The sequence below is a fragment of the Talpa occidentalis genome, unplaced genomic scaffold, assembly GCF_014898055.3.
Source record: "Talpa occidentalis isolate TD23 unplaced genomic scaffold, MPIMG_talOcc4v2.1 talOcc4.15, whole genome shotgun sequence".
Classification (NCBI taxonomy): Eukaryota; Metazoa; Chordata; class Mammalia; order Eulipotyphla; family Talpidae; genus Talpa; species Talpa occidentalis.
Genome location: NW_023601543.1, coordinates 20,152,575 through 20,282,129, shown reverse-complemented (window position 1 = coordinate 20,282,129; position 129,555 = coordinate 20,152,575). Strand labels below are relative to the sequence as shown.

The 129,555-nt window shown below is 40.8% G+C and overlaps 3 protein-coding genes across 12 annotated transcripts; 1 reads left to right on the top strand and 2 right to left on the bottom strand.

The window, feature by feature from the left end:
- Positions 1-23,123: 23,123 nt before the first annotated feature.
- CUL4B (cullin 4B) lies at positions 23,124-73,983 on the bottom strand. 9 transcript variants are annotated; one of them, XM_037512004.2, is made up of 22 exons: positions 67,039-67,388; positions 66,281-66,348; positions 56,888-57,433; positions 54,690-54,805; positions 43,179-43,282; positions 42,469-42,538; positions 41,586-41,659; positions 40,438-40,600; positions 39,918-40,007; positions 39,543-39,625; positions 38,854-38,921; positions 37,568-37,686; positions 36,774-36,966; positions 35,449-35,553; positions 34,845-34,955; positions 34,309-34,400; positions 32,612-32,719; positions 31,685-31,798; positions 30,857-30,962; positions 29,937-30,109; positions 27,671-27,823; positions 23,336-25,557 (listed from the first exon to the last, which is right to left on the bottom strand). In XM_037512004.2, the coding sequence occupies exons 2-22, from the start codon at positions 66,339-66,341 to the stop codon at positions 25,462-25,464; spliced, it is 2,745 nt and encodes a 914-aa protein (XP_037367901.1). In that variant the 5' UTR covers positions 66,342-66,348; positions 67,039-67,388; the 3' UTR covers positions 23,336-25,461. The 9 variants fall into 9 exon arrangements, with proteins under 9 accessions (XP_037367904.1, XP_037367906.1, XP_037367901.1 ...); XM_037512005.2 differs by having other exon boundaries at positions 34,315-34,400; positions 67,039-67,387; XM_037512007.2 differs by lacking the exons at positions 66,281-66,348; positions 67,039-67,388 and adding an exon at positions 58,174-58,261 and having other exon boundaries at positions 23,124-25,557; positions 34,315-34,400.
- A 17,228-nt stretch (positions 73,984-91,211) lies between these two features.
- MCTS1 (MCTS1 re-initiation and release factor) lies at positions 91,212-99,040 on the top strand. The gene is made up of 7 exons (XM_037512902.2): positions 91,212-91,348; positions 91,491-91,537; positions 92,676-92,828; positions 93,329-93,426; positions 96,000-96,133; positions 97,999-98,066; positions 98,833-99,040. The coding sequence occupies exons 2-7, from the start codon at positions 91,527-91,529 to the stop codon at positions 98,912-98,914; spliced, it is 546 nt and encodes a 181-aa protein (XP_037368799.1). The 5' UTR covers positions 91,212-91,348; positions 91,491-91,526; the 3' UTR covers positions 98,915-99,040.
- A 13,663-nt stretch (positions 99,041-112,703) lies between these two features.
- Positions 112,704-116,569, bottom strand: C1GALT1C1 (C1GALT1 specific chaperone 1). 2 transcript variants are annotated; one of them, XM_037511998.2, is made up of 2 exons: positions 116,386-116,569; positions 112,704-113,900 (listed from the first exon to the last, which is right to left on the bottom strand). In XM_037511998.2, the coding sequence occupies exon 2, from the start codon at positions 113,893-113,895 to the stop codon at positions 112,939-112,941; it is 957 nt and encodes a 318-aa protein (XP_037367895.1). In that variant the 5' UTR covers positions 113,896-113,900; positions 116,386-116,569; the 3' UTR covers positions 112,704-112,938. The 2 variants fall into 2 exon arrangements, with proteins under 2 accessions (XP_037367895.1, XP_037367896.1); XM_037511999.2 differs by lacking the exon at positions 116,386-116,569 and adding an exon at positions 113,979-114,198.
- Between the last annotated feature and the right edge of the window lie 12,986 nt (positions 116,570-129,555).

Here is a 129,555-nt window from a genome sequence, read left to right as displayed (position 1 = left end):
GTTGGGGGTTGGTGAGAGGATTCGCCAGAGACAGAGAAGGGAGCAGAACAGGCAGACTGTCTGACATACACTGCTGAAGGTAGCAGCGGGAGAGTCAGGAGAGGTCGCCTTCACCATGTGGGCTGCTCCCTGGCCAGGGATCGAACTCTGTGCTGCAGTGGCTGCGGATTGCTAAATAGGTTGCATCTTAACCCCTTGCGCCACCAGGGAGGCTCAGTAACTTCTTTTTTTTAAAAAAATAAAGATTTATTTGGGCCTCCCTGATGGCGCAAGGGGTTGAGACGCAGCCTGTGAAGCTGTCCACAGCCACTGCAGCATGAGTTCAATCCCTGGCCAGGGAGCTGCCCAAATGGCGCAGCAGACCTCTCCTGTCTCACCCGCTGCTCCCCTCAGCAGTGTATTTCGGTCAGTCTGCCTGTTCTGTTCCCCGCTCTGTCTCTGGTGGATCCTCTCACCTCCCCACACCTCTGGCCTGTACCCCAGATCTTGTATGCATAAAAATAGATAAATCTTAAAAAAAAAGTTACTTCTCAGAAGAGGGCAAAGTTGAAGCACCACTAGGTCTTGAGTGCATCATTTAAAGAGGGGCATTGTGGGTAGAAGTTCAGAGCCAGGGCCCTGGCATTGAACAGCCTCAATTTGATTCCTGCCTCTACTTACTAATCGTATGACTTCTGGATCTCAGTTTCTTCACCTGTAAAATGCGGTTGATAATAAAAGTACCTATCATGTAGGAATATTGTAAGAATCAACTGAGGTCCTTGGAAAATGAGGACATGTAGTAAACACTCTTTGTGCTTCCTGCAAACATCTCCATGGTTGGTGGTAGTAGTAGCTGTGGTGTTGCCTTCTTTCCTTGGCAGTGTGCCACAGACCTACAGAGGCTCTCACAGGCTCACAGACTAAGGGAAGCCATGGTTATTCTTCATATATTATTTTTATTTTTATTTTTTTAAATAGTGAGATTTTTGTTTTGTTTTGTTTTGTTTTTAAGGATTTATTTATTTATGCATACAAGAACTGACCAGAGGTGTGGTGAGGTGGGGAGGATTCACCAGAGACAGAGTGGGGAACAGAACAGGCAGGTATACTGAAATACACTGCTGAGGGGAGCAGCGGGCAAGACAGGAGAGGTCTGCTGCACCATGTGGGTCTGCTCGTTGGCCAGGGATCTAACTCGTGCTGCAGTGGCTATGGATTGCTTCATAGTGCTGCGTCTTAACCCCTTGCGCCACCAGGGAGGCCCCTAGGTTCCAGTTTTTGGAAACCATATGACCTAAATGCTGAGGCCAGCAGGATGGCCTCCCCAACCGAATATTTGCCTGGTTTTTTCCATCTGTGTCACATCAGGGAAAGTGGAAGCCGATCTGCTTTCCTTCCACTGGACTGACCTGCTGACTGTAACCAAGTTCCAACTTCCTCTTCTACCACTTTCTCCTTGACTATATGTCTGTCTCTTTCTGTTTTTTGTTGTTTTTTTTTTTATAGAGGCATGTTTTTATTTATTTATTTGTTTGTTTTTGTTTTGTTTTGTTTATACATGCACTGGGTACGGTCAGAAGCGCGGGAGGGTGAGAGAATTCACCAGAGCCAGAGCGGGGAGCAGAGCAGGCAGAAGGACCGAAGTACACTGCTGAGGGGAGCAGCGGGCGGCAGGAGAGGTCTGTGCGCCATGTGGGACCCTCCTCCAGTGGCCAGGAAGCAGCCGGGGATCGAACCGGCACTGCAGAGGCTGCGGGCAGCTTCGCAACCCAGTGCTCAACCGCTGCACCACCGGGGAGGCCCTCTTTCTGAATCTCTCTCTCTTTCTCTCTTTCTCTTGCACTCGCACGCGCACTCGTGCGTGCACGCACACACACACACACATTCATATGCGCAAACTTGCCTTACTTATCTCTCTAGTGTTCTCTTCTCCACATCCTTTCAACTCAATAGATTATGAAAGAGAGTGTTTCGAGAACATCATGACCCTTCCAACTGTGAAATGATGTACTGCTTAGGAAATAATGTCATACTATTCATTTCCTTTGCAGCAAGAGCTTGAAGAAGAGGCTTCAGATTCAGGAGTTCTTACCTCCACCTTACAGACACTATTTGGTGATAACAATAACCTGACTTAGCGAGTGTACCTGAGCAGGCTGTAGCCAAGCCTTTGGCAAAAGATGTCAGCCGCGTGCTGTAGACTCCTGACATGAAACAATATAAGTTTTAAAATCTGCTCTTGTTTTGTTTCATAAGGTCTTCCTTTTGCCCGGGTAGGTCAAATTACTTGTCCAAGAAGGCAGCGGAGCTGGGAGTAGCAGTCTTACCTCTGTAGCTCTTGTCTGGTGCTCTGTTCTCAGTTGGCACAAATCCTGTGCTCTAAAAAGCCCCCTTCATTAAAATTTCATGTCAGTGAGAAAGGCCAGAAAAACACTGCGATCCCTGTTCAGTTCTGGTACAGAATTTATTATATGGTGACCACAGCAGGCTCATGAATTGAGATGTGTAAGTTTTCTAGCAACTTCCCTCTTTCCGATGTTATTTACTCCCTTTTCCGGCTGACTGTTCATACAAGTAATTGCTTGCATTACAATGGGCGTTAAGGAAGACAGTCCATGCGGCCAACTCCTTCATTAAGGATTTAATAGAAGTCAAGTAAAATAAGTACACTTCACCTGATTCCACCTCTTTCTTTCCATCCATATCTCCCCACCCTTTCTCCTCAGACAGTGATTTCTGCAAATCAGGGTGGTTTTCATGGCAGACACATCTATGACCTGGAAACCAGGATGGCGTCTTCAAACATCCAGATAAAGCCTCAGGGAGGGTCTTGCAAGGCCCTGCCGGAGCTTTCATCATGATGCATTGTCTCACGCAGATTTCACACCTACAGTGGTTCACTCTCTGCAGCTTAAGACCAGGAAAGCTGGTTCCTGACCCCAGTTCAGCCACTTCTCACTTCCTCCTTCTCTTTTGAGCACATTGTCTAAGGGTTTGAATTATGTCAGTGCTTCAGAAGCAGCATTTCAGAGGGGGCGAGGCACTGGGTGCAGGAGATCCTACTCTCACCCCACACCAACCAAGATGACTCTACTTTGTTTGAGAGCATGGGTTTTTGTACGAAATGTTGCTTGAATAAGCGGGGTTTTTTTTTGTTTGTTTTTTTTGTTTTTTTAAAGATTTATTTATTTATTTATACAAGCACTGGGTACAGTCAGAAGTGTGGGAGGGTGAGAGGATTCACCAGAGCTAGAGCGGGGAGCAGAACAGGCAGACTGACGAAATACACTGCCGAGGGGAGCAGTGAGCGGCAGGAGTGGTCTGCGCGCCATGTGGGACCCTCGCCCGGTGGCCGGGGATCGAACCGGCGCTGCAGAGGCTGCGGGCAGCTTCGCAACCCAGCACTCAACCGCCTGCGCCACCAGGGGAGGCCCATAATGCAGCTTTATAATTTATCTTTAACCCATATCCCAGACTAGCCACTCACCAACTTCTGTCGATTTTCCTTTTATTTCTCTTTGAATGCTTCCTTAGCACACTATTCCCATGCTAGAGATCCTTCAATAGCTTTCTCTTTCCTACTATATTAACTTTAGATTTTTCTGCTTGCTTTTAAGGCCTTCACAATCTAGGTCCTCTCTACCAACCCAGTCTTATTTTCACATTATGCTTTCACTACTCTAATGCCTTGTCTCCTTATTGCTGTGTAAATTTTCATTCACATTTTTTCTGTGGCAGACATGGCTGACTGCCTACCAAAGAGTCATTCCCCCTACGTCCTTAGTAACAGAGCTGTGATTATGGTACATGTGACAATTTGTTCAGCTTCAGGATATGAATCATAATTGTTTTAAGCTAGACATGCAAGCCTTTGCTGATGATGGATGTAGGGTGACCAAGTGACCTAGTTTTAATCAGCTAATCAGACATGAGGAAGACTGAGACAGTGTCTGGGAAAAAGTTTTCTTCTCTGAAAGAGAGGCCACTATAAACCTCTTGTTTGAAATACTAGAGTTACAATGTGATGTTTGGTGCGGTGGTGGCCATATTGAAACAATGAAGAGAGACATCACTATTGCATTAAGAATATCAAAGCAGGGGCCTCCCTGGTGGCACAAGGGGTTGAGATGCAACCTATGAAGCTGTCCGCAGCCTCTGCAAAAGAAGTTCCATCCCCTGCCAGCCAGGGAGTAGCCCATATGGCACAGCAGACCTCTCCTACCTCCCCCACTGCTCCCCTCGGCAGTGTACTTAGGTCAGTCTGCCTGTTCTGTTCCCCACTCTGGCTCTGGTGGATCCTCTTGCCCTCCACACTTCTGGCCTGTACCCGAGCTCTTGTATAAATAAATAAATAAATCTTAAAAAAAAAAAAAAGGAATGTCAAAGCAAACAGACAAGAATATTGATGGTATTGTTGAGTTGCTACCCAAACCCTGGAACTGCCTCCCTCCCAACTTCTTTTTTTTTTTTAAAACCTTCTTCAGCTTTCTTTGGTTACTATTTGCATTGTATACGTCTTCATTCCTTTTATTATTTTTTAAATTTATTTATTTATTTATACAAGCACTGGGTACAGTCAGAAGCGCAGGAGGGCGAGAGAATTCATCAGAGCCAGAGCAGGGAGCATAACAGGCAGAAGGACTGAAGTACACTGCTGAGGGGAGCATCGGCCGTGGCTGGAGAGGTCTGTGCGCCATGTGGGACCCTCGCCCGGTGGCCGGGGATCGAACCAGCGCTGCAGAGGCCTCAGGCAGCTTCGCAGCCCAGCACTCAACCGCTGTGCCACCAGTGGAGGCCCCTCCCAACTTCTTGTTAGATGAGACAATAGGTATATAAAAATAGGGTCATAATTAGTTCAAGAAATTTGTTGCTTGCATTTTTTAAAAAAGATTTATTTATTTATTTATTTATTTATTTATTTATTTATTTATTTATTTATACAAGCACTGGGTACAGTCAGAAGTGCGGGAGGGTGAGAGAATTCACCAGAGCCAGAGCGGGGAGCAGAACAGGCAGAAGGACCGAAGTACACTGCTGAGGGGAGCAGCGGGCGGCAGGAGAGGTCTGCGCGATATGTGGGACCCTCGCCCAGCGGCCGGGGATCGAAAGGGCGCTTCAGAGGCTGTGGGAAGCTTCGCAGCCCAGCGCTCAACTGCTGCGCCACCAGGGAGGTCCTGTGGCTTGCATTTGAAGTCATCTAAACTAATATCCTTTATCCCGGAAGACACACATGTGTTTCACTATCAATTCAAATCCTGAAATATTTTCTCTCTTTTTTAAAGATTTTTAAAGAGATTTTATTTATTTATGGATACAAGAACTGGGGCACAGGCCAGAGGTGTGGGGGGGTGAGAGGATTCACCAGAGACAGAGTGGAGAGCAGAACAGGCAGACTGACTGAAATACACTGCTGAGGGGAGCAGCGGGTGAGTCAGGAGAGGTCTGCTGCGCCATATGGATAGCTCCCTGGCCAGGCATCAAACTCATGCTGCAGTGGCTGTGGATAGCTTCATAGGTTGTGTCTAGACCCCTTGCGCCACCAGGGAGGCCCTTTTTGTCTGAGGTAACATTGGTTTACAAAATTGTTGTGAACATACTGTGAAATTTTCTGGGGACCACCCACTTCACCCCCTGGCAAAGACAAGAGAGCAAAGCCATCTTCATAGACTTAAAATCTGAGCAGGTTCTATCCTGCCAGGTACGCAGAAATTCTACTGCCTTGAAAGAAAAGCAAATCTTTTCATATTCACTGCCACCAAGGAACTGGGTAAAGAAAATTTAACAACGGGTTCCCAATTGTTCCATCTCTGCAGAACATTCTTTAGAAAGGAAGAAACTGAATCCTGCATTGCTTTCCTCTAGCATCAGCAAATCTTTAGGTCAGGACAACTTAAAATCAGAATGTCAAAAATAATTACATTCTTAATACCAATGATTCACTGTTCCTACCTATGTAAACCGAATTTAAACTTGTGTTTATTGAAACAGCTTGCACAGAATAAAATCTCAGACTTCATCCTGGGTTCAAATCTTCACTTTAATTATCTAATAAACTCTTCATCTAATTAGCATTGAGACAATTTTCAGTTAACACTATACGTTTTAGGAGTACATGTTCACAACTCTTCAAATGTGTGTTACCACAGCTACCACGAAAGTAAATCTTTGAAATTTCTTCAAGATGCAGCTCAAATCCTACCTGCAGACCTAACCTGCAGACTACTCTGCTGAGTTCTTGAACTTGGCATTGTCCTATAGCTCAGTATTTCATTATAATGAGATTTGCTATTATTTCTCACTCTGGCTTCTTCCAGGTTCATTTTTTACTCTCCTACTAAACTAAGTGCCTTGAGGAACATGCTTCCACTAACTTATTTATCTCCCATGCTGCGAGCAGCACATAACACTGTACAGAATATTACAGTAGCTCATCAATCTTCCTCGTCTGAATAACAATGATCACATTTACCTCTGGAACTTTAAGTTCTGAATAAGAGGCATCTCGTGTCTCCTTTCATAATAATAATTTTTTGTTTTTTACTCCAGGACAAGTAACTCAAAGTCCAAAGCAAACAGGTGATATTTTATGAGTTCAAAGGGGATTTTTGAGATTTGATGGGTTGTTAAATGTTAAATATTATTTATTTAAACTCAAATCTACACTATGGAACACATAAATCACTGTTTCTTAATAATGGTTGCACATGAAATCCTCCATGGAGGCTCAGAGGTTAAGGTCTCAACGCTATCAAGCTATCACCAGCCCCTGCTGCTTGAGTTCAATCCCCGGCCAGGGAAGTGACCCACATGGCACAGCAGACCTCTCCTGTCCCGCCCACTGCTCCCTTCAGCAGTGTATTTCAGTAGATCTGCCTGTTCTGCCCCACACTCTGTCTCTGGTGAATCCTCTCACCCCCTCCTACCTGCTCCTCTGGCCTACACCCCAGTTCTTTTTTTTTTTAATAATAAATTTTATTTTTATATTCCCCATACAATTGCAACCCCCCCATTCTGTACCCAATCCCTCCCCTCCTGCCCCCCACCCCCCACAGAGTGTCTCTGGTTCATAGTTTTTTGTTGATTTTGATTTTCACTTTCTTTTTCCTGGTGCCTTATTTAAGTTTTCTAGATTCCTGCTATGAGTGAGACCATCCGGTATTTTTCTTTTTCTTTCTGGCTTATTTCGCTGAGCATGATCCCTTCCAGCGCCATCCATGTTGCTGCAAATTGCATGTGTTATCTTTTTGAATGCTGAGTAATATTCCATGGTATATATGTACCACATCTTCTTGATCCAGTCATCTATTTTTGGGCATTTGGGCTGTTTCCAAAGCTTAGCTATTGTAAATAGTGCTGCTATAAACATAGGAACACCCCAGTTCTTATATGAATAAATAAATAAAATAAATCTTTAAAAATAAATAACTAAATAAAAAATAATAATGGTTGCACCGGAGAATCACATGGGGTAACTTTTTTAAATATACAAAGCCAGGGTGCCACCCCACAGAGATTCTGACAATACAGGTGTGGTCTGTACAACAGAGGCTTTAGGAGGTCTCCTGGTGATTCTGATGTGCAGTCAGGCTTAAGATGCCTTTCTATAGATCATTGTATAACAGTCTTTTTAAAAAAGATTTATTTATTTATGCAAGAACTGGGGTACAGGCCAGAGGTGTCTGGGGGTGGGGTGGGAGTTGAGAGGATTCACCAGAGACAGAGTGGGGAACAGAACAGGTGGATTGACTGAAATACACTTCTGAGGGGAGCAGTGGGCAAGACAGGAGAGGTCTGCAGTGCCATGTGGATTGCTCCCTGGTTGGGGATGGAACTTGGTCCTGCAGTGGCTGTGGATAGCCTCATAGTGCTGTGTCTTAACCCCTTGCGCCACCAGGGAGGCCCTGTATTGCAGCCTAAGGCAGGATCCTTAAACTCTAGTGTTCATAGGAATAACCTGAGGTTTATTTAAAACAATCATTTCTGAGCCTCACTACCGGAGGATCTAAGCATCTGGCGTGGTGCCAGGGAGTTGCATTTTTAGAAAATACCTAGTTGATTCAGATGCATATGGTTTATGGGCTACATTTTGAGAAGCTCTGTCTTTTTTCTTTTTTTCTTTTTTGAGCACCTCTGTCTTAAATGAACTTCTATTTAGAAAATTTGGTGATCTTTTTATTTGCTTAAAAATACGCTTTTTAGGGCCTCCCCAGTGGCGCAGCGGTTGAGCATTGGGTTGCGAAGCTGCCCGCGGCCTCCGCAGTGCTGGTTCGATCCCCGGCTGCTCCCCGGCCTCCGGAGGAGGGTCCCACATGGCACTCAGACCTCTCCTGCCGCCCGCTGCTCCCCTCAGCAGTATACTTTGGTCCTTCTGCCTGCTCTGTCCCCCGCTCTGGCTCTGGTGAATTCTCTCACCCTCCCCGCTTCTGACTGTACCCAGTGCTTGTATAAATAAATAAACAAACAAACAAATAAATAAATAGATAAATAAACAAACAAACAAATAAATAAATAAATGAAATCTTTAAAAAAATACGCTTTTTAAAAAAGATTTTATTTATGCATACAAGAACTGGGGTATAGGCCAGAAGTACGGGAGGTGAGGGGGTTCACCACAGACAGAGTGGGGAGCAGAACAGGTGGATCCACTGAAACACACTCCTGCGGGGAGCAGCGGGTGAGATAAGAGAGGTCTGCTGTGCCATGTGGGTTAGCTCCCTGGCTTGGGATCAAACTCATGCTGCTGTGGCTGGTGGTAGCTTGATAGCGCTGAGATTTTAACCCCTGAGCCACCAAAGAGGCCCTTAAAAATATCTTTTGACAGAAAATTAATCTGCACCTGTTATAAGTTGGATATAGGAAAGAGAAATTTAATTTTTTGCTCTAAAGAAGGGGAATCCCCTTCTCCAGATTTGTTAAACTGATGATTCACACTGAAGGATAATGCTAATTCCAAATGCATCAGAAGTGTGCCTAAGTATGGAAAAGAAAAAGGAAATTATGTTTTAAATGACAGAAACATTTCATGAAAATAAGGTAGAGGGGCCTCCCCGGTGGCACAGCGGGTTGAGCGCAGTGCTGTGAAGCTGTCCGCAGCCTCTGCAGAGTGGTTTCGGTTCCTAGCCCACCAGGGAAATTCCCACATGGTGCAGCAGCCCTCTCCTGTTGCGCCCGCTGCTCCCCTCAGCAGTACTTTCGGTCTGTCTGCGTGCTCTGCTCCCCACTCTGTCTCTGGTGAATCCTCTTACCTTCCCACGCCTCTGGCCTGTACCCCAGCTATTGTATAAATAAAAAAAATAAATTAAAAAAAAAGAAAAGAAAGTAGAAACGTTTCATGAAAATAAAGTGAGCATAAACTTTGCAAATGATCCTAATCTAAGAGGACAAATTATTCTGATGATTCAGATTCACATGTATCAAGGTTTCCAATTATGTGGAACAAATGAAATTGTGCATCCTAACAAGTGAGAAAGAACATAACAGATAATCATAAAATCTGGGTTTCTTTTCTTTTTCAAATATCTATTTCACAAGTACAGAATGGGAGAAACCATCCATGGGGAAAACTCATATGAAAAAGATCCACAGGTTTTATTACTGACAAACCCAATGAATCAACATTGTGACACTTTTTTTTTTTTAAAAAAAGGTACAAAGAGCAAGCTTGGGCCACTTAGGTGGAAAGCTTGAGTTAGAGGAAGTAATTTCCCATTGGACTCTGCCCCAGGGTCGTATATCTAATTTTGGGTACCACTGTTTCAGGGCATTAAACCAGAGAGCCTCTGGGAAATGAAGGCAAGATTAGAGAGAGGCTGGAAAATCTCCCCAGATTCTCTGCTTAGGCTGGAGAACATATAAGTCTTCAATATTGGTAGGGCCAACACAGAGAAGAGGGGACAATATTCTGTGGGGCTCTGGAGAGAAAAATGGAAAGATTAGTTTGAAGTTTCAAGGAGCCAGGGTTTAGTTTTGTAGGAAGGACGTTTCTAATGATGAGACCTTAAAAAAATAACTCAGTGAAAAAGAAAAGATAAAGTAAATAAAAGAGAACCCCCCCAAAAAAAGAAGAAAATAAACAAAAATGAGAAAAAATAAAAATAGAAAGTCACTCATAGTGACTTCTTTGAGTCACTGCAAGTGTTTTAAAGATAAACTGGTTATCCAGAAATTGTAGTATGAGTGTCAGCAATGGAAGAAAATTAGGTGAGAGCTCTATCAGCTTGGATTGCACAACTTTCTGAAATTCCTTGTGCCTCACGAGTTGTTAGAGGTAATTTATAGTGAATAAAAATACAAAGGACAGTGACATAAAAGAAATAGACCATAAGATAAGGAATGCAGGCAACCTATATAAACTAGAAAAGGCGAGGAAACGGGTTTCCCCAAGAGTCTCTAGAAGGGAGCAGCCCTGCTGACACCTTGATGTTAGGACTGCTGACCTCCAGAAGTATAAGATAATTGATTCGTGTTTTTTTTTTTTAGATTTAGTTATTTATGCATACAAGAGCTGGGGTATAGACCAGAGGTGCGGGGGTTAGGGGGTGTGGTGAGAGGATTTACCAGAGACAGAGTGGGGAACGGAACAGACAGACTGACTGAAATACACTGCTGAGGGGAGCAGTGGGCGAGACAGGAGAGGTCTGCTGCACCATGTGTCACCCTCCTGGTGGGGGATCAAACTCGTGCTGCAGTGGCTGCTTGATAGCACCGAGACTTTAACGCCTGCACCACGAGGGAGGCCATCCTTTCTACATTCTGTTGGTGGGAAAATAATTAAGACAGATTAACAGGAGAAAAACAAATTTATTTCACAAACACGGAGCACCACAATGGCACAAGAAGCCCACAGACTTTAAGGCAAAATTAAATATATGTTGTCCTCTTTTAAAGGGGACAAGAGGGCCTCCCCGGTGGCGCACCGGTTGAGCGCTGGGTTGCGAAGTTGCCCGCAGCCTCTGCAGCACCAGTTGGATCCCCGGCCACCAGGTGAGGGTCCCACATGGCGTGCAGACCTCTCCTGCCGCCCGCTGCTCCCCTCAGCAGGGTAGTTCATCACTCTGCCTGTTCTACTCTCTGCTCTGAATTCTCTCACCATCCCGCACCTCTGACTGTACCCAATGCTTGTATTAATAAATAAATCAATCTTTGGAAAAAAAAAATTAAAAATAAATAAATAAAGGGGACAAGAGGCCTGGGACTTGAAAAGGGAGGAAGAGAATTCACGGAAAGATGGGAAAGGAAATTTTTTAGTAAACAAATTTTTACTGCCCTGCAGATAATGAGACCTGGGAAAGAATCTGAACAAACAGGCTTTGCAGAGCTCTCCTCCGGGTGCACTCTCACACCTAGCCCATACTCCCTGGAGATCTCCCTGGAGGTAGCTTTTTTCCTAAGATAGGACCCATTTCCATTGTAAATTTAGTCAATTGTGGAGAGGAAAGGGGCGCTTCCTGAATCTGCTAAGTTTTTCAATGCATTTTGAATGCTCAAAATAATCCTCATGCCAAAGTGGTATGTTTGAGGGAGAGTTGTTCTGAGCCCATTCAGTGGTGAGCTATTCCAGCAGCAATAGAAAACTAACAACAACCCCTCCATGAAAGACTAGCAGGCTTTAGGGAAGAAGTGGGTCTCTGAGAATTTTCCCTCTGAAAGTGGCATTTAGAAGATTTTGATGGAAAAGGGAGTTTCTGGTTTTTGACTTGTTTCTTTTGCCTCTTAAAAGTCCCAGAATAAAGAGCACATGCCAGTTTTCAATGACGTCAAGATTTAGGTTTCTCATCTAATCCTCTAGAAACTTCCAAGGCTAACCCATGATTGTGGGGCAGTTTGAGGTCATAGCCCCATGCTATATGCCCTCCTCACATTCTCGTTCCACTGCTCAAGTTCTAGCAAACCTGCCTGGAATCTTCATCTGATAACTTCTTTCCAGCTCAGCAGCTGCTCATGTACTCATAACTTTGTAGTGTGGGTAGGTTTTTTTTTTTCGTACTTTGTAATCACATATCTAGCCATTTACTTTTTTTGTTTTGTTTTATTTTTAAAGATTTATTTATTTATTTATACAAGCACTAGGTACAGTCAGAAGCGCGATAGGGTGAGAGAATTCACCAGAGCTAGAGCGGGGAGCCGAACAGGCAGAAGGACTGAAGTACACTGCTGAGGGGAGCAGCAGGCACGGCAGGAGAGGTCTGCGTGCCATGTGGGACCCTCGCTGGTGGCCGGGGATCGAACCAGCGCTGCAGAGGCTGTGGGCAGCTTCACAACCCAGCGCTCAACCGCTGCGCCACCAGGGGAGGCCCTCTAGCCATTTACTTTTAAGCAATAAACTTTGCTCTCTCCATGTATGTACGTTAGCGACCTTACTGTTCCTCAGGTTCGGACCCAAGACAGGTTTATTTTTTTTTAAAGATTTATTTATTTATGCATATAAGAACTGGGGTACAGGCCAGAGGTGCGGGTGTGTGTGTGTGTGTGTGCGTGTGAGAGGATTCACCATAGACAGAGTGGGGAACAGAACAGTCAGAATGACCGAAATGCACTGCTGAGGGGAGCAGCGGTTGCAGCAGGAGAGTAGCTCCCTGGCTGGCAGGGCATCGAACTGGTGTTGCAGAGGCTGCATATAGCTTCACAGTGCTGTGCTTAACCCCTTGCACCACCAGGGAGGCCCCAAGACAGGGTCTTTATTCTGGTTGTTTTCACTACCAGGAAATTCTGTTAGCTATCCAGATGGCTAACTCTCTCACTTCCTCAGAGTCTTTGCTTATTCATCACTTTCTTAATGAAGCTAAATAACCCTGACAACTTACTTTATTTAATACTGAAAAACACACACTTTCGAACTCCCCTTTCCTGCCCCTTGTTTTCATGACACTTTATCTCTTCCTAACATAAAATACAATTTATTTATTACTGTGTTTATTGTTTAATGTCACTCTTTCCCCACTAAAATGTTAAGGGCACAAAGTGCAGGGATTTGTGTTTTTTATGTCCCCTGATCTATCTTAAACACCAATCACAGTGACTGATAACATGGTCACACTCCGTAGTCCGCAACTGTTGTTGAATGAACTGATTCTCTTCTCTGTGCTTATGCTAAACCAGGTCCTAGGACAAGGGGATAAAAGAATAGTTACTGTGTGACTTAGATCTGCCTTCCAATATTGCATGCAGGTTTCACTTCACTTTGACTGCCTGAACTGTAAGCAGACACAGTTTTTTACTTCTCTCTGTTACTCTGATGCTGGGTTCCTTTCTGGCCCCTCTTCACAACCCCCATTGCTGTGCGGTGGTTGTTCATTCTCTTCAAGTTTCTTTCCTCTACTCAGTGGCAAGGAATAACTGGGAAAGGAATCAAATCTCTCCTTTCATGAACTGAGGTTCTTATGGTGAGATGCGGAGTTGAAGTGCTTTAGAAGAAACACAAAAGATGTTTACAATAGTGTTGGGGTTTTTTTTAAACATATATTTGTGGGGAAACCTCAAATCCGAAACTTAAAAAAAAAAATTTAGGTGTGTTTTACTTTAAGCCAGAGTTTACAAAAATAGATTGAGTCTGGGAGCGGCTATTTGCATTTCAAAGGATGCTACACTTCACAAAAAGAATTTTTGGGAACTATTTGAAATATGTAGCTCCATTGAAAATATTAAACCCAATGTCCCCAAATGGAAGATTAAGCAATGCAAATTGCATTTATACAATGGAATGTTGTAGTCATTAAAAGTTAAGTTCTTAAGAAAATGGAGAAATGCTAACATTTTAACGAGGGAAAAGAAGTTGTAAACAACACTGCATTGTTAACAATGGTTTTTAAAAACCCATAATAAAAAGACTGGCAGGAAAGACACCAAACGATTAGCAAGGATTGTTCCCAAGTGTTGGGATTGTAAATAGTTTCCTTTTCCCTTTTCAGTGGTCTGGTTGCCCGCCTTTTCTTTCGTGAGTGTGAATTATTTTTATTATAACGATTAAAATTGCTTTTAAAAACAAAAATCAATGTTTGAGTCCTACAAATTCAATTTACACAAAGCTTCTCAGAATTGTCGCTATTGGGGATGTGTCCGCGGGGGAGAGAGAGATAAAAAGCCCAGGACAACTGTTGTAACAAGTCTTTTAATGCTCCCATTTGCTTAAGGACGAGTCTGTAATAACCCAGAACTGAAGCAGAAGAGTGAAAACAAGAAAACCTGACGCTCCTTTAAAGACAATGGGTGGCCGTTACTTCCGCGAGGAAGTGAAGGAGAATGTGTCAAGTGATTTTTTAAAAAGCCCTATCTTATCATTTTGTGGGCTTGAAATGAAGTGGCTAAATGACTTTATCAGATGATGTGCTCGTTCTTTGTCCCAAATGGGAGAACGCCGCTCATGTGTTCACAACCGGTTAGACGGGACTGCGAGAAAAGGGGCAGGCGGTGACGACAACCCAATAAATGAAGGGCGGCTGGTGGGAGAAAGCGCTGAGTCAAGAGTCGGGCAATCACGTGAAGTTTTTAATAAAAACGAAACTTAACCCGAAGTGATTAGCTCTCCCTCCCCTCTCCACCCCTTCTTAGTGTTGTTAAAGGCGCGGGAGCGTGGGTTTAACCTAAATTTTGGTTTCTCGACTGGGTGGACTAGAGCGGAAAGGGCTGACTGAAGGAGGAGCTGGGTCGGGTCGGCGCCCCTTTGGGCGTGGGGGTTTCGGGAAGAGGGGCGCACTGATCGGGGCGCACCGATCTGGGCGAAATCCTGGCTTTTTGAGTCGCCTGCATTTGCTGCCTTCGGAGGGCCGGCCGCCCCTGTGGGAGGCCGCGCTTGGTGTCAGAGGTCAAGGCGACCTTGCTTGGCAGAGCAACTATTGTACTTTGAGCTAGTGACACCAGAGGCTTTGCCGCTTTCTAGGCATCACTCCAGGAGCTCTCTCCCCCTGGAGGCCTCGGCTTTCAATGCAGTTTGTTTTTGCAGTGTGATGCTGCTTTATATTCTTGGCTTTGGCGCCAAGCTTAGCATGTAATCCTTACCAGTTAATTATGGCCTCTTGGAGACAAGAACAATAAAGGGTTCTCCTTTATGTCTAAAGTTGGTGCTTCTAAATTCACTGGCAGTAGTTGCTTTGAAGTCTTTCTCCAGGCTCTTACTCACCTGCAATCCTTTTATGACTGCAAAATCCTTCATCAAAGCCTAGAGCCTCCTCTGCGTTGGCAGGGTGGCTGCCGATGACAAGGACATAAACAACCACAGTTGTTTCATGCACATACGTGTGTCAAATATATAAAATCATACACTTTTTTTTTTATAGAGTCATGCTTTATTTATTTATTTGTTTGTTTGTTTGTTTGTTTATACATGCACTGGGTACAGTCAGAAGCGCGGGAGGGTGAGAGAATTCACCAGAGCCAGAGCGGGGAGCAGAGCAGGCAGAAGGACCGAAGTACACTGCTGAGGGGAGCAGCGGGCGGCAGGAGAGGTCTGTGCGCCATGTGGGACCCTCCTCAGGTGGCCGGGGAGCAGCCGGGGATGGAACCGGCGCTGCAGAGGCCGCGGGCAGCTTTGTAACAGGGTGGTCCCCAGGAAAGGGGGAGGTTCCCTGCCCCACCCAAGGGAGGGTGGAGCTGAGCAGGAAGAGGAGAAGCCGCAGAAGAGACTGAGGAAGGAAGCAGGATGGAGCCAGGAGACCTGGAGGAGGTGCAAGGAGCCTAGAGACACGTGAAGAAACTGCGTTTGTCTTTTTGGTCGTGGACAGGGTGACACAGATGTGGGTGAGACCCATGGGGAGGTGACCATGGCAGCTTTTATCTTGATGTTGATTTTGCTCTTTTCCTTCCGGGCTTGTCTGGTTGTTTGTGACCCTTTTCTGTGGGTCCCCACTGGAAAATGCTTTAGACTTGTGGCAGGCTTTGGGGCCTTGTTCTGGGCCGATCCCATTTGGATGGAGTTTTACCTATGAGGGGACGGGTAACTCTGGGTGTTTCATTTAGAAACTAGATTTTTTGTCTTTCCTGTATTTTTTCCTAATTAAAGTTTCTTCCCATTAAAGTCTCATATGTTTTGTGTTGATGCGGCGGATGGCAGAACCCATTTAGAACAGGCAGGTTTGCGGGGTTTGGGCTGCCCCTCTCCCTGTCCTATAACAGATTTGGCGACCACGAAGGGACAGAGCCATCCGTGGTTAGTCAGCCCCATGGGGAAATTGGGCTTCCCTATGGCACTGGCTACCATAACCCAGCGCTCAACCACTGCGCCACCGGGGAGGCCCAAATCATACACTTTTTTAAATATTTATTTTATTTATGCATACAATAGCTGGGGTGGATGCCAGAGGTGCGGGGTGTGAGTGGAGGCGAGAGGATCCACCAGAGACAGAGTGGGGAGCAGAACAGGCGGATCTACTGAATGAAGTGCACTGCTGAGGGGAGCAGCAGGTGAGACAGGAGAGGTCTGCTATGCCATGTGGGTTGCCCCCTGGCCGGGAAGGAACTTGCATTGCAGAGGCTGCAGATAGCTTCACAGTGCTGCATCTTAACTCCTTGCACCACCATTGAGGCCTTTCTTTTTTTTTTTTAAGGTTTATTTATTTATACATAGAACTTGGGTGCAGGCCAGAGGTGTGAGGGTAGAGAGAATTCACCAGGGACAGAGTGGGGAGCAGAACAGGCAGTTCTACTGAAATACACTGCCAAGAGGAGCAGAGGGCAAGACAGTAGAGGTCTGCTGCGCCATGTGAGTAGCTCCCTGGCCGGGGATTGAACTCAGGTCTTGGTGGTGATAGCGCTGAGACTTAACCCCTAGGCCACCAGGGAGGCCAATGAACTGGACTTCTGGATTGGGGGGCAGCTGGGAAGGAGGAAGGAGCGAGGCAGATATGTATTGGTTTGGAATGGGGAGGAAGGAAAGACACGAGACCTGGAATGGCTGCACCTGGTAGCACTTTGGCAGGTGGGCTCCTCAAGGCTGCCATCAGCTTCACTTCGTAGTGGATTATATGTTACATTATGTGTTTCAGGTCACGCCTGTCAGCCTCTGGAGCCCTGCCAAACCTGTTACTTGTTTTTCCCTGCCAGGAAGGGCCTTGCACTTTTCTCCTGGCGACTTTACAGCTCTGTGCCAGGCCTGTTTGACTGGATGTTTGCCCACAAGGGTTTGAGTGATTTCAGTTTGATCTGGAGTCTCTCCCTTCTCTATTTCCTTTGAACTTCTCACTGATTAAAGATCTTTGATCACTCTAGAATGATTTCTTTCCTTTGTGCACACAGATGGCCAGACATTTAGAACCAGAAAATGCACTTTTTCCTTTCAACTGTTTGGGGTCTCTGGGTACCATCTGGTTTTGCCCAGCATCATTTTAGTTTCCTGACTGGAAAATGAGGCTCCTGATAACGTGTGTATTTTAGTTGTGGATACGGTAAGGGCAGGAGGTGGGGTGAGATAGGTTGGGTTTTCCAGAAGCAGAGGCTAAGATGGAATTTACTATGCAAGATAGTTAAAGATCAGTATCTATGAAAGAAAGGGGTGAGAGGCAGGATTTGGCAAAGGGAAGTCGAACAGAACTACCAAGTAAAGCCTTGGACAACAGTACAATTAGATCTGGATTGAGCATTGCCCTTATAACCTCACCTCTGGCAATCACTGGTCGCAGGCTGCCCTAGAAAAAAGGATAACCTCGTGATCTGAAATGGAGGCAAACCCTAAAGTGACTGACAATGGTGTCTGAGCACTTTCCACAGGTAGGCAGCAAAGTTTTCCCGGAAGGGGGATTAGGATGGCATATTCTCTGCGTCTTCCACACTGGGGATAAACCAATACTGTAGTGACACATACCAAACTGTTGATTGTGCAGAATAGTGAATTCCAATTGTATCTCAACATGTTAAGAAAGAGGACTGGGAGCCATCTCGTCAGAGCGCATAGGAGAAAAAGTGAGAGGAAATGTTTGTGCACCAGACAATGCAACAGTTCAGAAAAGCAGCTACCACGGAGAAAACACAGATGGGTCGTGCGTAATTGAAAGGGTTTTATAGAGCGTGGCAGCAGGGAGAAGTTAGGATGTGCCAATGTGTAGGGGAAGAAAAGTAATTTTTCCTCTACTCTTCTAGGTTCTTGAAGTTTTCAGAGACATCCCATATAAGAAAAGATAGGAGAAAACCAAACAGAAGTTTAATAACATGTATACCTCCTGTACACATAAGGAGAGACAGGAAACTGAGTAACTCCTCAAAATAGCTCAGGTCATCACCTTAAATAACATCTTCAGTTAAAGACAAAAGATTTTGGGGCCTCCCTGGTGGTGCAGGGGTTAAAGTCTCAGCGCTATCAAGCTATCTGCAGCCACTGCAGCATGAGTTCGATCCCCGGCCAGGGAGCTGACCCACATGGCGCAACAGACCTCTCCTGTCTCACCCACTGCTCCCCTCAGCAGTGTATTTCAGTCAATCTGCCTGTTCTGCTCCCCACTCTGTCTCTGGTGAATCTTCTCACCCGCCCCCCCACCTCTGGCCTGTACCCCAGTTCTTGTATGCATAAATAAAGCTTTAAAAAAACAACGGTGGGGGCCTCCCTGGTGGCACAAGGGGTTAAGCACCACACTATGAAGCAATCTGCAGCCTCTGCAGTATCAGTTCGATCCCCCCAGCCAGGGACAAACCCACATGGCAAGGCAGACCTCTCCTGCCCGCTGCTCCCCTCAGCAGTGTATTTCAGTCAGTCTGCCTATTCTGTTCCCCACTCTGTCTCTGGTGGATCCTCTCACCCCCCGCCCCCAACACCCCGCCCGCATCTCTGGCCTGTGCCCCAGCTCTTGTATGCTTAAATAAATAAATCTTTAAAAACAAAAACAAAAACAGAACAATAGTGGTTATGTAGCATTTGATTACTAGGTCTCCAGATTCCGTGATTTCTTGTCTGGGAAAATCTCTTTAATAATCTTTGTGCAAAATTCATTGAAGTGGGCTGAATATTAATTGGTAACTGTATGACACCTTTGGAAGTTCAAATACAAGGATATTTTATAATAGCCAGAGGTTTTACACAGTAAAACCTTCAGCTTTAACAGCCTCTGTGTTCTCTGGGATTAGGTTTCTGCTCAGAGACTATATGAAGGGACCACAAGAGTAAGACATAGTCTCCTCAACTGACAAAATGAAAGCCAGAGGGCGCTCCTTCCTAAGGACAGCAATTTAGATTCATGGAGTGGAAAAGGCAAAGAAGCAGGTTTCAAGGACTGAAGACAGAAGACAATGTCACTGCAGAAGCAAGAAAATGTTTTTAGGATATTAAAGGCAAATTAGATATTGAAAGACAAATAGGAAAATGGAGACCAAATGGGGCTGTATCACTATATAAGACTTGTTTCATAATTAACAAAAAAGTAAAGCTGTAGTGTAATGTGAAAAGTGTGTATATGTACATACATACATATATCCAAATCCATGAGACCATCAAGTCTCCAACAGCTAATATATGTTGCTTCTACTCGATTAAATAATGTAGAAATAATTACTATTTATTGAGTACATTCTACATATTATGTATCCTATGTACACTATGTCATTAACACTTGAGCTATGAAGTATGTATTAGAGTACTGCCTTCATTTTATGCATGAGGAAACTGAGAATTGAATTCTTATACAACATGTCCAAGCTAAAAGTAGAAGAGGGGCCTCCCTGGTGGCACAAGGGGTTAAGATGCAACACTGTGAAGCTATCCACAGCCACTGCAGTACAAGTTCGATCCCTGGCCAGGGAGCTAACACACATGGTGCAGCAGACTTCTCCGGTCTTGCCCGCTGCTCCCCTTAGCAGTATTTCAGTAGAACTGCCTGTTCTGCTCCCCACTCTGTCTCTGGTGAATCTTTTCAACCCCCCTGCATCTCTGGCCTACACCCCAGATCTTGTATGCATAAATAAATCTATAAAAAAAAAGGAAAGTGTTCATGAATGTGGAGAAACTAAAAACCTCATACATTGCTGGTGTAAACATAAAATGGTGTTATCTGCTATACAAAACTTTGGTGGTTCCTCAGTAAGGTAAGCAGTGACCATATAACCCAGCAATTCCACTGCTGAGTATAGACCCAAAATATCTGAAAACAGGGACTCACAACAGGTATTTGTAAATAAATTTTCATAGTAGCCTTATTTACAATTGCCAAAAGGAGGAAACCTAAATGTTCATCACCTGATGAATGAATAAATATGTGGTATATACATGTTATTCAGCCATTCCATGGAATAAAATACTGATAGATGTCACACAGCACGGATAAAACTTGAAAACATCAGGCTAAACAAAAGAAACCAGACATATAAGTCAAATATTTTAGGATTCCATTTGCTATGAAATATGCAGACTAGCCAAGTCCACATAGAAAGAAAGCAGATTAATGTTTTCCAAAGGTTGGTTGGAGAAGGAATGAAGAGGGATGGCTTAAGGGATAAAGAGTTTCCTTTAGGGATGATGAATATTCTGGAACTAAAGAAGAGAGATGGTTGCATAAAATGTCCATGTACTAAATATCACTGAATTGTACACTATGAAGCTAAAATGTAAATTTTACAATAAGAAAAAATTTTAAAAAAAGCTTTAAAAGATCTTATTACAATTAGAGTCTATGAGGTTATGTCTTTATATAGTTTGCAACACTTAATAAAGTTCTACTATGTCTCCAAAGCATTTTTATATTCCACACAAAATTTTCCAGTTTATAAAAGGTCAGTTTTTTTCCCTATGCTGGACAAAATTTCTAAGGATTGTTTAAATATAAAGTATATTACAGGTTGGGCCTCCCTGGTGGCGCAGCGGTTGAGCACTGGGTTGCGAAGCTGCCTGCGGCCTCTGCGGTGCCGGTTCGATCCCCGGCTGCTCCCCGGCCACCGGAGGAGGGTCCCACATGGCGCGCAGACCTCTCCTGCCGCCCGCTGCTCCCCTCAGCAGTGTCCTTCGGTCCTTCTGCCTGCTCTGCTCCCCGCTCTGGCTCTGGTGAATTCTCTCACCCTCCTGCGCTTCTGACTATACCCAGTGCATGTATAAACAAAACAAACAAACAAATAAATAAAATATAAATAAACAAATAAAAATAAAGTATATTACAGGTCTATTCAAAAATAGAAATGGAGGGGGGGGCCTCCCCAGTGGCACAGTGGGTTGAGCGCAGCGCTGTGAAGCTGTCCACAGCCTCTGGAGTGCGGGTTCGATCCCCGGCCAGCCAGGGAGATTCCCATATGGTGCAGCAGACCTCTCCTGCCATGCCCACAGCTCCCTTCAGCAGTGCCTTGGTCCATCTGCCTGTTCTGCTCCCCGCTGTCTCTGGTGAATCCTCTCACCCTCCCGTGCCTCTGACCTGTACCCCAGTTCTTGCATAAAAATAAATAAATCTTTTTAAAAAAAGAAAGAAATGGGGGAAACTCCCTGGTGGTGTGGGGGTTAAGTCTTAGCACTATCACGACCACTGCCTGAGAGCTAACCCACATATGGTGCAGCAGACCTCTCCTGTCTCACCTGCTGCTCTCCTCAGCAGCGTATTTCAGTACATCTGTCTGCTCTGTTTTCCACTTTGTCTCTGGTGAATCCTCTCACCTCTTTCACATCCCCGCACCACTGGTCTATACCAGTTCTTCTATGCATAAATAAATAAATCTTCATATAAAAAATAATGTATTTTTGATAGCAAAGAAAATAACTGAAAATAAATTTAACTGAACTGTTAAATTTGTACCAAATGTTTCAAATCTCTCTACTATTCAACTGTAAAAGCAATTTTTTGTAAGCAACTAAAAACATGTATTAATGAAGCATTAACAAAGATACTATATAAAGCAGAGTTATGCAAATTCCCATTACTGCTCTTTTCTTTTTAATCAACAATTTGGGCAATCTTATGAAGATGAGAGAATAGAACATGTTTATAACATTCCTGTCATTCACAGCATTAAACAGAATGGTCATTAAAACAAAACTCATGTAAAAAAAAAAAGACACTAAGATTAAAAAGTAAATTTTTGAAAATCTTCAGACACAGAAGTCTAAACAGAATGAACTGATTTTCTGAACTGTACAAATATATACAAGGTAAGAATTTCCTGAGTATGGCTACACATCATGTTAAGCCCATTCAGTAGAAAAGCTGCTTGATTTCTGGTTTGGTAAGGTTCCTTTTTAAAAAATATTTTCTTTATTTATGCATTCAAGAGCCGGGGTGTACGCCAGAGGTGCAGGGTTGGGGGGAGTGGTGAGAGGATTTACTAGCGAGAGTGGGGAGCAGAACAGGCAGACTGACTGAAATACACTCCTGAGGGAGCAGCAGGTAAGACAGGAGAGGTCTGCTGTGCCATGTGGGTTAGTTCCCTGGGCGGGGATCCAACTCATGCTGCAGTGACTACTAATAACCTTGAGCCACCAGGGAGGCCCTGGTTTGGTAAGATTATTGAGCATTTTACTGAAAATCTCAACTAATTTCATGGTGATTTTATGAAACTATTTGAGTTTGAACAAAACAGTATTTATAGTGTTATTTGGTCTTTAAAATAGGGCATTTAAAAACAGATATCCGGGCCTCCCCGGTGGCGCAGCGGTTGAGCGCTGGGTTGCGAAGCTGCCCGCGGCCTCTGTGGCGCTGGTTCGATCCCTGGCTGCTCCCCGGCCACCGGAGGAGGGTCCCACATGGCGTGCAGACCTCTCCTGCCGCCCGCTGCTCCCCTCAGCAGTGTACTTCGGTCCTTCTGCCTGCTCTGCTCCCCGCTCTGGCTCTGGTGAATTCTCTCACCCTCCCGCGCTTCTGACTGTACCCAGTGCATGTATAAACAAAACAAACAAACAAACCAGCAAACAAATAAATAAAGCATGCCTCTATAAAAAAAAAAAAAAAAAAAAATAAAAACAGATATCCACCTTGGGCTTCCCTGATGGTGCAGGAGGTTAAGCACAGCACTGTGAAGCTATCTGCAGCCTCTGCAGCACGAGTTCCATGCCAGCCAGGGAGCTACCCACATGGCGCAGCAGATCTCTTCTGACTTGCCCACTGCTCCCCTCAGCAGTGTATTTCAGTCAGTCTGTGTGTTCTGTTTCCCAGTGTCTGGGTGAATCCTCTCACCACCCCCCCCCGGTACCTCTGACCTGTACCCCAGTTCTTATATGCCTAAATAAATAAATCTTTAAAAGAAAATAAAAACAGATACCCACCTTGAGGATTCCGGGGAATTTTACTTAATCTTTATCATACACTTCTCCACATCGCTATATAGCATTATCATGAAACCTCCACCACCAGAGAAAAATTTAAATAGCAAAACTGACGTGAAATTATTAAAAGAAATAGTAAGTTGTATCATTTTATAACTTTTTTTTACAATATGTGAATTTTAAAGATCTTCTCCAGGAACTTTTTTTAAATAAAAGTTTTATTGGAGAAAAATAGAACCACCACATACACAGGGAAAAGAGCACAAAAATTCAACTGATACAGAACAACGACTGAAAGTCACAATTATCCAATGTTGTTTGCAATCACTTTTCAATTTCTTAAACAGCTCCACTCAACTTGCTTTTTAATAGTCTTGCCAATTTTGCAGATGAAACAGCATCAAGTTTTCAAAAAATTAAGAACCGCAGGGAAGGGACCAGCTTTCAAGATAACAAAGTTGACAGCAAGAGTCTTCTTCTAACAGGACCAATTCTACCTTAAAATTCTTTAAGAATAACTATTGATTCTTGTAGTAGCGTCTATATATCTCAGAGACCATCAGGGATGATTAGAACACTGACTTAGATGGTCATTACAGAGAGGGCAAACAAAACAACTGTATTTCCATGTCAGATGAGTTCATGTAAGGAAACCAAGGAGGAACTGAGGAAATATAGGCAATGGCTGCTCAAAAAGAATTAGGAAGGCATTCTAAATACCACATATTATTAGACAACAGTGTGCAAGTTGATACAATTAGAAAGACAACTTTTTAAAAATAGCTGGTCACAGGTCTTTGAGAGCTCAAGGAAACAATCAAAAGCAGACACAAGAGCCCTAAGTGTCCTCAGTTGAAGCCTAGCTATTCTTATTACTAGTTCCAAATAGTCAAGGAAATAAACTGTTGCAAAAAAGCATTAAAGCAATTCTGACTTCAAAATCAAAACAAAATTTTGTTTCTTTCAATTCCTTTCCTAGTGTCAAGGAAAAACAAACAAGGAAGCAAAAACCCCACTAATGGTAAAGAGAAGACTTTCGCTGACTTACCAATTTGAAGAACAGTACTTTCACTATTTTCTATATATGAACAATCCTAGGACATTTCCCTGAAAGTAGGTGTCCAGTGGCTATAAGAACTCTTTTATCTTCAGTTTGGAAAGGAAAAATATCAGCAAGACGCAGATTTTTAAATTCCCAACTAGGGGATGTGTGGGGAAAATGAGGGAGGACCTTTTTATTTTTTATGCAAGGCTTTAGGAAATTAGAATAATGATGACAGGAAAGGTTTATTTACCAACGAAGAGGAGAGCTGGGATGCCTCCCCAAAAACCTTTGGTAGAGTAAATAGGAATGCTAAATCCTAGGAAGCCTGTAACAATCTACAATTGGTCCAAGTTAAAGACAAAACTGTTCAAATAACATTTAAAGTCAAAAGGAAATTGGAAACTAGCTGATGATTTTCTGCTCCTGTAAAAATTTATAAAACATGTGGGTTTTGGTCTCTTTTGCAATGTTCATATTGTATTCATTTTTAATATGAAGAACTGGATTTTTTCTCTCCTACCATGTTCGTCTAGCACAACTGATCAACAATTTTCTATTTCAGCTCTTTTTACAAGTACCTGTTAATCAGCACAGTAAACTCAGGGTTAAGCTATATACACACATCCCACTGTCATAAATGTGAAGTTTTAGGATGTGTATATACAGAGATTATGTAAAGCAACTGTCCCTCTACTTGAAAACTTGTTTCCAAATAAGTTTTTAAAAAACATCCCTTTCAGTGTAACAGAACATTACCTAGAGTAAAATACCAATAGCTATGACAACTTATTTTCTTTTCATGGGAAATCACAAAACAGGTGAACAACCAAGTCCAGGGTGGTTTTTCTATTTGATAAATACATCCAGAACTCTGTACAGTAAATAAAGTCTGCATGCAGTTTAAGTATCTTTAAATGACATTTTAAGCAAATAAACCTTTTGCTTCATAATTAACGATGTATAAGAACCCCCCTCTCCTTTTTTAATAGTCATAGGGACCTCTTCCCCAGTTCCAAACAGGAATCATGAAGACCAGGTACTTTCTTAAGAGTTTTCTGCACATCATACTAAATAACATGCAAAGAGTTCAACAACATTCTTCTTAAAGGTACGTATTACTCTTTAAAAGGGCATGTTAACCACTGAAAAAGTCCACCTCAACTATCCCATTATACTGCTTCATTTGGTCATCGGTAGTATAAAAGAAGTCAAATAACATTGGATTGACAAGTTAGTTTATCCACCGGCTACTGCATGTGACAACAAATGCTCCAAGGCCAATATTTTATGCAATATAGTTGTACTGGTTTGGATTTTCTTTATCTCTTTCCATGTAGTCCCGGTCAATTAAGGATTCTATTCTCTTTTTAAGATCAGCAGGCTGTAAGAGAAGGCAAATTTTCAGTGCAAAGTTTATAATCACCGGTTCATGCTATTTCCCAAAATTCCATTAAAAAAAAAAAAGAACACAGGGCCTCCCTGGTGGCGCAAGGGGTTAAACACAGCACTGTGAAGCTGTCTGCAGCCTCTGCAGCATAAGTTCAATCCCCGGCCAGCCAGGGAGCTACCCACATGGTGCAGCAGACTTCTCATGTCTCACCCACTCCTCCCCTCAGCAGAGTATTTCAGTCAGTCTGCCTGTTTTGTTCTGCACTCTGTCTCTGGTGAATCCTCTCACCCTCTGCACCTCTGGCCTGTACCCCAGTTCTTACATGCATAAATACATAAACATTTTTAAAAATAAATAAAAATCAAGAAAGTTTATGAAGTTCCTTATAACTGCATTCTTCATTCCTGGATGACAAAATTCCACTGTCTTTTGTATGAAGTCTATAAAAAGAATATAATCCTACTTGCTAATAGAGTGTTTTTCAGATTATGTAACATGGACATTTGCTCGAGAGGGGTAATTGAGAAAGTCTGGTGGGCAGGCAAAATTTTAACCATTATCTTATGCAAGGTTTGAAAATCAAAATGACATTCTTTTAATTATGGTCTAATATGTAGAGTATTAGCACAATGTTACTAGAGTGATCCTCTAATATCTCTAGCATCGGTGATGTCTCCAGCTGGAGGCATAATGATTGTTAGGCAGAACATGAGGATGAGTTTGGCAATGAGAAGGCAGTATTAGGTTTGGAAAATGAGAAAGTCTACCCTATGAGAACAGCTATTGAGTGTGTACTCTGTGCCAGACCCAATGCTAATATATGTTATTTTCATTTACGCCTCAAAAAAAAAAAAATCCTACAAGTTGGGAAACAGTTCAGCAAGATGAAGTGATTTACTAAGCCCAAAGCTCATGAGAACCCTGCTAACCAAGTCTATTCACTCTTCCAAGTGTTTATCATCACACAGTTAAGACTCTTACAAAGCTTGGAAAAGAGTCAAGTACTATACCACATTTACTTGCACTCGAACAAGTCTGTTTAATGACTAATGTCAGTTTGCCACAATTTTTGCTAAACTTTCAAGAAGATACCTAATGATGATTACTTATCTGTACAGTTTTTAATGGGTAATTATAGAAGATTTAACTTCATTTAAAACAACCAAATCTGGGGACTCCCTGGTGGCTCGAGGGGTTAAGCACCACACTATGAAGCAAATTTGCAGCCTCTGCAGCATGAGTTGAAACCCCGGCCGGCCAGGGAACAACCCACATGGCAAAGCAGACCTCCCCTGGCTTGCCCACTGCTCCCCTCAGCAGTGTGTTTCAGTCAGTCTGCCTGTTCTGTTCCCCACTCTGTCTCTGGTGAGTCCTCTCACCCCCCACCCCGCATCTCTGGCCTGTACCCCAGCTCTTGTGTGCATAAGTAAATAAATCTTTGAAAAAAAAAATAAAACAACCAAATCTGTGAAAATAACAAGGCATATTAAGAGGAAAAATACAAAAATAGCAAATGCTCTAAAGAAATATAGTGAATTAACCTGAAAATTCCAAAGACTCATTAAAAAAGTTTAGCAGCTAAACTTTCATGTGGAATAGCTTTTATAAATTGTTTTTTCCTTTATAACAGCTGCTGACATAGGCTACAAAGGGTTTTATTTATTTATTTACTTATTTTTTAAAAGATTTATTTTTATTTATTTATACAAGCACTGGGTACAGTCAGAAGCGCGGGAGGGTGAGAGAATTCACCAGAGCCAGATTGGGGAGCAGAGCAGGCAGAAGGACCGAAGTACACTGCTGAGGGGAGCAGCGGGTGGCAGGAGAGGTCTGCACGCCATGTGGGACCCTCCTCTGGTGGCCGGGGAGCAGCCGGGGATCGAACCGGCGCTGCAGAGGTCTCGGGCAGCTTCGCAACCCAGCTCAACCGCTGCGCCACCGGGGAGGCCCTACAAAGGGTTTTTTTTTAATCCTATGAGTACAAGAAATTAAAACATTTTGTCCTCCCAATTGGCCATAAATCTTTAATCTCTGTAAGTTTCGTGTCTGAAAATCTCTTTTACGTATATATCAAAGCTTGACATGAAAATACAGAAGCACCTACCTTTACTGGAAATTTCAACTGATTGTACACTTCTGAAACAAGGAGATTGTGGCTAAGTGTCTTTCTCATCTTCATAATTCGAACAATTGCAGCATCAATTTGATACTGTCTGTCTTGAAATACTCTTTCTGTAGTGCTTGCTTGTTCCTCGACCTAACAAAAAATTTTTAAAGTTAAGAATGACACCTGAAGTGAAACATGTTGACTTATATATTGTACATTTTGGGAAATGCAAATCAAAACCACAATGAGAAACCACCTTACACCATTGATAATGGCACATATTATAAAAACTAGCAACAACATATGTTGGCGAGGATCTGGTGAAAAGGAACTCTCCTACACTAGTGGTGGGAGTGCAAACTGGTCCAACCACTATGGAAAGCTGTGTGGAGGTTCCTCAAACTACTAAAAATGGAGCTACCATATGACCCAGCAATTCCACTCCTAGGAAGCTACCCAAAGGACACAAAAACATTAATTCAAAAGAATTCCTGTACCCCTATGTTTATTGCAGCACTATTTATAATAGATAAGATTTGGAAACAACCTAAATGCCCAAAAATAGATTACTGGATCAAGAAAATATGGTATACATACACAGTAGAATACTATTCAGCAATCAAAAAAGATAAACTCATGCCATTTGCAACAACAAGGATAAAAGCTAGAAGGGATTTTTCTCAGTGAAATAAGTCAGAAGGACAAAGAAAAATATTGGATGGTTTCACTTAGGGGAGGATATAGGGGAACCAAACAAGGGATCAGGGAAAAAAATAATAACAAACAAAACAAAATTAACAGGCAACTATGAATCAGAGATATTATATAGGGTAGGGAGAAGGCGAGGCATCAAAACAAGGGCGGGAAGAACACAAAGGACTATGGTGATGGTGCATGGGTGAATTGGTGGTGGAATTCTATGGGGACTACATCTGAGAAAAGAAAGCAAATATTGTACAAAATGTACAGTGATGTAAAATATATATAAGTTCAGTTCACCAACCTTAATGCTAATGCAAAATAGCTATCTTTCCCACTTAAATTAAAAGAATAGTTTGGGCTTTTAGCAGTTTCTTTTTGGTACAGCATAAATGTTTTTAAAAGGACACAGTAATCTTCTAAGAGACTCTTCTAACTTTGATGTGAATTTGAGAAAGACAGGAATTTGTTTGAGATACGGACCTCTGTCTCACATTAAAACTTTTTCTCAGGTACTGCGTTAGTTCCAGTTGGAACTGAAGCCAACAGATTTCAGGAAATGCTGCAGTTGATTTTCTTAATAAAAGTTTCTCATAAATTGAAATGGCCAAAACAAACTATATTCATTGTTAAGCAAAGAAACACTAAACCATTCATATTTTTTAAAAGCAAGCTGGCAAAGATTTTAAGAAGAAAATATAATCTTTAGTGATAGAGCAAGGGCACAATTAAAATAGGCACCCATGCTACCAGATGGTGTGTAAATAGGTCCAGCATTTCTGGAACACAATAGAACATTATGTATTAAGAGTCTTAAAATGGTTATACTCTGACCCAAAAGATCATCTTCCATGATTAATATAAGGGAAAGCTCAGAGAGATTAAGATTTAGGTACAAAGGTGTTTCTTGCAGTTTTAATTACAATACTAAAAAGCTATGAACTTAACTGCTCAGTAATGGACATTGCTGAAATCATTTATAATAGTCATGCAAAAGAATAGTATATGGCTATTTGTGATATTGTAAAGACATTTAATGGTATGAAAAAATTCTAAAAATTTAATGTTAAATGAAAAAGCAGGATATGGGCATGGATGGTTTGGTTGAAAGAAAAAAAAAGGCCAAGAAATTACCATTACTTGTGAAAATAAAAATGCATTAGTAATCATTTCAGAATTTAAAGAATCAACAGACTACACAGCTAATGTAAATGCTGTATATATTATGTAAGTAGAGTACCAGTCCATAGGCTAAGACATGGCGTTCACTTAATTCACTTAAAACAGGAAATAGTTTCCAGTTTTCCCACAGTGATACTGGAAATAAAAAACCCACCCCAAACTATGTTGAGTATCAGGCCCAATTGTGTGCATCTTCCCCCCACCCCAAAATTCCCAAATCAAATAATGAAATATACTTAGATATAGGCATGGAAAATTAATATGCTAAGTGTGCCCTCGCCACGCCAGCACTGTTATAGATGTAAAATCTTCTTTATAATGTTTATATTATGGCCACATATAATTCCACTGCATTAAGATTAGGAAAATGCAAAAGAAATACCGTTTCTTTCATCTGGATTTGATTTATCTTTATCCTGAAAAGTTTGTGCTTGAAATCATCATTACAAATGAACTTGTCACCATCTTCAATATCTTTGCCCTTCGGGTTTTTTGCCAAAACTCTAGCTTTGCCACATGCCAACGACTGCAGTGTTCTCCTCAACTCTCCATCCTCTGAAAAGGAAACAGTGGCGGAGTTATTTGTAACTGGCTCTTTAACAGGAACAGCTACATTCAACCTCAATGTAGCTTCCACCCCATCCCTCTATTAAAACTGTTTCCAATTTCCCCCAATTTCAACAACTTCTTCTTTATTCTACGCAGTAGCTTTTTTCCTGGTGGGCCTCTAAAAGCTTCAATTATCATTCCCTGTGGATAACTACCAATCTTTAGAAATGACATCTCACTTCTTTCAGTCCCACATTTACAGTATACCTCCCACCTGGATGTCTTACTAGCAACCGAAAAATTTTATCCATTCATGTTCCCCATAAAGCTGTTCTCTTTCCTATTGCTAGTTGGGATACCACCAACCCATTCTATGCTGTAGTTAAAACGCTTCCATGACCTTTGCCTGTTTCTACTTCAAGGCCTTTTCTCACAATATTTCCTCTTGCAGCATATGCCTTCTCCTTAACTGAAACTTACAGTCCAGTTCAATTCCCACCTCCTTCACGAAGGCTTTCTCCAACCGTGTTAGTCCACAGTGATCTCTCACTTTGTTGCTCTCCTGACTTACTCCTAGTTAGCACCAGACTGGTTCTTGCTGGTTTTAAAATTATTTCAAGTGTCATTTCCCCCTTTCCCCAGGGGTATATCAAGAGTGCTGAGGAGGGATTATGACTTTGTATCACCCCCACAGAGTTCTTAAAATAGTGGACACTGAATAAGGTTTGCTAAATGGACTGATTCAACACAAACCTATTCCAGTAGCCTGCTTGATTTCTTCTAAACTGAACTCCTCTCCCTCATTAAACATTAGCAGCACCAGTGTTTGAAAGAGAGAGACCTGGAGTTCTTTTTTACCCTGTTGGAAAAACAGCAATATTTAGCCATCACTTTTTAAAAACACATGAAAAGTTAATCAAATAACTAATCTCTTACAGGAAAAGCATTTTTCAATTAGTGGTTTTAGAAACACGGATTAACATTATCCAGAAAATCCAGTATGTTCAGTGTAGGGTTTAGGTGTGATCCTACCTAAAATAGGGAGAAGGATTGGGTGACCTTTCTACAGGTCTTTAAGACTTGTAATTAAAAGAGCACAACAAAGTAATGAAAATTAATAATTCAGCCCCATGTGTTATTACGGATATTTATCACGAGCAGCAAGAAATCACTATTTCAAATGCATTTTCAACTTGTTTGATTCAGATTAGTCATGAAAAGCCACAGGAATCTTTTGAAATTAGATATGGGAACTGTTACCCTGACACCCACTCTAGTCTCTAGCTCCCAGCAACAAGAAAGCTTCTGTCAAGAAGTGGTAGTGTGAAAAAAAAACAAAACAGAAGTGGTAGTGTGAATTGTACATCCACAGGTGGGAAAAAGGGCTGTTTGTGGTTTTGCAGCAGAGACAAATCAATTGTGGAAAAGATCACATTCTTAAAATATACACAAAGCTGTGACAAAGTACTATTGTGTTATGTAGATATTTAGATACATTTATAAAACAGCTTAAATCTTCAAGTTAAGAGGGCTGACCCCAATACTGAAGATGAAAACTAAGTTTTAGGAACATCCACTTACCTCTTTAAATTCGGCTTTTAGAACACAGTGTCCTAGGGTTGACTGCCACTGAAGTTTCCGGCCACTGTGTTTGCCTAAGTAAAATGTCTTGAAAATCTCCTGAAGTTTTACCATCTATAATAAATAAAACAAAGCTTTATTTAAACTCTGTATTCAATATCACATTCATATTAAATGTGTAATCGCTTTTGGAAAGTTTAAAGACGATGCCCAGTAGGTCCCCTGATCACTAGATGTAAGGTAATGATTTCCCAACAATGACAATGTTATAGCATTTATCAGTCTTTTTACTCTTTGATCTCTGTAACATTTAATCATACCTTCTTCTGGAACATTCACCTCCAGTGGCTTTTGTGCTTCTGCACATGCTGGTTCCTTTATCACTCTTGCTTCTTTATCACTGTTGGTTTTTCCTTCAGTTTCCTTTTCCTACTACCTGCCTAATCTGAGCCTTTTCCAAAGTTCTGCTTTAGCCCTTTTCTCTTCTTGTTTCTGTATTCTCCCTTTCATTGAGAAAGAGCTATTTCCTAAGCTTCCACGATCATCATGGAGGATTCGCAGTATCTTTATAGTCTTAGCGCCCTTTCTAGACTTCAGCCCCGAGCTATTCATGCCCCCAGGAATTAGGATGAATTTACTCAACAACCTACCATACAGCAACCGCCCAGGTCACATGGGCAAAAATTTTTAAGAGCTGGGTAGTGATGGGCACAATCTGGGGAAATGAAAGGTCAGGGAAATTGGCCCTGAACCCAAAAACTATTAGCTATGCTACAATCATACAACTGCATGAGTAAAAGAGTAAATTACCAGAACAGCTGTCATTTGGTGTTGATGTACTTACTGATACCAACTGTTAAAAGCTATCTATTTTTCAAGTAACAAGCAAAATAGAAATATTTATTTCTCAAACCTAGCAACTCTTACCTCTGGGGGTAAATGGACTTCCATAGGCACGTATGTTGGCCAATAACCCATTGTCAGAATATTCACAGTTAATTCAATATTCCCAGGTACATTCTGGTTCTGCATATACTATAAGAAGATCAACACACAGAGATCTTAAATTGAAAAGCAAATGCATCTCATGTCATAATGATGAGCCATTCAAAAAGTTCCCCATTATAAAATTATATGCAAATACTGACCATTCTGAAAATAAAAGGCCACTATTAAAAGGACTATAAACAGGGCCTCCCCGGCGATACAGCAGTTCAGCGCTGGGTTGCGAAGCTGCCCGCAGCCTCTGCAGCACCAGTTCGATCCCCGGCTGCTCCCCAGCCACCGGAGGAGGGTCCCACATGGTGCACAGACCTCTCCTGCCGCCCACTGCTCCCCTCAGCAGTGTACTTCACTCCTTCTGCCTGCTCTGCTCTCCCTCTCTGGCTCTGGTGAATTCTCTCACCCTCCCGAGATTCTGACTGTACCCAGTGCTTGCGTAAATAAATAAATAAATCTTAAATAAATAAAAGTTGTAGGCACACATAATAAAAAACAAACAAACAAAACAAAACAAAAAGGACTATAAACAATGCCTGTTAGGGCCTCCCTGGTGGTATAGGGGTTAAAGTCTCAGCGTTATCAAGTTATTGCCAGCCACTGCGGCATGAATTCTATCCCCAGCCAGGGAGCTAACCCACACAGCACAGCAGACCTCTCGTCTCACCCGCTGCTCCCCTAAGCAGTATATTTCAGTATATCAGCTTGTTCTGCTCCTCACTCTGTCTCTGATGAAGCCTCTCACTCCCTGTACCTCTGGCCTACACCCCAGTTCTTGTATGCATAAAACAAACAAACAAACAAACAAACAAAAACAATGCCTATTAGTAAGTGCACTAGAAAAGTGCATAGGTTAACATTTTGTTACAATGGCACACAAGGATCTTGTGACTTCATTAGAGGCATCACCAGCTTAAATAATTTTTCACATACAGTGGGGTGGTTATAAGATCCCTTCTCTATTTTCTCCCCATACCATCTTACTTTGGAGACCCCCATGTGGCTTGGAACATTTACAGCAACCCCTCTTCCTCACCCCACCAGCAAGCTTAAGTCTCTAGTTTTTCACTTGTTCTGCTGCCTGTCTGCAGGGGTGACCTGAAGTGGGGAAAGAAGAAAAGGCAGAAAGGGCAGCGCAGATAACCCTATTCTGTAGCTACTACAAGACCAAGGATACTATTGCTCCTAATCTTTCTCCTTAGTCTTCCTCTTTCACCACAATATGGTGGTAAAAGTCAATCCCAAAGCCCTTAGTGAAAACTCAAATTTGCTGTCCTCATCTCCTATGCTGTTAAGTATTTCAAAATCACCTTCTACCAACATTTCTAGTTATTCTACTACTACTTTATCACCTTTCCTCTCTCCCCACTGCCAGTTTTGAACATGCAAATCACCAACACTTCAATACATTTTGTTACCCTAGGTATATATTGAAAATAAATACTGAAGTAGGTCAAATACATTTATATTTCATTGGTGAGCTTTTTCTCTATTGTGAATATCATCTAAGTTGTTATTTAGTGCTTACGATACATACATGATTTTATTTATCCTCTTCAGTACAAATCACAGCAAGGTGGTCACTAAACATTTAAATTTGAGGAATTAGTAAGAGCTTAACTCACTTTTACCTGTTTGAACTGAATCATGATGTCTTTAGAAAGCTCCATGTCTTTAAACATTCCTTCAAGTTTGCTGGTGAAAGCAGCTCCACATTCTATTAAAGATGTTTACAGATTTATGTTTTTAAGTGGCAAAAATGAAAGAATTTAAAATGGAAAACATGAAATGCGTAATTAATTTTAACATGAAATATGATCTGTAACTATTCATAAGAATAAAAAGAAATCCTTACCCCAAAGTGTATGCCCCACTAATTCAGAGTCAAACTCTTTAATCCTGTAGTAACCTTATCTACTATTTAGGCATAAAATAAATGGGAAATGTTTATACAAATAATAAAAACATGAACAATGCATTATTTTTTTAAATGCAAGAGCTCTGGACATGTAGAATAGGATATGCACAATAGCTGGAAACGACATTAACTTAATTTACATTTTTATCACATGAACATACAATGTCGACAAAAGAGGCAGTCAGCTGAAAGAATAAAAATAAGGAAATCAAAGAAAAGGAGCAGAAAGAATGACAAACATACCATGTTTTAGTTTGGACAGCATTGACTTTTCAGCATCTACAGATGCACTCTTCCCAACTAATAGGCGCTTGGCTAAATCTTTCTTATAGAAGGCCTCAAAAACATCCTTGCCTATGTCAAGCAACAAAACACAACACTCATAATATTCCAATAAAAAGTTCAGAGAAAACTGCTTCAAAGCACTTAATAAATCACACCATTAGTCCAATTTATTTAACTACATATTTTATCCCAGATTGTTAAATGCAAGAAACATTAAATCGGAGGTAGATTTTTTTTGTGCCAAACATTTCAAAAGTTCTTGCTATAAAGAGTTAAGACTGCATTCATTTGTCTTTAGAAAAGCTTTAGCTGACTGGTAGCTTTAAGCATTAATTCTCCACAGAGATTAAAACAAGTAGCAAAAATCAAGGCTCTTAATAATGGAAAAGTCAAAACACAAGGCAATCAAGTAACATTCCTCAATAACTACAATGAATGAAATGCATGGAAAAAATAGAACTTTAAATCTCTAAACTCCCAAATCAAAATCCAGGTCGATTATACTCACTAGTTTCTCTAATGCTTTATTTTAAAAGAAAAATACTAAGAGAAAAACACTTACCATAGATAAATCTAAATATGATCATAATTTTATCCAACATTTTTTCAAGTTCTTCATCTGTAGCTTCTTTGTTGCCGGCACGAAGCTTTGAATCTACATATTTAGCTAAAATGGGAGGGGGGAAAGGAAGGAGGAGATTTGATTTTTAGTGATCATGTGTACTCATGAGGTACCAGGCATTATACATGCTCAAACAGGAGCAGGTACACTGAATTTTTCAGTGTTTCAAATGCACTTCTAAAAGTCTTCAAAGTCAGGAAGATCAAGTTACTTCAATGCTACAGAGCTAATAAATACCGGAATCTGAACTCAAACCCAAGACTTCTGACTAAAGATCTAACATACTCCCCAGTATACTGATAATTATTAAAATGGGAGTATGCAGACAGCTTTGTGATGGAGTAATCAAAGTCACTGAAAAGTATGGCCCATTTTCTGGAGTGTCTATTTTATGCAGATGATAAGCAATCTTAAATAATACTTTTCTATTAAAACAGAACAGATACATTATAGAAAAGGCAAACTTTGCAAATATTTTAATGATTAGTAGTAGACAATGAAATTTTATCCATTGGTAGATGACCCTCAACTTGCTCAAGGAACCTCCTCCTCTTACATTAAGGGGAACTTGAGTGGTAAAGTCTAGGAATCACTGCATTATACCACATCACACCCTTATACTAAGTGGCCCAGATTATTAGGTTTATATTTGTCCTGGACTTTTTCTTTCTCACTGACAATTGTAATTTGTGATATCCATCCTTGTACTCTTAAGTTTAGGCCTCTAAATTGCTGAAGGCTTGGAAAAAAGCTATCAGGTTTATTATCAACAAAAGTAAATAGGGTTCAAAGTACCATCTTACAGGGCCTCCCTGGTGGAACAAGGGTTAAGCACCACACTATGAAGCAATTCACAGCCTCTGCAGTACAAGTTTGATCCCCAGCTGGCCAGAGAGCAACCCACATGGCGAAGCAGACCTCTCCTGTCTCGCCCACTGCTCCCCTCAGCAGTATATTTCAGTCACTCTGCCTATTCTGTTCCCCATTCTGTCTCTGGTGGATCCTCTCACCCTCCTACCCCTGTATCTCTGGCCTGTACCCCAGCTCTTGTATGCATAAATAAATAAATCTTTAAAAAAAAAAACAAACTATCATCTTACAAAGAAAGTATAACATGCTTGATATGTGGGCTCTGAGATGCTCTTCAGCTGGAAGGACTTACTTCTTACATCCAGGTTTATTTACTACAATCTTGTCAAAAGTTTGGATTAATTGAAATTTTATGAATAAAAGAACATTCAATGGAAAAAGGGACTGGAAAATACCTATAAGTTCAGCAGGTTTGTTTGGTCTTTTGTTAATGAATGTTTCAAATGCTTCTTTCATGGCGTTGATAAATTTTTCATTCTTCATAAAACAGATATCAATTATATGATCAACCTTATCTTTAAAATCCAGCAATTCTTGAACCATGGTTTTATCTTTTTCTGGATTAATTACAATAGTGCTGCCAAATGCCTAAAAAACAAATATTTCCACTTTTTAACTACAACTGAATTGTCTATGGTGAACACAATTTCAAAATATTTCTAGTTGGAACACATATTTAAAATATCTCAAAAAAATAAATAAAAGCTGTCTTTGAAGTCAGAAAAAGAAAAAAAACAGTGATAAAACATCCAGACTGCTACTATTCATCTATAATCACAAAAAATAAGGAATGACCACTAGGCATACAATATTGTAATGGAATATTATAAGCCTCTGAGCTCTTTTCCTTACTTTTAAAGAAGCCAGCTTTGAAATTTTTTTAGTGGCAATCTGGTTTCAGTGTAAGATTGAAGAAAGGAATGAAATTTTGAATCCCAAAATTGTCCTCTTTCTTTTTCCACATTTTCTGCTATAAGTATTGGAGCTAGAAATCAGTCAGACATCAGGTTAAATTTTACTGCTGATTTGCCACACAGCTATCATTTTCAGTTTGACAGGTCTCAAAATTCCCATTACTTAAAAAAAAGTTTTATCTAACAAGTAAGAAATGATTGCTGACATGCACTCCAGGTGTAGATAAAAAGTCATTAGAAGGGAAAAAAAAAAATCACAGGTTAATTGTTAATACCTTAATGTATTCAATCCACTGCTGTAAGAGAACCTGAACGCCACCTCGAACTCTACTGAAGAGTTGATACAGGAGAGATAAATCCTGAATTCGGTTTTCATCAAGAAGATTATTTAAACCTAAATTTTGAAACATTTTGACATTTAAAAAACAGTAAACAAAAATGTCAGATATTTCAATGAAATGTAAATGAAAAAAATCATGATGATACTAGTCTGAACTAGTTTGCATGTGAGCTGTAACATTTATTTTGAAAACAAACAAGTAAAAATATCACCTGAATGGAAACTAAATAAAGTGACATCAGTTTTTATAAAAATAAAAACAGGGTCTGCCTGGTGGTGCAGGGGATAAGTCTCAGCACTATTAAGCTATCGCCAGCATTGCAGCACGAGTTCGATTCCCGGCCAGAGAGCTAAGCAACATGGCGCAGCAGACCTCTCCTGTTCTACCCACTGCTCCTCTCAGCAGTGTGTTTCAGTGGATCCTCCTGTTCCGCTCCCCACTCTGTCTCCGGTGAATTCTTTCACACATACCACCCCCGTCTCCCGCACCTCTGGCCTATACCCCAACACTTGTATGCATAAATAAATAAATCTTTAAATAAATAAAATAATATAAAAACAAGTATGTAATGGTTTGTGCTATTTAACATGGCAGTTTTATTTAATAAATCAATAAATAAAAACACATTTTAAATACTTCACATATGCAGGAGCTATGTTATATATGACACATTAGTGGACACAGTTACAGTTCTGATTACTAGATATGGCCTGTGATATATCAAAAGCCATGTTTTAAAAGATTAAGTTTAAATTAGGTTCAAATGTAGTTGATTTTCAAAATGAAATAACAGTATAATGCATTAAAGGTCTAAAATATATCCAATTTATGTAACAGATTACTGGAGCAAAAGAACTGCTTATGGCACTGTCAAAGTAAATTTGACATTAGAAGGGAAAAGTCATTAGAAGGGAAAAGATAACTTGGGATTAATAAAAGTGCTTGGCTTTATACACTATGAACAAAAACACCACTAGCAAAAAGGAATACCTTGCCTTACTGTACTATTATAAATTAAGTCAAGAATTCTCAAATTTCCAGTAACTTTACTGGTGTTGGTGGACCCCTTTCATCCTACTTCCTAGAAGCACCTTCTGAAAGTCTAGTGTCAAGATTAAGGGGAAAGAAATGCAGAAATGCAGTCATATACTAGAAAGCTTTTAAAAGATGTTCTACTTGCTTCTACCATTTTAATCTCTTATTTATAAATTGCCAATTACCTTTCTGAAGAATTGCTGTTAAGTGTTCACCTAAAAGTTGTTTTTCTACAGTAGCAATTAATGATTTCCTACAAGGAAAAAAAAGTTTATAATTGTTGACATTTGACTTTGCTGAAAATTTAAAGCCTGGGGAGGTTCAAATAACTCATTTTATGTTAATTTCAATATTCCTATCTACATATAAATGTACTGGTGCTCAGAGTTACTCTACTTTATTCCTAGAAGAAAAAAATACCACATATTTCAGAATATGATTTACATCATGAAATAAAATATTTTCAGTCTTGCTGTGGCTGGCTTTTTCCAAGTTTTGCTGCTTTTATTAGGAAGATAGTAAGTTATCTATGAAACTTACAGGAACTCCTTAGTGGGTGATATTTAAGAAAGCACAGAAACAATTTTACCTATGAACATCCACTGAATTTTTATCAGCCTGAAAACTTCAAAGATCACATGTGCCTTGGATAATATTTTAAAATTACGTCCTAAACACATACACACAACCAATGATCAAAGCACTGTTTAACTATAAGGCAGATAATACCTTAAAGTTTGCATTATGGAAGGAATTGTTAAAACCTCAAATCACATCTGAAAATAGTTACTAACATGTTTGCAGAATGCCTTAATTGTCTTCAGTGATTCAGTAATACAGTTTAAGACTATTAGGTTGAGCATGTAATACTTACTGGGTGGTCTGATCTAGATAAGTAATAAGTCTGTCTGCTTCTTCCTCTAGACGTTTGTTAACGTGATGAAGATATTCAGGAACCTACAAAGACAGTTTTTTATATTATTGTTTCCTCCCCAGATAGCATTCAAAAACTGTTCTCTCCAAAAGATCCTGGGAGAAGCCCTGTCAAATGTGACAGGGTTGAATCATGTAAAACTACAGATAGAGTTTAGGATCCAGAATTCTGGCCTTTGAGAAAAAAAGAAAGGAGCACCTAAGTGAGGGAAAAAGCAGCACAATGTTGGGAAGATAAGCGCAAAGGGCAGCTTATATTTCAGAAAGTAAGGTCTATTATGAGACAGTGGATTTATTAACCATGATTTTTAAATACCTCTCTTTCCTGCATTAATTTTTGGCCTTCAGCTGCATAGAGTCGGTTAGTTTCTTCCAAAAATCTTTGTTCAAAAGAGTCCTGATAAATCTGGGAAGAGGGACAAAATAACAGAGTTTATTTATTCAATAAGTATTTATTGAATGTCGGGGCCTCCCTGGTGGCACATCAGGTTGAATGCTGCGCTGTGAAGTTGTCCACAGCCTCTGCAGCACGGGTTCAATTTCCGGCCAGCCAGGGAGAAACCCACATGGCGTGGCAGACCTCTCCTGCCTCACCCCCTGCTCACCTCAGCAGTGTTTTTGGTCCGTCTGCCTGTTCTGCTCCCCACTCTCTCTGATGAATTCTTTCACCCTCCCGCGTCTCTGACCTGTACCCCAGTTAGTGTATAAATAAATAAAATCTTTTTAAAAAAGTATTTATTGAATGTCTTATGTGTGACGGCACCATGAATCTGATTTTTAAACATCAAAAAAAAGGAGAGCAATCAGCTCTGTAACAAGTGAAGTAGTTAACTTACTTGCAGATCAGAAAGCATGCTTAAAAGGCTTCGGAGTAAACTTCTATCAATTGCTTCACCATTTCTTTCCCTCTCAATCAAGAGAAGAATGCCATCAATTGTCTTATTCTGGACTTTCTGATCACTTATGATATGAGCCCTAAATAACTCCAGTCCCATATCCCTAAAATAAAAAAAATAATCTAAATTAATTGATTGCAATACCACTTCTGAAGAGGCTTAACTTCTTGCTACATATTAATTAGGGCTCCAGGTTTTGAAGCAGCAATTGTAAAAGGATAAAACCCACACATCTAATTTAATCATCAGAGTCATGCAGGAAACTCATTTTATCTTATACAAGAATTGAAGTTAAATTACTGTCTTTCTCCATAACTAAGTATTGTTGTATTATTTCTGTTGGTGGATATCTTCCTTGGTCAAATCAAGAGACAAAATTAGTTCATAAAGTGATCTTCACTCTTCTGGCATTGAATATTAATTGGTCATTTATTGTTTGGCTTCAGTACTCAAAAATCAGTAAACGCTCTGATAATTGCAATAAGTAGATTCTAGGCATATTGGGGTGGGGAGGAAGAGTATTCTATTTTTGTGTATATCTGGAATTTTCCATAATAATGCTAAAAGAGTATGAGTGAACTCATACTTATACGCACATATGGAATGTAGAATAAAATTTAATTCCCTTGGCTAACAAAAAACTTTATAAACCACTATATGCTTGGGCCTCCCTGATGGCGCAAGGGGTTAAGCATCGCACTATGAAGTAATCCGCATCCTCTGCAGCACAAGTTAGATCCCTGGCCAGCCAGGGAGCAACCCACATGGCGAGGTAGACCTCTCCTGTTTCGCCCGCTGTTCCTCTCAGCAGTGTATTCAGTCTGTTCCCCACTCTGTCCTGGTGGGTCCTCTCATCCTCCACATCTCTGGCCTGTACCCCAGCTCTTGTACACATAAACAAATAAATCTTAAAAAAAATAAACCATTATATGCTTAGGGAATGCTAGCTATCTTAAATATTCACAACAATAAAACATAATTAAGAAGATGAAACTGCCATAAATACAAGTCTAGAAACCAGCTGTGATTTTCTGGGAGAATATTTATATATCACCTACTCTCTTCCATTATTACTCCATATTCCTTACCAAATAGAGGGTAGCATCGAATTCTGAAGAACATAAGTTCTATCCAGAAACAAAAAAATGCTCCTGATCATAATCTGCAATGAAAATGAAAAGGGAAATCAAACAGTTTTTATATTTAGTGAAGTTGAAATATTTGCTCGTAATAAGACTAGAACTGCAGGATTCACTTGTATATACAATTAGACTACAAGGAACACACATGCAGACAAACACATCTACCTGAGAATATGCCCATAATACTCTCAATGAACTATCAGTATTCTCTTAATCCTTCCTGTAGTTTCTAGAAAGGGCATACTTAATATGGTTCTGACTTCTCTGCAACTTGAGAAGTAGAGATTAAAAAAGGGTAATCAAGGGGACACTGATACAATTCTTCCTTGGCAAGAGTGCTGAGGGTGAAGCTGCCTTATATTGTACCACGTAGGGTTTTGGGTGGTAGGAATGGGTTTTTTAAGACTTTGATTTGCAGATTCTAAGGTATTAAAAAACACCCTATTAAGGAAGGAAAGGAAAAGGTTGTGATCTGAACAAATTAAAACACCATAAGGCCCCTTCACAGGTAATCCAAATGTGGGAAGCATATTCATCAAGACCTACAAGACAAAAATGTAACTTTTTAAATGAGAATAAATACTTTTGGGTTAAGTGTGATGAAAATTAAAATTATCCTATGGTATAAGACATTCTAAATGTTGGTTTACCTACAACTTAAGAGTTTTAAAATAGAAATTTCAACCAAAATTAGCTTTCAGTTCAGAACAAGAGCAGATATTGAGGCAGTCTCCTATTGCAAAGTTTTTAAAACTAAGATTTCTATATTTGAATAAATTAATTTTTTAACTATAATATTTAGCTGAAATGTAGTATTTTCCCAACTTACCATTTGTCTGCAGTGGTTTTGCCAGCATCGATCAATCTTTTTTAGAAAAAGAACACTATCCAATGAATCCGTGAGACAGGTTAAGGATATTTTAAAACCATTTAGTACAAGTAATATAAACAATGTAAGAATACTTAAGTATGGAATAGTCTATGTACTAAGTGAAATTAAACAGTGCTTTACTATAGAACAGAATGCTATTTCTTCATCTCATATACCTTTAAAAATAAGTGTTATGGGGAGGAGAAATAAGAAAATAAAGGGGAGGGGATACAATGGACTACAGAAGAGGGCTGAGGGGGCCTTGGTTGTGGTCACATGCATCTGAGGTGTGATCCTATGCCTTTGAATCATAGTTGTTGCCTTTGAATCACATAGTAAACCACTGCCTCAATTTAAAAAAGTCTTAGCCATAACTGAGCACTGTGTTTTCAGTTTATAGTTTATGACTTCTCTTAGATTATCAACTTTCCACAAACAGACATTTGTTATGCTAAAAGGGTAAAGATGTAAGGACATTTTATTTAACGTTACCACAATGCAGAGATAGACCCTAACTAAGCTTGAAGTCAATTATTTCCTCTTTCTCTAGAAGCAAAATGAACGAAAATAACAAAACTACAAAACAGAGGTATTCCATTACAAACAGAAAATGAGAGGTAAGAAGGGAGAAGATGAAAATACAGGCATTTTTGTTTTTAAAAGGATATTCTCTGAACTGATGAATTTGTGCTTTGATGTGATCTTCACAAATCTGTCTCAGCTGTTTGTACAAGTTTGCAGAAATCTTGTAAGAACAGAGATTTTCTACAGCCTGCAAGATTAAACACATACTTGCTTAAGGAGAGAATGGGAAGAGGACATTCTCAATTATTTACATAAAATTCTTATTTTGATATTTGTACATGCCAGCTTATTAAAAAGTTATTCATCCATTTAAAACATAAAGTAAAGGCCCTCCCTGGTGGTGCAAGGGGTGAAGCACCGCACTACGAATCAATCCGCAGCCTCAGCAGCATGAGTTCGATCCCCGGCCGGAAAAGGGAGCAACCCACATGGTGCAGCAGACCTCTCCTGTCTCGCCCACTGCTCCCCTCAGCAGTGTATTTCAGTCAGTCTGCCTGTTCTGCTCCCCATTCTGTCTCTGGTGAATCCTCTCACCCACCCCCCACCCCGTACCTCTGGCCTGTACCCCAGCTCTTGTATGCATAAATAAATTAATTAAAAAAAAGTAAAACAAAATATCAGTGCAGGTGGCGAACCTTTTCATAACCAATGTACTGTACTAAGAAAGAACAAATTAATATATCCATTATGGTTGTACAGGGTAAGGACGGAGGAACCAGAACCAAGTCAATTTCTCCCTTGTGAAGACATCCAATTTGTAACAACTGCTATATATAAATGTTGTCTTGTTCTTAAAAATGCTATTGCAGGGGAGAAAAATTAACAGTAACAAACAAACAAATAAATAAAATTAGCAGGCAGGAGGAGACAAAGGGATCAAAACAGGGGAGGGAAGAGCACAAGGGATTATAGTGATGGTTCTCGGGTGAATTGGTGTTGCGAGTTTTACGGGCACTGCACCTGAGAAGAGAAAGCATACATTGCGCAAAAATGAACAATGATGTAAAAATACACATACACACAAAAATTAAAAAAATGCTTACTGCTCTCATAAATAGAACTCCATTTTAAGTTTAAAAAAATAATTAAACCCAAAACTTATTTATACTTTCTTTGGTTTCCCTGAACAGAACAAAGCAGTAATTATTGCTAGATGTATTATAATGAGTATGAGTATTATAATAAGTATGAGACAATCAAACACCAAGGATATTTCACCAAATTTCAGTTTAAGACTATTTAAATAGATTTGCCTATGGTTTTGCCATAGCCTGCATTTCCTGAATTGTAATTCACCTGCTATCACTGAATAAACCCATTTTTTCTAAAAGGAGGTTATTTAAACAGGGGTTCAAAAATTTGCACAACTAAATATTAATTACAAAAGAAATGACTATATTTTTATTCCATTCTACTTAGGTGGATTCTTATTTATTTTTTAAAAGATTTATTTATATTTATTTATGCATACAAGAACATAAATAGGCCAGAGGTGCAGGGAGTGAGACGATTCACCAGAGACAGAGTGAAGAGTATAACACTAGGATCTACTGAAATACACTGCTGAGGGGAGCAGCAGGTGAGACAAGAGAGGTCTGCTGAGCCTTGTGGGTTAGCTCCCTGACTGGGGATCTAATGCATACCACAGTGACTGGCAATAGCTTGATAGCACTGACACTTAACCCCTGCGCCACCAGGGAGGGCCCTCATCTTTTATACTAAATCTCAAAAGGACATACTTCAGACTTCAGTGAGTTTCTCATTATGTATTATTAAGACTTTCAAATTTAAAACAATAGACATAATAAAACTCTTTGGGTGAAGTATGATATATTCACAATTCCAACTAGTAATGACTTAAGTGTAACACCAGAATTTCTTTCTCACCACAACAGAAGGCAAAAATTCCACTAAAATTGACTCCAAGGGAACATCCAAATTCTGTTGGTTGGAGTGGAATTTTATAAATATGCAGAAATATGCAGTCGGAAGTCATAGTCCCAGTAGGCAGGTTCAGTAAATGAATCAGCAAATGAAAGGAAAGCTTAAAGGAAATCCCTTATAACATCGGAGGAAAGTCATTACACCAGGAAATAGCAGACCAATTTGATTCAGCAATTAAGGAGGAAAAGAGAAGTATGTTTATTTCATATGCCTCTCTGTTCACACTGGTTCTCTGGTGGACTCGATTCTTCCCCTTCCTCCTCTAGTAAATTCTTACTGTATATTTGGTGTTCCTTTTGAGTGAATCGTATTTTTCAACATCCCCATGTCCTTGCGAAAACTGTCTTCATACTTCATCTCCCCATTTCCACTTCCAGGATTTCTCAAGTCCTACTTTTCCCATTCCCTTTTGCTGTGTTCCTTTCTCCCATACAGTTTTCTCAGCATATCTATTTATCTTCTCACCCAAGATACCTTTTCCCCTTACTACTTAGCTAGGTCCCGCTTCTTCCAATTAGCCTGAGCTACCAGTGATTCACCTGGCTCTATTAGCAATCACACAATACTGACTTGTAACGAAGTCAATACTATATTTATGTGTACATCCTGTCCCCCAACTCTCCTTAATGAAAGAAATAGATTAGGTGCTCATGTTATCTATGTGTTATTTAACACTTTCTGGACTCTGAACCAAGTAAATATAGTAAATATTAAAAAAAAAATGAATGTATCCATAACCCTAAAGTAAATGTGCCCAGCACACAGAAGAGGCTTACAATGTAAGGAGAAAACTAATCAGAAAACATACGATCACAATACACTGTGTGCCAGATGCTATTGAGAGGGATAAGCATCCAGGGGCAAGGCCCCAACCGAGGCTTTCTAGGGCAGGGGCAAGTTAGGAAAGGATTCCTGAGCAAAAGTAAAGAGGTGGGGTCCCAAAGACCCAGAGACAAATGGATAAAGAATGGGAATAGTGAGTGAGAATAAGCCGGGCTTTCTATGCACACAGTATTTAGTTAAGAATGTTTTAAGGGGGGCCTTCCTGGTGGCGCAGGGGTTAAAGACAGTGCTATCAAGCTATCGCCAGCCACTGCAGCATGAGTTGGATGCCCAGCCGGCCAGGGAGCAACCCACATGCCACAGCAGACCTCTCCTGCCTTGCCCACTGCTCCCCTCAGCAGTATATTTCAGTCAATCTGCCTGTTCTGCTCCCCACTATGTCTCTGGTGAATCCTCTCACCCCCTGCATCTCTGACCTGTACCCTAGTTCTTGTATGCATGAACAAATAAATCTTTATAAATAAATCTCAAAAAAAAAAAACTGTTTTAAGATGTTATAGACCAGAAAAGCAGGAAAGGCATGATCATCTAAGGTAAATTTCAAAGATCAATTTGGAAGGGAACATTGCTTGTATAATTTAGCCTTCACTGCTTCTTAACATACAGACCAGATCTAGTAGTTCCCTTCCTCAATAACCATCCATTGAGCATTTCATGTACTTTTATGAAGAAATCCCACTGATAGAAAAAATATGAAGGACTGAATGGTGTGGTATAATACATGGTCTAATATCATTTAGGTAAAAAAGGAAAAATGAATAAAGACACACAGTTGTTTTCACAAGCAGAAAGCATCTCTGGAAAGATTACATCTCCCAAAAGAACTAATAATGTTTGCTGAGGGGAACTAGCTGGAAGGTTGGAGGATGGGGTAGAAGTGAAACTTTTCACTATGTGCTCTGTAATACTTTTTGGATTTTGCACTACATGACTGCATTACATACTTTAAAAACTTAAATACTATCTTGTTTAATAAAACCCTTTTTATCTTTCCAACCACAACTTTGAACATGGTATTCAAGGTCCAATCTTAACATTTCGGCCAAATGTCTGTTTATAATCTTCCATAAACCCTGTGATCTAAACATTCTGCTTTCTTTGCTTTTAAGCAAGGTTTGTTTGGATGTCATGTATGCCAATACAGTGGTTTCCAAAAAGTGTTTTACAAACCATAGTAATAAATATATTTTATGCCACAATCCATTATACATAAAATTAATACATATAATTGAAACAAAATCTTCATGAAACTGTAACTTATGATTATTATGTGTGATACACTGATATTTCTTTTTTAAAAAAATTCTGGTCACAAACTACTATAATTTCATGAACCTACTAGAACATAAATACCTACTGATTTCTATAGCTCAGTTTTGTACATAGTGAGCAGTTACTGATTCAACAAGGACTGTGTATTTACTAAGTACTCTGAATCCTGTTAGGTGCTAGGGTAAGAGTAAGTAAACATGAGTAAGAAAGTGCTAAATTACTCTTTAGACATTTGAGTAAGTCCTATTTCAGATTTTTGAAATGCGCTTTTAGAAATGTATTCATTATTTTTTTTTTTTTTAAAGATTTATTTATTTATTTATACAAGCACTGGGTACAGTCAGAAGCGTGGGAGGGTGAGAGAGTTCACCAGAGCCAGAGCAGGGAGCAGAGCAGGCAGAAGGACTGAAGTACACTGCTGAGGGGAGCAGCGGGCGGCAGGAGAGGTCTGCGCGCCATGCGGGACCCTCCTCCAGTGGCCGGGGAGCAGCCGGGAATCGAACCGGCGCTGCAAGGCTGCGGGCAGCTTCGCAACCCCGCGCTCAACCGCTGCGCCACCAGGGAGGCCCAGAAATGTATTCATTATTTTACATTTCTTTTTACTTAAATTCCCAATCATTACTGGTAAATTTGTTACCTTAAATCCTTTTTGAAGGTATTCAGGTATGAAATAAAAACATTCAAGCAAGGTTTTATTCTTTATATCTTCAAATTCCAGCCTCTCCCCTCCAAAATCCATATATGTCACAATGAAAATGTGTTTGATTGGGCCTCCCCAGTGGCACAGCGGGTTGAGCGCACGCTGTGAAGCATCCACAGCCTCTGCAGCATGGGTTCGATTCCAGGCGAGCCAGCCAGGGAGAAACCCACATGGCACAGCAGACCTCTCCTGCCTCGCCCACTGTTCCCCTCAGCAGTGTCTTTGGTCTGTCTGCCTGTTCTGCTCCCCACTCTGTCTCTGGTGAATTCTCTTCCCCTCCAGCGCCTCTGACCTGTACCCCAGTTCTTGTATAAATAAATAAATCTTAAAAAAAAAAGAAAATGCATTTGATTAAAAAAAAACCTCCAAAAATATATAAATGTGTACCTAATGAAATACATAACTATAGTTATTAAAATATGATTCTTAGAGAAATATAGTATTTAAGAAATAGCAAAGGCACCTAAGATTGCATTTGGGATCAGGGAAAAAGTGGAAATAAGGGTGAGACGACTGCAGTAAAAAAACAGAGGATTAAAATAATGATAAAAAATACAAAGAGTGCAAAAATAAAGAGTTAAATGTGGTAAGAGAGGGAATCTTGAAAGTTTTCTGATTTAACAACAGACAGTAAAAAAGATATTTAATTCTCACCAGGGTGCTAAACTCTGTTGATTGACCCGCTGAGTCTTATTTTTCAAACCCTATGTTTAAAGAGAAAGAAAAACACCAAAAAACCTTCCAACAACTGATAAAACAATTAAACCTAAATGATTTCTATCTAGTAAAAATGGTTAAAAAAGATATTCAAAATTTATAAAAACCAAGAAAGGAAGTAAGACAGTAAAACAAGTGATTTTTCTTTTTACATCTAGTAAAAAGGGCTAAAACAAGAATGAAATTATCAAGGACTAAGAATTCATATTTGGACATTTTTTAAAATAGCAGGAATAGTACTAACAATTCAGTAAAAAGAGGAATACTATGCGACATGTGAAAAAGTTTGAGCTTAAAATTGAGTGACAGGTTAAACTTACATAGAATATAATAGCTAATCATATCTGCTAAGAATCTTCTCTCCTACAACCATCAACTGCTTAGACAACCAGATTTTCAATGGATAAAAACCTACACTGAGATGGATACACTATTTACTTGTTGTCTTGTTGTCCTCCACTGGGTAAAAAAACCCCTTAATAGAAAGGTTCATTACTTAAGATTTATTTCACAAGAAGCTAACAAGAGTTCCTGTTATTGGTGATGTGGTGGTGGGATATTTACAGGGACTACACCTGAGGGGAGAAATTAAACACTACAAAAATGAGTAACAATGTAAGAAAATTAATAAAGAGTCCCTGCTATTGATAAAATTTTCATCAGAATTGAAGTATAAACTAGATTTATTGTTGACAATAGTTAAGACATTTACACTAAGAATAAATGCTACTTTCATATATAAATAACCAATCAGCTCCAACCAGCTCCAAAAAAGGTAGTTGATTTAAAAACACTACACCGCTACTCATACATACAAAGGCTGAGACATGAGAAAAATAATAGCATTATTTAAAAGTATTAGTTAAGGGCCTCTCTGGTGGCGCAGCGGTTGAGCGCTGGGTTGCGAAGCTGCCTGCAGCCTCTGCGGCGCTGGTTCGATCCCCGGCTGTTCCCCGGCCACCAGAGGAGGGTCCCACATGGCGCACAGACCTCCCCTGCTGCCCGCTGCTCCCCTCAGCAGTGTGCTTCAGTCCTTCTGCCTGCTCTGCTCCCTGCTCTGGCTCTGGTGAATTCTCTCACCCTCCCGCGCTTCTGACTGTACCCAGTGCATGTATAAACAAAAAACAAACAAACAAATAAATAAATAAAACATGCCTCTATTTAAAAAAAAAAAAGAGTTAAAAAAAAAAAAACAAAACCTCACATGCCAAAATAAAAATTCCAACCATAAAGATACCACATGTAGGGTGTCCATGGTGCCACAAGGGTTTAAGTCTCAGTACTATCAAGCTATCACCAGCATGAGTTTGATCCCTGGCCAGGAAGCTAACCCAGCAGACCTCTGTCTCACCTGCTGCTCCCCTCAGCAGTGTATTTCAGTAGATCCACCTGTTCTGTTCCCCACTCTGTCTCTGGTGAATCCTCTCCCCCACCCCACACCTCTGGCCTACACTCCAGCTCCTGTATTCATAAATAAAAAATTATCTTTAAAAAAATCTTTGTTTAAAGAAAAAAAGATACCATATGTAAAAACAGAACATTTTCTTGAAACATCCAGATATGTCTCATATTTGATACATAGTCTATTAGCCAGCTGTTCTGGAGCAGCGTGGATTTAGAATTTAAAAACGTGTAACTTTAGGGCCTCCCCGGTGGCGCAGCGGTTGAGCGCTGGGTTGCGAGGCTGCCCGTGACCTCTGCGGCGCCAGTTCGATCCCCGGCTGCTCCCCGGCCACCAGAGGAGGGTCCCACATGGCGCGCAGACCTCTCCTGCCGCCCGCTGCTCCCCTCAGCAGTGTACTTCGGTCCTTCTGCCTGCTCTGCTCCCCGCTCTGGCTCTGGTGAATTCTCTCACCCTCCCGCGCCTCTGACTGTACCCAGTGCATGTATAAAAACAAAACAAAACAAACAAACAAACAAATAAATAAATAACATGCCTCTATATAAAAAAAAAAAAAACAAAAAAAAAAGTGTAACTTTAGAGCTGTAAAATAAAGCATAATCTTAAAACAAAGGTATCTTTTTTAAAGACTCAAATATTTATTATTGTTATTATCGTGATCATCACCAGTATTTTTTTTGCAGTATTTTATCTACAACTAAATTACCCCTGCCAATTAGATGGTATTAATCTTCCCATTTTGAAAATGAGAAAACCAAGGCTAAGAGACTCACTCAAAGTGATCGTGAATGGCAGATCTCTAATCTAAAACATGCTGATCCATTGAAAAATCAGTGTGTTTAACCACAGTTGATCTATAGTCAATCAAAAACAAGTAAACAGAAACCCAAACCCCAACATTAACGATATCTCACTCTTAGAGGATTTCAAGGTTTTTAAGCAAAGATAATTTTTAAACTCAGGTACAATTCTCATTTAATACTACTATTTAAAAGACAGTTTGTTTCTTGGCCTCCCTGGTGGCACAAAGGGTTAAGCACAGCACTGTGAAGCTGTCCGCAGCCTCTGCAGCTAGGGTTCAATCCCCCGGCCCACCGGGGAGCAACCCACATGGCACAGCAGACCTCTCCTGTCTCACCCGCTGCTCCCCTCAGCAGTGTATTCAGTCAATCCGCCTGATCTACTTCCCACTCTGCCTCTGGTGAATTCTCTCACCCCCTGCACCTCTGGCCTGTACCCCAGTTCTTGTATACATAAATAAATAAATCTTTTTTAAAAAAGTTTGTTTCTTGCAAATGTACTCATAATAGCATGTTCTTTTTCAGAAATTAAAAACTTAGAGGAGGCAGCACAAATAATCCACACTAGGAACTTCCATACTTAAATTTTAAAGAAAAATGATTCTGCAAATATACAGTGATAGTCCCCCCTTTATCTTTGGGGGATAAATTCCAAGTCCCTAGGTGATGCCTGAAACACAACAGTACCAACCTATTATATATACCATGTCTTTTTCTATACAATATACCTGTGATAATGTTTACTTTATAAGTAGGCACAATAAGAACGAATAATAATGAAACAGAACAATTAGAGCAATATACTGCAATAAAAGATAAGTGGTGTCTCTCTGAAAACATCTTATTGTATGTAGTATACTCCATCATTGACCACAGGTAACTGATACCACAAAAATCAAACCCAAGGATAAAGGGGGACTACTGTATGCCAAATAAGTGCTCACTTCAGGGAGAGAACAAGGTGCAGGAATAAGGGTCTTGGCGAACTTTTATTTGGTATACTACCTACTATATTATTCCAACTTTAGAATACTTACCTTTCAACAAGTCAAAAACAAGCACCTGAAATCTAGATGGCCTGAAATATTTTTACTCCCTCTGTTCTTTTATCCTTTTTGGACATAAACATCTCAAAATAAACTTTCATAATCCAAAGGAGCATTTATAAAACTAAGGAAAAACAATATGCATTGTAACACTGATTTTAGACTAAGGACATTCAATTGAACAATAAGTGCTAGTAAATCTGAAGTATAAGAATGAGAAAACACAAAAAAATGAAAGCAATGATCTCTTTAAATTAAGGGGATATAAAAGAATCAATTTACCAGAAAAAAAAAAATCTTCTGAACCAAAAGCTCTGAAAAAATATTCAAGATAAACAGTATATTAACAACCATAATCAATGTTATAAACATGAAATATAACACATTATTGTGAAATTAAATGACCCTGCTACACTGCCAAAAATTAAAAAAAAATTAAAGACGTTCTACACCTGCATATCGAAATAAACACCATATGCAAGCAAAAATGGAAAAAAAAATACCTAATCTGATGACAGTTTTCTTCCCTAATGCAAACTTAATTGCCTCCAACACTGTACTACAGAGATATCTGAAGTGCTGTGTGTTTTAGTGAGGTGGCAGGACAGTGAAAGTGCACTGGATTAGAAACTGGCATGTAAGTTTGAGTCCCCTCATCTGCCAATAAAGTACTACAGGCATGTTATTTTACTTCATTCAGACTCAAGTTTCTTCATCAGTAAAGTGAGGATAGCAATTATTACCCTATCTACTTTACAAAGGCTTTCTATAATGCTTACGTGAAATTGAAAAAAAGATGAACCTGCATGTAAGGCTGTCGTGTGCATGACACAAAGAAAATATATTGGACTAAATTATCTTTTAAGGCCTTCCCGCCACTAATTTCATAATTCTAGTTTTATATTATTATACAACTCAGGAGCCATGTATCAACATAGCCAAATGAGGCAAGCTTATCCTTAAGTAATAGCTCAATACTACTACGACTTGACAGAGTATTACAATGCTTATAATATTACATAGCATTAACTATGTGTTGGGCATCATTCTAAATGTTTTGTATGCATTGACTCATGTAATTTTCATAGCAACAGAAATTGGTGATCTCAATTGACATATTACAAGTGAAAAAGCCACACTGTTGCTTATGAAGAAACTTGATTTGTGATAACACCATGGTATCTTTTTATATCATAGTGCTTAACTGTGTTTTTCAAACATCTTATTTGATTCTTGTAAGCAACCCCAAAAGGCAGAGAGAGCAGGTATTCTTTCCCCGATTCTGCAGAGGAAGAAACCAAAGCCAAGAAGTTCAGTACCTTTCCCAAGATCACAAGGGTAAAACCAGCCAAAACTATTAACAGATCCCAAACTTCTGCTTTCTGATACTAACCCAGAGTTTGCCCATCACCATTCTACCTCTGCAACTAAAATGAATAGATGAAAAACTACAATTCTGATAAATTAAACCAATACAATTGGATGTGAGTATATTTTAATATGAAACTGCTGATGCCATATAATGGAAAGTAACTTCTTGAATAGGTTCTGTCAAAAACACAGAAGGGCAAAATACCTCCGTAGCAAGGCTTCCCAAGAGATGCCTGTGTTTGAGGTCAGGGCAGGCCACCCCAAGATGTGCCAAGGTAGTGTGTATATATTTCAATTAGTGTTACTTGGGAAACAGCAGATGGAGAAATGCCACTCTAAACTTTCCTGTCTCCTAAAAGTAGGAAATAAATCTCTCATGTGAAGGTGCTCTCCCTGTACTAGGAGAGGAGACGTTTTATCACTACAAAGTTTTCAGGACCTGTTTCTCCCATGTAAGTAGGCTCTGCTTAGCTTGCTAAATTAGTGTCCAAACCAAAAATGTGAGGAATTTCGTTATCTAAAAAGTAGATAAGCATATTACACTGTTCAAGTCCCAGATCCCATATTCATTGAAATAAACCAGTATTTTTCTCCTGTTAATCTGTCTTGTATCAATTTAATTATTTTCCAGTTGTAAGGACCAGGAGAAAAATTTTCCTCCCCAACACCCGAAACTTTAGATAGTACTGAATCTTATGTTTTCCTATACGTACCAATGATAATTTATAAATTAGGCACAGTAAGAGATAAAAAACAACTACTAATAAAATAGAACAATTATAATGATATGCTCTATCAAAGTTATGTGAATGTGGTCTCTCCCAAAATATCTTACTGTACAGCTGTGGTTGATTAAGTCGACCTCAGCTGTACTTAAAACCTCAGAAAGCAAAATCCTGGGTGGGGAAGGGGAAGGAGACTACTGTCATGGCCTTTAACATACTTAAATTAAATACTTCAAGTACCCATGTGCTAAACAAAAGAAGCAAATACGAACCTCAGACCAAGTCTCTGGACTACAACCTACCGCTCATTTTTGGACTAAGGTGTGTCCTGTAGCCCAGAAGAAAAAAACAAATACAAAGAGCAAGAAAAGAAATGGCAAAAGGTTACTAATAGGAAAGAGGTAAAGTATATGGATAACACCTAAATTTCTTGAGGCCTCTCCTACAGGTGAATAACACCATGAAGCAAGAAGTATCACAATAAAATAACATGGCACCAAGTTACAGGAGTCCATTATCGGGAAAACCTCTATTAAAGTAAGGTGCCATAACTTATAATCAGAAGTGTCCAAGATAAGTCTAACTTACATCAATATGACTGTACTCAGTCATGTGAAAATGTGATCTCATTATAAAACAGAGTGTATAAATTGAAAAACTGTAATTAGAAGAGAACCAAAAGTCTACATAAGGACCCATTTCAGAAAGTAAAATCCCCATACAGCCCACCTCAATTTATGCCAACCAAATCTGGTTACCCAGACTAATACATACCTGGTAGAGTTCTTCTAAATTGTACTTAATTGAAGTACTATTCTGGATAGCTTCCACTGCTTCTTTCAGTTTCTGCCATGTTTCATCTGTGTAGTTTTCTGGTAATTTAGGTTTATCTGGATGATATGTAAAAGGCTGGTGTCAGAATAATATGTAGGATATAGTAATGGAAGGAGTCATAAAAGATGGTAATAGAATTACTGCTTTTTAAGGGTAAATTGTAATCTTTATAATTATTACATCTAACAATTAAAGTAGCCACTATAAGTTCAATTTTACAAAGCAAAATATCTGAAATACCAGGATACTGTTTAAGTCATTTTGACTCACCTATTAAAATTGAAGGTGAGTTTTTTCTCCTATTGACTGTATTGCTTAAAAAATGAAATTCAAGAATGACAGAAAAAAATAACAATCCTTATCTTATTCCATTGTGTGTAAAACCTAAGTCAACATGAATATTGTACCTGGGATGTAAAATACGGAGCACCTAGTACTTACAAAGCAGTCCATAAACATCTTAACCTTCCTAATAATGACATAAAGAAGATGCTACTATCCATATTTTGCAATTGAGGAAAGTGAGCCTGATAGACTCATTTTGCAAGGCTTGCCTAAGGTCACCATAGATAGTCAATAGCAAAGCTAGGATTCTAATCCAGGTCTGTTTGCTCTCCAAATTTATGCAACATCTACAGAAATGGAGAGAAACATCTTAATTCATGTTTTATTTTCAATTACATTTATAAGCTGTGAAACTGAAAAAAACCTGAAACATCCAAATGACTCCAGAACCTGTGCAGCATTTTCAGAATGGAAAGAAACATCTTACTCTAGGCTTTAATTTAAACTTCATTGACCAGCAATGAGTGAATTTTTTTTTTATTAAAGCATTCAAATGCCTTAATAATGGGATTTTATTTTAGGAGGGAAAGGAAAAAAAACCCATAGGGAAAAAAATCTTTAAAAATAGTATAAAGATACAATTCTGATCCTAGCTTATCTCTTTAAAAATCCCTGGCTATAAAACCACCAATATTTTTAAGTGAAACAGTGAACACATCAGTCAATTCATATTTACTTCAGAAAGGTCTAGCATTAAATCAAAAAGACTACAACACTCCTGAGTGCCTGGAGATGGGAGAAGAGTAATAGAAAAAAGAAAAGGTTAAAAATAAACAGCACTCTTAACACTGAGACAAAACAGAGCATATTTCTGATTTCCACACTAACTGCTGAAAACACAGTATGGAAAATCTAATTTTTTCTATACTAGTATTTAGCCACAAGGCGCTTATCTGACAAATATGACTTTAGTTCATTCATTTACTTCTCCATTTAATAAGTATTGGAGAATTTATCTGCCAGTACAGGGTGGTGAAAAAGTCAGTCAGAAAAACAGAAAGACAACAGATAAAAATTAATTCAATTCAATCACATTTTTAAAACTGCTAATTTTATATTTGCATCAATGCACTTATGATGCTTCCCAATCACATATCTTAAACACAAAATGAATAAATTTCCAAAAGCTGCAGGTCAGTACTTTAAAACCCATTTTAGTGATAAAAAAAATTAGATGTAGTAATTGCTCCTATCTTTAGACTAGTGGTACACAGAGTTACTACTTCTGTGTATAAAGTATTTTCTGCTTCCAAACCCTACCTCTGGAAAGAAATGCAGAGACCATAAATATTTTTCTCCAAACACTGCTTTCCCAAGAATATAGTATTCAACATTACAAATCTAATTATAAATCTCTGAGTGAAAACCACCATTGCTACCTGCATTTCTAGGGTCTAGAGAATGTGGCCTACTGAGGCATAAAAAGAAAAACCTCACCAGTGCTAAAGCTCACTATGTACCTGAAACAAATCTTAGGATACAAATTTCTCACCTGTAAAATCCGGATCAATCATACCGACAGTCAACGTACAAAGAATAACAGATAAGATACAATAGGCTGATAGAGACCTCAAAATACTGCACAGAAACACCCGGTGTATGCTTCAGCATAAGGCTTAACCACCCCCGGAAAATGAACCCTCCACCCAAAAAAGGACCTCCCTCCACCTCATTGATTATGCATAAAACATTAGGCCACCTCTATACTGTTTAATATATTAACATAAATAGAGCACGTGATCGCTCAAGTGTCAAATCCTTAGTAGGTGATTATGGATTTTGGCCTTGGTTACCTTTAAAGTTCTTGATCACTAACTTCTTAGCAGAGCCAGGCTTGCTGTTAGCAAAGCTAGAGACGGTGGTAGAAGATTTGGCTAGGCCGTTTGCATGATGCACCGAAGCCACAGAAGAGATTAATATACTCTTATTTTTAAGTTGCTGCTGCTGAGATGTTGCAGCAGTTGGTGAAGATGAGGAGGAGGAGGAGGAGGATTCCTCAGCCATCTTCGCATCAAACCCTACAAACTCCAGGGTGTCTTCAAAACGCAGCTTCTTCTGTATCGGTGCGTGGCTGGAAGCAGCCACTGAAACCCCCAGGCAGGAGAAGGAGGAGGTTGAAGGGGATGCCGAATCTCTGGGTTGTAAAGGAGGAGTGGAAGAAGAGGAAGAGGTGGAATCAAAGTCTTCTCTCTCGTTACTACTGTTACTGCTGCTGCTGCTGCTGCTGTTTAACTTTCTCTTCTTGGCAGAGGTGGGCGGAGTGGTGCTGGTATTACCATCAGTGGCAGATCTGACCTCCTGAGCAGCAGCAGCAGCTGAGGGATTGGGGGAAGAAAAACCTGTTGGAAACATGAAAATAGCGGGGTCAACAGGCAGAGGAGCATCAAAAACCTACGTTTATATGCCTGCGTGCGTGTAGGTGGTGGCAATGCTAGAGGGGGAAGGGAAGAAAGAAGAGAGGAGAAACACAGAGGACGAGAAGGAAAGTGAAGGGGGGGGCTACACCGGGGGAATGGGAGGGTTTGGGAAGGCGGATAGGCTGACACCAGAAGTGAGCAGAACGGGGGGGAGAGGGAGAGCGAATGAAGAGGCAGACAGGTAAACGGCCGTGCCGTCCCCCTCCCCTGCTTTTCGGTCTCTCTCCCCCCTTTCTGCCGGAGCGACTCCGTGAGTCTGTGAGGCTGCAGCTCCTCCTCCTTTCTCCCTCTCTCTCTGGGAGGGGAGATGCCGTGGTTGGGGGGAGGGGGAGGGGGAGAGAACCAGGGCTTGTTATTGTCAATAGCACAAGAGGCTAAAAGATGGCGACACTTCCGGTCACGCGGCGGCGAGGGAGGGGCGGTGTCTGTCCCGGAGTGGGGGGTGGAGAGCACTGCAGGCGCCCGGGGGACGAGAGCGCTGACTCGTGGGAAGGCGGCGGGAAAGGGGCGCTCGAGGCGCCCCGGGCTCTGGCGCTCGCGCCCGCCCCCCCCTCCCTCTGGCGCACCCCTGCCCAGGCAGCACTCTCCTTCCCCGGCCCACCGGTAACTCCCACCCTTTCCGTAACGGTCCCGCGGGAAGCTTCGCGCCGCAGCGCCCTTACCGGAAGTGACTGGGCAGACACTTTTCATAGCGCCCAGATCCAAGCCCCCAGGTCCGCAGGACTTGAGTGGGGGGGTGGGGGAGGGAGGAAAGGGGGGGAACAGAAGTGGAACGGGAGGAGGGGGCGGGCCTGCCACACACCTTCGGAGCTCCTGATTGGAGCCTTCTGAACACGAGGCGGGCCTTGGGGGGGGAGGTGGCGGGAGAAGAAGCGGGAAGGAGCTCGAAGGGGAGGGAAGATGGTGACGGTGAGGGGCGGGCTGAGTTAGCTGGGAAAAAGGAGGAGGAGGAGGAAGAGAGGGAGGGAGTAAAAAGTAAAGGAACAGAGAATGGAAACTTTGAAAGAGATAAAGAAATAAGGAGGAGTTGCAAGGCGAGGGGAGTAATCCGAAACAGAAGAAAACATAATCATGCCATTATGCCTGCTGCTAGGGAGGAATGTCAGGATGTTAAGATAGGAAAGAAAAAGAAAATGAGCTTAGACAGAAAGCAAAGGAATGTTTGATTCATTTGGGTTATACATTGTTTTTATTTTTATGTCAAGGACACCACGTACCCAAAACTGAATACGGCCTCAGTGTTTAATCTTTTTTTTACTCAGCTATGTAGTTGCAAATCCTTTTACCTTCCCATCAGGAGCATTTTCTAAGATGGCTGGCCAGACTAAGGGTGCTTTCTAAGGCCAAGAAACAGGAAGGGAACACCCCAACACACACAACCCCACTATTCCTAGAACCACCCCAGGTCTGCCAGTCATCAACCCAGTAATTTACAGAGTAAACAAACTAAGGAGGACCCACTTCTTTTACCAAATCTCACTTCATATGCTTGTCTCGAGACATTTTAGGAGAGCAGTATTGGAAGTCAGTGTTTTTACCAATGAATTTCAGAAACCCAGATTTTAAAATGGATTGCTCCTAAGAATACACCTCTAAATTTGTTCAAATCAGCAACAAGAAGCTTTGTAAATGTACTGTTGGGGGGTGGGGTGTTGGTATTTAACTCAAGGATATTTGGTATTCGGCGGTGGTGGGAGAACACAATGTCAAAACTAAATCTGCCAACCTGTTGATCACTCTAAGTGCAGAAACATTCAACCAACATATACCGAAAAATCCAAAATCTCTCTCAGGCCCCTGCCTTGAAATGCCAGCGTAAGTTTTTTTTAAAACTAATATCCCTTACAGTACTGTAACAAATATATAAAGTGCTGTAGGAATAGGTGAAACAAGAAATATGGGGGAATTTTGGAATAGTCAAAGAGTTTCACATAGAACTGATGTTTGCCCTGTGTCTCAGAGTGGGAGTTACCAAAAAGACAAAGGGGAGACGGTGGAAGTCATTCTGGGCAGTGGAAAAAGGCAAAACTGGGAGTTCTGAAAGGGCCTGGTCGGCTTATTGAACTATGGAAAGTGCAGTGAGGCTGGAAAGTAGAGTATCTCCTAGGAAGTAAGAAAGATGAGGCTCCAGAGTGCCTGGAATATGAAGCCAAACATTTTAGAGTCTACCCTGTAGATTAGGGTAAGACAGCATGGAGATTTAACAGGGAGGTGACAGAACTGTGGGTTGAGTGAAAGCAGTTTGTATGGCACAACTGAGATAGTGGAATCAGAATCCTATGAATAAATCAATTTTGTAAGTTCACACAGGCCCACTTTTTTTGGGGGGTGGGAAGGGCTGTCTTGAAAAGTCCTTGATTAAAATGCAGATCCTCCTAGAAAAGGTAGCGCTTTAGGCCTTTAGCTTCTGCTTAATGCTGTCTGATGACAACTGGCTGAGACCAAGGTTATAATGAAACTTGGGCCCCAGGGCCACAGAAAAGGAGTATAGACTGAGGCATGAAAGGGGGAAGATGGATTCCTATCAGTTTAGAAATATACCTTATAGTTATTACTGCCTAAAGACTAAACTCTTAAGGTCAGAAAAAACGTCCTAAAACATTAAATCCTCCTTTATTGTCTCACATTTCAAATGATTCTGAACAACTGTAAATGCTGAGTCAATATTTATTGAATATTTCATTGAATGAGGATAAAATAATGCTGTCTCTCTATAGGGGAGGGTAAACTGGCTATTTTTCAGAATTTAATGAACAAGGTTGTTCTAATTCATGTCCTTATAGTCCTCAGAGGGTGTATGAAAGTGCTAGCTATTTTTAAACTTACAAATACTAGTGCAACTAAAAAGAAATGGCCATAAAGACAAAAAAAGCTGCTTTTGCCAAAGATAAACTTTCATGCTAACATAAAGGACAGCTGAGTTCTGTTAATATTCAACTACATTCTAGTAATAATAGCTCTCAATTTGACATGGTTATCTAAGTCCTTCTGCCTTCCTAGTTACATTTGTTCTAAAAGCACAGATTCTTGGTTCTTGAGTTCTAGCTCACTTTGAATGACCCAGTAGTCTAACCTACTATTTAATTTTTCCATATACTATCCTTAACTGAGTTTTGCAGAAAAAATATTTTTCTTCAGTGCTTTAATAATCTTCCTTTGGACATTTTAATAACCTCATTTTATTTATGTGCCAGACCCAATCCTTGCCTATTTAGTATGCCTTAACATGGGCATATGACTTTAATAATGATTTTTAAAAATTTAACATTTACATTTTGTGGCACAAACCAACTTAGATATTACTATATGATGTATGAGGACCTTTGGATAAACTGAAAAAGAAAAACCTCCCTCCCACTGTTTCTTTGTAAAACACCTTTTACATCAAAAACCAATTAATTGGGGTTAACTAAAATATAAGCCTATAGTCTATATACCCAAATGTTTGCCAACCAAAAAGAAACACATTCTCAACATTAAAACACATTTTTCAAGGTTGAACTCACTGAAACCACAATAATCAAGATGTGCAATGTAGGACACCATACAATTACGGCCATTATCAGACTAAACCAGATTGGGCACTTAACAAATATTCCATATATAGAATCTTTCATCTTGTGAGTTCAACTTGTACCTTACAAACATTAATTAAACTTTACAATGCTACCAGATGAGGTGTAGTTATTATTGGCCTTATTTTAACCAAGTAAATAAATCTGTAGCTATATATAACATAAATATATTCATAAAGGAAGAAATACAAAGACAGGACATTTTCTAATGTCCATTTCCCTGTTTCTGTAGCATCTTCTTAAAAAAGAGGCAAAGTATAACCTGTATTTTTGCCTTTTTGGTCTTGGGGGTTCCCCGTGGTGCTTGGTCTTGGGTCCTCTTCAGACATCTCAGGGCAGGGGCTTATCAATGGATAGAAACTCCTGGTAGCTTTGTTATCCATAAGTGGGAATTCCCCTAAAACTAGGAGCTGCTACTGCTTCAGAAGACTACCAAAGACATTTCTGTAGTAAGCAATGTTTAAGATCATCTACAAAATCAACAACTGCACGGTAAAAAGGTAGTCCATGTCCTCCTTCTGCTTTCCTGAAAGACCATCTTTGAAGCAGGGAAATATACACAAGGCAAAGCAAGCAGTGGTGAGCTAATAAACATGTCATAATAAAGGCTTTGTTATGCTATCAGCAACATTTGGCTGCCTTGGGTGACTGAGGAAGACAAAGCTGAAGCAAAGATGTAAATTCACATTTTGACCATCCTGTAGTTGCTTTATAAAGCAAGGAACTTAATCATAAATGCTGAATTAAAGTACTAAGTAGCATGTAAATGAATAACACAGACTTCATATTTTTAATGGAATCATTTGTCTTCTATGTTAGGTTATCTCACCAACAGGAGACTTACTGACTGGGTACATCAACCATTTGAGGATTTAGCCCCTTAGCTCATAGATTTTATCTACTATCATACCCGTGAACCATCTGGAAAGCAGATTTAAGGACTAACAGGGCCAGGCTATTTTTCCTAGGGGTTTAGGGTGTAGGGGTGTAGGGGACCAGATCAGCCACAGATTACTTCTTCCTTGGGTGCTGCCAAGCGCTTACTTATGGAGTTGCTGGGCCTGTTTTTAACCTTCTGTTCACTTTATCAATAACTCTGATAGTCCCTCTACCCCCTCCCTGTTTTAAGATTTGATCTTTCAATGGCATTCAGCTTTTCTGTGTCTTTTAGAGTAGGGCCAACTTAGGTATAAGTCAGCAGCAGTTTCCAACTCAGATGGCACAAATGAATCGCCTGGGGAGTTTCCTTAAAAAAAAAAAAAAAAAAACACCTTTGCCCAGGTCTGAACTTAGTCCAGCTGAATACGAATCTCTGTGAGTAGGGCCTACATTACAGTATTTTTAATCAGCTCTCCCAGTGATTCTACATACCTCCGGAATTGAGACCCACAGCTGCAGGTGAAGTACCTACCATTGTGATTTGAAAAGGGCTAAGCCTCTCTGTATTTCCTTTAATGCCTGAAATTTCACAATTATTTATTCACCCCTTTTGATAAAACATAGCCTACTTCTCTAGGAATCCCTTTTTCACATGCAAATTAGCCAGGGAGACTTAGTTCCTGACCCTTTAAGGTGAATGCTTCTGGGGAACAAAGGAAAATACAAAGTCCTAACTGCCTGGAGGTAAACAGAAGTATGAGTAGGCATTGCAATGGGGGATGGGGAGGTAAAGTTACAGTCAAGGAAAGAAAGAGTTCTGCTATACATTTTGCTGACCTCACAGTATTGCCTGGGGCCAAACCTGCTTTTTTTGATGACAGCATTTTTAAGTTTTAGCCACGTTTTAGTTTAGCCACGTTTTAGCTGCCAAAATCATGTTCAACGAATACTTAAATCGTCTTTATAAGCAAAACAAAGGGCAGACATTGGAAATGCAGGTTTGGAGCCATCCATAAATGTCCAACTTCTGAATTATCAACTCACCATATGGATATTTCTCTGGCGAAACGATCTGTATTTCCTGGTTCTATTAAATGTCCTTTATTCCCACCAATAGCATGGTTTCTCTTGCCAATTCATTTGGTCATTCAACAAATATGTATTGAGCAACTACTCTGGGCAAGGCACGGTGCTAGATGTCATAAGGGAATACAGAGCTAATACAAAATTCCATTTGTAGTTGACTTTACAGCTTTTAAAGCACTTTCGCACACAGTTTTATTTTATCCTCAGAACTGCACTGTGGAATAGGTCAGGTGCCATCCCCATTTTACAGATGAGAAACAGGAAGAGAGGAGGAAGTTAAACCGACTTGCCAAAGTCACACAGCACGCAGACTTAAGCCAAACTCAGTTTTTCTCTAACTCCAAAAACTTCCCATAGTTCGCAATTTAGTAAGGAGACATGCCATAAAATTGCTTCTGTAACAATTAGAAAAGTTAGGAAAAGACATTCAGAGCCCCACTCACCAGGAGAAAAAAAATGAAGAATAAAATAACTCCTTTATTGAGATGAGCCATATCAGTGTCCAAAAGAAGACCAAGCTTGGATTCAGTTCAGGCTATAGTGAAGCAGGCAGGACACAGCAGCAAGAAACATACATTTAAGGCGACAGTGGCAGTTTGATTCTAGGGATCAGATCATTCCCAGGCTGAAGTCTCAGCCAGTGGCCGAGGTAGAATCCAGCTCCTTCTCCTAGCCAAATCGAGTCAAACACTGAACAAACCTTGCCTAAGGACCCGTTATGATGCAGTCACTGAGTATACAAAAGAGAACAATTGTCCTCAAACAGTTCTCAATTGGCCCTGTGGGTGAGGAAGACAATTAAGGACAGAGCCATAAAGGCTGCTATAGGAACACAGAGAGGACACCTGCAGAGCCTAGGAAGGTAGGGTATGGCGGAGAAAGGCAGCTAGTAGTGGGGGCAGTTAAGAATAGCAGCTAAAGAAATAATTGTTTAAATCCCTGAGGGTAAATGGGAATTAGCCAGGCAAGGGGAGTGGGAGGGAGCAAGGGGCACAAGGAAAGAAAACAGGGAGCACATTTAAATCTGGAAGTTGCAAAAGAAAGGGTGTATTCAGGAAATCTCAGAGACTAATTCTCAAGGGTATGGTTTTAGAACATACCCAGAAACCCTAGAGGGTAAGGAGGGAACAATGCAGTATCCCAGTCTCAAATGTGATACAGCAATTCCTAGGTCTCATAGTACCAGTGTTATAGGACAGCCCCGATATTGAGCAGGTTGCCTGGCTGTGGGTCCTCACCCCCGCGCTTAAAAGGAACTTATTAATACTCCACTACAGGCACACACAAAAGGTTAATAAAAGGTTTATTTACAAGGGAAAAGGAAATAAGGAAAATGTACAACTCAGGGAGTAAAAAATAGGGAAATAAAGTCTTTAATGCGTCCTACCCAATCCGCCAACCTGGAAACCCAAAGTCACTCTCAGAGCTGGCCAGGCTGCTGTGAGCTGTGGGAGAGCCAAAATGGGGGACCCCCTCCAAAGCCCACGTGTCTGACTTTATACCAACCTGACTGCATAACCCCACCCGCAGGTCCCAGCCACCTTCCCTTTGGTGGTGATGGGATTTGGAGTTCCCAGTGTCTTTGGCTTTGGTCTGGGGTGGGGGTGGAGTCCACAAAGCCTGTATGGAATTAGCTTTAGGACATTCTTTCCCCCTAACACCAGGCCTTGCTCTTATACCCTACTTGCTCTTGGAGCTATGGTTACTAGTAATAATTCTTGCTTTGAGTCACACTAGTTCAAGAATTAGACTTACAGGTTAGGCTCATCCTTAGATATAGAAGCTGAGAATCACAAAGAGCCAGAGAGGGGCTATGGGTGAGACATGGGAAATAAGATGCCAGTGGATGAACGTAGGACTAGACAATGCTACAGGAATTCAGATGAACTAAAGCAGGGTTTGGGAAACAATGGACAGCCAGTTACCTGTTTTTATAAAGAAAGTTTTATTGGACCACTGCCATACTCATTCATTCACATACTTTCAGTGGCAGCTTTGTGCTAAAATGAGAGTTCAGTGGTTGCAACACACCATATAGCCCACAGAGCCTGAAGCATTTCCTATCTAGTGCTTTATAGGAAAAAAATTGCCAATCCTGGCCCTTGAATACACGGAGTGCTAAAAAATTGAGATATGGAAAGCGTTTAGAGATGGCGTAAAGGAGGAAGTGATTGAAAATACACTAAGAACTTTCTGTTCTAGTCTGCATCAGCTTTGATAGAGACTTCAAAGAATGACAAGAGAATATTCTTCAATAGAATGACTAAATAAATTGTGGTACAGGCACACAAGGAAATACTACATAGCACTGAAGAATGGATTGTAGCTACTTGCATAACTCACAGAAATGTTACATGAAAAAAGCAAATCACAAGAATACATATGATCTGATACCTTTTTTTGTAAAGCTCAAAAATTAGGTAAATTTGTGGATATATTATGTGGTCAAATTGTTAAAATATAGAGGGGAGGGCCTCCCTAGTGGGGCAAGGGGTTAAGGCGCAACCTATGAAGCTATCTGCAGCCACTGCAGCATGAGTTCGATGCCCCAGGCGGGCCAGGGAGCTACCCACATGGCGCAGCAGACCTCTCTTGACTCACCCACTGCACCCCTTAGCAGTGTATCTCAGTCAATCTGCCTGTTCTGTTCCCCACTCTGTCTCTGGTGAATCCTGTCACACCCTACCCCCACACACACCTCTGGCATACACCTTCTTGTATGCATAAATAAATAAATCTTTAAAAAATATATTGAGGAGACACCATAAACACAAGGACCAGGAAAGGGGATTGCTCTGGGGGAAGATATGTTTAAACTTTTGACAGAGTGCCATATTACCTTTCAGAGATGTTATGCATACACTCCCACCCTCAGAATGCTGGCTGGTTGTCCCACACCATTAGCAACAGTATATTATCAACCTTTCTTGTAAACCAACAATAAATCAATAAAAAATAAGTATTATTAAACTTTAAAGATCTTGTCAAAACATTACACGAATTCATTTTCACCATAAAACAACAAAGTAAAAGCAGAATTGCCCTCTGTACCACCATTCCCTGATCTGTTGGGAAATTTATTTCTACCTTGCTATTAATTTTTTATTAATGGCTACATTATGCTTGATCTTGTTAGGAATACCTCTTTAATAATTTATACAGGCTTCCTAGACATATTCTTAACTTTTTTTTGGACTTAACTCATAGTTTTACTAGTTCATTTACTTACCATTATCTTCGGAGATGCTTCCACCATCACTCCCATTCCCTGATCCAGATGATTGGGACATCTTCTATCTTTGGGGGGGTTATATTAGAAAACAGAGAATTCACTTTACAGCAGCCCTCTGTCAAGGATTCACTAACGGTGGTTTTTCACTCAATTTTACCCTATTTGTTTCGTTAAGAAAATTCTCACAATTTCGACCCGCTAATTTTACTCTTTTCTGTTATCCCTTGTGTATTATGACTGTATGCTTATATTTCTTTTTCTTCCTTCATTTAGTTAATTCAGGGAGAAAAATATTTGTTTATACTAACATCTTAAACTAGAAGCCTGACATGCCCTTTGAAATTCTCATTTAAGTTATGACGGCTTGAAAGCCAAAAAAAAAAAAAAGACTCCCCCAAAAGTGTCTTCCAATTATTTGGGGGGGGTCGTCTCAAAGTATAATCTCACAAGTGATCTGAACCAGATCTCTAATTAGCTTCTACTTTGGCATCTTCACTAGGCTACAGGTTAAGTTCGGCACTAACACACTTTTCCCTAAACTCTCCTTATCACAGGTGAGTAAAGGCTATAACTTCTTAATACGCCTTCGAATTGTCTGGAGATAACGAAAGCACAAACATGGCGAATAATGGAAATGCCTGAAGATGTGGCTTCGCTTGGGGTCTCTTGTCCCGAAAGCTGGTCCACGTTCAGTAAGTTGCTAAAGGAAAGACCCTCCCATGTTTCATAATCATGAAGGGGGCATTTTAACTTACCGGCCCAGAACGACCAACAGGATTTATTGTTCTTGTTGTTTCATCTACTTGGATCTCAAACCCGAAGGCTCTGACACACGCTAGCAACGAACTACGTACCAAGGTCTGCCCACCCAAGTCAGCGCTCCTTTTTTCAACAGCACAATGATGATTGACAGCGGGTCTGACCAATCCCCTCAGGGGAAACCCCATTTGACTAACAGGGGTCTGGGTGGCACCAGAAGCAAACTTTAAGTTTCGAAAGGGTCTGATAGTGAATCGGTAACGTTTCCCTAAGTTTGGGTTGTTTTGTCTCGAGTAAACCACCGAGGGGACATTGGATGGTCAGCCAGGGTTGTTCTGTGCCCAGACTGACATAGTTTCTACCCTGACCTGACTGGTGGCCTCTTTCCACTGCGTAATAATTAAACTCCGTCATCCCCTTGGGTCCCCAGTGTCATCACCCAGTGAGGAGGCAGTGAGGTGGCAGGCACCCCATGTGGTCCCCACTTAGGAGGGTGAGGTGCAGTGGGGAGTGTGGGTTTTACCCACCAAGGGTGGAAATCTAGGCTCCCACTTCGCCGCTGCTGGCATGGGGGAGAAGGAGGCAACAGTTTCTCCTACAGTATTCGGCTAACGTTGATCGGTTATTTGAAATTTTCTGTCTTGCTAGTTTGCTCATTCCCAGGTCTTTCGTCTAGACACAGCAGAATTTCGTGCACTTTATCTGTTTATGTGAGTAGGTGTCTCACACATCTCTTTCCACTGTCATCAATGGAATACTCCCTTTACTCCTTTTCTAGTTATCTGATTTCTAGAATAAAAGAAAATTATTGGAATAAAATAAGAGAATATTAGTTGTAAAATCTAAGTGGTGGATATATTGGTGTTCTGTGAAACTCTGAACTTTTCTGTATGTTTAAATTTTTAAAAAATAAATGGAGGAAAATAAAGCAAAAGGGAGCTACATCATAACACTTCAAATAAAGAAAAATGAAAGCTCTGGGAACCTGTATGTTTGTTACACCCAGCTTGTATTCGTTAGGATTCTTGTTTGCGAGTGACAGAAATACAATTTGAGTTATCTTCCGAGGAAAATGGAGCTTATTGGTTTATGTAACTGAGGACAAGGCAGATTTCAGACACCCCTGAATCCAGAGACTCAAATGGTATCTAGGTTCTCACTGTTTGTCCTCCTTTTTAGCTTCTCTCTGTGTTGCCTCATTCTCTAAAAATCTTCCACGCAACAGAGACATTTTCCAACTGCTATGGGGATATGTCCTTTTAGTACAAGATAGAAATGAGAAAGCTACTTGTTTACACTAATTTGGAATATTTCCTTTCTTCAAGGTTTATTTATGCATACAACAACTGGGGTGTAGGCCAGAGGTGTGGGGGGGGAGGTGAGAGGATTCACCAGAGACAGAGTGGAGACCAGAATAGGTGGATCTACTGAACTACGCTGTTGAGGGGAGCAGCGGGCAAGACAGGAGGTCTTCCTCACCATGTGGGTTAGCTCCCTGGGTGGGATTGAACTCGTGCCCCAGTGGCTGGCGATTGCTTGATAGCACTGTGTCTATAACCCCTGTACCAGCAGGGAGGCCCTAATTTGGAATATTACAAGAAAGGTCTTCTGTCTCTGACCTGGGTCACATGCCTACACCTTGGAGCCGCCAGAGTCTAGCAGGATTTGATATCATGATTAGCCTACCCTGGATTAGGATGTGGAAGGAGAATAGGGCAAGGTATTATCAGTGCCTGTCCTAACAGGACTGTATTGGAGGAGCAGATCTCCAAAGGAAGAGGAAACATATTACCGGAAGTTGGGAGGAAGCAATGTTGGGCAAACCAAAATGGGATATGTTCACTGCATACAATACTTAATTGGAATAGTTTTAAAATTGCATTTCTTGGGGCCTCCCCAGTGGCACAGCAGGTCGAGCGCCACGCTGTGAAGCTGTCGCAGCCTCTTCAGTGAGGGTTCAATTCCAGCCGGCGAGAATCCCACATGGTGCGGCAGACCTCTCCCGTCTTGCCCACTGCTCCCCTCAGCAGTGTATTTCTGTCGTCTCCCTGTTCTGCTCCTTGCTCTGTCTCTGGTGAATCCTCTCACCCCCCCGTGCCTCTGGCCTGTACCCCAGCTCTTGTATAAAAATAAATAAATCTTTAAAAAAAATTGCATTTCTTGGATTCTCGGTGCATATAGTCATATCACCTACAAATAATTACACCTTTTTCTTCCTCTTAAATTTTACATAGCTTATTTTATTTTCTTGATTGTTTCAATCTTCAATACAATAAAGTGGAAATATGTGCCTTATTCCTGAATTTCATGGAAAATGACAAGAGTATGGTACTTGCTCTTACAAGTCTTTTTGATATTCTACTATGTTTAGAAAATGCTCTTCTAGAGGCCAAGGGGTTAAGCTCAGCACTACGAAGCTACCCGCAGCCACTGCAGCACTAGTTCAATCCCCAGCGGGCCAGGAGCTAACCACATGGCACCGCAGACCTCTCCTGTGTCACCCGCTGCTCCCCTCAGCAGTGTACTTAAGTCAATCCACCTGTTCTGCTCCCTGCTCTGTCTCTGGTGAATCCTCTCACATCCCACACCTCAGGCCTACACCCCAGCATAAATAAGTAAATCTTAAAAAAACGAAGTCCTCTTCTAATCTGTTGTGTTTAGAGTTTTTTAAAGGAAATAACTGCTGGTGTTTATCCAGTACTTTTTGGCTGTCCATTGACAGGTAAGATTACATAAAAGTGACTCCCTGGTGGTGCAGCGGGTTGAGTGCAGTGCTGTGAAGCTGTCCACAGCCTCTGCAGTGCCAGCTCCATTCCTGGCTAGCCAGGGAGATACTCACATGGCACAGCAGACCTCTCCCATCATGCCCGCTGCTCCCCTCAGCAGTGTATTTTGGTCCTTCTGCCTATCCTGCTCCCCACTCTGTTTCTGGTGAATCCTCTCACACTCCCATGCCTCTGGCCTGTACCCCAGTTCTTGTTCTTGTATAAAAATAAATAAATCTGGCCTCCCCAGTGGCGCAGCGGTTGAGCGCTGGGTTGTGGAGCTGCCGGCAGCCTCTGCAGCGCCAGTTCTATCCCCGGCTGCTCCCCAGCCACCAGAAGAGGGTCCCACATGGCGCGCAGACCTCTCCTGCTGCCCGCTGCTCCCCTCAGCAGTGTACTTCGGTCCTTCTGCCTGCTCTGCTCCCCGCTCTGGCTCTGGTGAATTCTCTCACCCTCCCGCGCTTCTGACTGTACCCAGTGCTTGTATAAATAAATAAATAAATATATAAATATTTTAAAATAAAAAAAAATAAATAAATCTTTTTAAAAAAAGATTACATAAAAATTTAAAAGTTTGTAAGGAGGAGTGACCCCAATCACTTGGAAACAATAAGGAAAAAAACTGGAATTTAAACACCACCTTCTGGGAAACTATAAGATAAATGTTACATGAAAACACCACTCATGACAGGTGCCTGAAGGATGACTAGCACTAATAGAAGTGCTCACAATATGTCATGGGCTTTTCTAAGTGCTCCACATAGGTTACCCCAGCAAAGAAGGTTATCATTTGTAAACAGAACCAGAGAGATCTGGAAGTTCATGATCTAGCTGACTCTGTGAAAATTTATTGAAAACAAAAAAGAAAAAAATAAAACAAATAAGAGAAAGAATTTTTAAAATTCACTGAACTGTACATAGATCATTTGTGCATTTCTGTATGTTATTATCAGTAAAAAGTTTTAAAAATAGATTAAAAAACAAATAAATGAAAATGAAGTATAACTGGAGAAGTTACAGCTGTGACGGTAAATAGGGATGATGGAGTATGCTAGACTGATAAAGGGGGAAGAGTGGAAAATGAGGACTTCTACTTCCCACATCCAATTCCCAGAATACAGGCAGCCAGACTTAACATCTCAGGTAAGACATTTAAATTACCCTTCTCTGGAAAACTGAACCAGACCAGAAAAAAGATTAAAGATACCCCAACCAAAAAGCATCCTACCATCCAATCACCACACAATGAAGTCTCCTCTGAACTGCTTCAAGGTACCTGGAATTTCCAATCAGTGTCAGTGTTTTAGTACCACTTTATTCAATGTGAGCAAATTACAAAGAACTTCAGACAATTCAAGGAAAGTTCCAACATGAAAGCCAGAGGCCAAACCGAAAAACAAAAGAGGGGAACTTGGGTACAACAGAGACAATGCAGGGAGCCAGTGAAAACATCAAACAAGTGGCATGCTTATATTACAAGTAATATATTCAGAAAAATCAAAGACAATGTCATATTCATAAAACATGAAACAGGAGTGAAGAAAAAGAGGGCTGCATAGAGACATACCATTGTGAGATTTCAGAATACCAGAGTGAAAAGCAGACTTTAAAAACTTCCAGAAGTAGGGAATAAAGAAAGTTACCGTACAAAGGATTAACAATAAGAATGACATTGGGGGCCTCCCTTGGTGGTACAGGAGGTTGAGCACAGTGCTGTGAAGCTGTCCGCAGCCTCTGCAGCGTTGGTTCGATCCCAGCCGGCCGGGCGAGGGTCCCACATGGCACAGCAGACCTCTCCTGTCGCACCCGCTGCTCCCCACAGCAGTGTATTTTGTCAGTCTGCCTGTTCTGTTCCCCGCTCTGTCTCTGGTGAATCCTTTCACCCTCCTGCGCATCTGGCCTGTACCCCGGTTCTTGTATTAAAAAAAAATAAATAAATCTTTAAAAAAAAAAAAAGAATGACATTGGGCTTCTCAACAGAAATAGCTAAAATTGAAAGTCATGCTTTCAGTATTCTTAGTGAATATTATTTCCAACAAAGATTTCTACAGTCAGTCAAATTACCAATTGAGTGCTAGAGTAGAATAAATACATTTTCAGACATGCAGTGCTCAAAACTTTTTCCTCCTTTGCCCACTCTAGTAAGAAGCAAATGGAGGACATGCTTCACTAAATCTAAAGAGTAAACCGAGAAAGAAAACATCCAGGGAGCAGGTGATCTGACACAGGAGATTGGAGTGGGTCGACAGAGGGCTCTGAGGGGGAATGGGGGGAATTGATAGATTATTAATTTAACTATGTGGAAAATTATATGGAATGTTGTTTGGATAGCTTGGGAAGACCTAGCCATAGGTAGTAACAAGACTGTCTGCCACGTCTAAGTGTGAAGGCTGTGCACTGCACAACCCTACACAGCTCATTGGAAAACTTAGCAAATGAAAAGGATTGAACACTATTAAATCCAGAAAAAGAAAAAGTAGTTTAAGAAAGGAAACATAGGGGGCCACCCTGGTGGTGCAGGGGTTAAAGACACAGCTATCAAACTATCACCAGCCACTGCAGCACGAGTTGGATCTCCAGCCGCCCAAAGAGATGACCCACTAGGCACAGCAGACCTTTCCCGTCTCACCTGCTGCTTCCCTCAGCAGTGTATTTCTTTCTTTCTTTTTTTTTTTTTTAAAGATTTTTTTTATTAGGCCTCCCCTGGTGGCGCAGCGGTTGAGCGCTGGGCTGTGAGGCTGCCTGCAGCCTCTGCAGCACCGGTTCGTTCCCCAGCCGCTGGCGAGGGTCCCACAAAAAAGAAAAAAAAAGATTTATTTATTTATGCATACAAGAGCTGGGGTGCAGGCCAGAGATGCAGGGGTGAGAGGATTCACCAGAGCAGAGTGGGGAACAGAACAGGCAGACTGAAATACACTGCTGAGGGGAGCAGCAGGAGAGTTTCAGGAAAGGTCTGCCTCGCCATGTGGGTCTCCTCCCTGGCCGGGAATCCAACCCATGCTGCGGTGGCTATGGATAGCTTCATAGTGCTGACGCTTAACCCCTTGCGCCACCAGGGAGGTCCAAAAGTGTATTTCAGTAGATCTGGCTGTTCTGCTCCCCACTCTCTCTGGTGAATCTTCTCATCCCCCCCGCCCCACACCTCTGGCTTACACCCCAGTTCAGCCGGGGATCAAACTCATTCCAAAGTGGCTGGTGATACCTTGATGGTGCTGAGACTTTTACCCCTGTGCTACAAGGGAGGCCTTAATCATAATATACTATTTGGGGGCCTCCCCTGATGGTGCAGGCAGTTGAGCGCAGCTCTGTGAAGCTGTCCGCAGCCTTTGCAGCATGGGTTGGATCCGGCTGACGGTGAGATACCTACATGGCTCAGCAGACCTCTCCTGTCTTGCCCACTGCTCCCCTCAGCAGTGTGTTTCAGTCTGCCTGTTCTGTTTCCCACTCTGTCTCTGGTGAATCCTCTCACCGTCCTGCACATCTGGCCTATATCCTGGTTCTTGTATGAATGAATAAATAAATCTTAATATATATATATATACTATTTTTGCACAATAAATTTCATCAGTGAATTATGTATAGATCATCGTAATGATATAAACATATTAGTTTAAGTTTAAGTTGCTATAATGCTATTGAGAAGATGTGAAGACTAGGGGAAAGGTAAGCTTGCTAAATCGTTTATGGCCATACCACACTGAATGTAACTGAAGTCTGTTTATAGATGCTAAGGAAGGGGGTGCCCTGGTTTGTACTTGGACAGAGTACTATATACCAATGCCATGAAATACTATATAGTCATTAAAAAGAAAGAGATGGAAATGTGTGCACCCATCTGAAAGGTATCCTTGAAGCACAAAGTGGGAAATAAAATAAAAGCTAGAGTCAGCATGTATTAACTAATCCCATTTTTTGTTTAAGAATGTAAATATCTATGTTAGATATTTGTATAAGCATAATCACATAAGCGTAAGAACGCAGACTTACCGCATAGCTCAACGCAATGGGCGGTGTGTGGAACACAAAGCCGGGGGGGTCCAAGTCTTGGGCTGCCTAAGGCCTGCGGAGACCATCGCCAGCGGGGCCGAAGGGCTGCGGAACCCACCCACTGTGAAATCCAGTCTCTGCGGAGCCCCTTCTTTAGGGAGCCCATGGCTTGGTGAGCCCAGCGGGACCAAGGACTAAGCACCCGCTGTGCGCATGCGTGCTTGCGCTTTGTTACGTAAGAATGAAAAGGGCGTTGTGGGTGGTGGCGGCTTCGACTTTAGAAACCAAAGTTGGTTAGCTTCTTTCGGGAAGACGCTCCTGGCCTACACAGCTTTAATGATCACTGTACCTATAGGGTTGTATTTCACAACTAAATGTTATCTATTTGAAGACGCCAGTGGGATGTCCAAGAAAGACAGCTACTTTTATGTTGCTGTTGTTGCAGTGGATGTCCTCATGTGGTGTCTACCTGGTTTGGAATGGGGGCTTACGACAGTGGCATGAAGATACACTGAATCAAAATGAACATCATCCCTTTTTTGTCATTGAAGTATTTGTTTTGTTTTTGTTTTTTTTTTCCGGCTGTAAAGTAGATGTCTTAGATGACCCATTCAAGGAAGTTCACCTAGTATAATTGAATGAAACCTATGTCCTTCACGTACTAATGGAAACATAGAGAACACAATTTGAGATCTTATTTCTGGGTGTCAGACCTTGCCAGTTTGAGCCACACAGCGAATGTTCTGGCCTGGCTTCAGTAGAGCTGCTAGTAACCCATCTTACTTTCTTGGATGCAACGAAGTGAAAGTAAACATCTTTTTTTTTAAAAAAAAATTAAATGTTTCCCCTCTTTTATTATTTATTTATTTATACAAGCACTGGGTACAGTCAGATGCGTGGGAGGGTGAGAGAATTCACCAGAGCCAGAGCGGAGAACAGAACAGGCAGACTGACCAGGTACACTGCACTGCTGAGGAGAACAGCAGGCACGGCAGGAGAGGTCTGCGCACCATGTGGGACCCTCGCTGGCGGCCGGGGTGCAAACCGGTGCTGCAGAGGCTGCGGGCACAACCGCTGCAACACCAGGGGAGGCCCAAGTAAACATATTTTGATAGCATTAAATTGGCTTTTTAAATGGTTAAAAAAAAGCCCACCTTGCAGCAAAGTGTTGCTATAGGTAATTTTGGTGAGATGGTATTCCTCCATCCACCCCCCCACTCATCCATCCATTCTTTATATCCATCATCCATCCGTCCATCCATCCACCTATCTCCTGCAAGATTGCCAAGAGAATTACTTCTGGCGGACATGTCAATGGCCCAGTTTGGGTGAGTGAGCTAAGTTGTGACCGCAGTAGAGGGAGGAAGCACCGTAACATGTTGACAGAGGCTGTGAAAATTAATATACAGAAACCCCATTTACATGACTTCAGGATGGTAAAAAAGAAATTTGATACATGCACTGTCCTCAAACTACAGGACTTGAGCCTTTTCTCTCCAATGGGAAATGATGTTGCTTCTCCTTCCCCAGTGGAAAGAAGGAGAAGCCCCTTTGCCCAGAGACAGACCCCTTGAAAGTTATAAACAGAAACTGCTTTTCTTTTTTTTTTTCTTTATTTTATTATTATTTTTTTAAGAGGCATGCATTTTTATTTATTTATTTATTTGTTTGTTTGTTTATTTATACAAGCACTGGGTACAGTCAGAAGCACGGGAGCGTGAGAGAATTCACCAGAGTCAGAGCAGGGAGCAGAGCAGGCAGAAGGACCGAAGTACACTGCTGAGGGGAGCGGCGGGCGGCAGGAGAGGTCTGCGCGCCATGTGGGACCCTCCTCCGGTGGCCAGGGAGCAGCTGGGGATTGAACTGGCGCGACAGAGGCCGCAGGCAGCTTCGCAGCCCAGCGCTCAACCGCTGCGCCACCGGGGAGGCCCAGAAACTGCTTTTCATTCTAAGGAAGGTTGAGCATGTCTTACCATAGCACTGCACTCTCCTATTTGCCATTTTGTTGTTTTTAAACAATGACAACAACAAAAATTTTGTTGGTCCAATAACTACTTGTTTTTTGTTTCAGATCTGGAAGGCCTTGTGCCTAATTCCTGAGGACAACTCCTTGGAAGCCCAGTGGTGGTTGATGGTGTTGGAGAACTGTTGGTGGTATTTGCATTAAAGACCTCCCCTCTTGGGCCTCCCCGGTGGCGCAGCGGTTGAGCGCTGGGTTGCGAAGCTGTCCGCAGCCTCTGCAGCGCCAGTTCGATCCCCGACTGCTCCCCAGCAACCGGAGGAGGGTCCCACATGGCGCGCAGACCTCTCCTGCCGCCCGCTGCTGCCCTTAGCAGTGTACTTCGGTCCTTCTGCCTGCTCTGCTCCCCGCTCTGGCTCTGGTGAATTCTCTCACCCTCCCACGCTTCTGACTGTACCCAGTGCTTGTATAAATAAATAAATAAATCTTTAAATAAAAAAAGTCCTCTCCTCTTGTTGAGATTGGCTCTGTTAGAAGCCCCAGTGAGGATGGCCTAGTCTTTGAACTAAAAGTGGGGAAGAGACATGATGATATACCCTAAAGGGACATGGTGCTGGGGTTGGTGAAGTGTAGTGAGGCACATCCTTGGATGTGTGAACCTATTCCTCTGAATCGTATGCAGTGATGTAAACCAGTGTTAGCCCAAATAAATAAATAATTTTAAATCTCAAAAAAAAAAACCCAAAAAACAAAACTAAAGTTCCTGTTTATTGGAGGCATGCTCTCTGTGCTGCTCTGCAGTGCACTCAGGGAGGTCAGAGGCCACTGTCTTGGGACAGTGGATGTTGGGGATCAAAGACTGCTATCAGGGCCTCTCTGGTGGCACAAGGGGTTAAGATGCAGCACTATGAAGCTATCTGCAGCCACTGCAGCATGAGTTCGATTCCCGGCCAGGGAGCTACCCACATGGTGCAGCAGACCTCTCCTGACTCGCCCACTGTTCCCCTCAGCAGTATATTTCAGTTGATCTGCCTGTTCTGTTCCCCACTCGGTCTCTGGTGAATCCTCTCACCCTCCATACCTTTGGCCTGCACCCCAGTTCTTTTTAAATAAATTTTATTTTTATATTCCCCATACAATTGCAACCCCCTTATTTTGACCCCAGTTCCTCCCCTCCCCGCTCCTCACCCCCATAGAGTGTCTCTGGTTCATAGTTTTTTGTTGATTTTGATTTTCACTTTCTTATAGTTATTCATTTTCCTGGTCCCTTATTTAAGTTTTCTAGTTCCTGCTATGAGTGAGAACATCCGGTATTTTTCTTTTTCTTTCTGGCTTATTTCGCTGAGCATGATCCCTTCCAGCACCATCCATGTTGCTGCAAATTGCATGTGTTTATCTTTTTTGAATGCTGAGTAATATTCCATGGTGTATCTGCACCACATCTTCTCGATCCAGTCATCTATTTTTGGACATTTGGGTTGTTTCCAAAGCTCAGTTATTGTAAACAATGCTGCTATAAACATAGGGTGCACCCCAGTTCTTGTATGCATAAATAAATAAATCTTTTTTTAAAAAAAGACTGCTGTCATAGGAGACCTACTTTAGCAGAAACTAAGTTGGAACTGGAGAACCCAATCCAGTCTATTCTCTGCTAGTCAACAAGTCTTGTGCCCTAAAGCACGGATGTCCCTCTCAGCAGGTATGGCAAGCATTTTTATAATTAACCTATCTAAATGGAGGCGGGTTTTTTTGCATTTTTTTTCTGCTCTGAAGGTTTGCCATAGCTTTTTCAGAAACATTACTCTGCACATACAAGATTTCTAAACCCTCATGGGCATTTGTTAGAAGTCTTGAGTAATCAGAAGCTAGTACTGGAAAAGGCCCTTTACACTCTCCTCTAACAGTGAGCCCTGACTACTCTTTTCTCAAGACAATTCATATAAAAAATGATTTTGGTGCCTCCCCGGTGGCGCAGCGGTTGAGCGCTGGGTTGCGAAGCTGCCCGCAGCCTCTGCAGCGCTGGTTCGATCCCCGGCTGCTTCCCGGCCACCGGAGGAGGGTCCCACATGGCGCGCAGACCTCTCCTGCCTCCCACTGCTCCCCTCAGCAGTGTACTTCGGTCCTTCTGCCTGCTCTGCTCCCCACTCTGGCTCTGGTGAATTCTCTCACCCCCCCGCACTTCTGACTGTACCCTGTGCATGTATAAACAAACAAACAAACAAATAAATAAATAAATAAAAAATGCCTCTCTAAAAAAAAAATCTATTAAAAAAAATGATTTTGGTCAGATTAGGTCAAGATGGCAGCCTAGCGCTTGTAAATTTCTCTCTATCCTCCCACAAATCCCTTAAAACATCAGAATAGAAAAGGACCAAGACTGGAAGTAAGGCATATCCTCAGAAGTTCAGAAACTGAAAGAATCACTTGAGGATAGAAATAAGATACGATGTACTGATGACAGAAGAAGTAGCCCAGTCCAAAATCTGCAAAAGAAAATTATTGGAACCAATTTAGCGAAAATCAAACCTCAGAATGAATAAATACAAAGAACAGGGGGCCCGTCCCCCCAATTAAAGAGTTGCATTCCAGAAAGAAGGATCAGCTGGGTTCGATTTCTCCACTGCAACACTATTCTTTTTCTCTTTCCAAACTCTGCTCTTTATAAGGAAGTCATTGTGTGTATCCTACACTTAAGGAGTGGGGAGTTATGCTCCATTGGCTTGAGAGCATATCTGCATAACTTATTTTAAATTCTTCTATAGGGGAGATTTGTCTACTCTCCTTTTATTTAGTCAACTATTTACTAGAATCAGTATGAATTTCTCAATATTTATTTTAATTTTGGATTATAATATAATGCTACCTTATTTTGTTGCTCAAATCATTCAAACGTGACCATTGGGAGCTGTTTCCTTTGGCTCCTGTGCCCCTTTGATGTATTCCTATCATTGCAGAGTTTGGTTTTTTTTTTTTTGGTATGTTTGTCCAGTTTTGTATAATTTATAAAGATTTCTGGCACTCCAAGACATCTTGCATTTTCCCTTCCCCAGTCCTAGTGTCAGTCACTTTTCCATGAAGCCCTGGTTCCTTTTATTGGGCGATGGAGGACAATATAGTTTTATCCATTAAATTAAAGACTCTTTTAATCCTCAACCTTGCAATTCCACTAGGTATCTGGCTTAAAGAAGTAATGACGTTTGTTTTGAAAAAGGTATTGTGTGAGCAAGCAATTTTTTAATGTGCGTTTTATTTTATTTACTATTTTGTTTTTTTGCCAGTTTGCTCTTTTTGATCCCAACACCTAATACAGAACTTCCTGATCCATGAGTAAATTAATCCATTAAAAATAGTGAATTATGGGGCCTCCCCTGGTGGCACAGCGGTTGAGTGCTGGGCTGCGAAGCTGCCCGCAGCCTCTGCAGTGCCAGTTTGATCCCCCGCCACCGGGCGAGGGTCCCACATGGCGCACAGACCTCTCCTGCCACCCGCTGCTCTGCTCAGCAGTGTGCTTCATCAGTCTGCCTGTTCTGATCCCCCTCTGGCTCTGGTGAATTCTCTCACCCTCCCGCGCTTCTGACTGTACCCAGTGCTTGTATAAATAAATAAATCTTTTTAAAAAAATAGTGAATTATGGGCCTCCCTGGTGGCACAAGGGGTTAAGACACAACCTATGACGCTATCCACAGCCTCTTCAGCATGAGTTCGATCCCCGGCTGGCCAGCGGATCCTGGCATGGTGCAGCAGACCTTTCCTTTCTCGCCTGCTACTTCCCTCAGCAGTGTATTTCAGTCAGTCTGCCTGTTCTGCACCCTGCTCTGTCTCTGGTGACTCCTCACCCCCCCACACCTCTGGCCTGTACCCCAGTTCTTGCATGCATAATTAATAAATCTTAAAAAAATAGTCAGTGCTTGACCAGTTTGAGCATCCATTCTCTTCTGATTGTGTATAACTTCTCATTGAACCTATTTGTGGGTGGCGATGGTCTATTTTCCTTTCAAATATTCCTAAAGTTTAATATAATTCACTTTCATGCATCTTAGCTGTTTTCCAATGATTACTGGGGCAAGATGTGTTAAGTGATTCCCGGTAACCTGGGCCCTATCTGTGGTGCATGGAGGAAATGATCCATATTTACTTTAATTTTTTTACATTTAGGAAGGCACTTACAGATACAAATTTGAGGCTCCTTTTTCTCTGCAAGTCTTCTGTTGAGCCAGAGCTATGGACCAAATGCTGTTGCCACCATTTTCTGAATTCTCACTTTCTATCATTTCAGCTGATGATGATCCTGGGTTGGTCCCAAGGGAGAGCAGAGAGCCTAACTCTCCTGCCTGAGGTGTGAAGCTTCACTAATGAAAGTCTGAGTGTAGGTTTTGATTGATGCTATTTATTATTTTTTTTTAAAGATTTTTTTTTTTAAATAGAGGCATGTTTTATTTATTTATTTGTTTGTTTGTTTGTTTATACATGCACTGGGTACAGTCAGAAGCGTGGGAGGGTGAGAGAATTCACCAGAGGCAGAGCGGGGAGCAGAGCAGGCAGAAGGACCGAAGTACACTGCTGAGGGGAGCAGCGGGTGGCAGGAGAGGTCTGCGCGCCATGTGGGACCCTCCTCTGGTGGCCGGGGAGCAGCCGGGGATCGAACCTGCGTCGCAGAGGCCGCGGGCAGCTTCGCAACCCAGCGCTCAACCGCTGCGCCACCAGGGAGGCCCTTGATTGATGCTATTTATAAAGCACAAGCCTGGGGCTCCTAGGAACTCCTCTTATCCAGCCAAAAGCAAACTCATGGAAGCATGCTTGCTGTCTGACATCCTTCCATTTTTAAAAAAAATGAATAATTAAGATATAAAATTATATTGGTTTCAGGTATACAACATAATGATTTGATGTTTGCAGACATTGTGAAATGATCACCACAATAAGTTGTGTGTAAGCATTTTTAATGTGGTATAATATGTGTTAACAATTCATTTAACAAATATTTATTGCATGCTTATTAAGAGTTCAGTGCTATTTTCAGTCGTGTGGATACAATAGGGAATCAGACAAAATTTCTACCCTCTTTTAACTTACAATCTAGTGGAGGAAACACACAATCAACCAAAAAAAATATATATATATTAGCGTAAGGCAGTCCTGTGAATCAGGGTCCTGGCAGAAAATAGATGATATATTCAAACACAAGAGTTGATAAGACTTTAACAAAGGAGTATTTACAAAGTTGTGAACGCTCTTAAGGGGAATAACAAGGACTGGCTGAGGGTCCAGGGATGTTAGGGGAATAAGAGGACAGTACCACAGTTTGGCTTTAAGAAACAAGGGGAGGGAGAAATTACTGGAACCTGCATAGAAGCACAGTAAGTCCTCAGTTAACATCATAGATCAGATCTTGGAAACTGACTTTAAGCAAAATGATGTGTAATGAAAACAGGTCCTCGAATAATATTTCATTCAAGGAAGGACAGTCAGGATTTTTTTTCTCATCAATACTATAATGAAATGGCGTGAATGAAATAATATTATTGGAGGGTCTGCTGTTTAGCAATAGGAGGACGTCACCAGGCCCGTAGGTATGTGGCAGTTGCTGCAAAATCATAGTAGGAGAATCAAGACCACAACTTTGATCTCTCTGCCACTTCTACCTCTTGAGGCAAAATCTGAACGGAAACCAGAAGGTGAGGAAATCTATTGTTATGCTTATAAGGGTCAGTCTTCCAGGGCACAGAGCAGGGTTGAAAGGCAGGAAGTGCATTGGGAGAGGCAAAGTAAGAATATTCAGCATAGTAGTGATAAGTGCTATGAGGAACACTGAAGAAGGGTAAAGGAAATAGAGACTAAAAGGGGGCATTACTTTTATTTTTTTTAACATTTATTTTTATTTATTTATGCATACAAGAACTGGGGTGTAGCCCAGAGGTGCGGGGAATGATAGGCTTCATCAGAAATAGAATGAGGAGCAAAATAGGCTGATCTATTGAAATACACTGCTGAGGGGAGCAGCAAGCGAGGCAGTAGAGGTCTACTGTGCCACGTGGGTCGGCTCCCTGGCCGGGAATCCAACACATGTGATGTGATATCTTGGTAGCACTGAGACTTTAACCCCTGTGCCACCAGGGAAGCGTGGTACGGGGAGCAGGGTGCCACTATTTTAGATGGTGTTAAGATAGAAAGTATTTGATTAATGGCTTGAGTGTTGTGAGGGAAGGAGTTGTGTGGATATCTGTAGGGTAAATGGTTTTCAGCCTTTTCTGCCCTCCCACCTAGGATTGCCCTGCCTGATGGGGCACCTGCAGTTGTTACATTATTGCAAGCTGTGTTGTTTACTTCTGTGGGCCATGGCAGCAGTGTTGAGATAGTCACCAAGAGAAGCAGAGGCAGAAGAGAAGAGAGAGAGAGAAGGGGAGAAAGAAGCCAGAGAAGGCCAGAGTGAAGACTTGCTGGGGGCTTGGAGGCCTCCTGGCCTCCTGGCCCCCCCATGCACCTCTGTCTGCCGTGTACCTGGTTGCTGCACTACATGTAAAAGCTCAATAAAAGCCTGAGAAAGCCACTGAGAGCTCCAGGACTCTCCTTTACCCGTCTGCCAGATCATAGAAAACCTGCTCTGTCCCTTCCTGCCACTACAATATCTGAAAGAAGCACACTCTATGTAGAAGGAACGAAGGGCAAAGACCCTGAAGTGTTATACACACAATGAAATATTATAGAACAATCAAAATGAATATAACACTAACAAGGAAATATACATGGATGAATCTCAGAAAATTAAATATTGAGGGGAAGAAATAGATTCCTTTTATAAAGTTAAAATCAATCATAATAAAAATATACACTTTTAATACATATTTATATATGTATGTCTTATCTCTATATACGCAATTTTATTGTATATAAATTTAGATTTAATACAGATAACAAACAAATTTTATATACATATACAATTTAGATATACACGGAATTTTATTAATTGGAGTGACGCAGAATGATGAACACAGGATTCGGGATGATGGTTCTTTGCCAGGGGTGGGGGGAAACAGGAATGAAATGGAGGCCACATAGTTAGATTTGGTTTTGGACTCATGGAATCGTAATTATATTAAAGGTAACTAAAAATGAGCTATACTAGGACTGTAATGAAGACATGCCACAAATCAAGGATTGAGATTTATTTAATTTTATTCATCGTAGGATCAATGGGGGGAAAATATTGAGGATCAAGAGGCCATATTTGATATGCTTATGGACTAACAAGAAGACCAGCTTGCTGGAGCAGAGTGAGGGGAGGGGGCATTAGTAGTGGATGAGTTGGAGGGGGTGGGAACCAGACCGTGTAGCATATTAGGGCATGGGGAGGACTTTGGATCTTATTAAAACTGAGGTAGGACGCCAATGGGGGTTTTGAGCAGGAATATTAAATGATCTGATTTGCCTTTTAAAAGGTTTATCTCACCTGCTGAGTAAAGAATGGACTATATGGCAGTAGGCATAAGAGTGAAAGCAAGAAGGCAAATTAAGAGGCTAGTTTGATAGTCAAGGTGATAGTGGATTTGCCTAGAATCATGGAGATAGAGGTTATGTGAAAAGTAATCAGATTTTGTACATGTTTTGAAAGTAAAGGAGATAGGATTTGCTGCTGTGAAAGAGACTTCAAGGATATTTGATCTGAGACAAATGGATGGAATTGTCATTTACTGTGATGGTGACTATTGCAGGTTGGGGGAAGGGGCAAAATTTAGACATGTATGGTTTCAGATGTCTGTTATTCCAAGTGGAGATGTCAATTTTAGATATCTTGAAGTATAGAAGAGATATCCAGGTTGGAGATTTAAAATTTATATATTTTGAAGAATCAATAGGATTTGCTGATGACTTGAGTGTGTAGTGTGAGAGAAAGAGAAGTCAAGAAAATTCTTAAGATTTGTGGTCTGAGCACATGAAAGTGTAGAATTGCCAATAACAGAATATTTTGGATAAAATGGGTTCGGGGACATGTGTGTCAGTGAGAGAGAATGGAAAGAGTCTGGAATTACATTCCTGGACATGTGTTTAAGATGTCTTTTGGATATTCAAGCAGAGAAGTCAAGTAGTCAGCTGGCTAGACAAGTCTGGATTTTAAGGGAAGAGTCTAGGCTAGCAGGTGTCATTGTTTTTCAAAGTTACTAGACCAGATGAGATCACCAAGAGAGGGAGTGTGCAAAGAGAAGACCAAGGATAGAATTCTAGGAGAAAAGAATCTGTGAAGAAATCTGAGAAGGAGCAGTCAGTGATATAGGAGGGAACAAACAGACGGTAATTGAAGAAAGTGTTTCCAGGAAGGAGAGGTCAGTTGTGTTGCAGATAGGTGAAGTGAGAATGGGACTGAAAATTGACACATTGTACTACATTGATTAAGAAGAACAGTTTCCGGGCCTCCACTGGTGTCGCAGGGGTTGAGCGCTGGGCTGCGAAGCTGCCTGCAGCCTCTGCAGCACCCGTTCAATCCCTGGCCACCTGCGAGTGTCCTACAAGGCGCGACAGATCTCTTCTGCCTCGCCCACTTCTCCCCTCAGCAGTGTACTTCGTCAGTCTGCCTGTTCCGTTCCCCGCTCTGGCTCTGGTGAATTCTCTGACCCTCCCACGCTTCTGACTGTACCCAGTGCTTGTATAAATAAATAAATAAATAAATCTTTAAAAAAAGAAGAACAGTTTCCATGGAGTGTTGGGGAGGAAGCCTAATGGAAGTAGGATGAAGAGAAAATAGGAGGAGAGAGATTGGGAAACACTGAGCATATAAAGTCTTTTCAAGTGTTTTTGCTATAATGGAAGTACATAAATGGAGCTGGAGGAAGAAATTGGATCAAGAGAGCTTCATTGTTTGTTATGGCTTTTATGATGGAGAAGTAACAGCATTTTTTGGTAAGCTGATGGGAGTGATCCAGTATGGAAGGGGAAAAATGATGATATTAGAGAGATAGGGGATAAGTGGGTAAGACAAGACCTGAAGTAGCTGAGAATGGAGGATCTGGTCCACAATGGAAAGACAGACTTTACATAGGCGCAGAGATGAGTCATCTATAACAACAATTTGAGAAATGATAGCGTTTTGGCACCCTTTTGCATGCTTAATGGTTATGGGGAACACTGAACAGCTTCTCTCTCTTTTTTTTAAAGATTTATTTTTATTTTATGCATACAAGAGCTGAAGTACAGGCCAGAGGTGTGGGGGGTGAGAGGATTCATCAGAGACAGAGTGGGGAACAGAACAGGCAGATTGACTGAAGTACACTGCTGAGAGGAGCAATTGGCGAGTCAGGAGGGGTCTGCTACACCATGTGGGTTGCTCCTTGGCTGGCTGGGAATCAAACTCATGCTGCAGTGGTTGTGGATTGCTTCATAGGTTGCGTCTTAACCCTTGCACCACCAGGGAGGCCCTGAACAGCTTCTCTTTATGTTGATTATTTCTATTAACACTGCATTACACATATAGAAATTAAAAAATTATTCATGGGCCTCCCTGAAAGCATGAGTTCGATCCCCCCACCGGCCAGGGAGCTACCCACGCAGTGCAGCAGACCTCTCCTGACTTGCCCACTGCTCCCCTTAGCAGTGTACTTCAGTCAGTCTGCCTGTTCTGTTCCCCACTCTTTCTCTGGTGATTTCTTTCTCTCACACACACACCCGTACCTCTGGCCTGTACACCAGCTGTCGTATGCATAAATAAATAAATCTTTAAAAAATTATTCACTACTAAATAACAAAACACTTTGAGGTTAATATAAACAACACATTTTTATGAAAAATAACAATATTTCCCAAAATAAAACAAAAAACTTTAGTGAGATGAGTGGCATCTCACATTTAAAAAAATCTTGTTAGGGCCTCCCTGATGGCATAAGGGGTTAAGTCTCAGTGGTATCAAGCTATACACAGCCACCTCAGCATGAGTTTGATCCCCATCCAGGCAACTAACCCACATGGCACAGCAGACCTCTTCTGACTTGCCCACGGCACTCTTCAGCAGTGTATTTCAGCAGATCCACCTGTTCTGCTCCCCACTCTGTCTCTGGTGAATCCTCTCACCAACCCCCCACCTCTGACCTACATCCCAGCTCTTGTATGCATTAAAAAAAAGTAGTAATTTAGTAACAATAATAATTTAGCATTGCTTTTCGTGGGTTATTTTATTTAATCCTCACAATAATCTCATGAGTAGACCCTTTATTTTATAAATAAGATGATGGGCTCTGAGTTTAAGTGACTTGTCACTTAAGGTCACATAGCAAGTTAGTTGAAATGAATGGTCACATATTAGGCCGTGAAAAAGGAAAACTAAGATGAGAGTGAGGCATGGTAGCTCTGATTTACCACAAGTTTAGCAAGATAATTAGTATTGACAGTCTCTTGATAAATAGTGGGCTCTCCAGTCTCTCCAATTTTAGCTCTATTGGGTAGTGGAGGCAGAAACTGCTTTAAAAAATATTTATTTATTATTATTTTTAAAGATTTATTTATTTATTCATATGAGAGCTAAGGTACAGGCCAGAGATGCAGGGTGGTGAGAGGATTCACCAGAGACAGAGTGGGGAACAGAACAGGCAGATCTACTGAAGTACACAGCTGAGGGGAGCAGTGGGTGAGACAGGAGAGGTCTGCTTTGCCATGTGGGTTGCTTCCTGGCCGGCCAGGGATGGAACTTGTGTTGCAGAGGCTGCGGGTTGCTTCATAGTGCGGTGCTTAACCCCTTGTGCCACCAGGGAGGCCCCAAGATTTATTTATTTATTTATTCATTCATTCATTCATTCATTCATTCATTCATTCATTTTTAAAGATTTATTTATTTATTCATACAAGCACTGGGTACAGTCAGAAGCGCGGGAGGGTGAGAGAATTCACCAGAGTCAGAGAACAAGCAGAGTGACGAAATACACTGCTGAGGGGAGCATCGGGCGGCAGGAGAGGTCTGCGTACGATGTGGGACCCTCGCCTGGTGGCCGGGGATCGAACCGGCACTGCAGAGGCTGCTGGCAGCTTCGCAGCCCGGCACTCAATCGCTGCGCCACCAGGGGAGGCCCAAGTTTATTTATTTTTGCATACAAGAACTGGTCATAGGCCAGAGGTGCATGGTGGTGAGAAGATTCACCAGAGACAGAGTGGGGAGCAGGACAGGTGAATTGACTGAAATACACTGCTGAGGGGAGCAGCAGGCGAGACAGGAGAGGTCTGCTGTGCCATGTGGGTGAGCTCCCTGGCTGGGGATTGAACTTTCGCCACAAGGGAAGCCCCAGAAACTGCCTTTTTGTTGGTGCTCTTTCCATTGTTCAATGTGGTAGTGTAACAGGGTGGTCCCCAGGAAAGGGAGAGGTTCCAGGTTTCTGCCCCACTCAAAAGGAGGGGGGAGCTGAGCAGGGAGAGAAGAAGTTGCAGAGGAGACTGAGGAAGGAAGGAAGCAGGATGGAGAGCCAGAAGGAGACCTGGAGGAGGCACATGGAGCCGAGAGACACATGAAGAAACTGCACTTGCCTTTTGGTCGTGGACTGGGTGACACAGATGTGGGTGAGAGACCCGTGGGGAGGCAACAATGGTGGTTTTTGTCTTGATTTTGATTTTTCTCTTTTCCTTCCAGACTTGTCTGGTTGTTTCTGATCCTTTTCTGTGGGTCTCCACTGGAAGGTGCTTTAGACTGTGGCAGGCTTTGGGGCCTTGCTCTGGGCCAATCCCATTTGGGTGGACTTTTACCCATGAGGGGACAGGTAACTTAGGGTGCTTGATTTAGAAACTATATTCTTTGTCTTTCCTGTATTGTTTACTAATTGTATTAAAATTCCTTGTCATTGGGCCTCCCCGGTGGCGCAGCGGTTGAGCGCTGGGTTGCGAAGCTGCCCGCAGCCTCTGCAGCGCCAGTTCGATCCCCGGCTGCTCCCCGGCCACCGGAGGAGGGTCCCACATGGCGCGCAGACCTCTCCTGCCGCCCGCTGCTCCCCTCAGCAGTGTGCTTCGGTCCTTCTGCCTGCTCTGCTCCCCGCTCTGGCTCTGGTGAATTCTCTCACCCTCCCGCGCTTCTGACTGTACCCAGTGCATGTATAAACAAAACAAAGAAAGAAAGAAAGAAAGAAAACATGCCTCTCTATATAAAAAAAAAAATAAAAAAAAATAAAATTCCTTGTCATTAAAGTCTCTTATGTTTTGTGTTGATGCTGCGGATGGCAGAACCTATTTAGCACAGGCAGGTTTGCGGGATTTGGGGTGCCCCTCTCCCTGCCCTGTAACAGATTTGGCACCCAACGTGATTTAGGATAGAGCCATCCGTGGTTAGTCAGTCCCATCTGTAACAGTAGGATCTCAGCAGTGTTGGGATGAATGCATTTTTGCACCTGAACTCTGCGCTGTGTTCGGTGGTAAGGAAGAGGGATGTGATGCTTAGGTTTGTCTTCCTCTTATGGGGGATACAAAAGTCAGGCTGCGGGGGCTCTAAGGTATAGGATTGAGAGGCAATTGGAAGAGAAAGTGAATCTATTGGAAGACTTCACTAGCTGTAGATTCTGAGAGATGTGAGGCCCAGCAGAGGTCTGGCAGTGGCCCAGTTCCTTCCTCTTCCAGGCTTCAAAGCTGTGACCTATCTCCTAAAACAACCTTTCTTTACTGGGCACTCTGAAGGGTTTGGTGCCATGTTTATTGCTCAAGGAAATTACAGTCAAGAAAAGGAGGCTTCACTGCAAACTTCCTCGAGCAACATTTTAGAGCCTCATGTCAAGATGACTCCCTGAAATCCTTTTAAAATTCTAAGAAGGCAAATAATTTGTTAAATATTTAATATTTATTATAGCTAGGTTACTTATTTTAGTAAATTATATGATAGGCTTGGGTTTTCTGTGTCTTGTGCTGCTTGTACATTGAGGAGCTTTGTAAAACAAATTGCACAGACCATTTATGTACAAATTAAATAGTACAGAGTGTACATATGTCCAAAACATAAAGGTCCTTTAGAGCTATTTTTGGCATGAATAAATGAAATTCATTATTTTAAAATCTGAAAAGGTTTATTTTGAGACATTTCTTTTTTATGACATCTGATTTGTTATAGCAATGATTTGTTTGAAGATGAGTCCTTTGTCAGAAGTATCCTCCCAATATAACCTTTGGAAAAACAGAATCCATTTTATAATGATACCATGTACAGCACAAAACCAGAAACATTGTTCTGAAAAATGGGCCCTGCTTATATGTCTGTGTAGGTGGGTCATGAGTGAAGGTATTCACAAACACATACAGAACTAAATATCTCATTAACACTAACGACCTAAGTTGGCATTTGTCAGAATTCATATTCAGTTTCTGTGATTATCAGAGTGTATGAAAGTGGATTAAAACACATGTGTACAGGACCTTCCTGGTGGCCTAGTGGTTAAGTCTCATTCTACAGCTTGAGTTGGCCTGCGTTGGCCTGAGTTTGATCCCCAGCCAGGGAGCTAACCCACATATGGCACAGCAGACATTTCCTGTCTCACCCGCTGCTCCCCTCAGCAGTGTATTTCAGTAGATTCTCCTGTTCTGCTCCCCACTCTGTCTCTGGTCAATCCTGTCACCACTCACACCTCTGGCCTACACCGCAGTTCTTCTAGCAAAAATAAATAAAATCCTTCAAAAAAACAAAAAACAAAAAAAGTGTGTACATGTAACTATATATCTACCCCATGTATATTGCATTCGTCATAATTAGAGTATAATTTTTATAAAATTTAAAGTTAGCTATTATTTCGACCACTGCAAATGTTCAGCATTTTTTTTTACTATGTCTAAAAATTAGTAGCTTTCTCAAAGTTCAAGAAATTAGGAAATTCAACTAGGTGTTATCAATTTTTGGATCCAAGTTAAATTTTATTAGTGAAATACATAGTTATTTTAATGGTTATCATTTATAGATACAGTATGAGTGAAATACACATGAGTGAAATACACTCATGTCAACCTGCTTAATAGTAATTGTTTATTGCTGTTATATTTATTGTTACATGGCAGTCTCCCAGGGTTATGTGAGAGTTGCCAGGAGCGGAAAGCTGTTTGGCAAGAAGCCTGACAGTATAGCTAACCACAGCTTGGGGTATCGGCTTCAGGGTTGCATATTCTTAAACTCAATATTCTAAACGTCGCAGAGCTGATTGATACTGGGAATGCGGATTCACACGAAGGACATTCACAAGAGACTGATATATAAAGCAGAATACCAATGTATTAATTTGCAAAGACAATTTTTCATTCGGATTTAATTTGAAAATAGCAAATTCTCTTTCTGTGGGCAGATCTTCATGGGAAGCTAAATTATAACCGGACGATTGTTGCTGCCAAGACAAAGTATGTTGGTTGCTCAATTGAAATACCTATCACTTGGTATGACGGCTCCAAGCGTCCATCTTCCCCATATAGACTATAGAGTACCCTCCTGGAGAGGCTGGGGTATTTGTTTAACGGTCAGTGCACACCCACCCTACCGCCTGGGTCGTGCCTGTTTAGATTTTGTGTTTTTTTTAATGTTACTTTTGCTGATTAAAACCCGCATTTGGGGGCCTCCCCGGTGGCGCAGCGGTTGAGCGCTGGGTTGCGAAGCTGTCCGCAGCCTCTGCAGCGCCAGCTCGATCCCCGGCTGCTCCCGGCCACCAGAGGAGGGTCCCACACGGCGCGCAGACCTCTCCTGCCGCCCGCCGCTCCCCTCAGCAGTGTACTTCGGTCCTTCTGCCTGCTCTGCTCCCTGCTCTGGCTCTGGCTCTGGTGAATTCTCTCACCCTCCCACGCTTCTGACTGTACCCAGTGCTTGTATGAATAAATAAACAAATAAATAAATAAATAAATCTTTAAAAAAAAAAACGCATTTGGCGCTCTCCTTTTTAGAATTACATAAGTAATTCATGTTTCTCTAGCTGTTATCTCTTCAGATTAGGCTAATATTGCTTGCCTCAAGGCAGTTCTATCCTTGAAGGAAATTACCTTTCTTGATTTATTGCTCAAGTTGTAGGTATGGGGTGAGTCTGGGTTTGGCAACCTAGTGAATATTTCTGTGGGGGCATTTCACAGTGGTCAGTGAATATGGTTGCTAGGTTATAATACAGGACGCCCAATTAATTCAGATAACAAGGATTTTTTTTTAGTATCAGTATATCCCAAATATTACATGAGATACAGCTATACTTAAAAAGAAGTATTGTTTATGTGTAATTCCAATTTAACTGGGTGCACCCTTGAGTCTTGATTTGCTAAACTTGGGCGTCCTACGAGTGCATGATGCCACGAGGCATGCTTGTTTCATTCTGGTCGGTAAGCACCATTCCATTCAGTTGTCTCGAGGAACGAAAATCCTTCTTCCCAACAGTGTGGTTGAACAGTGTGTGGTTGACAGGAGGAAGCAACGAAACACGGAAGAATCTTGATCCTTTGAGGAACCCGTAAGGGCAGCCTTGATTGATTGCCCCACCCCCTCCTTTCTGTTCTTCCAGGAACTGGAAGGATTGTTCTAGGTCTCCAGGCTTCTTAAGCCCCGCCCCTTCAGCTACCGGCTCTGGAGAGGAATCGGTAGCCCAGAAAGAGTGGGCAAAGCGCCAGCGTGTTCGGAGGAGCGGAAGTAGTCAGGTTTCACCGAGAGCCCTAAAGTGCTGCCGGCCGGCTCCCTTTCCGGTTAACGACGACAGCTCCGACTGTCGGTGCCGGCCTTCCTTGTGTGAGGGGGTCTGCCGGGCCCTTGCTAATTCAACTCTCCCCCCCACCATTACAGGCCCCTCCCCATCGTCGCTCCCCTTCACCTTGGAACATGTTTAAGAAGTAAGGACGTGCTGTGGCCCCCGTCGGCAACTCACAAAGGCGGTGGGGGTGGGGAAGAAGGCGAGAGCAAAGATCCTCTTTCTCTCTCCCCCACCCCTGCCAACCTGACTCCCTAAGGTTTTCTATAGTATTGTGCTCTCACTCGCAACACTTTGGGTTTTCCACCCCTAATCCTCAATCGGATTCCGGCCCTCCCACTTCCGTTTTCTTTCTCCTTATCCTTTTTCTCTTTTGACCCCTCTCCCAATCCTGTCTCCATTCCTAGAGTTCTACCAATCACATCCTTCCACTGTGATTTAGGGACCTAGCCTCTTTAGCTGGGAGGAGAGCCCTGCACTCACTCCCATAGTTTATTAGTTATGAACTGAATAAAGAAGGCTTGACTTCCTGGGTCAAGAGAGGGAATGAGTCTGGGTGACAGGAGGCAAGCGGCCTGTCTTTACCTGTTGCCTAGCTGTCAAATTAACCTTGTCTCGAAAATTACGTGATTGCCCCATAGGCTATTCAGTATAAGGAAGACAAAATTCCTTGGGAACCTACCTAAAGGATTTGCCTTCCAGATTTGGTAGACGCAAAAAGCAAGGGAGGAAACATGGGCAAAGGAAGGTGGGTTTTGTGCATTGCATTTTGAAAAAAAAATAGGGATCTTACAAATCGTCATTATCACTTAAATCTCAACACATTACATAGCCTAGCAGGAACCGATTTCCTGTTACATTTGGATTTTTTCTTTAAATCTGAACGCTTGAGGGTTTAGTCTTGTTTTTGTTCCTTCACACAGGTATTGTAGGTGGCATCTGTGTTTCTTCCTGGATAGGATTAAGATTTTCCAGGAAAGGCATTTGTGTAACTGATTATAGATTATAATGTGAAGTATGCTTCATATCCTCACACACCTCGCTCCCCCCGTCCCCACTAATTGTGCAGACATGACAATTTATTCTAATTTTGTATTAAGACGTTGGTTTTTGTGCTGGACAGAATAAAAGGGAAATGGTATTTTTAACATCAATTTATTTCATAATTCTTAGGCATCTGAATACTTGCTTGAGAGTAGATGACTAATTAAAACAATGTCTTTAGCTATTCTGATGTGTCTGCTTAGAAATGCCTTTTTTTTGCAAAAATCATTTGGCAGATTTGATGAAAAAGAAAATGTGTCCAACTGCATCCAGTTGAAAACCTCAGCTATTAAGGGTATTAAGAACCAATTGATAGAGCAATTTCCAGGTATTGAACCATGGCTTAATCAAATTATGCCTAAGAAAGATCCTATCAAAATAGTAAGATGGTAAGTCTTTATTTTTCTCTGTGTACTCTTAAATAGCTGAATATTGAATGGCTAGGTTGCATTCCTGATAAATGGAATTATTTTTACATTAACTTTAGATTAATGATGGGAATAAATAGAATAATTCTAAAACTTACCAACATTTGTATCCTGAAATGTTTTCCTGTTTGTGAAGAATGTGACTTTGTGTTTTATTCTATTCAAAGTTGCATTTAATTTATTTCAATTTGTACTCCAGAGATTTGTCATACTGAGTCAATATATGAGATGAAATTGATTGTGGCAGGTCATATTTTTCTCTCTACCAAACTGGTATGATAGGTAAACGATGTTTTTTTTTGTATACAATGTTTTTTCATGTGGATTTTTATTGAAATTTTAAAAAAGCTTACTGTATTTTTATATATACACATTTCACATTATACAGTATTTAAAGGATGTTTGGCATATTTATTTCAGAAAGATATATAACTTAGTACTTTGCAACATTTGTCTTACAGCCATGAACATATAGAAGTCCTTACAGTAAATGGAGAATTACTATTTTTTAGACAAAGAGAAGGGCCTTTTTATCCAACCCTAAGGTTACTTCACAAATGTAAGTCTTATTAGAAAATATGTGTTTGGGCATATGGAAAGACATAAAAGGAGTTGAAAGTAACTCTACTAGTTAACTTGTTATTAGTACTAGATAATTTGGAATATAAAACTAAAATATATATCCCTATCTTGTCAATGTGAAAAATGCAAATTTTCTCTATGCATTCCAGAACACCCAAGAAAAAGCCTTCATTCATTCATTCAACAAATACACTGAACTTACTATGTGCCAGGCACTGCATTAGGTACTGGTTAGGTACTGAGAATATGATGGGAAGCAAAGGCAGACATAGTCCTTGTCCCTATGAAGCTAACAGTCTAGTTGAGAGAATAGGCAATTTTTTTAAAGATTTATTTATTTATGCATATACAAGAACTGGGGTACAGGCCAGGGGTGTGTGTTGGGGGGGGAGAGAGGATTCACCAGAGACAGAGTGGGGAACAGAACAGGCAGATGGACCAAAATACACTGCTGAAAGGAGCAGCTGGTGAATCAGGAGAGGTCTGCGGTGCCATGTGGGTAGCTCCCTGACAGGGAATGGAACTTGTGCTGAAGTGGCTGGGGACAGCTTCATAGGTTGGGTCTTAACCCCTTGCCTAGGGAGGCCCTAGGCAATTTTTAAAAAAAGATTTATTTATGCATACAAGAGCTGGATGCAGGCCAGAAGGGGGTGAGGGAGGGAGGATTTGAGAAGATACACCAGAGACAGAGTAGGGAGCAGAACAGGCAGTTCTGCTGAAATACACTGCTGAGGGGAGCAGTGGGCAAGACAGGAGAGGTCTGCTGTGCCATGTGGGTCACCTCCCTGTCCTGGAATCGAACTCATGCTGCAGTGGCTGCGGATAGCATCATAGTGCTGCGACTTAACCTGTTGCACCACCAGGGAGGCCCCAAGAATAGACAATTTGATAATTATACAAATACATACAGAGAAAACTCTTAGCATTTTCTCTTCCTCCTCCTCCTCCCCCTCGCATATTCCTTTTTTAACTTTGTATTGAATACCTACATTTGCCTCATACAGGTAATTGTATATAAGGAAAAGCACTGGGACTCCTGGTAATTGTTAGTTGAGTGCCAAGGTCACATGTCATGAAACCAAATAATACGACTTAGCTACCTATATTTGCTTGTTGTTAGGGTGAGTACGTTATAAAAGGAAATATGATCCCAGTGCACTAGAAGTTTTCAACTGTGGAGTAAAATTTCTGCAGAAAGGAAGGGAGTGACTGAAGTCCTCTGTAGATGTTATTGATGACTTAATTGATGAGTTTGATTTTTGGTAAAGCAAAGTTTTGGTAGAAACTGTTCTACTGTTCTACTGTTCTGTCAAACTGTTCTACTTTGCTACTGGGCAAATCTTAACACAGGTGAAACCTTGTAATATTTATAAAGGAATATTTACAATGATTTGATTAAGTATTGATTTCATCAGGTTGGAAAAAAACTTTAAAAAAAAAAGTTTAAAATGGGGCCTCCCTGGTGGCACAAGGGGGTAAGCACTGCACTGTGAAGCAATCCGCAGTCTCTGCAGTACGAGTTCCATCCCTGGCCAGCCAGGGAGCAACCCACATGGCGCAGCAGACCTCTCCTGATTCGCCTGCTGCTCCCTTCAGCAGTGTATTTCAGTCATTCTGCCTGTTCTGTTCCCCACTCTGTCTCTGGTGAATCCTCTCACCCCCCACATCTCTGGCCTGTACCACAGTTCTTGTGTGCATAAATAAATAAATCTTTAAAAAAGTTCAAAATGAAAATATTTGGTGATATTAAAATTTTTTTGATATTAAGATGTTTTGATGACATTAATGCCTACTCAAATAAAAGAGAAAAGAGACAAAATCAAAGCAAATGTTGGATCCTGGTTTGAAAAACAAAATCCAACCCTTTCTCCCCACCTCAAAAAAAAAAAAAAAGATATAAAAGACTTTTGGAGAATTTAATGTTTTTGACTATAAGATGATGATGTGTAACTATTGTTAAACTTTTAGGTGTGGTAATAATAATACTATGGTGATATAGGAGAAAAATTTTATATTCAGGAGATGTGTAGTTATGGTTTTTCTTTTTAAAGATGTATTTATTTATTCATACAAGAACTGGGATGTAAGCCAGAGGTGCAAGGGGTGAGAGGATTCACCAGAGACAATGAGAAACATAACAGGTGGAGCTACTGAAATACACTGAGGGGAGGGGATACTGCTGAAATACTGCTGAGGGGAGCAGTGGGCGAGACAGGAGAGGTCTGCTGCACCATGTGGGTCATCTCCCTGGCTGGAGATTGAACTTGTGCTGCAGTTGCTGTGGATAGTTTCAGTGCTGCGTCTTAACCCCTTGTGCCACCAGGGAGGCCCACCGTAGGATATCTTAAAGCTATATTTATGCAAAGAAGCAAGATAATATGGTAGTTAAAATCATGAACTTGAAGTTAGATAAACCTGGGTTCAATTTTCAGTGTGTATCAGTTTTGTGTTTCCTCTTCTTTAACAATGGACATGACGATTTTTCATGTCCTTTGCCCTTTTCTAGTGAATCATTAGTCTCAATAATTTATGTAATGTATTTTCTTCTAGATCCTTTTATCCTGCCACACCAGCAGGTTGATAAAGGCGCCATCAAATTTGTACTCAATGGAGCAAATATCATGTGTCCAGGCTTAACGTCTCCTGGAGCTAAACTTCACCCTGCTGCAGTAGATACGATTGTTGTATCCTTCCCAGGCCATAAGTGTTGAAAAATGTACCCATTATAATCTTGTCATTACTGAAAGATCTATTATCCAAGAGAACACTGGGGGGAGGTTATTATTATTACTATTATCTCATGCCTTTCTGGTTATATCTGAAGATATTGGAAGTAACATTATTTCTTGAGACTAAACTGTGTCCCTGTTTAGAAGTTAAGTAAGATCAAGTAACAAAAGACTCCCAAAAGCTGGGTTAGGGCCAGTGTTATCAGAATCAGTACATAGTTTACTTCTTTGGACATGAGCTTGCTAATTTTACATTTGACTTACTAAGGTACACTAGAAAATGGAAAAGAACTTAGACACAGGTAGCCTATTAGAAGTGGGTGGTGGGAAATATTGGTGATACCCAATTTTCATTTTAAAGTTCACTTTTTAAAAAAGATTTATTTATTTATGCACACAAGAACTGGGGTATAAGCCAGAGGTGCAGGGGTGGGTTAGAGGATTCACCAGAGAGGGTGGGTAGCAGAACAGGCAGATCTACTGAAATACACTGCTGAGGGGAGCAGTGGAAAGACAGAGGAGAGGTCTGCTGTGCTATGTGGGTTGCTCCCTGGCTGGCTGGGAATTGCACTCGTGCTGCAGTGGCTGGCAATAGCTTGATAGCGCTATCTTTAAACCCAGTGCCGCCAGGGAGGCCCTTCAAGTTCAATTATAAGTTGGTTGTTTGGCCTCAGAAAATGTTTTCTCAAAGAGAAATGTTTCTCAATGAGAAAATCAATGGAAAAAAGTCCCAGATAATCCTTGAAGATCTGTTCAATTTATGATGTAGCTGAATAATTCTGTATTGCTTCCGTTTATATGGTGCTGTTTCAACTATATTCTAGATTAAATAGGTTTTTTTCAACTAATCTGAACAGGAAGACATTTCATTTTTCATAAAGTGATAATTTGTCTCAGGTCGAGAAAAAGGCCTGTACTCTGTGAGAATGGGTAAATCACTGTGGATTGGGAAAGCCATTGGAATAGATTTAAGGGTGTGTTCTGTGCTCTGCTGTGGCATTTATATCTAAGGCATAGTATGAGTTGTATGTTTGTATCTTAGAGCAGCTGGTATTGGCATAGATACTGGTCACATAATAGGCACTCAAATATTTGTGGAACATTGAATGAAAGAATTGAAAATCAATGGAGAAAAGTATTTTGTGAGGACAAGTTACTTTTTTATGTTTATGCTTTAAGTTTATAGTTCTGGTATTCCCCTTAAATGGAAATTTTTCCTAGTAGCTAGCCTTCACTTAAAAAAATTAATTTTTATTTTGAAATAATTATAGACATTTAGAAATTTGCAAAACTAGTATAGAAACTACTTTTTAAAATATGGACTGCAATATTTAACATTCTAGATATTTCTAATGATAACCAAAAACAGTCTGGTTGTTCTAGAAAGGCTGAAACTTAATGGCACTCTTAAAGATAGCTTGGGGATATAATTATTTTTTAACATGTCCTTTACATAAAACCACCATTCAGTGATCAAAACATTAGAATACTTGATAATTATTTATTCCACAATTTTAAATATTTATGTGTAAGAAATGTTACTTCCTTTTTTGTATGACTTATTTTAACTTGACTTTGGGTTATTGTATTAACATTTAACTTGAAAACCAAGAATGACTATTAGATTTGTTCATTGGCATTTCTTGAGTTTTTACAGTGTGTCCACAGACCCTGTTATGTCCCTGTCCTCAAGGAGTTAATGATCTAGGTGAGGCTATAAGATAGTTTCAAAGTGGCTTAACTAGTGATAGGATCATTATTTGATACCCCCTGTGCAAGGCATTTTGATAGATGCATAGTTTTCTTAGCTGTGTTTTCAGGCAATTATGGCAGAAGGAAAACAGCATGCTCTCTGTGTTGGAGTTATGAAGATGTCTACAGAAGACATGTAAGTCTCACGTTGGGCCTCCTTAGCTTTTGATACATGGCTAAACCTATGCAGGAAACATCAGAATTACAGAGATATTTGCTTTCATTCAGACCACATTTTACAAATATCTAAGCACAGAAGCCTCTTTTCTGATTTCTCCTAACATGTAGGAAGCCATTGAAACCTATTTTGTTTCTGGGATTGCATTCTTTCTTAAGCACTCTGAAAAGAACCCATGTGCCAACACAGCTGTTTTATATGCATGTATGTGGTATTTTAGGAATGTTTTATTTAGTATGTTTTAAATTGGGTGGGGTGGAGGGGAAGATGTTTTGCTACTAATTTTTAAAACAGTGACATATTTACCACCATGTAGTATTTATCTTATATTTTTACCTGGTGACATAGGAAACATAGAATATTAGAGAAATATTGAAGATTTAGTACCAAAACATAGCCAGTATATTTAAAAACTTTGGAACTTATGTGAGGATCAAATTATTCCTATTAATTTTGTTTCAGGATTAGTGTAACTCTTTGATGATCTCCTGGTATGGTAACATCATTTTATAGACCCCTGTTAGATCACTAGATTCTATTTCAGATATGAGCTGCAGAAGAATAGTGTAGTACAATATAGACAACAGTGCAAGTGTAATAAACAAATACCCTTCATGTGGCTCAATAATTGCAAAATAGCAGTGCACTTTGAATTATATTTACCATAAATCAGCTTACAAAAATGCATTAAAATATGTTTGTGTTTGTTTTTTTCCTTCTATAGTGAGAAAGTCAACAAAGGAATTGGCATTGAAAATATCCATTACTTAAATGATGGACTGTGGCATGTGAAGACGTATAAATGAGCCTCAGAAGGAATGCACTTGGGCTAAATATGGATATTTGTGCTGTATCTGTATTTGTTTCTGTGTTTGACAGCATGAAGACAATACCTCTGTGCTTATGCTGAATAAATTCAACAAATGCTAAAATTCTGTTAGTTTCCATTTTTAAAAAAAGAGTTATTTATTTATGCATACAAGAACTGGGGTACAGACCAGAGGTGTGGGGGGCGGGGCAGGTGAGAGGATTCACCAGAGACAGAGTGGGCAACAGAACAGGCAGATTGAAATACACTGCTGAGGGGAGCAGCAGGCGTGTCAGGAGATGTCTGCTGCGCCATGTGAGTAGCTCCCTAATTGGAATCGAACTTGTGCTGCAGTGGCTGCACATAGCTTCATAGTGCTGAGACCCAACCCCTTTTGCCACCAGGGAGGCCCAAATATGGTGAATTCTTAATGGGGTCGGAAGCTAAACTAAAAATTTTATCCCATTACTTCATAGCACCTGAAAATGCCCCTTCTCTTTTGTTTGTGGGTTTTTTTTTGTTGTTGTTGTTATTGTTGTTTTTAAAGATTTATTTATTTATTTATATAAGCACTGGGTACAGTCAGAAGCGCAGTAGGGTGAGAGAATTCACCAGGGCCAGAGCAGGGAACAGAACAGGCAGACGGACAAAATACACTGCTGAGGGGAGCAGCAGGAGCGGCAGGAGAGGTCTGCGCACCATGTGGGACCCTTGCCTGCGGCCGGGGATGGAACCGGTGCTGCAGAGGCTGCGGGCAGCTTCTTTGCAGCCCAGTGTTCAACCACTGCGCCACCAGGGGAGGCCCTTTTGTTGTTGTTTTTCAGAAAACTTTTAATTATGGAAAATTACATATACAGTAGTGTGGGGAGAATAGTATGATGGACCTTTTCTTCACCCAGCTTTAATTTGTGGCCAATCTTTTTTTTTTTTAAGATTTTATTTATTTATTTTTGCATAGAAGAACTGGGGTGTAGGCCAGGGTGGGGGCAGGGGTGGTGAGAGGATTCACCAGAGACAGAGTGTGGAGCAGAGCAGGCAGATATAACTGAAATACACTGCTAAGGGGAGCAGCGGGTAAAACTCAAGAGTTCTGCTGTGCCATATGTGGGTTAGCTCCCTGGCTAGGCCTTAGCTGTGATAGTGCTGAGACTTAACCCCTGGGCCACCAGGGAGGCCCAGTTTGTGGCCAATCTTATTTCATCTTTTTCTTTTTTTTTTTTTTAAAGATTTATTCATGCATGCAAGAGCTGGGGTGCAGGCCAGAGGTGGGGGGCAGTGAGAGTATCCACTAGAGACAGAGTGGGAAGCAGAACCGGCATATCTACTGAAATATACTGCTGAGGGGAGCCACGGGTGAGACAAGAGCGGTTTGCTATGCCATGTGGGTCAGCTCCCTGGCCCGCCAGGGATTGAACTCGTGCTTCAGTGGCTGCGGATAGCTTCATAGTGCTGAGACTTAACCCCTTGAGCCACCAGGGAAACCCCTTATTTCACCTTTTTCTCACTTGCTCCTTTGCATTCCATTCTCTATTTGGAAGCAAATCTCAAAATTGTCATTTCATCCATTATTATTTAAATATGTATGCTTAAGAGATAAGTGTTTTTTAATGGCTGCAATGTCATTATAATACCTGGAAATTTAAATTTCTTAGTATGATCAAATATTTGGATTCTTCAAATATGTAATAAATGGACTTGATTAGCTCATTTTTTATTTTTCTTTTAACTGCTGGTTTGCTTGAACTAGATATTGGGCGAGGTCCATATATTGCACTTGGTTGTTATTTGAGTCTCTATAAGCTCTCCCTCCTTTTCCCCTTTAAATTAATTATTTAAGAAATCTAGTTGCTTTGTCTTTCCGAGTTTCCTCCCACAGTCTGCATTTTGTTGATTTTATCATTGTAAAGTAAGTTAATTTGTTTTTATGCTCTGTAAACACACAAGCTTGATCAGATTTAGGTTCAATTTGTTCAGTGTCCTCTCTTGAAGCTGGGTAAAATCATACTACGCAGATACACCAGAAGTTCCAGATTTTAGCCCATACTGTATTCCTTGAAGAATGTGTATTTCAAATCATAACTGGCACATGAAGGCCATGGACCTACTTCTGTAAGAATAGTAAGTTGTTTTGGGAATTAAATGATCAGTTACAAATGCATATGGTGATGAAGGCCATTCTTCCTAATAAGCTATCCAGGTGACTCAGGCATCCTCATTTGGTTGTTTACAAATGTATGAAATGTGATTTTATTTTTCAGATGGATACAGACATTTATGAGATTGTGGTGACTTCTGTTACAGTTAGAAGTTGGTGAGAAAGGTGAGGTGGATAGCAAAAAGAGAGAGACCATTTGATTGGCTGTTCTCCCTGGGCCTTCCAAGATGTAATGTAGGTGAAGATTATAGGTCTGGAGTCCGCCCCTCGGACTGAGAAGCTATTTCCCACTAATGAAACTTGTAGGATGTGGTGATTCCCATGTCGGAATGTAAATGTATTATAGTGATATTTCTGTTTAAGGTAAATAGTTAATGTTGTTTATTGGTGGACATGGATGAGAATGAATTAAGGATGATAATTTGGAGGAATATTTCATCTGACCTGGGGTAAGACCTGAAGAATTTTTTTCTGCTTCATTATTAATTGGAAGGCATATGTCTGCCAAAATCTTTCTAGTCCCTAAAGGTACCCTGATATTTTACTTCCTATATCTTTTAAAAATTATATGTAGAATACTTTCCTTTGTATCCTTGCATATGACAGTTACATTCTACAACTTACCATATTGTTATATTTTATTATTTATTAGTGGTGGAGAAAAGTGTAAAAGTCTCCTCAGTAACCCATGTATAAATCATCTTTTAGGATGGGTTTCTTTAACAGTTAGGCTCACTGTGCGCTAATTTACCGGTTTCAAATTCAGGTGTCTCTCCTATTTGAGATCTATAGCTCCTTCTTATAAAGAGTCATTTATGTCAAAAGTAAACTTTGAACCTTTATTTTAGTGTTAAGGTAATGTTAATTGATCAAGATTGCCCATGGAGTGTTAGCAATGAAAAACAGCGCGCGCGCGCACACACACACACACACACACACACACACACACACACTTCATGGTTTCTGAAATAATGTATCCTTGTTTCTAACTACTGTTATGTTAGGTGTAGGGAACAATTGTTAAATATTCACCATCACCATGTGTGCTTGTTTTTCTACTATGCTGAAGTACACCTACTGTGTTGGTTGATGTGGACTAAATATGTATGTTTCCCTGTTTCCCCTGGCTCAGAGGCCCCGGACCATTGGTATTATTAATCAGGGGTATTTACTCTGCACTCAGAAGTCTTGTCATTTTTTTACACTTTAGGTCATATATGGAAGCCCTCTCCTTAAACTAGCGGATCTATCAGCCTCTTTAGGCACCATGTTTAAAGGAAAATTGGTTTACCTCTATTCCTGAGATTAGGAATGCAGGGAGAGTCTGTTTTCTCTCAAATAATATATGTCCAGTTTATTTTTAGTTTCAAAATTAATTTTGTGTCAAGCCACACCTACAATCTAATCTATTTCTGTGTGTCTGACATTCTTTTACTCAGTCAACATCAGTTCAGTTCAATGGACATAGATTATTTTCTAGGTTCTAAGTGATGTGACACAAAGATGAATAATACACAAGTAGCCTTTGCCCTTGAGGAGCTTCCAGTCTAGTGAATAAATTTACATTAAAGAAAAATATGGGTATGTAACAGCCCAATTGCAATTTAGAAAACCAGTAAAAGTTACTCATACTTTCCCAACTTTAGGTGTCAATATTTAAAAGTTACACATGAACCAAATATAAAATATAGTTTAAGATTATATCCAATGTCAGGAGATTAAAAAAAATACAGCTCTTGGGCCTCCCTGGTGGCACAAGTGGTTAAGACGCAATTTATGAAGCTATCTACAGCCACTTCAGCTCGTATTCGATCCCGTGGCCAGGGAGCTACCCACATGGAGCAGCAGACCTCTCCTGACTTGCCTGCTGCTCTCCTCAGCAGTGTATTTCCGTCAATCCATCTGTTCTGTTCCCCATTCTGTCTTTGGTGAATCCTCTCACCCCCCCACACACCTCTGGCCTGTACCCCAGTTCTTGTCACTGAATTTCACCTAATAATATCAAGTTCATTATAACAGGTCCTGCAAACTAATTAGTATTGTGAATATTTGCTTATTGGAGTGAAAAGTTAAAGAACACCAAATTTTATCTTTGAACACGTTGGCAAATAAAAGATCCATTGGTGAAACAATTTCTACAAACTCTAGTTGATATAGACAATGACATATGTTACTACTGTCCAATTCTAATCAGATGGATTGTCTTATACATGTTTAAATGCCATTTTAAGAATAAAACAAAACATGATTTCACATTATAATTTTTATTGCTCTTGTTCAATTCCTGAACTTTAAATTCATGCCATTCACAGCAACATGGATGGAGCTAGAACGAATTATGCTCAGAGAAATAAGCCAGAAAGAAAAAGAAAAATATCGGATGGTTTCACTTATAGGAGGAATATAGGAAACCAAATAAGGGGTCGGGGTCAGGAAGAAATGCTATAATAAATTAGAAAACAAAATTAACAGGCAACTATAAATCAGAGACATTCTGCAGGGGAGGGGAGGGAGGGGGATCAAAATGGGAGGGAAGTAAACGAGGGACTATGGTGAAAGTGCACCATAGTGAATGGGTGGTGGGAATTCTGTGGGGACTACACCTGAGAGGAGAAAGCAAAACACTGTACAAAAAGGAAGAATGGTGCAAACTTTTTATTATTATTATTATTTTAAATTTTATGTTTTTTACATCATTTTTCATTTTTGCACAGTGTATGCATTTTCATCTTGGTCATAGTCCCCATACAATTCCCACCCTGCCTTGTTTTGATCCTACTCCCTCCTCCCCCGCCCCCGTAGGGTGTCCCTGGTTTATAGTTGCTTGTTGATTTTGATTTTTACTTTATTGCAATTGTCCTTTTCCTGGTCCCTTATTTAGGTTTTCTAAATTCCTGCTAAGAATGAGACCATTTGGTATTTTTCTTTTTCTTTCTGGCTTATTTCACTGAGCATGATCTCTTCCAGCTCCATCCATATTGCTGCAAATTGCATGAGTTTATCTTTTTTGATGGCTGAGTAATATTCCATGGTGTATATGTACAACATCTTCTTCATCCAGTCATCTATTTTTGGGCATTTGGGTTGTTTCCAAAGCTTAGCTATTGCAAATAGTGCTGCTATAAACATAGGGGTGCAGGTGCCCTTTTGAATGAATGTTTCTGTGTCCTTTGGGTAAATACCTAGGAGTGGAATTGCTGGATCCTATGGAAGCTCTATCTTTAGCAGGTTGAGGAATCTCCACACAGCTCTCCGTAGTAGTACCAGTTTGCACTGCCACCAGCAGTGCAGGAGAGTTCCTTTTTCTCCACATTCTGACCAACATTTGTTGTTGCTAGTTTTTTTAATATGTGCCATTCTCACTGGTGTAAGATGGTATCTCATTGTTGTTTTGATTTGCATTTCCCTGATTACAAGTGATGTTGAACATTTTTTCTTACGCCTGTTGGCCATTTGCATTTCCTCTTTGGAGAAGTTTCTTTTTAGCTCTTCTGCCCATTTTTTTGACTGGATTATTTACTTTGTTTTTGTTGAGTCTCATCAGCTCTTTGTAGATTTTTGTGATCAGTCCTTTATCATTAGTGTTGTATGAAACAATTTTCTCCCAGGGGCATCCCTGGTGGCACAAGGGGTTAAGACACAACCTATGAAGCTATTTGCAGCCACTGCAGCACGAGTTCTATCCCCAGCTAGGGAGGTGACCCACATGGCTCAGCAGACCTCTCCTGTCTCACCCGCTGCTCCCCTCAGCAGTGTATTTCAGTCAGTCTGCGTGTTCTGCTCCCCACTCTGTCTCTGGTGAATCCTCTCACCTGTTGCATCTCCAGCCTGTACCCCAGTTCTTGTATGCATAGATAAATAAATGTTAAATTTTTTTTCTCCCAATCGGTGGGGTGTCTCTGTTTTGGTTACTCTTTTGCTGTACAGAAGCTCTTTAATTTGATGTAGTCCCAGCTGTTTATCTTTTGGTGCAAAATTTTTATAAAATAAAAAATACTTCAATTTCAGTGCATATGCAAATATTGGGGACTTCTAAGGCTTAGCCATTTCCTTCATCCCTTTCAAGTTCATTGTTAAGTGTTCTCAGTATTCTACCATAGAGGGAAAAACCCCTACATTTAAAAGATAGATATTTTATTTTTTTTTAGATTTATATATTTATACAAGAACCGGGGTACAGGCCAGATGCGCGGGAGGTGGAGAGGATTCACCAGAGCCAGAGTGGGGAACAGAACAGGCAGATTGACTGAAATACACTGCTGAGGGGAGCAGTGGGTGAGTCAGGAGAGGTCTGCTGCGCCATTTGGGCTTCTCGCCCGCTGGCCAGGATCTGCAGACAGCTTCACAGCGCGGCGCTCAACCGCCTGCGCCACCAGGGAGGCCCGAAAATTTTAGTTTTTAACACCAGACTTGTCATTGATAGCTATTAACTTTCATATAATCTATGGTGAAACCAGATTTTCACAAGCATGTGAGCAAAGATAGAATTTTAAGTAATAAATCATTTGTTTTAACTAAGCACTTGCTTTGAGAAAGTGCCATTTCTCAAACATATGCTTTCAAAACAAATAAAATTCAGTTTTCTTTACCTCAGGGAAAGCCATATGGAGAGCCTTTCAAAGTCAAGAATACACTTTTATTCTCAAGAACTTCTATTTCAAAAGGAAATACTTTTTGTCCCCAAATGCTGGGATTGTCCTATGTTGAAGCCCTCAGGTTTAGAAACTTGCAAACTGGTAAGATGATTTCATGATGAAACTGCATGTTAGATTGACACTGTCTATTAATAGTCCTTGAGTTAGCTTCAATTTCAGACAACTTTGAAAAGCAGCACACACTTCCAGTTTTGCTTCCCTATCTGCAGGGCTTGAAATGTCTCTGCATAGTGATATTTTAACAAATTTTAGATTTTCATGACATGAAATATTTCATATGCACTTGTTAATTTGAATACTGTTTTCATCAGTTCTAGTATTGCCTCATAATTCATTTTGTTAAAGTCAAAACTCAGTGTTCACTCAAACATCTGGATTAAATTGGGCAGGGTGAGGAGGGTAGGAGGAGAGTGCTTTTTGCCCTTTGGGCTCTGGACAGCTTAGCTTTCTTAGATGTGATTATCCAAGATTAGGAAAAAGTTTGTTTTTGCATGACTAAGATTTTTCTAAAGTTTGCTTGTGCAAACATTTTAGATTTAAGTAGGTTCAACTGAGATGTATTTGAATACAGAATAGAAAGAGTTTCATTTTGTGGGATAACAGCACTCTCTAGCCCTTCAAACTAATATCTGTTTCCTAAATAGCTTTCAAAAAGCACATCATTGGAAAATATTTCTCACTGGGGTTGCTTTATTTTGTTTTAAAAATAGTAGTGGCTGTATTGTAATAAAAACTTCAACAATTATACTGCGCTGAATTTGTGTTGTATTTTTACAAGGTAAATTTTGTATTTTGTAAAATGTTTTGAAAGGTGTCTACAAAGTAATTCTGCTTTTTTGCCTCTGAATACGGGGGTCTGAGAGAAGGCAGGTAGACTCAGTAGCTTCTGGTTGTTGCGAAACCCAGCCCTCTCTCTACTACTAACTGCTCAGATGCATTTACTAAGGATGCTGGAGTCTCACTTAAGCAGTGGTTTTTGCGTATAGGAAGAAATATCTTGATCAAGCTGTGAGGGGATAGAAACCAATTTGGGCAAATTTGGCTCCAATAATGTGTAATTAGCTGTGAATGAGGAACATGTTCTAAGTTAATGTTCTTCAGAACAACTTCTCAATTTCTCCTTAAAAAATATTTACTTTACAAAAAAGCTGTTTGGGGCTTCCCCTGGTGGCGCAGGCGGTTGAGCGCAGTGCTGTGAAGCTGTCCGCAGCCTGTGCAGTGTGGGTTCTATCTCGGCCGGCCAATGAGAATTCCATATGGCACGGCGGACTCTCCTGTCTCGCCTGCTGCTCCCCTCAGCAGTGTTTTTCAGTCAGTCTGCCTGTTCTGTTCCCCACTCTGGCTCTGGTGAATCCTCTCACCCTCCTGGGCATCTGGCCTGTACCCCGGTTCTTGTATGCATGAATAAATAAATCTTTCAAAAAAAAAAAAAAAAGCTGTTTGAAGGTGAGCTGTTTAATCCATGGCACAGAATAAATGTACAGATGTTATCTTAAAACTTAAGGTGTTCTCTTGTAAATTTGAAAAGGCAATATCAGATGTTATTCACATCATTTTAACATTTTACCATCAAGATATTTAATAAAAAGGATTGATACATATATTTAACTGTGTCAAGTGCTAGTAAACTTGTTCCAACGGGTGAGAGGGAAAGGGAGATAGCATTTTCTGAGCATCTACTATATGCACAAGCTCTGCTTACACATCTTTCTTAATCTTTATGAGGTAGATTTAAATTCTCATTTTACAGATGAGGAAACTAATTCTCCAGAGAGGTTTTATTATAACCTTCCTAAAGATAGCTACTAAATGGCAGTACTTGGATTTGAACAGATTTGCCCGATAGCAAAGCCGTTTTTGCTGAAAATCTCCCCTCGTATTTCATAAAATGTTAACTTCAGCTCACAGTTGCCATCTTCGCTTATGGGCATTGGAGAAAGGTATGACTTGGCCAAGCTTTGGTTCCACAATGGGAAAATATGGGTGGGATTTGCATGTGGGTTGCTTGCAGTGTGGGTTTTTTGTTTTTTGGTTTTTTTTTTTTGGTGCTTCTGAGAGAATGTTTTTCTGGTTCCCTCTTCAAAAGCAGGGTATACTGGGAGAAGCTTTTGAAATTGGATTAAGTGCTGAGGTCTGAATTTTTTTTTAAGATTTATTTATGCATACAAGAGCTGGGCTACAGGCCAGAGATGCGGGGGGTGAGAGGATTCACCAGAGACAGATCAGGGAACAGAACAGGCAGGCAGACTGAAATACACTGCTGAGGGGAGCAGTGGGCGAGACAGGAGAGGTCTGCCTCGCCATGTGGGTTGCTCTCTGGCTGGCTGGGGATCGAACTTGTGCTGCAGAGGCTGCGGATTGCTTCATAGTGCATTGCTTATGTGCCACCAGGGAGGCCCTGAATTTTTTTTTTTAGTTACCTTCACAATTATGCCATTTAAAAGCCTTTGCTGCATCTATTTAGAAAAGTATTCAAGGGGCTAGTTAAATAAGGAAATAAAGCCTCCCTGGTGGCCTGGGGGTTAAGTCTCAGCACTATCACCAGGACAGCCTTAGTTCAATCTCCAGCCAGGGAGCTAACCTACATGGCGCAGCAGACCTCTCCTGTCTTGCCTGCTGCTCCCTTTAGTGTATTTCAGCAAATCCACCTCTTCTACTCCGCAATCTGTCTCTGGTGAATCCTCTCACCCCCTGTATCTCTGGCCTACACCCCAGTTCTTCTATGCAAAAAGAAATAAATTTTAAAAAATTAAAAAGGAATGAGGAGATGAGAGAGTGTAGAGTATAATGGGCAAAGGCAGAACTAGCAGCTGCTTTGAGACTATCAATATATCCAAGAGATAGGTGGGGAAAAGCATTAGTGAACATTAAAATTAATTACAGAAGCAGTTTGATTCAGTCCAATCTGTATTTTGCTCTAGAGTCTATGTTTTAATTTTGAGAAGGAAGATCCAGTGATTGAACTTATGCAAGGAGGCCTGCTAAAAGTCAGCTAGAAATTTTCCATAGCATTCAAGACAACCAAAAGAATAAACAGGGCTTTTACAAGAAACTTCCATGTGTTCTTCCATTAACATGTCAGCCTTTGTTGGGTGGGTCTTATACTTCTGGAATTTATTAGGCCTGTGCCTCAACTGTAAAATAAATACAGGATTTGAAAGACTTAATGTACACTATCAATTTTTCCCTGTTGATTACATGTTGTAATTACAATATTTGTATACACTGGGCTTAATAAAAATATACTAAAATAATTTCACTTGTGTCTTTACCTTTTTATTGACTGTATTAAAACATTTCAGGTGTGCATCATTGAAAACCAACATGTATATACTACATTAAGTTAACCACTAAACTTGCAATTATATCCTTTACCATACATTTGACCCCTTTTAACTGATTTACCGACTTCCCTTTCTCCCTTCCCATACAATAAACTATTTTTACTTTATTTATTTTTGCGTAGAAGAATGGGTATAGGCCAGAGGTGCAGGGGGTGAGAGGATTTGCCAGAGACCAAGTGGAGAGGAGAATAGGCAGATTTGCTGAAATACACTGCTAAGGGGAGCAGCTAGCGAGGCAGGAGAGGTCTGCTGCACCATGTGGGTTAGCTTCCTGGCTAGGGGTCGAACTGGTGGCTGTGGATAGCTTCATAGTGCTGCGCTTAACCCCTTGAGCTACCAGGAAGGCCCTCTTTATAGTATCTTATCCTTGATATTGAAATTATTTTTATTTTTATTTATTTTTTTTTTTAAATAGAGGCATGTTTTTATTTATTTATTTATTTGTTTGTTTGTTTGTTTTTGTTTATACATGCACTGGGTACAGTCAGAAATGCCGGAGGGTGAGAGAATTCACCAGAGCCAGAGCGGGGAACAGAGCAGGCAGAAGGACCGAAGTACACTGCTGAGGGGAGCAGTGGGCGGCAGGAGAGGTCTGCGTGCCATGTGGGACCCTCCTCCGGTGGCCGGGGAGCAGCCGGGGATCGAACCGGCGCTGCAGAGGCTGCGGGCAGCTTCGCAACCCAGCGCTCAACCGCTGCGCCACTGGGGAGGCCCTGAAATTATTTTTAAATTAAACTTTGGGAGAATCCTTTGCAGGTATATTGGCAAATATTTCTGAATTTCTTTGTATCCCAAAAGCAAGCAAAACTTTTTCTTTCATTGAATTATGTATTTATTGACTCAATAATATTTGAGTCTTCTAGGTAAAAAAGAAACAGTATTCATAGGATAATCATAACTTAAGGTTAGCTAAACAACATGTTCCTCACAGATTTCTTTTCAAGCAAAAATCTTTGCCCCCCCCCCCAGTATTTACCAAATGTCTGCAAATGCATGAATTTTCTTTCTGCTACTGTTCACATTATCTCTTATGCAGGGACTGAATGCATCAATTCAAGTCAGCTGGAACCAAAACGAACACAATGTTCTTAACAAATGAAGGGGAAATTAGTGGTACATCAATAGATTCAGTGCTTTCAGTAACTCCTAATATAGGTATGTCGTGCTCAAAGAACGCCCAATAGATGGGTTTATTTAAATACAGAAAAACCTGGGCATTATAAATCACATTTGATACACAAGCAGTCATTTAGCTATGTGAAAGGGAAAAAAAAGTAAGGGGTGTAATGAATTTTGTGTTATATTAATATTGTAAAGATCCTGCCTGATCATGGTGTTATATGTATTGATATTGTAATGACTCTGACTGACGGAAAGCGGGGGCAATTATAACAGAGCATAGCAACCCCGTGTTATCAACTACTTGTTTACGAAGTCCTTGCTAAGAGCAAGGACAGATAAACATTTGGCTGCAGAGAGGCCCCGCCTAAATAAAAAGTAACAAGTGGTCATAAGAAACCCTCTGAGAAGTGGCATAAATATAGGCACCAGTGGTGAGGCAATTTGAGATGACTCCATGCCCATGGTTTCCAGGCCGCCCTGGCTTCTAGTATTCCATTCTCCATGTAGATGAACTGATTCCTGGAGCTCTCTGCGGATAGGGTCCTGCCTGCTCTGCCCTGCCAGTCTCCAGAACTTTGCCAAGAGGTTCCTTACCTTTCCCCCCTTTTGCTACCAATTTAAATGTATGCATATATTATTGTAATGTTGAATTCTCTCCAATAAATTCACACTGTGGTTATATGCAGTTTGGCTTGAGTTGTGAGTGAAACCTTCCCACTGAGCACTCGAGAGATCCTGAACCAGATAAAACATTTTACTTCAAATCCCATATTTTAATTTTGTGAAGGAAGACCTAGCGATTGAATTCATGCAAGGACATGGCCTGGGCCTGCTAAAACATTTAAAACAACCAGATAATTACAACTTTTAGAAGCTTCAAGTTTTTTTTCATTCTCAATCTTAGTCAGTGGATCTCTTACTTCTGAAACTGGTTATACCTGTGCTGCCCACTATAGTAGCCGCTAACCATAAATCAAATATATTCAGTCATGATCAATTTATGTTAGACTTCCATTCTACCCAATTTTCTCCTCAATAACAGAGTGGGGTTAGAGGTATAGTTTTTGGTTATTTTACTACATGGTGATAAAATATGTACTCATGACCTCAGCCGTACTATTTATATATGCAAGACTGGGTACAAGTTAGTTCCAACAAGTTCAAACAGACAGCATGTGGAAACAACTAACATTTTATAAAGGAACACTCATGTATAAAAACTCTGTACAATCAAGGGCATCGTTTTGGATTAAAAAACAATTATTACCTTAGCACCAATTAGGAAAGCAAACAATGGAATTCATTCTCTGAATATTTATTACAACTATGCCTTGGTACACTAATGTAATTGGAGGTGGTAAGTGCAGTGAAATGTTTTTAATATATTGGTGTTGGGGGCAAGGTGACATAAACTGCAGGTCACACTGAGGTATTATCATTGTAGCATAGTGAACATGATTGATCTGGAGTAATTGCACCTGAGACCATATATTAGGGTGATTGATAAAAGTTTTATTTTTCAGAATGAATAACCCTTTATCTTAACCAAAAGCCCCAATTAAAAAATCAGATACATTAAGTTTTACATACTACATTGATCAGTATTTGAAACCTGAGGCTCTCTTCAGGAATATCTCTTTTCTGGTTTGCAAAAGCTGTGAGAACACTAACATCATGAGGTCAGTTACAGGAAATATTGATCGCTAAAATGTCACGGTCTCATAACCTATGGGGGCTTATGGAGCTGACTTAATACATCATGTGCAGATCAGATTATAGGACAAGTCAGCTCCAAGTATTTCACACATACATAAGCAAAGTAACTATTGTATCCACAATTAGATAAAGCTTATGGGTAGCCACTGAAATTTGGCAAATGGTATGGTAATACAACAGTGTGGTGAGGCTAAGGCCTCTACACCACAAATAGTTAGATATGGTACAATCACAAACAGCTAAGCAAAATCAGGATAGACTCAGTTCAGTAAAGTGAAACTGCCAGACTACCAAAACAAGTTTTTCAAAGGAAACTTCCACAGAATTCACTTGTCCAGCAGAAGTAAAATAAATCTTAACTGATACATTTTTATCTAAGCCACAGCTGAGAATTTTATTAACTGGACAATACAGTTAAGTGATATTTTATTCTTAATCGTCACCACTCCAATTTCAGTATCTGCATAGAGAAGTAAACAGAGTTACACTGAAATTTGTCTGCTGAGGAATGCCACTAATTTAGCTGCCAGGAAAACGAATAACCTTCATTAGTCATTTTCACTTTTTCTCTCAGCCATTTCAACTTCAATTTCACATTGACTGGAAGCATTTCCTTTGTTGCTTGTTTGGGAGACTCAGAACATACACCAACATTAGAAGTAAATACGTAACTTTTACTTGAACTACCAATTTACTAGAGATTTCATTCGCATATCTTAGAAAACCAAAGACATGTTTGATACCAGCAAAGAATATGCCACCGATTTTTAATGCTTATAAATTAGAATTTATCACATAAATATGCCTTTTAATTGCAAAATTATTCTTCTTAAAACATTTCTTTCCAAAATGTTTGAAATTCTCATGTGTGTTAAATGAAAAAAACCCACCTTATTTAAAAATATACTACTAAATTTAATTGTGCAATTACACTAATGCCACCAAGCTAAAAAAAGAATACTGTTGTTTTGGATATGTAGTTATTACAAATAATGACATCACATGTCTTATGCATGCTCATTCTACTTTATCAGTCATTGTCAGAACCATTTGGAGGTAAGAAAACCAGGGCGTCATTGAAAACATGCCCAAAAGCCCTAAGACGGTATACCCCATACATCATCACATGCATTTGATTAGGAGATAGTCCATTAAAAGTGACAGCCATATCTGAGCAACATCCTTCTACCACCAGGTTGGGGTGATTAGTCATTGCTTCTTTAATAAAAAGTCCAACAGTTTTGGTATTAAATACATCTTTTCCTTGAGAATCTTCTGCATTTTCTGCAAACACTCCAGCATATTTCAGGCAGACTGCCAGCTGCTTATCTTCAGATATCTTCCAAATCATTCCTCCCTGTTCAGGACACTTTTCAGGGACACTGAGAAGGTGGTTCAGTCTTTTCATTGATTCAATACTTAAGACAATTCCTCCTTCCACACTCACATATTCAAGGTCACCAGATTTTACAGTGTGGCCTAGATAGAAAGGTTGTGATGGATCCTTTTTTAATAAAAAATACTTTAAGTTTTCAATAATAGCAAATGTAGTGGGGCAAGCCAGGAAGAACCATTTGTATTGGTCTTTATATTTATCAAAGGCGTATTTGTAAGCTTTTCTCATCATTAACCACATGTCATTTGTTTCCATGTTAATTGACTCAAACACTTTAACATTTTCAGAACTGAAGAACTCTGCTTTATCACAGTGTTTGGTCCAAGTTTCCTTCACTGCAGCCCAAAGACTCACATCTTTGGGTTTTACAAGGATGATACAGTACACTCGAAAGCTCTTGCTGAGCTCCATGCGTTCATCCTCTGAAATTTTCAGGATATCTTCTTTATTAGGAGCTTGTAGGTGATGATGTTCATGGTGGTGCATTCTATTTCCATGACCAATTCTAATGTGTCCTAGCATAGTGATCAAGGCACAGAAAAAGCTTCCAAGCATCATACCCTTCAAAAACGAACTGCTTTCAGAAAGCATTTTTCCTATAAAGAAGAAAAAATCTTTAGGCTGCTTAATAGACAAGAATTAGTTTAATGATTTGTTATTCCTTAAATACTTACATTTGCTCTTAACTTCAGAAAAAGGTTCCCAAGCTTGACATCAAATTAGTTGCATAAAGTACCAAGGAGTCTTAAAAATCATTAGCTTCAATGGTATCTGATTACTGTTCAGTATAACGTGGAACTTTGCAGCAGTATCTCTAAGCAATAGAATTTTCTGGGAGGCCATTTTTGCACTTCATCTATGGGGATTTAATTATCCAAGTACTAAATCAAACCATTAACCCTAGAAACTAATGTTACAGAGGTTTCTATCATTCTCTTTAAAGGAATTTTGTTTCACAAGCTTGCATTATATTATTTAAATACCTTTATAAATATAAATGCACCTTTATGTCAAAACCTTAACTCAAATAGGTAAAAAACACCTACAAGTGGCAAATCACCAATGGTATCTATTCTGATATTTCTGTTCTCAACCCAGTGCTTTAAATGATGACTGCCGTCTTTAGGTGTTTTGAGTACAGCTGGTACTACAAAACTTTTTGCTATAACCTTGATAGGACTAAAATATAATCCTAGGGGCCTCCTTGGTGGTGCAAGGGGTTAAGATGCAGCACTATGAAGCTATCCGTAGCCACTGCAGCACGAGTTCGATCCCGTGCCAGGGAGGTGACCCAAATGGCGCAGTAGATCTCTGACTCACCCACTGCTCCCCTCAGCAGTGTATTTCAGTCTGTCTATTCTGTTCCCCACTCTGTCTCTGATGAATCCTCTCACCCCACACACCTCTGGCCTGTACCCCATTTCTTGTATGCACAAATAAATAAAACTCTAAAAATATATATATATATATAATCCTGTCTGATGTTGAACAAAACATTATTTGAGGACCTGCTTTCATTTTCATTATATCGTTTTGCTTAAAGTCTGTTTCTGAGAACCTATTGTTGACATTGAGGACCTACTGGCATCTAAAGCTAATTTCTAGAGATTGAGACCATATGTTAATATTTACCTCTTTGTTCCTAAGACTAAATGCCTTATAACACAGTATCTCAACTAATTAATGTAATACAGTCCATCAGTGAAAATAGTTGTTTGGATAAGAACTGAGTTAATATAGGCACATCCATAGGCCCATTAATGAACATTTTTATTTCCTCCAAAGACATTTTCTTATCCTCTGAGAAAACAAAAAGGGAAGTCTTTTATTTCAATTAGAAATTAAAAGAAAAGCAAACACTAAATACAATTTTAAGATTCTCCCAATGTCCCTTCCATGTTCACAAGGAATGTTCTACTGAGCTACTTAAGAATCTCTTTCCCTTCGTCTCTTAAATTGAAAAGGGGCCTTAGAAACTTCCTAATGTCATTTCTCTCATTTTACACATAGTGAAACAGAAGTTCCACGGCAGTTAAAAAAGTGATCCAAAAATCATACATTTAGTGGTAGAATTTAACAGAAATCAGATCTCTTGACATCAGTTAAGGGATTTTCTACCACAGAATAACGATCTCAACAGTGTTTCTCCCCATATTATTGAGAATTTAATAAACGAGCTACTGAATAACCTTGCTTTCCTACAAATTGAAAAAAAAAGTTGAACCTGTTAATTGTAATTGACATTTTGCACCCACCACCACCATACTAAAAAGGAAACATCCCTAGGTTTTCTTCTGGAGGAAGTGGACTTTGACTTTTACTAGAAAGACAAGGCGTGTCAGTTTGGCACATATAACTGTTGTGTGTGTGGAGAAAGAGGCAGGACAGTTTGTCTGTATCACTCATAGTACTTAATAAAGGAAGTTGTAAGAAGAAAAAGATAACTGACAGGGAATGAACAACGCTTAATATCAGAATTGTCAGAAGCACTCTAAAATTAATTTATATATATTTATGTAGAATTTTGGCATTTCATCTTACATAATTTTCATTATTTCTGGCAAGTATATAATTCACAAGTGTCTTTTAGCTTGATAATGGTATATGTAATTCAGAATTCTTTCTATGAGGATACTACTAATGGATGTTTTGCATAAATTATGTTAAGGATCAGATTTTTTTTTCCCCAATCGGAGAGACCATAAAAATCTAACACTGAAGATGAACCTGATAGGCTATTTGATGCACAGAAGGGAGAGAATCTTAAAATTACACACAGGCACAGGCCAGAGTGGTTGTTAGGATGAATCTCTCTAGAAGGTGGAGGTGGCTGGGGTGGATTATGGGAAAGAGAGGGCTGCAAAATGGTACAGAAGACCCCATTGAGGGGGCGCAGAAAGAACCTCCATGAAGGCGGCTTTCGGTCCCTCTCATTTACTATTCCTCCCTCTGCACCTGTCGTTGGGGCACCCGCGTGGAGCATGCTGGGAATGGGCCAGGGCCCAAGCTTTTCCCAGGAGAGGGGGGGAGGCGGCCCGCTCCCGGGCCCCCTCGGGGTGCAGGCAAGGCTGGGGCACTCACCCGCATCTACCACGGCTCAGGGGCGGGGCAGCGCAGCCGCTCACGCTTTCCTCTCTCGTTAGCGCACCACTCGATTGCGCTCCTGGCCGGGCTGCTCTAGATGCAGGCGGTGTCCTCTCGTTGGTTTCGCAGACGGTGGGGAGAAGCAGGAAGCGGACGCTGTGACGGCCTCGGCTCGCGCAGACGTCACGGGGCACGCGCCACACGCAGCGCGCTCTTTTTCCCCGCCCCCAGCCGGGGTCAGGCCGGCGCGTCTGGCTGGCGTGACCCCTACGCTCGCCGGTACCCAATGGGACGCGTGGAGAGGCGTGCGTGCCTCTGACCCTCCGACCCTCCGACCCTCCGACCCTGCTCTCCTTTCACCTCGTAGGCGTGGAGCCGCGAGAGCGGGGGCGAATAGCTCCTTGCGCCGTTTGTGTCAACTCTTTCAGTGGTTTCTCTAATATACTCCTGCGTCATCCCCCCGCCTGGTGACAGGAGGGTTCGCCACCCAGCACCACTACTGGACTGGGACGAAAATGCCACTGAAATAATAGTCCTCGAATTATGAGGGCAAGGATTCATTGAGCTTCCTGGAATGGCATCGGAAGCCCCAGTGTCTGAAATCCAAACCGGTCTTTATTGCATCCTTTGATGTGCTGGGAAAGTAACTTCACCTCGGTATGACACTGTTCCCTCCTTTAAAAGTAGTGTCCATGACACGGACGGTCAAGTGAGATCGTGCACTTAACTCCTTTCAGCAAAGACCAAGCATAGCGTAGGCATTCATGACATGTCGGCTGTTATTTTTATTCTCTCCTGTATCGTTATCACTTAGCTTAGTGCCAGCACAGCATAAACAATGCATCTTTTTGGAATTAATGAATGAAACCTTAGTTTTCCAGATGAGAAAACAGGACCATGAAGGATAAGGAACTTTCTAAAGACCAGTCATTAATAGCAGAGGTGGGACTAGGGTGCAGGTCTCCTAACTACAAGCGCAGAGCTCTCTGCTAAACATGTGGCCTTTAAAAAAATTTTTTTTGTGGCAGTGGGTTTTTGCTAAAACGCAAATTCTTAAAAGTTTTTGAAATGTGTCTTCACCAGGTTCCATCTAAATAACATTGAATGGCGACGCAACGGGCCTGACTCCCCATAGACACATCTATATTTGAGTATTGGCTATAACTCGCTTTAAATAGACTGGAGGTTTCAGGAAGCACGGAAATGAAGAGCAAAAAGATTTTCGGCAATTACATTCTAGCAGCACTACCTTAAGTTCTGGAGATGAGCCCCCTGCCTCATGGAGCTCCATCTGGCAGGGACCACAAGCAAACAATTATTTGTGAATAATTACAATGGTGGTATATTCTCCAAAGAAATACAAAAATGAATTTTATTTTTTACTCAAAGATTTTACGCCCTCCCCCAGTTTTATTGATTTGCCACTAGGTTTCATAACTAAATAATTTTGGGGGTATAAGTTCAAGCTTCTATGTTACCCGCCCTCCACCTGTTCTCCAGTGCTGCAACCCTGTGACCTTCCTTCCCCTTTCCACATCTCCCTCCTCCCACCCACTGTGGGAGTCTTAAGAGTTATTCTTGTTTTACTGGTTTGGTTTGTTTTCTTTGCGTATTTTTGTTCCACAAATGCCTTTTGTTTTCAGACTTATTTTATTTAGCACGATCATCTCAAGATCCACCCATTTTATCCCAAAAGGCACTACTATTTCATCTTTTTTAATAGCTAAGTAGTATTCTGTTGCGTATATGTATCACATTTTTTAAATCCAGTCATCTGTCAGTGGGCAGTTAAGTTGCTTCCATGACTTGGTAATTGTGGACAAGACTGCTATGAACATAGGAGTGCATAAATTTTTTTTTTATTTTTTAAATTATTTCCTATCTCAAGCTCAATAATCTGTTTATCATCATCACATGATTTTTTTTTAAAGATTTATTTTTATTTATACAAGCACTGGGTACAGTCAGAAGCATGGGAGGGTGAGAGAATTCACCAGAGCCAGAGTGGGGAGCAGAGCAGGCAGAAGGACCGAGGTACACCTTTGAGGGGGAGCAGCAGGCGGCAGGAGAGGTTTGCGTTCCATGTGGGACCCTCCTCTGGTGGCTGGGAGCAGCGGGGGATCGAACTGGCGCTGCAGAGGCTGCGGGCAGCTTCGCAACCCAGCGCTCAACCTCTGCGCCAACGGGGAGGCCCAAAACCTTTTGAGTTATTATGTTCATATACCATGGCTAAATATCTGGCAGAGTATTGTTGGATCATAGGGTGTTTTTGTTTTTTAGTTTTTTAAGAAATCTCCATATTGTTTTCCACAGAGACTGCACCAAATTGCATTCCTACCAATAGCGGATGAGTGCTCCATCATTTTTCTCCACATCCTCGCTGACATTTGTTGTTTCCAGTCTTTGTAAATCACAGAGGTGAGGTGTTGTCTCATTGTTTTAATTTGCATATCCCTTATAATAAATGATGTTGAGCATTTTTTCATGTGTCTGTAGGGCATCTGAATGTCTTCTTTGGAGAAATGTCTGTTCAGGTCTTTTGCCCATTTTTTGGATTGGGTTGTTGCTTTTTGATGTTGTTGAGTTTAATGAGTTCTTTATATATTTTGGAAATTAACTCCTTGTTGGATGGGCGATGTGCAGATATTTTCTCTCAGTCTGTAGATTGTGTGTTTTTTTTAAAGATTTATTTATATAAGAGCTGGGGTACAGGTAAGAGGCGTGGGAGGGTGTGAGAATTCACCAGAGACAGAGCAGGGAGCAGAAGGGGTAGTCAGACCGAAGACACTGCTGAGGGGAGCAGCGGGTGAGGCAGGAGAGGTCTGCTGTGCCATGTGGGTAGCTCCCTGGCCGGCCGGGAATCGAACCCGAGCTGCAGAGGCTGCAGACAGCTTCACAGTGTGGCACTCAACCTGCTGTGCCACCGGGGAGGCCCTGTGTTTTTGTTTTTATGGTGGTTTCTTTCACAGTACAAAGGCTTTTTAGTTTGATGCAGTCACATTGTTTATTTTTGCTTTTGTTTTCCTTGTCATTGGAGTTGTGTCCCCTAATACATCTTTGAATTTGATGTCCAAGAGTGTATCACATGTTTTCTTTTATGTATTTTCAGGTCTTATATTGAAGCTGTTAATCCATTTGGAATTAATTTTTGTGTATGGAGCTAAGCAATGATCTTACTTCAGTTGTATTGCATGGCTATCCAAGGTTCTCAACACAATTTGTTAAAGAGGATTTCCTTTCTCCATTGTATGGTTGTGGCTTCTTTTTCACAGATCAACTGTCCTTATTTATGTGGATTTATTTCTTGACTCTCTGCTCTATGCCAATGGTCTGTTTCTTTCTTTTTCTTTTTTTATACAAGAGCTGGGGTGCAGACCAGAGGTGCAGGGGGTGAGAGTATTCACCAGAGACAGAGTGGGGAGCAGAACAGGCAGACTGACTGAAATACACAGCTGAGGGGAGCAGCGGGGAGACAGGAGTGGTCAACTGTGCCATGTGGATTGCTCCCTGGCCAGCGGGCCATTGAACTGCAGTGGCTGGGGAGCACTTCACAGAGCTGTCTTTAGCCCTTCCGCCACCAGGGAGGCTCAATGGTCTGTGTTTCTCTTACAAAAATGAATTTTAGAGCTGGATAGTAACTTAATACTGCAGACTATCTCTACTATATTTTGATAAATAATATATACTGTCAATTGTCTACATATTATATATACGTATATGTGTATATGTACCTATATAGTTCAGTAAAACAGAATAATGTGTATAGCAATAGTATACTTGGTGGAACAAACAAAATTTTATGTGTGTACATGTTTGATCTATGTGAGTGAGGAGAGTTCAAGAAGGCTATTCAGTAGGCTATTAATATTGATTGCATCAGAAGGTAAAGATGGAAGTGGTTAGTTTTGTCTTTTTATTTTTAAAAAGCATTCCCATTCTTTTTTTTTTTTTTAAAAGATTTATTTATTTATTTATACAAGCGCTGGGTACAGTCAGAAGCGTGGGAGGGTGAGAGAATTCACCAGAGCCAGAGCGGGGAGCAGAGCAGGCAGAAGGACCGAAGTACACTGCTGAGGGGAGCAGCGGGCGGCAGGAGGGGTCTGCGCGCCATGTGGGACCCTCCTCCGGTGGCCGGGGAGCAGCCGGGGATTGAACCGGTGCTGCAGAGGCTGCGGGCAGCTTCGCAACCCAGCGCTCAACTGCTGAGCCACCGGGGAGGCCCGTTAGTTTTGTCTTTATACATCCTCAGAGTGTATTATTTCACTAGTTATAAGAAGCATTTGTTATGTTTGAATTTGAAGAACAGTAAATAAAGGAATCTTTTAAAATTAAAGGGCCAAAGAGGAAAAGGGAAAGATTCCATTAAAAATACCTTTTAAAGAGCACAGAGAACAGTCTCTCCTTGTAAAAAGAGACCAAGGAAGGACAAATAGAACTGGCACTCAGAATTCAGAGTCAGTGACAAGGAGACAATTTTCTTTTTAGTACAGGAAGGTATACCAAACTGAAAGTACTAATACAAAATGCTCTGAAACAATAAGCCATTGGATTTTTCAACACCAAAAGCACTGTAAATGAGAGATTGTCTCTGGAACTCTCTACTTAAAACTAGGCTTAAATATACTTAATGTTTCAAGTGAAGTGACTTGTTGTTAGTTAGGTGATTGCATTTAGAAACACCATTCTAGTTTGTAACCCTAATTTAAAAATACATGCAATTCATATCTTAAATTTAAGAGTATTTAAAATCTTTGGTGTAGCAAACCCACTGCTGTTAATCTTTCCCCCCCAAAAAAAAATTAAAGCACCACGGGCCTCTCTGGTGTTGCAAGGGGTTAAGACTCAATCTATGAAGCTTTCTACAGCCTCTGCAGCATGAGTTTGATCCCAGGCCAGGGAGCTACCCACATGGTGCGGCAGACCTCTCCTGGCTTGCCCACTGCTCCCCTCAGCAGTGTATTTCAGTCAGTCTTCCTGTTCTGTTCCCCACTCTGTCTCTGATGAATCCTCTCACCCCGCTGTACCTCTGGCCTATACCCCAGTTCTTGTATGCATAATAAAAAAATAAATCTTCAAAATTAAAGGGCCATAATGTAAGGTAAATATATAAGGATAAATACATTCTGGTTTATAATAGCAAAAATGGAATACATTCATCAATAAGAGAATGGTTGAATTAGTTATGATACATCTATACAGTGGAATTTTTTTATTTTTTAAAATGATTTTTAAATTTTATATCATTGTTCATTTTTAAACAATATTTGCTTCCCCCCACCCCCTCAGGTGTAGTCCCCATAGAGTTTCCTTCACCAGTGCACCCATGCACCATCATATACAATGAAATATTAAGCATAAAATAAACAGCTTATTTCACCAGCGTGCACTAAAGACACTAACATGCACCTTGTGTGAGAGGGTTGCTTTGAATTTGGTTGTCTTCTTGTACCCAGCAGGCAAGGCAAGAGTGCATTCAAAACTAACACTGCATGTTCAGTAAAGCCTTTCTGCCAAGTGCATGTATTATTCAGCATGAGAAACCTTTAATTTCTAGTAATTGGTGATTTACTTGCATGTGAGCACTAAAATTTTTGAAATCTGCCAAAGGGCCTTTGGGAAATTAATATTGCTTTCCACAGGAGTTCAGTGGAATAATAAATATTGAAGAAAATCTGAAGTATCTTATTTTCTGCATAGCATCTTTTGGGAGGGTTAAAAATGTCTTCTGTGTTTACCAAAATAAAGTGCCTCTTCTACCCAGATTTTCACAACTGTTCATCTTCAATGAGTAAACTTATTATTTCCATTTGAGTATAGCTTGGTCCTTAAATTAATCTCATTTGTGTTTTCAGGCATGTTTATGCTCGTGATCTCATTTCAAAAATATATTTCCATGTGATAGCCATCTGAGAGCTTTCTATTGTTTAAAATGACAAACCCATTTGACAACCAGCAAATATGTATTAAGTGTTTACTGTAGGTCGGACACTGTGCTGGGTTATAGTTTCTTGTAAACACTTTTTTTTTTATTATGGGAAATCTCAAACATGCACAGAAATAAGAGAGAATAGTTTAATGAAATCATATCAACTTTTAAAAGAAGTGTCAACATAATCAATTCAAAGCCAGTGTTGTCATTTCTAAACCCTTGCACTTCCTTCCTTTTCAAATAATTGTGAAGCACCTAAGTGACAACATATAATTTCTTCCATAAACATTTCAGTTTGTCTGTCTGAAAGATAAGGGCTTTGAAAAACACATATACTGGTGGGGTTCAGTAAGTGGGGTTCAGTGAGTGTTCTTGGCATCCCTCTAAGATAGGTTTCAACAGTTTCCTGATCGAGTTTATTAATGCATGGTTTTTCAATAACAGTATATTAACCTTAAGGCTATTAAGGAAAAAGATATTTGCATAGACACAAACAGGCAATAGCTGCATTTTAAAAGGGGCAGAAGATTTTTTTAAAGATTTATTTTTATTAATGCATACAAGAACTGGGGTTAGGCTAGAGGTGGAGGAGGTAAGAGGATTCACTAGAGACAGAGTGGGGAGCAGAGCAGGCAGATCTACTGAAATACACTGCTGAGGGGAGCAGTGGGCGAGACAGGAGAGGTCAGCTGCACCATGTGGGTCATCTCCCTGGCCAGGGATTGAACTCATGCCTCAGTGGCTGGTAATAGCTTGATAGTGCTGAGACTTTAACCCCTATGCCGCCAGGGAGGCCCAAAGGACAGAAGTTTTTAAAGAAAAAATGATGCCTGCCTATGTTTTTTGGGGGATTCATTCCATTGTGGAACTTTATCTGTTGTTGAATCTATCACTTCTGAGGGCTGATTGTCTTAATCTGTAAGGACTGCTGTTTCTTTGTAACGACTTAAAATTGCCATATTCCCACATCAGTTTCTGTCTTTGCCTATAGACTTTCCATTGCTGGTTTAATGGCCCATTAATTATTTCTACTCCCACCTCTAGTTTCTGGTCTTGTGAAGCTTCCATCCTAAATTTTCTACTGTAAGCTTCCATCAGATCTAATATAGGCTTGCCATATTTAGCAAATAAAAATAATCAGTTAAAATTGAATTTTAAAATTTAGCAGTTAAATATGAATTTCAAATAAACAATGAATTTAGTGTAAGTATGTTGTAAATATAATGGGAGATGCTTACTCCAGAAATATTATTTGTTGTTTATCTGAAATTAATTTTAATTGTGCATTCTGAATTTTATCTATTAACCCTAACTGCATCTAAAAACTTTATTTGATTTAAGTTTAATTTTCTTTCTTGTCGGGGGGTGGGGAGAGAGGCAAATTACTTTATAGATGGTGTTGTCTACTTCCTTCAGCTTGTCTCTGATGATAGCTGCCATTGATGCCTAATGCCTAGATTCCTAATTCATTAGTAGTGCGATTTGGTAATTTTCTAATTTTCCAAGGTATGTTTTTAAGATGAAGTTTGGTGCAGTCATGAAGAAGTCAGTCTCTGGTGCAGGAAAAGCTTGTTTTGAGTTCTGGCTCTGCTACTTCCTAGCTGTGTGACCTGGGGCAAGTTAGTTCTCTTCTGTCAGCCTGAGATTCCTCATCTATAGAACAAGGTGAATAACAGCAACTATCTCAAGACTTTTGTGAGGATTGAATGAGTTAAGGTAATGTGGAGGATTAGAGAAGTGCCTTGCACAGATTACTTGTTCGTAATATCTAATGAGACTCTTGAAGAATTATGGCCTTTCAAATTCAAGATTTTCCAATATTAAAAACTTTAAATCTTCCATTCAGTAGTTAAGTGAGGGTGGTCAATGACACAGACCACTTAGCAAAGTATGTCTTAGTCATAGGGTTCTTATCCATCTAGCTTTTTGGTGGTCTAGAACCAGTGCCTGGGGAAGCTTGTCCATTTTTGGAATTTTTAGATTTCTATATTTCTAAGGAATCTCCATACCATTTTCCATAGGGGCTGCACCAATTTAATCTTCCACTAACATTATTTTGACATTTTCTTAGGCTGGCAGGGGGTGGGTAGTTCTTTAAAAATGAAATCTTCACAAACGATCTGAAGGAAGCAATGCACAGTGAAATCTCCATGTGGATGATTACATGAAACTCTTCCTGACGATAAAAACCTTAGTTACCTCATGAGCATGGGTATATTCACCTGCAACTGTGAAGATTGATTTTAATTGTTGGTCAATGACTTAGGGACATTATGAAGATCTTATTTGGCAAAGCTGTAGGCAGGAAGGCTCCCTATTGCCTGACCTAAAGATAATTTATGTACATAAATATACACACACATTTGACTAGAGTAGTGGTGGGTGTTGATTGTAGAATGGCATTTTCTTCTGCTAGAATCAATATTTTGGAAGGTATGGGCAGATGATCCATCCTGTCAGAGGCTGAGAGTGAGTGTAAGGCTGAAATCTAGTAGGGGAGAAAAATAATCTAGTCTTAGCGCCTTTTCCTCCCCTTCCCAGGATAGGGTTGTTAGACCTATTGACAACAGAAAAAAGGAATGAAAAGTATCACGTTGAGAGGTTTTCCCTTCTACCTGAAGGGAAGAAAATGAGAGCAGCAAGTTCTCACAGTGGTGATGATTGCACAATACATTTTAGGACGAGAGCTGAAAAGGCAAGGCGGTCTTCTGACAGGACCAGCTAGATAATTTGCAGGACCTGGTGCAAAATGAAAATGTGGGGCCCCCTGTTTATGAATTATTAAGGCTTTCAAAATAATAGCAGCAGAGGGGCCTCCTTGGTGGCGGAAGGGGTTAAATCTTAGCACTGTGAACCTGTTGCTAGCCACTGCAGCACGAGTTTGATCCCCAGCCTGGGAGCTACCCACATGGTACAGCAGCCTCTCCTGTCTCTCCCACTGCTCCTCTCAGCAGTGTATTTCAGTCAGTCTGCCAGTTCTGCTCCCCACTCTGTCTCTGGTGAATCTTCTCACCCACCCTCGCCTCTGACCTGTACCCCAGTTCTTGTATAAATAAATAAAAATCTTTTTTAAAAATGAAAAGAAAAATCAATCCTATTGTGTGGAGGTTCCTAGAGCTATTTGACTAAACCCCATTGGTAGGTGTCGTAGGGGTCTTGTGTTTTTCATTTTATAAATGATGTACATTGACAATAAATTTGAATGAGAATTGAATAAGTATAAATTGGTGTAAAGCACTTCAGAGTATTTGGCAAATAGTGAGCTCTGTATAAATGTCAGTGAGTGTTATTTTTATATTGTGAAACTGTCCTGTATAAAGGTGAACTAATTTACATCCCCAACAGCAGGGTGAGAGGACTTCTTTTCTCTAAATCCTTGCTGATTCTTTAATTTTTTTTGCCTTTTGTATTTCTTCATCTCTGCATAGCCTGTTCATGTTCTTTGATGATTCTCCTAGTGATTCCTCATGTTTTAAACTTTTTAATTGATTTCTGTATCGGGACTATCAGTCCTTTGTGATATGAATAAGAAAGTAATTTTTAGTCTTTTTTGTTTAATGTTTGATTTGGTTTGCTTTAACCACAGACATATTTTTAAGTTTAATACAGTTAAATCTGCCCTGTCTTTTCTTTTATGATTTCTGTCTCTGTTGTCTCTCTTTGGAAAGTCTTTTGCCACAGAACAGGTATAGAATTCAGTGGTAGTGTAGCCTTTCCTGCCTTAAGTTAGCGCCACCGGGTTACCCTTCTTTCTCCTGTGGAGTGGGTTTCCAAATTCTGTCAATGGAGTTCAGAGTTCTTTAAACATATATGGGAAGAGAAAATGCATTATTTAACTAAATCTACATGTTAACACATGTATTAAATGTATTTAATTGAGTGTATTAATTGAATGTATTAAAATTGAGTGTTGTCTACCCTCTCTCAATCCAGATAGCACTTTTGCCTATTAATAACTTCTGCTTTGCTTTCTAGGAAGAGTGCTGTCTTCACTAGAACTTTTTTTTTTTAACATCAAATTGGAGGTATAGGGAGAATTGAACTTAACCTGAGCTTTTAAATTACTCTTTGTTGCTTTGTTTTATTTACCTTCATGCAGAGACCGGGCCACGTGGGACCTGGTTTTCCTTCGGGTTCTATAAAATAATGCAGACATTATTTTCACCAGGGGAAGGAGGAAGAGTTAAACCCTGTATTAGATACTTTCACTTAAACTTTCTCATTTTATCCTGTCAACAAACCTGTGACCAAAGGTGGATTTCTTCAGATGCTAGAGAAGCCTAAGCCTCAGGACCTCTCCCTTGCATGACCCTTTCAAGCCCCCAGAAGGACCCTGTGAGTTCACATGGTCATTGGTTTTTGTGAAATTTGTGAAAATAAATTATAAATGCAGTCATTTAAGACCACTATAGTGTACCCTTTCATTATTCCCCCCTCCCCCCGTATGCTTTTACTCAGGTTGAATAGTGTTGGAGTGGGAACAGATATTTTGGGGATGTAGCCAAAGAGAAATTGAGATGCAGATATATGGATTTGGGGTTAGTGTAGTATGTTTATGCGGTTTGCTGTCACTTCTGTGCACAGTTAAGTTAATGCTGGCTGTGCCAGTGTAGGAATCATTTGTAGAGACTCTTCTAAAGTGGCAAATATGAAGCTTACTTAAGATTAGTCACTCTATAAAAAAATTTGGCATAGCCTAAAATCCCACAACTCATATAAAAAAGAAACAACAGAGCTTTGATAGAGGTTTTCACTAATTTCACAATCCAGAGATTTACATGACATTAACAAGTTGTAAGTTGTAAAGCTGAAGAGATTTTTTTAAAAACTTTTTGGAAAAGCTAAACTGTTTTTCTATTCACATTATAGAAATTTTATACTACAAAAGTGCTGTTGGATGAAGAGGTGATTAAAGAATATACAATCAAAAATATAGAAAAAAGGTAGCATAGAGGTATGTCAGTTAAAAATATTTTTTGTGATGTTTATGTTATTTGTCAGTTTTAAAACATGTAACTTTAAAATAAATGTTCAGATTTGTACCTCATGTTGCACTTAAAAAATTTTGTTTAATTGAAATGTTATAGGCATCAGATGCCACAAAACTGGGTGTACACTGCTAGTGAGGTAAATGTTAATGATCATTTGGAGTGTCCCATGTTACAGCTAGTCTCAGGCTAGCATGGATCCAACACAGAGTCTGTCTGGTTTTGTTACAGGGCAGGGTGAGGGCACCCCAGAACCTCCAAACCTGTCCACTCTAAACAGGTCCTGCCATCTGCCACATCAAGACAAAACATCCTCTAGTGCATAAGACCTTTAATGGAAAGGAACTTTCATACAATTAGTGTGCAATAAAGAGAAGACAAAGAATACAGTTTCCAAATCAAGTACCTGAAGTTACCTATCCCCTTGTAAATGCCCAGCCAAACAGGGTTTGGCCCAAAGTAGGGCCACTGAGGCCCAAAAACCTGCCACAAGTCTAAGGCACCTCCTGGTGGGAACCCATAGAAAAGGGGCAGAAGGGGCCCAGCAGGTCTGGGACAGAAGGAGCAAAATCAAAATCAAGATAAAAGCTGCCATTGTTAACCTCCCCACGGATCTGATCTCTCACCACTTATGTTTCAACCAGTCCAAGACCAAAAGCCAAGTGCAACTTCTTCAAGTGTCTCTCTGCTCCATGTGCCTCCTCCGGGTATCCTTCCGGCTCCCCCCCTTTCTTCCTTTTGTCTTCCAGTCTCCTCTCAGCTTCCCCTCCTCCCTGCTCAGCTCTACCCTTCCTTGGGTGAGGTGGGAACCTGGAACCTCCCCTTTTCCTGAGGACCACCCTGTTCCAGTTTCAAGCTTAAGTTTTTTCACAATCCAAAAACTTTATTTTTTCAGATAAAAATGTGTAGTAATCAACCCTAATCATCATCATTATAGTCATCATCATCATCATCATCATCATCATCATCATCATCATCATCATCTACTGAATCCTTACTAGGTGTCAGGCCTTGTATATATTATTTCATTTAAATGGCACAGTAACCTTACTATATAAGAATTACTATCCTCATTTTACCAGATGGGAATACTGAGATTCAGAGAAATGAACTAAATTTCCCGGGCTTACACAGCCAGTAAGTGGTAAAGCCAAGATATGAATTCATGTCAAAATTTTAGATTCTAAAGCCTCATCTATGTTTTAAATGGTCTGGGGGGAAAACTATTCAATCATTACAAAGGAAGACCCACTTCATCCTTCAGAGGAATACAGAAAAGGACAGATAGTGTCTTCTCCAATCCAGATATGAGCAGAGGATCGAGGCCTCCTACCACATATTTTGGCACAACGCCAAGATGCTCCAGGTGTATCCTGCAAATCCCGGACGGTGCTTGGTCACTGTCTTTGCCCATTCTCATCTTCTCTGAGGCTGGTCTTATCTGCTCAGTTGTGTTCCTGACAGAGGGGAGGGGTGAATGTGACCAGTCAAGGAGGTTCCTGTCCTCTTCTTCAGGGCCATACTCACAGTTGCCACTGAGTGCCCACAGCACTAACACTAAGCAATCCTGCCCTTCCCTCCTTGCTTTTACCAATCCTGCTCTTAGTAACACCACTGTTTTCGTCAACTGTTTAGTTGATGTTAGATATGGTTGCCAGCAGCTGGGCTGCCACAGTTCTTTTTACTTCGAGAAAGAAAGACCCCAGGGCACACACCTGGGTCATGTCAGTTCTCACTTCATTTCTCATCTTGAAAGAGAACAGGGGCTTCTGGGTGACAGCCTTCTCATGTTCCACTATGAGATTTCAAATCATCCCTCTTTGTAGGCAGGGGAAGCTGAAACAAGCATTTGGAGGACCTATGGAAAAGTGAGGTAGGGCTCACCTCAAATTAGAGTTTACTTGACTGCAAAATAACTTGGGGAAGTCATTTTTCTCAATTCTAGAGATTAAGCCTGAATTTCCTTTACTCATTCATCCCCACTCACCCTACCTAGCCAGTAGTGCAATGCTGCAGCATAAAGGAGACATCCTTTTTCTACACAATCGACCTATGACCCCTGACTTCCAGGGTCCTAAGTATCTGAGGATGTTGTGTCCACTTTGTGCTACAACCTTGAGTTTTTTAAATTGGTTCCCAAGTCTCACCAGCAATGGTTACCCTCACCTTTGTGTCTTTATGACATAGCACACATCCCTAGTCCTCAAAACTGGCATCAATTTATAGAAGGCCTTGGTGGTAGTGGACAGC

Excerpts from the sequence above, each read along its gene's own strand:
- CUL4B (XM_037512000.2), bottom strand. The coding sequence starts at position 73,960 with ATGGGCTCCCTAAAGAAGGGGCTCCGCAGAGACTGGATTTCACAGTGG. Across the intron at positions 31,799-32,611 it reads AAGTCCATTTACCCCCAGAG|ATGGTAAAACTTCAGGAGAT; the intron begins GTAAGAGTTGCT and ends TATTTATTATAG. Across the intron at positions 27,824-29,936 it reads AAATCCAGATGAAAGAAACG|GTCGAGGAACAAGCAAGCAC; the intron begins GTATTTCTTTTG and ends ATTTTTTGTTAG.
- MCTS1 (XM_037512902.2), top strand. Across the intron at positions 93,427-95,999 it reads CCTAAGGTTACTTCACAAAT|ATCCTTTTATCCTGCCACAC; the intron begins GTAAGTCTTATT and ends ATTTTCTTCTAG. Across the intron at positions 96,134-97,998 it reads CTGCAGTAGATACGATTGTT|GCAATTATGGCAGAAGGAAA; the intron begins GTATCCTTCCCA and ends CTGTGTTTTCAG.
- C1GALT1C1 (XM_037511998.2), bottom strand. The coding sequence starts at position 113,895 with ATGCTTTCTGAAAGCAGTTCGTTTTTGAAGGGTATGATGCTTGGAAGC.